This window comes from Coccinella septempunctata, chromosome X (genome assembly GCF_907165205.1).
Source record: "Coccinella septempunctata chromosome X, icCocSept1.1, whole genome shotgun sequence".
Taxonomy (NCBI): domain Eukaryota; kingdom Metazoa; phylum Arthropoda; class Insecta; order Coleoptera; family Coccinellidae; genus Coccinella; species Coccinella septempunctata.
In genome coordinates, this window is record NC_058198.1 from 21,646,349 (window position 1) to 21,790,527 (window position 144,179).

Consider the following 144,179-nt stretch of genomic DNA (forward strand, 5'->3'; position numbering starts at 1 on the left):
TTTGCTCACTCATCATGCTTTCATTCATCCGTCTCTAACAGAGTCTCCACATTAAAAGCACGTTACATCCCGCTTCTGCTTCTGCACCGCTTATTCACCTTATACCCTGATTACCCTGTACGACATCATTATGTATATAGAAGATATTGAATAAAAGTTTCATGGTTATTGTGTGTTTTATTTTTCTCCCGAATAGAGTTTCTAAGATATTTCAGATATAGGGGACTTTCCGAATTTCATGAACATCTGACCCCTGGACATAACCTTCTCTGACTGTAGCTCTTGGTCACCTGTAGGATACCGCCCATAGGTTCCGAGTGTCCTCAACACTTTAAACTAGAGGTGGTGCCCGAGGTTTCTATCTTCGGAGAGGAAGACGGCAACAGATCAGTATGAATTAGTCCATATGAAACACATTGAAAGATCATTGTTGCGTGAGAACTCGACAAAAGCGGACGTGTTGTAAAAGAGAAAGTGGAAGAGAAAGTCGAAGTGAAAGTGTACACTAGCGAAGCTACGGAATTTTTGATTCCATGAAACTTCCGAAGTTTTTTGTGAGTTCTATAAGTGTATGTGTTATAGAGCGGAAATTCGTTCAAATTCAGTGTATTCAGTGTCAGAGTCCAGATCATTTCCAAGATCGCTGGTTCCACGGATATCACTGGTGAGTCGATTCATTTTTCTGATAGTAGAGAAAATATATAACTTAGCCACATAGCTTAACACAACATAGTAGTGAGGATTTCCAATATTCATTATTATTCCGAAATACCTCATTTAGTTCAATACGGACAAAAAGCCATGTCGGAGGTCTCAGACAATGAGAGCTCCTACATGGAAGCTACGGACACCGAGGAATTCAGCGATGGAGAAGCAGAGGAGCTTGTAAGGCTCAAAGAAGAGAATGGGCAGTTGAAGGCTCAAATAAATAAACTGACTGAAACCGTGTCTCAGTTGGTTGGGGAGATACGCCTCTTGAGAGAGAAAGTTAACAAGAATAAAGCGCCTCAATCCCCTAGTTTTGCTGAAATTTCAAAACAGATTACGGCACAGAAATCCCCCACTTTTGCAGAAATTGCAAAGCCGGTAGCGGTCCCCAAAAATTCCTCCGAACAGGAAGTAGCTCCAGAACCGGAAAAGAAGAAAAATTTTTCAACTCAAGTTGCAAAAACCCAGAACGCGCCGCCCACAAAACTCGCGCGTAAAGAAAGTTCATCTTCAGACGAAGAGACCGCAAAAAAAGCAACGGATTTACATAAAAAAAGATAAAATTCCACCCATCACGATGATGAGTACAGCCGATTGGGTAGAGATCTCAAAAGCTCTCTACATAAAGAAATTCAACTACAACAGAGCAACCGTCGTAAAAGACGGAATTAGGATCGTAGCCTCGACTGTGGACGACTACAGAAACATTGCCAGATTGGTAAGGAGTACTTTACCTACCAAATGGAGGAAGAGAAAAAGATCTACGCAGTCATAAGGCATCTCCCAATAGATGCTGACCTAGATATAATCAAAAATGATCGAAAAGTCCAAGGAATCCATGACGCCGAGGTGTCCAGAATGACATCCAATAAAACCAAAAAGTTTATACCCTTATACCTGGTCAAAACTTAGAGAAAGGAGATTTTCGAAATAAGACGCCTCTACAATCTCTGCATTGTAGTGGAATCAAAAAGAAGGGCAGAAAATTCAAGCCAATGCTTCAGATGCCAGAGGTATGGACATGCCCAAAACAAGTGCTCTTTCCCATACAGATGCGTTAAATGTTTGGGCAATCATTGCACAAAAGATTGCGAACACACAAGAAAAGGTGAGGAGAGAAATGCCATATGCGTTCTGTGCGGCGAAGAAGGCCATCCAGCAAGCTACAAAGGATGTAGCGAATTCAAATTAGTAACAAGGAAGAGGAAAACAGGCCAGAAATCGGCTCAGCAGAGCACGATTCCTCAAAAAGTCCAGGAGAAAAAGAAGCCCACCCTCTCCAAAGTAGACAACAAGAATAAAGAAGTACCTAAACCAGTACAGAAGAAGGAGCAACAGAAAATGCCTCAAGCTAAACCTACGATCAACAAAACAAAAGAAAACAGAAAAGTCTCTGAATCCGCCGACGATTTAGACACTTGTGCTGAAAAAATTTTCAACAAAATCATGTTGAAAATTGAAAAAGAGATGGAGAAAAAACTCCAAGGAATGTTCAGTAAACTGAAATAAAGGAACATACAACTAGGAAAAATTCCCTTAAAATAGTCTCCTGGAAAATAAACGGGGTCAGAACTCAAAAATCCGAGATAGAAAAAAAAAAAATATCAGAGAGAAAACCTGATATTATAGCCTTACAGGAAACAAGAATAAAACCAAATACGCGATTGAACATCATGAATTATGAGATATATAGATGTGACAGAATCGCAAACACTGGAGGAGGTGTTGCCTTACTGGTTAGACGAGATCTAAAACACTATTTTAAAGGAAGATCTGACGAGTCACAAATAGAAGCAGTGACGATTGTTGCTGAAATAAATCGACAAAGAGTCGAAGTCACATCGGCATATAAAAGACCCCCAAATAGCTTATTGGAAGAAGAAATCAACAACTTACTGGATGGAACAAACCCGAAAATCTGCATCGGAGATTTTAATTGCAAATCTCCAGAATGGAACAGCAGGATGGAAAACAGAAATGGCAGAAAACTGAAAGATCTCGCTGAAAAACATGAAGCTATCGTTATTGGACCTGAAGAACCAACGTACCTAGCATTCGGAAATGGATTACCAGATATAATTGATATCGCAATTATGAAAAATATCACTAGAGAATTCTCGATAGAGACCTTGTGGGACGGAACCTCTAACCACAACCCCATCGAATTAACAATAGGAGAAGGGCCAAGAAGAGAATTAGTTCTCTTCTAACAAGAGAATACACCGATTGAACTAAATATAGCCATCTGATACAATCAGAGGTAACAGAAATACCAACAATCATCACACCGGAAGACCTAGAAAGAGCAGTTGATAAACTAAAGAAGAATATACTAGATGTCTACAAAAAGAGCACAAAGAAAATAACGAGACCAGCACCGATACATCCACACGGTGATACACCCAGACAAATCAAAGATCTCATCAGGGAAAATCGGAGACTAAGAAAAACATACAGGCTCAACAAAACAGATATAAATAAGAAAAATCTAAACCGACAGAGCCAAGTTCTAAAAAATGCTCTGAAGGACATGAGAACACATAGATGGAACAAAAGAGTTCAAGAACTAAATACTATCGATCATTCTGCATGGAAAATGCAAAAATGTCTGAGAAGAGAAAAGACTAAAATACCACCTCTCCACGGAGGAAGAGGAATGGCATATACGAATATCGATAAAGCAGAAGCACTGGCTGACTCGATCGAAAGAGAATCGAGAATAAATTACAGACCTGATGACGATAATGATGATCTGGAAGAACTAGTTGAGAACAACGAAGAAGAAATGGACGAACCACCAGTAGACGACAAAATTGAAAAACCAACCTCTCCATTTGAAATCAAAGAGATAATCAGAAGCTTGAAAAATAGAAAAGCTCCCGGAAGTGATAAAATAACGAATGTTATATACTATATTATATACCTAGAAAAGGTAAAGCTGCCCTCACAAATATTGCAAACGGTATAATGAGGACTGAACACTATCCGAAAAAGTGGAAAACTGCAGAAATCATAGTGTTCAACAAACCAGGCAAAGATAAAAAATTCCCCCAAAACTACAGGCCGATAAGTTTATTGTCCGCCCTAGGAAAAGTAGTAGAAAGAGTAATCGCTAGGAGGCTTACAGAAGAAACTGAAAATCTGAATCTCATTCCAGCAGAGCAATTCGGATTCAGAAGAGATCACTCAACAGAATAGCAATTACTGAGACTCACAGAATACATAACAGAAGGATTCCAAAATAAACAAGCAACTGGTCTTGTACTACTAGATGTCGCCAGAGCATTCGACAGAGTATGGCATGAAGAATTGATTTACAAAATGAGATATGCTGGATATTCAATCAAACTGTGCAAGTTGATTAGGAATTATTTGAGGAACCGACGATTCTACGTGAAAGTGGAAGGAGAAAACTCCACAACCAGATATATGGAAGTAGGGGTGCCTCAAGGGTCAGTGTAATAGTTGTGATTTGTATTTTTAATAAGGATTGTAACTCAACGACTGTCTAACATGTAATGTTTTATTCTTCAACTGGTACTACATATGTACATTGGTTCACCACGCATACTCCTACAGTGGTGCCACTGCTAAATCTATTACATCTCCCTTGTTAAAATAATAATTAATTATTAACCATTACAAACTATCAAATTTTTTTTTTTTTTACAGTTATAGTTCGCTTAACCTGATGTCTTAAAACTAATATAATAAAATGATCACTTTATTTGAAGTCTTTCAGGAGGTTTAATTATACGACCAGCTCTAGTTCTTGGCTCAACAATTATAACATCATTATCATCTGTATCAGTATTTTGAACAATCTCAGATTCGCTACGATTATTATCGATTCCATAGTTTATATCATCATACCTAAATCTACCATTTCTAAATCTATTATTTTCCTTGAAAGAATTTTGAGAAGAGTCCGAATTTACTCTTATTAAAAATTTTCTATTTCTGATTAAGATATTTCCCTTATTTGATTTAACACTATATCTTCTGAATCCAATTTTTTTCATTACTCTTCCTTCTATCCATTTCAAGCCTTTTCCAAAATTCTTAATTTCAACAAGATCTCCCCTGTATAGTTCTTTCAAATTTCTGCTTCCCTTATCATAATAAAATTTTTGCGTTAATTGTCGGTTTCTTAATTCTGCAGCCACATTCTTGTAATTCTGAATTTTGGGTTTTAAAACTTTATCATGAACAGGAATATTACTTCTCAAAATTCTTCCAAACATTAACTGTGATGGACTTGGTAAATTATAAGAAATAGGAGTGTTTCTTAAATCTAAAATACATAAATGTAAATTGCTGCCAGAAAGAATTGATTTTCTTATAATATTTTTAGTAGTTCGTACAAATCTTTCAACTTGCCCATTTGACTGTGGGTTATGTGGGCTAGAATAAACGTGTCTAAATTGCCATTCTTCACTGAATTTTTTAAAATTTTCTGCTGAAAAACATGGACCACCATCTGATACTACAATCTCAGGAATACCATAAGAAGAAAAAATTTTATGCATCGACTTTATTACCTGATTACTAGTTTCATTTTCTATTTCTACTATCTCTACAAGTTTGGAAAAATAGTCAACCAAAATCAAAAAACTTTTACTGTTAAATGTGAATAAATCACAAGCAATTTTTTTCGAAGGACCAACTAAAAGTTCATGCGGTTGGAGTGGTTCTTTTCGATTTTCTCTACTATTAGATGAACATATATCACATGATTCAATTATATTCTCTATATCAACATTCATCGAGGGCCAAAGTAGGAATTGTCTTGCGTGCAATTTTGTTTTGTCTTTACCTAAATGTGCCAAATGTACTCTTTGTAACATTTCTTTCCTCATTGATAAAGGAACATATATTCTATTATTTTTAAATAATACACCTTGGTCATGAGTCAGTTGATCTCTGTATGACCAGTATTTTTTAAATTCTTCAGGTACAAGTGATTTTGATGAAGGAAACCCTTTTTTGATTAAAGTTTACAATCCCATTAAATGATTATCTTTGAGAGTTTCCGATTTAAAAAGCTCAAATTTATCTTTAGTCATAGGCATATTTTCTACAATAGAGCAAAGATGATACTCAATCTCACTGCATTTATTTTCAAATGGCAAATCAACATTATTTTGATAAGCTCTACTTAAAGTGTCTGCAAAATACAATTCTTTGCCCTTTTTATAAACCAAGCGAAAAGAGTATGGCTGTAACATTATAAGCATTCTCTGTAATCAAGCTGGTGCTTCAATCAAAGGTTTTTTGATAATACTGATCAAAGGTTTGTGATCCGTTTCTATTGTGACGTCATTCATAGATCGTCCAAATATAAAATAATGAAATTTGGTGCAAGCATACAAGATAGCCAGAAGCTCTTTTTCAATTTGTGCATAGCTCTCTTGGGTTTTAGTGAAAGCTTTGGATGCGTATGCAACCGGTTTATTATCCTGCAACAACACAGATCCGCAACCATCTTTTGATGAGTCACAGGAAATTGTTATGTTTTTTTTACTGGAGAATAATTGCAAAACTGGAGCTGACAACAAATACGATTTTAAAGATTGAAATGCATTTTCTTGTTTTTCGTCCCAGTGAAATAATGTGTCTTTTCTAATTAATTCTCTTAAAGGTTCTGTTAAAGAGGAAAAATTTGGAATGAACCTATTTACGTAATTAACCATACCTAAAAATCTTTCAATATATTTGGCACATTTAGGTTTTTGAATATTCTCTATAGCTAATACCTTAGAATTATCAATTTCTAAACCTTTCTCTGATATTTTGTATCCCATGAATTTAACAGAAGAGTTACAAATTTTACATTTATTGACATTTAGTTTTAAGTTATTCTGTTCACATAAATTCAATACTTTTTCTAATCTAGTATAGTGTTCTTCCAGAGTTCTTCCCCAAATTATTATATCATCTATAAAAATCTCAATACCTTCTACATGGTCAAATAATTCTCTGATTTTTTTCATGAATACTTCACTAGCTGAACAAATACCATATGGCATTCTTTTGAATTTGTAACGACCAAATGGAGTATTGAATGTACAAAGTTTACTCGATTCTTCATCTAATTTTATTTGCCAAAATCCATTACTAGCATCTAATACTGAGAAATATCTAGCTCCATGTATTTCACTCACAATTTCATCAAAGCTGGGGATGTAGAAATGTTCTCTTTTTATTGCCTGACTCAAAAAGACAGGATCTAGACAAATCCACCGTTTTGTTTTGTTACAAGGACAAGGTTGTTAACCCAAAGTGTTGGTACATCCACTTTCTCAATGACAGATGAATTTTCAAGTTCTTGAAGCTTCTTTTTGAGTTTCATGTGTAAAGCTAGAGGAACTCGTCGAGGAGGAAGAACTCTGGGAGGTACAGATGGATCGACCTGTATATGGTATGTTCCTGGTAAACTACCCAAACCTTGAAACACATGATTATATTTCTTAATTAATCGATCACAGTCATAATTCTTATCTTCATTAATATTTCTCGATACAATGTTAATTAAATTCCTTTTGATCAAATTCATCTTTATGCATGCATCCAAACCCAAAATTGCAAAATTTTTTGTGTCAACAACATGAAAGAGAATTTGTTGCTGTTCACACTTTTGTTCTGCATTATTATTGTTTTTTATTTTAAGTGAAATGGAACCTAAACTTTCTATGTTTCTGCCAGAATAGCCTGTAAGGTTGACATTTGTTCTAATCAAATGGTTCATAGGAATACCGAATTCTAAAAATTTATTTAATGGAATAATGGAACAGTCTGCACCCGTATCTAATCTAAATGAAATTTTAATCCCATTAAAAATGAACTCTTCAGCCCATCTATCACGTGTTTTTCTTTCCAAAATATTTCCAATAGTTATTTCATAGTTTTCAATTTCATTATTTTCAACTTCAATTTGTCGAATTTTATTTGATTGTCTGCATACATTAGAAAAATGATTATATTTCCCACAATTCAAACAAATTTTCCCATAAGCAGGACATTTATTCAATTTATGATAGAGACCACATTTAGTGCATTTATTTATAGAATGTGAACTACTTAACTTTTGTGCCTGTGGATGATTGTTTTGAAAATGCCGTCCGCCATTTCGTCCAAAATTCGATGACTGCGCAGGTCTTCCGGAATTTGTTGGCTGATTTGGCGCTGCCATGTTGCCCAGATTTTGCGTCTTATTCGAAATCCTGCGTCCTGCGATGTTGTCTTGACGACCTGAATTTCCTTTGACCATTGAAATTTCCGCTTCTGAATTTCCATCGATTATCTTCAATCTCTCCGATGCGATTTCCACTGTACGGCATATCTCCAACGCTTTATTTAAACTTAAATCTGCTTCTCTCAATAGTCTATCCTTTATACTTAAATCTTTAATTCCCAATATCAATCGATCTTTAATAAGACTATCAACAAGAGTTGAAAACTCACAAGTTGATGACAACTGCCGCAGATTGGTAACATATGTGTCGTAGGTCTCCGTGTCTTTCTTGTCCCTTGTAAAAAACAGATATCTCTCAAAGGTGACATTTTTTGTCGGAATGAAGTATTCTTCGAATTTTTTCATTACGCTGGGATACTTATTTTTATGTTCAGTTGATGCCCATTGGAAATTATTATAAATTTTTAAGGCTTTATCTCCTATGCGGTTCAGTAATATATATCCTTTGTTTTCTTCAGATTCATCATTTAGCTTACTTGCGTGAATGTAGATCTCGAACTTCTGTTTGAAGAAATTCCAATTTTCTGCCATGTTACCTTCGAAAGATAATTCATTGGGTGGTATTGCTTGAAATTCGCCTGACGTTGAAGCCATCGTAGTTGGAGTAGGAGGTGCCATTTTTAGTGGTTTATCTCTTACTTTCACTTTAACGTTTTGTTAACTTTTAATTTCGACTGCGCCATGTAATAGTTGTGATTTGTAATTTTAATAAGGATTGTAACTCAACGACTGTCTAACATGTAATGTTTTATTCTTCAACTGGTACTACATATGTACATTGGTTCACCACGCATACTCCTACAGTGGTGCCACTACTAAATCTATTACAGTCAGTACTTGGGCCGTTACTGTATAACATATATATTCACGATATACCAAAATCTCCAAGGACTATGCTGACACTATATGCCGACGACACGGGAATCGCAATGCGACATCGCAAGCCAGAAATCATAGAAGGAATATTACAAGAAGCTATAGATGAAATAAATGACTGGTGTATTAAATGGAAAATAAAGCTCAACGGACAAAAGAGCCAAGCGATATTACTGCAAAAGAGGAGACTAAGAACTACAACAAATCTAGAGGTAGATGGAGAACAAATCAAATGGAAAAACGAAGCGAAATATTTAGGTATCACCCTAGACAAAGGTCTAACTTGGAGAAGCCATATCAAACAAGCCGTTGACAAAACCAAGGCAGCGATGAATATGCTCTACCCGCTTTTAGGTAGAAAGAGCCACATGTCAAATGAGACAAAATTGAAAATAATCAAAGCCGTTGCTAGACCGCAACTGACTTATGGATATATATTATATTATATATTATATTATTATAGGAGTGTTCCCTAGAAATGGGTTCCTCTGGGCGAGAGATAGAGCCCCGTGTTTTTCACGGTCGCAGATTCCCCCTGCTATAAAAAAAAAACGGCAACAGATGGAGACAGGAGGCCGTCACAATTTTTGGCAAAGATGGTCACATGAATACTTGAACCATCTCCAAGAAAGAATGAAATGGCGACAATCTACTCCCAATTTGGAAACAGGCATTTTGGTGCTACTCAAAGACGACAACACAGCCCTTATGCTGGAAAAAGGCCCGTATCATCAATGTGTTTCCCAGCAAAGACGGAATAGTGCGTGTTGTGAATGTGAAAACCGCAAATGGAGTCTTTAAAAGACCAGTGTCGAAGATTTGTGTCCTACCAATAAACTCTTAGAACAATAAGTCAGCTATCATTATATTGTTGAAAGCCAACACTTTCGAGAGGGGCGGAATGTATTGTTTATATTCAAATCTAAACTCATATGTACCATGCGCACATACATTCCGTAGTGTCCACGAATATAGGAGCCGAATCAGTACCACACAGCGTCATTCTAGAATAAGAAGTCTATTCACTCACATCATTATTCATGTAACCAAATTCAACGAATATAGATATAAGGTTATTCAGTGTTTTTATTCAAACTCAATTCACAAGTAGATCGTGTGAAAAATATCACAAGATAGAACAGGCAAACTAAGATATTTTCTCCTCAGTTTTCAGAACGCACCTAAATGGAATTGTTGTTCAGTCCAGGTGTTCGATCTTGAATTTGGTTGCCTGACTCCGGATTGTCAGGCGTTTGTTGACCCTGCGGAAGAAAGAGAAACTTGTCGTCTGTCAATCACGACAACTAATTCCAATTCGTATCATCGCCAGACGCGCCGAATCTTTCTTCCAGAAACCTAAATAATCTTCTTATATATCGCCGAAATCTTCGCTCCATTTTTCATCTCTCTTCATTGAGTGAACCAAAGTGATATTGAGCAATTTCAAGTGAAGTGATGTGTCCTTAATCAGCCTGTATCGTGCCACGAAGCTAAGTGCAGAAGGAGGGTTGGTTCCGTGTTTCCTTTCCCTTAGGAGCCCCCTTTCTGCTACCATACCATTGGAGATTCATCTGAGTTTCGACTTAAGCCAGTTGAGGTAGGTGAGAGCAATTTCACTTGTTGAGTTGCTCAATATCTATAAATCATCTGAAGTTGATCGCAAACTCATTTGCGATTAATTATAGGTGCCGTGAAACCCGGGAAGTAATCTAAAATCCCCTAAATTCAGTCTATTTTTTCCATTTCTGTTCAACTGATTATTTAATTTCAAATTCATCAATTTGTTTTCATTCGGATAAATTAATTGAATTTACTACACGGCAATCCTTATCACGCTGTCATCTGTTTTTATCTTCAGCGATGTGCATCAGGTATTTATTCCGAAGTGTTTCGAAGTAAATTCGCATCATGGAATAATTAGGTACAATTTCACAGTATTATTATTGTAATTTCGAGTGTTGCATTCAACGTGATCTGTTTATTATCATCACTGATAATGAATCAATCGTCTGTTCATTGCTTCTTCGGAATCCCTGTGAATAATATTATTCTTTTTACATACCGGGGTCGTTCAGCAAGGTCGGAATGCCGTCGATAGACAAATTGAAGGCCTCTATGCTTCTCTGATTGGTGTTTCAAGAATTCCCTCATATTAAACGTACACAAAACAGACCTTGTATATTTTCAAGTGCGCGATTCAGATCACAAATTCACATTGAATCTGCAATCAGGTACTTTGAAACCATCTGATTGTACGAAGTTTCTTGGTTTGCACGTACATAAAAATTTGCACTGGAAGGATCAGGCTGACTATGTACTCAGATTGTATGTAGAAAGCTAAGTAGCGCATTTTACGCTCTGAAACGAATAAAGCTCATACTACCACGAGATTCTCTTATAAATACTTACTACTCTCTCGCATATGCTCACCTCAATTACAACAATAATCGTTCAATTTTCGGCTTGAATCCTAGGGAGTCCTGTAGACCCTATTTCATTCAGAACAAAATAATTCGTTTTCCATGTTTTTATATCTACAAATGCTTATTGTACACATGTAGAAATATTAATTTACTAAGTAAATGCTCTGAATTTCATGATTATAACACGAGGCACAAAGAAACACTCTGTATTTCAAAACACCGGACCAGTAAATTTCAGCAGTCACCTGTGTACAGGGTGGGCAAAATTAGTTGTCTACTGAGGGGATCTCGAGAACTATAGCAGCTAGAAGAAAACGGACGACACATTCTCGAGCTCTTTTTTCTTGACTAATCCAGAACTCAAAAGAGATCCAGCCTAACGTTCATAATAATGATAATAATAATAATTGACGATCTTGAAGATTTACAAGGTGGATCCCAATATTGTTCCTGAAAAATGCCATGTCAACCTGGCGTACTAGTCTTCAAATGAAAGCAGCAGATTGCTCCATTACAACAGGACCTATTCCAATAAGACGCGGAATTTTCCAAGGAGACTCGCTGAGCCCTCTGTGGTTCTGCATGGCCCTGAATCCCTTGTCTCATAGATTGAATTCTACGGACTACGGATTTTCCATCACGAGCGGCAGTAGAACTATGATGAAACTGAATCATCTCCTTTACATGGACGATCTGAAACTCTTCGCATCTACCAAAAAACAAATGCAACTGATACTGAAACTGGTGGAAGGATTTTCGGAAGACATCAAAATGAGGTTTGGATTAGAAAAATGTCGACTGCTGAACATAACGAGAGGGAAAATAGAAGATGGTACGTTCAAACTCAAGGAAGGTGCAGAAATTGAAGCATTAAAGGAAGGAGACACATACAAGTATCTAGGCATAAAACAGGCAAGAAAAATCAATCAGACCCAGATGAAGAAAGAAGTAACGGAGGAGTTCACCCGAAGATTGAGGAGGATAATGAGAACTGGTCTTAACAGCAAGAATATGATAAAAGCGATTAACACCTACGCTTGCTCGGCGATAAGCTATTCATTTGGTATTATCTCTTGGACGACCACCGATTTAGCAGCTTTACAGAGAAAAATAAGGACGATGCTGACTAAACACAATAAACATCACCCCAAAAACTCAATAGAACGGACAGAGCTGCCACGACATCTTGGGGGTAGAGGAGTTGATTTATCCAACCGTATGTCCCAAGAAATTGAAGGACTTCGAAAATATTTCCTGAGCAAGGCTGCTTCGTCAGAACTCTATCGAGTAGTTTGTGTTGCTGATAGTTCTACACCGTTAAAGCTACAACAGGATCACTTGGAAACCGTCGAACACTCTGCAGAAAGTAAAATGCAAAAACTGATTGGAAAACCTTTGCATGGAAGGCACCAGAACGAGGTCAACCATGATTACGTCGACATATCTGCGTCGAACTACTGGTTGACTTCCGGAAGGTTGTTTCCTGAGACAGAGGGCTTCACGCTTGCCATCCAGGATCAGGTGATTCCAACAAGAAATTACATGAAATATATCGCCAAGGATGCCTCAGTGGCGGACGATAGCTGTCGTTATGGCTGTGCGACACATGAAACTATCCAGCACATCATCGGGGGATGTCAGAAGTTCGCGGGCACGGAGTACAAAAATAGACATGATGCTGTTGCCAAGATTCTTCACCAAGAATTGGCACTAAAATACCAACTTCTAAGTTCGAAAAAGGTTCCTTATTACAATTACCATCCGGATGCTGTGTTGGAAAATGAACATCACAAGCTCTACTGGAATCGCACGGTTCTGACAGACCGGAAAATAACCCACAATAGACCAGACCTCATATTGCTCAATAAAGATGAGGACAGAGCACTATTCATCGATGTGACGATTCCAAATAATAACAATCTTCTAGATAGGCACACTGAAAAATTTCAAAATACAGAGATCTCGAGGAACAAACCAGAAGACAGTGGAAGCTGAAAGATATCAAGACCATCCCTATTGTAATTTCATCTACAGGCCTGATACCGAAGAAACTACTGGAGAACTTGAGGAAACTTCAGTTGGACGAAAATATCTATAGAGTCATGCAGAAGGCGGTACTGCTCGGAACGGCGAGAACTGTACGCAAGTACATGGGGAATGCAGAGGAACACCGTCTGCGCCGACAGGAAGTACGAGTGGAGCAGGAATCCAACCTACAGCAGGGAGACGAGAAGCGACCTGGACCCGACCACCACCACGAGCCCGAAAACCTGGAAAGGGCTCCAACAAAGCTTAATCCTTTTGATATCTGAGATATCTGGGATAAGTGAATTTTCCTCTGGAGAGGAGTGTGAAAGCCGCAAGGCTGAAGTCATACTTTATTAATCCTGTCAGACAAATACATGTATAGGACAAGTCAGAGAAAAAACAAAATCGAAATAGAAAACTACTCACAAGAATCAGAAAAATATTCAGCAACAGAATAATAACATCTACTAACTAAAATAACTTAAACTGCATTTTTGAATTCATTCAACTTAAGACTTCGCAATGATTTAGGTAAGTGAATAAAAAGTTTGATACAGTGATACATAGGTGAACATTCGAATATAGGGAATTATGTTTTGGTACACACAACAATCCTTCGTTTCTTGTACTGTAGCTATGAAAGCTAGAAAGTTTGGTGAACTTATTTTCGTTTTCTTTGGTATAGATCAAACATTTGAAAATGAAAATCGAGGCCAGGGTGAGGAGGCCATTTTCGATGAAAACCGGTCTACAGGAGGACCTAGGCTCAACATTAAAAATCATACGCAAGATCCTCTTCTGTATAACAAAAACTCTGCCAACGTCCGATGAATTACCCCACAGTAGGATGTTGTATGATAGGTTACTGTACATAGATTTTGAGTAATGAACAAAAATTGAGAAATTGTCATTTTCAATGAAGCTGAATAACTCGCTTTTTTGAAGTCGTATTCGGAATCCGTTGTTACATTCTACAGGCACTTTTTTATGAGGAATTCGAATGTGATATCAATAAATTTTTTGATCCAGTCATTTTCGAGATACGACAGGGATTTCTGATTTTTCAAATATTAACTATAGTTGAAAGTTCTTTCATCTTGCTGCAATTTTTTTGCTGATTTCAAAAATGTATCATATGTCGCTATTCACATGAATATAACGTAAGAAAAAAAATTCAATACTTTTTCCTGCTTTTAGATTCACTGTTAATTTTCAGTAGGCTGGCGTAACCATAGCGACCGTTGAAAATGCATTATGGTTCGTGAACTCCACATAATTCTATGTGAACTCAATCTTCTGCGATAGGAATCACGGACTGACGAATAATTATTTTTTTTTATATATCGATATCGAGATCGATGTCCTTTCAAAGAGAGTAAAAGACTTTCGTCTGATTATTGAAGAAGAGAATTTATTCAATTATCTTTTTTCTATTTAAAAAAGAAACCTTAAGAGTCAGTAATATAAATAAAATACGATAGCTATCTATAATCATAATTTTTACAGAAGTAAGGTGATGAGAAATAGGTATCTACTTCTGTCCGTGTAGTGTTCGAATTGTGAACCATCGTAAGATAAGCATGCCAAACAACGAGAACAAACGATGGCAAATTAATCATCGCAATATTTATTTAGCAATCAGTGATTCCAATCACAGAGGCTCAGGTTAACAAAAAATAATGCATATTCAACGTTTGCCGTGGTTACGCTAGCCTACTTATAATTCAATATCAGAATCGAAAAGCTGGAAAAAGTATTGAATTTTTTTCTCGTGTAACATTCATGTGAATAGCAACATATGATACATTTTTGAAACCAGCAAAAAAATTGCAGCAAGAACTTTCAACTATAGTTTACATTTGAAAAATCATATATCCCTGTCGTATCTCGAAAATGACTGGATCGAAAAACAGACAGACAATTCAAAGCTTCAACATCGAAATAGTTGACCCATGATCGACCGTCAAGGGGCCAGGTCGAACGTGGCAAGAATCGATCCCGCCGCCGACCATCAGCCCCAAACGGCAACCTTGGCTCGTGCGACACCAGACGAACACGTCTGATGCCTAGTAAAGTCACATTGTTTTGAGCCTTTCGACTCATAGAAGCTCAAAAAGGTATCGTTGCCACCTTTGACTAGACAGGATACGGCCTTAGAGGCGTTCAGGCATAATCCCACGGATGGTAGCTTCGCACCACCGCCCGCCCGAGCGAGTGCGTGAACCAAATGTCCGAACCTGCGGTTCCTCTCGTACTGAGCAGGATTACTATCGCAACGACGAATCATCAGTAGGGTAAAACTAACCTGTCTCACGACGGTCTAATTCGAATTCCTCATAAAAAAGTGCCTGTAGAATGTAACAATGGATTTCGAATACGAGTTCAAATAAGCGGGTTATTCAGCTTCATTGAAAATGACAATTTCTCCATTTTCGTTCATAATTCAACATCTATGAACGTTAGGCTGGATCTCTTTTCAGTTTTAGAGTAGTCAAGAAAAAAGAGCTCGAGAATGTGTCGTCCGTTTTCTTCTAGCTGCTATAGTTCTCGAGATCCCTTGAGTAGACAACGAATTTTGCCCACTCTGTACAGTGGCATAAAATTTTTTAACCATCTGCCTGATAGATTAAAGGTTTTGGAGTACAGAAAGTTCAAGAGGGAGATCAAGACCTTGCTACTTGAAAAGTGCTTCTATGATGCGAATGAATATTTTCAAACAATCGTGGAGTAGGGTGCACTCTCTTAAGCATCGTTGTTTTGTTATATGTCTCATGTAGAGTATCTTTTTATTTTATTGTTTTCTTAATTGTAGCAATTGGTTTCTTTGACGTTCCTATACAAATGTACTTTATCTAAGGGATGAATAAAATTATTATTATTATTTTTTTTTTTTTTTCCCTTCGTGTGAGGGGAAAACCCTTTATGGGCGCCCAGAGGGTCCGCACTCTAGGTAGTGTGAGACTCCGAGATCTTGTTTGGCTACTCACTAAAAACCCCTCACACATTCCACGGAGAAGTTCTTGGTTTAGCCCTTGCAGCGTCCCTTAACAAAAGAGATGAGCTGCAAGTGGCATCTAGAGTTCATGGGATCTGATGATATGCAGTGACCCAAGCAACACCGCCTTCTGCATTCTGTGCGCTAGTATCTCGGTCCAAGATCTGCAGGCCGGAATAATCTTCAATTCTTCCACGTAGTTGGCTCTCATTCCTCCGAGACATCCTATGATCAGTACAACCATCCTGACTTTATGACCCGGGTACATAGTTCCAAGCTCGAAAACAAGATCTTTGTATTTTTGCCTTTTCTGCTCTTCCTTCATCACCATGTTGTTTTCTGCAGGGGATGAGAATTCCACGACGAACAATTCCTTCAGCTCTTTGTCCAAAAGAAGTATGTCTGGCTTTATTGCATTGATCTGCCGTGTTGTTGAGACAGGATAGTTACAGTATATTCGAGCTTTCTCGTTCTGGACCACCGCTTCAATCTCCAGAGGCACATATGGTAGCACCGGTTCTTTGTCTATCTCATATGCCGCCCTCAGATGGAAGTAGAGAACTCGGAGTGCCGCGTTGTGTCTCTCTATATACCCCGATGGAGCATGGACTCTACAGGCGGAAATAATGTGCATAATCGTTTCTTGTTGACCATGGCACGCTCTGCACGTTGTTGGGGTGTCCATTTTCATGATGTTCTTTTTATACCATCTTGTATTTATTACTCCATCCTGACACGCCATCACAAATCCCTCCGTCTCTGACTTAAGGCTAGCCGACTTTAGAAAGGCGAAAGACAATTCTTCCGACAGATCTTGGTCTTTTAAACTCCTGAAAAATATGGAGTGCAGGCTCTTACTCATATGATGTTCGAGTAATGTATTCGACTGAGACTTCCGGATCAGTCTTGCTAGCCTTCTTTGGTCCGCTTGAGTGATCGGTGCTCCAGCACGCTCAGGATCGATCGACACGCCGGTTATACTGAGCTTCTCCAAGGCTCTCTGTCCAGCTCGGAATAGGAAGGCTCCGTGGTTCGCGAGTTCATGCTGAGCTACAAACTTCAGAAGCGGATCTTCACTTCTTAGGACCCTTACTGCTGTTTCCAATGTTTGTTGATAGTGTTGATATTCCAAACATTGCAATCCTCTACCCCCCTGGCTTCGGGGAAGGTATATCCTCTGAATCGAGCTATTTGGGTGAAGGCTACGATTCATGTTCATCGTTTTTCTTGTTGACCTATCAAGATCAAGGAGTTCGTTCACCGTCCAGTTTACCACCCCGAAAGAGTAGGTAAGTATCGGGATGGCTAGCATATGTAGCTGATACTTTGTTCTTTCCTGACAGCTGTGATTTCCAGATGTCTCTCAGCTTCTTCTTGTAGCTGGCTGATAAGGCGTCCTTTATCTGGGTTGTCTCCAGTACTCCCCTCTGTTTCATCCCGAGAAACTTGTAAGTTTCTCCCTCTTCCAGACGTCGAAAAGTCATTCCATCTTCCAGTTGGATATCTTCTCCTGGATCATCAACCCTTCCCCTGCGGAGATGAAAAACAGCACACTTGTCCAAACCAAATGACATTCCCATTGCAGAGGTGTAGTCGGAAACGATATTCAATAGTTGCTGTAGTGCGGTCCTGGAGGGAGCGTAGAGTTTCAAGTCGTCCACGTACATAAGGTGGGAGATCAGGTGGTTCCTTCTGCCTGGTGGACCGGCCTTGTATCCTATTTTGCTTGCCCTCAGCTCAATTGATAGTGGCATGAGTGTTATGCAGAATAATAACGGGCTTAGCGAATCTCCCTGGAACACTCCTCTTCTGTACCTCACCCATCCCGTATAAACGGTTCGTCCCTCTGCTCGGATGGCAAACTTCGTTTTCCACAACGCAATGATGCTTTCTATCGCATGGATGATGTTAGGGTGGACTTTCAGCATTTTTAATAGCCGTATGATCAGGTCATGCGGCGAGGTGTCAAATGCTTTCGCGTAGTCTAACCATGATGTATGTAGGTCGCGCTTGTAATGTCTGGCGTCTAGGCATACGCTCTTGTCGATCAGCAAGTTGTCCTTGCATCCTTGCACTCCTTTCTTTGCTCCCCTCTGTTCGTAGATACTGTCCCACACTGGTCCAATAACCCTCAGAATTCGATCTTGAATAACACTTGTGAGTATCTTGTACAGTGTATTGAGGCAAGTGATTGGGCGATAGTTCTTGGGTTGCCCTAAGTCCCCTGATTTTGGTATCAGCACTGTCCTACCCTCCACCAACCATGAAGGAATGGGCTCACGGCGAATCAGCATTCCGCTGAATAATCTTGCCAGGTGTTTATGTGTAGCCGGAAAGCTCTTCCACCAGTAGTTCTGAATACCGTCTGGTCCGGGTGCTGTGAAATCATTCTTGTTCTTAAGGGCTTGTCTAATATCTTCGGCTGATATTTCAGAAAGTTCGTCGTTCTGCTGTAGGGTTTGATCACACATCTGCTGGAATCTGGGAAGTGCTGGAGTATCCCTGGTTTTGCTGGTTGTTCGTACAGGCTTTTCCAAAACTCTTCGACGTCCTGAGGTGATGGTGGGTTTTGCACCTCTTGCTGTTGAGGTTGAAATAATTTCGATGGTTCCGCGGTGAAGGTGTTGTTATCTTCGATCCATCTTTTTCTCCTTATCAATTTCTTTCGTGCTGCTGCAAGTGATCTTATTTTATCTACAGCTTTCTGCTTCAGTAGATGGACTGTGGGCAAGTTAACGGTACCATGTATAGCACGAAGCTCCTCAATCATCTCCCTCATTCTCTTGCTCGGTTTAGTTTTTCCTTTCAGAACATCTATGACACATTGGTACCAAGATGCCTGCTGCCTCATTGATTTTATTTTGATGTCAAGTCGATTTAGCCTTTTCCTATGCTTATTATTATTATTTGCAGCTGTACTTTTCGGTGGACATAGTAGATAAGCGGCTGCTCTCACTGCAGCCTCCACCTCTTCCAGTGAACAGGTCTCGTTAAGATGATCTTGAATGATGCTATTCAAAACGGCTAGGTCTTCAGCCTTGTGTCTTGATTTTATCCGGGTGGGTTTGATCAGTGGGTCTCCAACGGCAGCCTCAAATGCTTCTTTTGTATTGTCGATTAACTCTGATGAATCTCTCACTGTCCTTGGCCTTTGTTGCTGTCGGTCTGGAGCATCTGTCACCTGCTCTCCAGCTAGTTCTATCTCTGGAACTTCTCTCACTTGTTCCGTTCTTGGCCTTGCTTCTAGGGCTACAGCTTCACCTCTGTGAGTCATCGCTTGGTGTTGTTGGCCTGGAGCATCTGTCACCTGCTCTTCAGCGTGTTCTATATCTGGAACATCTCTCACATGTTCCGTTGTTGGCCTGTTGGAGCGTGTACCAGTCCTGGTTCGGCCCGCGATATCACTCAGAAGGGCTACAGCTTGTTCTTGAGTTATGTCAACCGTCAATTGCTGATGTTGGCTCAAAGCATCTGTCACCTGCTCCTCAGCTTGTTGTTCCAACCGTCCTTGCTCTCGAGACCGCTGCAAGATTCCTCTTCTTTTGAGATGACTGATCTGATCTCTCAGGTTTTCACCAACTCCAGACGTGCCCTGACGATCCCCAGGCAGCGACTGTTTTCCGAGGCTTAGCTGATTTCTTTCCGACATCGGCTGAGAGTGACCGGGGTCCGCGGGATTGTCACACCCGTATACTACTAAGTAGTACCCCCGTGCGGGGTTATTATTATTATTATTCCTCACGGAGGAATAAACAATTGAACTCGAGAATCTGGGCCGAATGATATGAAAAATGAGGTTGTTCATTATGTACTTCTCTGCGAAAAAGATAACGTCATAATAGTGGCTGATGTTGGAGTGTCCTGGGAGTGCCCCCGTTCACTGGCTGAAACCGATGACCTCAAAAGAGCCACTTACAATCAGCCCGAGTTCCTGGAGGCGTTGGCGGGCATATATCCCAATAAAACTGTCCACGTCCTCCCATTCATAATAGGAGCCAGAGGTCTAAGGTGCAGGGAGAGCAACACCCTCCTCGATGCTCTCGGAATAAACACCCAATACAACCGCAGAGATCTGGTCACAACCACCATGAGGGGCAGCTGGTCGATCCACGCAGAAGTGTGTAGACGACACTGGGACGAACTGTAGTGTGCGAGGGCACGTAGTCGGTTGGTGTGGTGCGGTGGTATAAATGTTTCGTTTCCGTGTGAGCTGCGGTGCCGGGTAGTGCGGCATGCAATTCGCTACCTCTGGCAAGTTCCACAGAGAGGAATGAATCTTTAGGTGCGTGGTGGGTCGCTTGGTGCGGGAGTGATGGCCTGTTATCCGCCTGTAGTTATAGTGTAAGTGTTTTCTGAACTGTCATTCACTCAGCTCCCCATTGTTTTTGTTTGTGAATGATGTAATGAGTTTGTTTTATACCTCCTTGGCCTTTTGGCCCTTAAATGTACCCTTACATTGAATAAAGATATGTCTAGTGCTATGCCCATTACTACCTTAACTACCTTAAGAGTCATAGTTACTTTTAATTCTTTCAACTATAACATTCTGACGTAGATATACGCCCAGAAAGTAACTATGACTCTTAAGGTAGTTAAGGTAGTAATGCCCATTGCTACTATGTCAGTGGATTGGAGGAAGGAAGCCACAGTCATGGTTGTTTTGAAGCTTAAAATGTCGATTTTTCACAAAAAAACACTACAAGTGCCATGAAAACACCACTTCATTTTCGAATACTTAGTTGAGAATATTTCGAGAACTAATGCATAAAATGAAAAAACAATTACTGTGCTGAAATCAGTATAAAAATACCTTTCAAATGAGGTAGCACTCACCCCATCTTCCCTATTCAAAAATTGGGGGTGAGGGTTGTAGTAGCAAGGGTTGAAGCGCTATGCGTCCGTAACCTACATCTTAAGTTGTCCCCCTCGAAACAGAAATCGACCTGTCCGAGCATTTCTATCGAAAAAATTTATTCCGTCTGTAATCTCGTCTGTTTCGTTATCGATTGGCCACCCTGTATATTGATATTATATAAACATCCCTATCACAGGCAATGTTCACCTTCATCGCAGAATAAGGAACGCTGAGACGCGCGAACTTCTTTACTTTAGTTGCCGAAATAGACACATCAGATGTACAATACACAGCACTAAAACCATGTTGACCACTGTTCCGACAGAAAGATGAGATTAACCTGAAGTTCGATATACCGTGGACTTGTAGTTCTTCCGAGGACTTCCAATGCTTGGTGACAGCTAGGAATTTTCACTGTTAACAAATGAATCCAACCTCAATAGGATATTAATTTCCAATGGATTGTAAGTTTAAATGAGCAAGCCACATTCTGGGGATGCAAGACACAAGACTCCCCGAAATAAGCGGTTTGAGGATACACTACATATTGATGTAATGTATCCTTAAACCGCTTTAGGTCCTAAAATCAGTTAATGCCAATCATAACTGGGAACAACTAGCGTTAGACAGGTCACAGTGGAGGTCTATGGTCCACAGTAATAATGGAAACTCGAGAAGAATACAGCGGCGGCCAGATCTGGTTGGTGACTATCCATGCCCAGAGTGTGGAAGGATCTGTAGGTCACGGTTGGGTCTCTTCGGTCACAGGAGGGCACACAGTCGCAATCAGCCCTAAGAAATTATGAATCTGTCCTTTTTTTTATGTCATTTTGTAGATTTATTCCCGGTAACGGGATACAGCAATGAATGAATGTTCAGAGATGGAATCTCGGCGACTATCGCACAGCATTCACAAATAAGGACCGACATCGAACATCCTGGATTAGAGGGATGCTGAAACACAAGAACAGAGGCTATTGTAATGAAGATAAATTTTTTTGCAGGAATGCACCCTCAGTTTAGAAAAATCTTTTTGTTTCGTTTCAAATCATTTTCATTTCGCGTTAATTTTTGAAGGGAATATTTTCAGGTTTCAGCTCAGGATTGCGACATCGTTCGGAACTGTAAACATTCCGCACCGTTTTTATTTCATTTTCAGTTCTGAAAAACGATATCGCACCGTACAGATAAGATAAATAGAAATAAGTCAAAATTAATGGTTGTATTCTGCTTTTCATCTGTAAGTAACAAATCTGTAGCGTACAATCGATCTGTCAGTGTCCGATTCATAGATTCATAAATAATGCAATTCTGGAAATGTTCCTGTAATTATCTTCCTTACAGTGTTGAACTACTTATCGTAAATAGTTACGGATTCCTGTAAGCTACAAATCACTAAAAACGTCAAGAATTGCAATTATCCTGTAGGCTTATGAAAAGTTACAGATTGTCTTACAGATTAAAGCAGAATACCACCATTAGACGCTGTTGCTACCCGATTCTGAATCTGGGATAGGAAACACCTTTTCGAGTGTGTTGAGCAGACTCGTTCCGACGAAAGTGTACGTTTATTTCTAACGGAGAATAAGCTTACCATCGTAGCAAAATTCATCGAATGATCAGTGTTTTAATCATAAACTCATATTAATAAGTATAAGCGGTCTATGCTTCTGCTAATTCTGTGCTTATTTATGGTTGAATTTGAAAATTGAAAATACGTCAAATCAAACTCTTCAGAGTTGGTTTTGTTTGAATAAAACATCAGTTTTGTAGTTGATAAAGATTTTCGTTTCTTGTTTGAATATGGAAAAGAGAAACAAACCAATATCGGTCGAACAAAAAGATATTTCAATAGAGTTAATGTGCTCCCATCCAAAACAGAAATTCTCGATAACTTTCTCTAGGCAAGACTCTATAGCTTTGTAGAAGAGTATGAGGATGAAGGGAGAGGTCTAGCTCTATCAGCTTGCCTGTGTGCTACAATCATATATCTATTATACCAATATTGATTACACGCGTTCTAGACTACGACAAAAAGTGAAGCCAAATCGTTGAGAGGAATCCACTTGTACGCATGCGCGAATTAGAAATTTGAAAATGACAATCGAGATATTGGTTAGTTTGTTTTCATATTTGACGTTGAATGATTGAATGAATTCGAATGATGATTTATTTCAAATCGTTGTACAAATTTTGAGAAGAATTTTATATGAGGCGAAAGTTAATGAATATTAAATTAATCGAGAATGTATTCGTTTTTTTCAACTTTCAGATGAATCAACGAAAAGAGAACAAACCAAATAAGTGCAAACTATTCACCCAATATTATTATGATTTGTGAAATAATAAGTGCCGAATAGGAATGGTCTATACTCAGTAAACTCAAGAGTTCGTGTTATATTACTGTTTCATACCAGTTTCAATATTGCGTGTACGTGTAAACATCAATATTATCTCACCTGAATTTCCTCTCTTGTAAATCTACTCAATACTTAATAAACCATATTTTTGGGTCAACATTTAATGTAATATGTAGTTATATTATGTATAAAAGTACAGAGTGCTCATTAAAAGAGCCATGCGTCAATAGAAGCAATACAATAAACAATTTGGCAATAAAAATATTTAGAAGATCAGAAACTGGTAGATATTAGTAACTACAGTTGAGCTTTATATATATATAGATGTCGATTTAGATGTTTCACTATTCCAGTGCTGAAAAAAACAATCATATAAATTGAACTAGAAATATTACCTCAACTCCCAACTGGATTTCAAGACAGTAACAGACTTATCTAGATACAATGTAGACAATATACGATGAGGAACAACCTAAAAAAATGTATTCACAGTCCTACAATTTTGTTGATTCAACATTACTTTTGTTTATCTCCGCACTCCGCAGGTTTTCTGTGGAAAACACATAATATTTCACTTTCGTTATGAATCCGATCGTCTAGTGTTGCAATATGATGAAGATTCATTAATTTTGACTTCTAATTATTAGAAATCAACGATGAAATACAAATCACTACGTAATGCAAACCTGAGTTTGAACCTGATTCAAACCAATATCAACATATTGTTAGGTTAAGGTCGAAAATATTCGAATGGTTGTGAATCAAAATCATTTCATTCCTGTCAATTCATAAAACCATATATCAGAAAGAGACAGAGCTAATCAGGTATTTTTATTCTTATTATTTCTCCACATTATCTATATAGAATATAATAGATATATGGCTACAATGGACCGCTTGGTTGCAGTAGCAGGTTTGGTTTGTCCTTTCAACACACCCAGCAATCAGTAATCAGTAAGCAACATAGCTTTGTGGAAGGATCTAACAAATAAATTGAATGGAACCCCAAGTTCAAAAAAAAGACTGAAGAGTAGAGGAAGCTATATAAAATACATCCTTGCTGAATATTTTCATATAATCTTAATGCAATTTTTTTAGAGTTAGCACGTCATTCAGTCAAGGACGAAAACTTAAAGGGCGCAGATCAATACACATTCTTCAAAAGCAGGTGGTGGACCTGCAATGGCAGATCTTTCATGGGCAGATGGAAAAATCGTAGGCATCATTGGTGCTACTGCCATAAGAGGCTTATTGGAAGTCGTAGAACCACAGGCGCAGGGAATTGTGTTGGAAATTGATGAAAAAGTGGAAACTGACCAAAAACAATAGAACACCAACCCTCTTAAGGCAACTCTGCAGAAAGACATTCTTCTCAATGATAATTCAGGAAATGTTGTTTCACGCTGAAAAAAAAATGGAAAATAGAAAAATCTTGCTATGCAGCGTTTGGATGAGGCTGTTGAACGGAAAACACAAACGATAGATCTACTCTATGAAAAAATTCGGATTAAAAAAGAATACGAATAAAAGCTTCTGATTATGGGACGAATGCCGCAGCAATGAAAAAAATAGCATCAGAACTGTGAGAAATGAAAGGGATGCTTTTGAAGAAAATGACCATTAGATAAACACAGATTTGTTTCATATCTGTTAATTGCTCGCAAATGAGTTTGCAATCAATTTCAGATGATTTCTTGATATTGAGCAATTGAACAGGTGAAAATGCTCTTACTTACCCCAACGGGCTTAAGATGAATTTCAGATGAATCTCCACTAGTTTGGTGACGGAAAGGGGGTTCAAAAGGGAAGGGAAACACGAAACCAACCCTCCTTCCGTACGTAGCTTCGTGGCACGATATAGGCGGATCGAGGACACAAAAAGCACTTCACTCAAAGTTGCTCAATATCACTATTGGTCATATAAAACAGATGATTTCACGACAATATAGACGACGAAATGGTGCGACAACTGCGGCGATATAAAAGAAGATTTTTTGATTTTAATCAAAACTTTCGTAGCGTCCAACGATGAAAATTGGTCATACGGTGACTGGTGAACGACGAAGAAGCTTGTTTTCGCCTCAATCGCTGTGGTTAGGCAACCCAACATTCTCGCTTTACTATCTGTGTTCTAGAATTTTGTTTTATAATTCATTATTAATATATGTTACTTACTTTTGGTTTACGCTTAAATCGAAAATTCAAAATTTTTATTAGGTATATTCCTAATTCTTCTACCCTCAGAGTTGACTCTTGCCATGGCGCCCGTTCCCCCCGCGTTATTCACATTGCCAATTGCATATATTCGATAATCTGGATCTTATAGATCATCCACTATTTCTGGATCTGGTTGTGGCATATTGTTTTCAAGACATATGTTGTGTAGTACAACACAGGAGTTAATTAGTTTTCCTGCCTTCTCCGGTATGTAATGGAGCACCCTGTGTTTCAATAAGCATCTGCTGCGCATCTTTAGTACCCCATTACACCTCTCAATCAAACAACAAGAGTTTTCTTCAGGTGTTGATTAAATTCATATTGGGGAGTACCTGGTTCAGGTGATATTTGGAATCAAAAGCCAGGGTCTCAATGGATATCCAGAGTCACCTTAAAAATAATTTTGAATGAAGTAAACAAACAACAGAAAATTTTCATAACGGTGGTGTTTTCTGTTTCACTGAGTAAGTAGAAAGAACTTCTTGTTCTCGAATAAAGATAACGAAAGATATACTGACACCTAGATTGATTCCAAATGAATGAATCATGAGTTGCCCCTGGATAACGGGCAATCACGTTCAATATCCTCAAACTACTGCTGCATATCTGAAAAGGAAATAATTCTATAAAAATAATATCACACAAGATGAAAATATTCACCGTACGTTCAAAGAATGGTATATTTTTCTGTTCACAAACAGGTATTCTCCTCTATCCCTAGACAATCAATCACTCCTTTCACACCAGGACACCCAAACTTTTGATTGAAACTGTGAAATAATAAATATCGATACATTTTTTCGGGAATTTACGAAATTGCGTATAGCTACACGGATATGGTGAAACTATATTTCATTCATATTTATTTTAGCAGTCGGTTGGCCATGAAATAATTTTCTCAAGTTTTTGTAACTAGAACGGAGTGAGGTTGGCACTCATGAAATGTCGTTAATGTCATAACGCCGTTGCCACAACTAATATCAATTTTTAATACGAAAATGCCGAAAGTGTTTGAAAAAAGAGAAGACAGGGTTTCAGGAAGTGCTATTTAAAATTCAGGTCCGCTCATTCAAATATATTCTGAAATCCACAATACGTCAGACGGTAGCGAACATATTTCAATGTAAGAGAATTTATATAATGTTTCATCTGAATCTAAACGACTTATATTTCAGTTGCATATATCCACAATCAGAAAGATTGTGAATGAAGAGGATGACAAAGAATTTCCTTCTATAGGGAGACCCAAAAAAGTGGTAGCGTTTGAGAATTTTTTGTTTGGATGAATTAATGCGAAAAATTTACTACAGGATTTTCGATGAATGTCATCGTAGAATAAGTTTTCGAAAATTGATTTTTCTATTTTTCATTTGACTTGTCATATACATTGTAAATGTCTTAAGGTATCTACCAATAAATACTTAATTATTATTATTATATCAATGTATTAAGATGAATAGCCACAAATACGCGCCAGTTGTCCTGTTAATTGTTTATTCATGTGAAATTTCTGTTCAAAGGTGGAGTTCATCTTGACTTGAAACTTCCTTCAATTCCTTTTACTTCCATTGAAGCAAGATGATTTTTGAAGAATTTAACATTCTTGTAATTATCTGTTAATTCCTCCGGGAGATACCCATTCCCAACCACTGCATCATATGCATTTCATCTTCGGGTTTATATTTTTGAAATCTACGACTGATGTAACGCATTCAAACTTTAACCAAAGAAGATAACGAACATTAACTCTCCTCAATCTAGTGCATATTATGATATCATACTTGTTACTGCAATGCTCAGTTCATATTGCGTTTGTTAATTTTCAGTTATTTCTATTCGAATCTTAGGTTCTCAAATGAGCGCTTAATCAATAGACGCGAATTTCAATTTAGTGTAAATAAGGAAAAACATGTTGGGGGAATTTCGCTTGACTGGCATGTGTGCGGACCGCCGATAAGGTGAAAGAAAGAATTCCTCTCGAGTGAAGGAAGAAAGTACGGGTTAATTTCTCAGTGTGTGAAATATAACACAGTTTTCTGTGTGTGTCTAGACAATCAATATTGGAAATATCACAGGAATAAAGGAGAACGTTCTCTTGGAATCACATCCCTTGGACATAAGGTACAGAGTTCTTCCAACAAACTTTTTTTTTATTTTCTCTTTGTCGATATTAATTTATTTTTATCCTGAGTTATCGTAACAATACTGATCTCTTGTATTTTCCATGCAAATAACTAAATTTGGCACGCCTTCAATCAGTTTGTATAAACTTCAATTATGTTCGTCACATATTTTCCGAAGAGATTCTACATTGTGATAAAATACGTAATAACAGAAACTTTTACGTAGAACGGGCAACGTAGCGTTGATTTAAAACCGAAAAATTTTTTGATAAGCGTCATAACCTCATATTTTCGTACTATATAGAGTGAAATGTGTCAAATTCCCATGGCCAACCGACTGCTAAAATAAAAGTGAATGGAGTATATAAAATATATGTATGAAAATAGAATGCTTCGTATAAAATTATGATAAACTTAATTTTCACGAAGAATTTCACACTCTCTGATTCCACAGGGAAATTTGACATATTTATTGAAAATTTCATTGAAATTGAGAGCAGCAGAAACCTCTTCACAGAATCTGCTAACAGAAGAATGACTGATTCCTACCCAAACATTTGCTCCAATATCCATTTGACAGGGAAGCTGTCAATAATTTCAGTGCCACTAGTACCTATGATATCGATAAAAATACCTACATAATATCACTCATGAAAAAAGAACTCTCACCTGTGTCGATTTTTGTTTCGAGGGGGACCAAATTCATAACTATATCACTTCAACCCTTAGTGTTAGAACACCAACCCTTAAATTTTGAATAGAAAAGATAAGGTGAGTGATCATTTGAAAGGCCTTTTCATCCTGAATTCAGCGTATTAATTTTTTTTTCATTTAATGCATTCGTTTTCGAGATATTCAATTCTGAATTTCGTACAGTACCAGTCATTCCGCTAACCATGCTATGTGAAATCATCAATTATTTGACTACTTCATTCTGTGGTTACGATGGTAACCGTTAATTGTCAAGATTAGACATAGAAATAATTATTATTGGTAATTACTTCGTTCAACAATTAAGATGAACATGGTTTATTTTTTGGCAGAAAGAATTGAAATTATTTCTTCATTCTTCAAAAATAACGAATGCGGGAATCGTAGAGCAGATTTATCCAATCGGTTGCACCCTGACAAGCACGTCTGCAAAAAGTACGTTTGATAACTTGTAAAAAAATTTCAGGAAACTGGATCAGTGCCCAATGAGATGAAAAATCCCAACCGTGAAATCCTGGTGCTCTACAAGGAGGAGAGTTTCGAGTAGGAGGAAAAAGCTCCGCCAAAACCGAGGAAAGATACCCGCTTTGTTGGAGGTGTGGCTATCCCGGCTACGACCGCCGCACATCCCCAAGAACCACAGTAAGCTTCAGTTCTCGGTGTGCAGTGGTTGGAATCCTTTCCAGGAGATGTGGGTGTCCAAATCCTATGAACCTGACCGGAAAGGAGGAGCAGGCAACGCACCATATCCCAGGGTGTCCAGTGCGACTCAATCAGAGAGACGGCGCCAGGATTCACGACGTGGAATTCAGAATAAATCTTGTTATTAAATAATGTGGAAATAATTGTTTTTTTTTTCTGTTCCTTTCATTACTGTTTGTTTTCAGAACTGCCTGAAAAGAGGAAACTCGAATTTTGTTGGGATCAGTGGGCCAATATGTTGGTTTGCCTGATGAAATTACCCCATAATTTTTGTACATAATAATTTTTATTACGTTGCGTCCTTTTGGATTTTAGCATATTGGATTCTACTCGAAACAATATAACAAAAAATTTGATGCGTAATGACTTGATAACAAGGAAGGATATCGATAATATTAAAACTTCTTTCAATATCAACATCGAAGATGGGTGCAGAAATAAGAATGATGCTGTGAAGGTGCCACTTAAAGTAAAAGAATGTGCTTAACAAGAGTAAAATCCTATCCTCTATTTCAAAATGCAGAAAGAAGAAGCAAAATCCACATTACTTGATGAGAAAGACTTCTGTTTAATGAACTGTATATGAATAAAGTGCAGGTGTAATTATTTCAGAAGTTTGGGAGGAACTTTATTGGTGTTGATGGTCTTAATAGCCATGATTTTGAAATGACAACAGTTCTTGTATTAGATGAGTCCAAAAAAGGTTTTCTAGTAGCATTCCTATTCTCAAACAGAAAAGATACATATATATATCTATATATATTTATGAACGTTTTTTCCTAAAAATTGAAACTGTATTATGGGTTACAGACAGTGCTTGACATTTAGGTCAGACATAACAACTGTTTATTTCAATGCATCGATAAAAGTAATGGTTCCAGTTTTAAGAAAACTTTTCTGCTCTTGACACATTGATAGAGCATGGTAACAAAATCTTGACAAGATAAGTGAACGGACTGGACATTTAAAACACTAAAATATTTACAATTAGAATTGAATTCTGATACATCTGAAAACGGATTTTCTAAATATTTTATCTGCTGAAAAGTCTACTGTAAATATTTATATATTTATTCGAAGAACCATTATTACTCGAATAGACGAAAGTGGGCATATTGCTATAGGAGTAACCGTAGAATAAATACCAATATGTTGTAATGAGGGTCAATTTTTCACCCAGAAATCCACCCCCATTTTAGAAGAATTTTTTAGTTTTGAATAAGTTTTATTTAATTTTATTTGATAAGTTCAATGAGTTTCATTTAATTTCAATTATATTAATATTATTATTATATTGATCATAGACATAGAGAAATGGACTGAGCAATGTCAGCATGAAAATGTCTTTTTTATAGAAAGAGAGAAATGATCGTCGGGCATTTACCTGTCTCTTTTTTGTTCACATAGAGGTGAGTGTGGACCAATCAAAATTCTAGAAAAAGAAAACTGCATGCTAGACGAGCGTTTCTCTCTGTCACTTTTTTTGATCGTATTTCATGCATAGATATAAAGGGAAGGCACAGTCCATGTCTATGATTAGAATAAACAGCAATTTTCGTGTGATTATTCCAATTTAAGTATTCAAATTCGAATAAAATCCTGAAAAGATCCAAACAGAATTTCTGAAAACTTCAGAATTATGAATGATATCAGAATCGTCTCAGAATTGAACTGCGATTAAAGCTATTGTACACATTTGAACTTACCATACTTCATCAGAAAGACCTGATGATACTTGGAAATGAGACTGAATGTAGATAATCAGTCTTTATACTCTAATGGAAAGCCAATTTCAAAGTACTTACTTCTTTTACTTATATTTGGTTGATGGAAAATCATAGATATACTAACCTAACATGGATGAGCCCTCCCATATTCGAGCTATGGAAGAATGTGTTGCCGAGAGAGATAGAGCTAGTAGTGGCAAAAAGCCCGCAATTTCCATTTAAAAAGCATTGACTGAGTATGTTATTTGTGCGTTTTTTATGGCAATACTAGGAGCAAACATGAAAATATTGGGCGCATGCATTGCCTGAATGATTATTTGTTTTTATAGCTACAAAAATTCATGAATATGAAAATTCAAGGAACTTCGCGGGAAGAAAAATATGAATCCTATTGCGATCGCAGTAATGGTTTATTTAATGAATTTAAATGAATACAGAGTTTTTCAAATTTCAATACAATAAGGTTAGGGGTTAATTCCCTTGGGAATTTTTAGGCAAAAAGTTCATATAAACATAGGACCTCAAACGTGAGCTGTGCGGTTTTAAAAGTTTTGTTTTGGGTTTTACCAGGGAAGTTAAATATTGACGGCACTGATCCTACTTTTAAATTTTTATTGCCATGAACAGAAAATAGTCCTCCTCAATGGGAATGAAATTTTTCTTTATACCGCCAGTTTGTAAAGTTTATGGCTGCACAAGATTTAACCATTATGTATTAATGTTATTTAAACACTTTCATTTCAAAACACTCGGGAAAATCGCACAAAAAGCACTACAACAGCAAACTAAACACTCGTAAACAACGCTTTTAGCGAGCTTTTTGCCACTACTAGCTCTATCTTTCTCTAGGCAACACGTTTCTCTTTCCTTTACCGCTTCCATTTTAAGTTATAATTTCTATGTGGAAAATACAATCGACAACTTACACTTGTCATTATTCACGCGTAGAAAATTTATTTTGAACCATCAAGTTCGATGGGCCCTTCCACGAGATCACCGACTTTTTTTTCTACGAAATTCTATGCATGAATGATATTTTACATTATTTTCATATAATAACTACTGAATTGTTTCTATTTTCATTTTAAAATACCTTACATTACTTCTCCACATCATATTTCTGCTTGTTGGCGTTTTACCGTATTTAATATACGTAGAGCTAGTGTGGACTGTATTTTTAGATGTTGCGAAAGCAGACACAAGCACAGATTTCAAATCAGTAAGAGACTGAACATAAAATGTCTTACCGACAGCCAATGGTGTTGGGGGCTTCCTTGAACTTTCAAGCCGGGAGGGATCCCTCAAATATGACCAGTCACTTTCCATACACTGGACACTGGACGAATTCTGAATGCTTCAATTGAAGCTAACTAACTCTAAGGCACTGTCTCTATCAGTTACTAACAATTTGTTCAGATGAATGCGTTTTTCACACAAGTTAAACGAAAAATATCGAATAAGCGAAATCACTGTTTGATTTATCAAAAAATGCGGAAGATGTAATAACCATCGAAATGCACACTGGTGTAGTTTCTTGAGTCAACTGTTCTTTTCACAGTCTAACACCACAAAAAAAGGGTTTCATTACATATGGATGCGTGTTTTTCCAAAATGAGACATTTATAGTTCAGCAACTCACATTGCGAAAAACTGTATTGTGGGTTGCGGACACACAACTGCTCAAATCATGACTTCTCAAATAGGTTTGTAATATACAGGGTGTTTCATCATAAACTGGACAAACTCATATGACGTGTAGAGAACATCGGGAGAATCATTTTTTTCTTATGAAATATTTCCCGTTTTCGAAGCATAAGGGAGATACACGGTGTTTAATGTCATTTTCGAGCGTTATTATATTGAGTGTGGTCGGTTATGTATAAGACTGGAAGTAATGGTTTCTTGTCATATCGTAGTATTTTTGGATGCTTCATTCAGAAATGGTGTAGAGCACCGAAAAAAAAATTAGAAAATGGCGGAAAACCTGCAATGTTCGTGATTTTTTTTTTCGGTTGCCAAATTGATTTTCATTTCCTAAATTAACACAATTTTTAAAGGATATCTGTGAAAATTTTTTTTCAGAAATCGAACACAACTTTTTTTTTACATGTCTACAGCGAAAAAAAAAATTTCACTCGAAATTGATGAAATTTTTCACGATTGTACTTACTTTCATACCTAACACGAATATCAAAACAGAATCGAAAAATATCGAACGGTTTCGTTTTTACAGCCATTCAAATGTCCCGTTCGAATATCTGAAATAATAAAAAAACATGACACAGCTTGTGTTCTTAGGCCCATAATTTTTGAATTTGTATGTCGAAACATTCCAGATTGCAAAATGAATTTAAAAAAATCAGTGAAACTTCATTGAGAGTCGAACTCCCTACTCTGAGTTAAGTATTAATGTGAAATATGAGTCTGTTCTAAGGTTCTGAGTATACATATTAATTTTCGTTGCCGAGCAACAGTAGCTGATAGAATTTGACAGGGTATTTGAATTTTACTGAATAATTCGAGTATATTGAAACGATTTGTATGCAAACGAAAATGAAATATTCACTTTTAGAAAAAAATGATATGGTTCAGGCTTATTATGAAGCGAATTCCTCAGGGAGAAAAGCAAGGGAAATTTACGCTCGCAGATTTCCAAGCCGAAACGTTCCTAATTTTAAAACTTTCATAGAAACAGTGCGTAAATTACGTGAAGAAGGTATTCTTTACCGCAAGAAGAAGGAAACAATCCGAAATAACGAAGAACGTATCCTGGATTTAGTGAGTGAAAATCCGATGGTATCAACGAGAACTCTAACAAATCATCCAAGTGTGAATAAGAGTAAATCCACTGTATGGAGAGTTTTGAAAAGAAATCGCTACCATCCGTACCATTTCCATTCATGTCAAACCTTAGAAGAAGGTGATTTTGAGAAGAGGAAAGAATTCTGTGAATTTATTTTAAGAAGGACACGTGAGAATAGGAATTTCCTACGTCTCATACTGTTTACGGATGAAGCAACATTTCACAGAGATGGTTTCTTCAACAAAAAAAATAATATAATATGGCAAAGGGAAAATCCACATGCAACAGTAGCAAAAAATAGCCAGAAGAGATTTTCTGTCAATGTTTGGGCGGGAATGAAGGATGGATTCATTATAGGACCGTACATTCTTCCTGAAACATTGACTGGAAATGGCTATAATCAATTTTTGAGGGAAACTCTGCCCGATCTATTGGAAGATATTCCTTTGAGTCACTTTCAAGGAATATGGTACCAGCATGATGGTTGCCCTGCTCACACAGTGAGGAGTGTACGAGAATTTTTAGACTCTCAATACCCTCGCCGATGGATCGGCCGATTGGGACCTGTCGCATGGCCTCCTCGTTCTCCAGATCTTACACCTATGGATTTTTATTTCTGGGGTCATATGAAGAGTCTTGTTTATGATAAGCGAGCTCCAGTGACTTCGAGAGAAGAACTGATTCAAAGAATCGAATCAGCCGCCGAAGAGATTCGCCGAAACCCGGAAATGGTTCGTTCAGCGGTGGATAGTGTGGCGAAAAGGGCGAGAAAGTGTATCCTGAAAAATGGCAATATTTTTGAGAACGAATTATGAATAAATTTTATACTAATAGGTTTTTTTTTGTTGCGTTATTGAAATTGTGGAATTATTCGTAGAAATTTCCGCAATAATGCCATGCCATTAATATCTGGGGTACAGTATTAACCGCCAATACAGTATTAACCGCCAATTTCTACTCAAACTGCATAAATTGGTTTCAAGATAGTTGCAATATTATATTCAGTTAAATTCAAATACTCTGTCAAATTCTATGAGCTGCCATTGCTTGGCAACGAAAATTAAAAACCTTTGAACAGTCTCAATTCAGATTCCACATTTATTTTAATAGTTCGACTCTCAATGAAGTTTCACTGATTTTTTTTAAATTCATTTTATAATCTGAAATGTTTCGACATACAAATTCAAAAATTATAGGCCTAAGAACAGAAGCTGTGTCATGTTTTTTTATTATTTCAGATATTCGAACGGGACATTTGAATGGCTGTAAAAACGAAACCGTTTGATATTTTTCGATTCTGTTTTGATATTCGTGTTAGGTATGAAAGTAAGTACAATCGTGAAAAATTTCATCAATTTCGAGTGAAATTTTTTTTTCGCTGTAGACATGTAAAAAAAAAGTTGTGTTCGATTTCTGAAAAAATTTTTTCACAGATATCCTTTAAAAATTGTGTTAATTTAGGAAATGAAAATCAATTTGGCAACCGAAAAAAAAAATCACGAACATTGCAGGTTTTCCGCCATTTTGTGATTTTTTTTTTCGGTGCTCTACACCATTTCTGAATGAAGCATCCAAAAATACTACGATATGACAAGAAACCATTACTTCCAGTCTTATACATAACCGACCACACTCAATATAATAACGCTCGAAAATGACATTAAACACCATGTATCTCCCTTATGCTTCGAAAACGGGAAATATTTCATAAGAAAAAAATGATTCTCCCGATGTTCTCTACACGTCATATGAGTTTGTCCAGTTTATGATGAAACACCCTGTATATGCAGAGTAATATATGCATTCCAGAAAATAAAAATTATAGAACGTCATAAATGAACTAGGCTGATTGCATAGAATTGAATGAACCACCTGAATGCAGTTCTATCAATTTTATCATTTCGTTTGGAAATTGTTCAGTGTTCTATGATCTTGTCGGATAATATTGTGAATTAGAATTAAGAGCAATTTTTGGGTGATTATTTCAATATAAGTATTCAAATTGAAATATTATCCTGAAAGTATCCAAACAAAATCCATATTTTGGAGATGTCTGGTGAAAATAACGCAAATTCGATAACTACAGGCAATATACTTTATAGTGTACTTCGTGTCTACATTTTTTTGCAGTAAATTCGAGTGTTTCTAGTAAGTTCATTGTTTTCAGTATATATGAGGTAAACCAGAAATGAGTTCCATTAAAGCCATACAGAAGATGACGATTCATGTAAGCTCTGTTCGCAGTGCAATTCTTAAACGGTTCTGATATCAATGGAAAATCAAAATTTCCATCAATGCAAAAATAGCAAAAGAATTCTGTATCACCTACAAACAGCGGATCCTTCTTTGTGCATTGGTGGAAATGCGAAATCCCAGATTGACATGTGAACTTAGCCATAACTACTCTAAGGCCCGGTACTTTCACGTGCGAATAAATAAATTTATTCGATAGATAAGTCCTATTCATAGAATAAGTAAAAATGCTGTCTTTTCAGTTTCAGATAGTGTTATTCATCGAATGAATCTGTCATTGAAACTTAATAATAAGAGATTATTTGTCCGTCCCAGGCATTGAGGTAATCCAATATGCGGATGATACCACAATAATATTGTCTGGAAAATCCTTTAAAGACGCCTTTGAAAAAATGACCCAGGCACTAGCATTGATTGAGCAATGGACTCAGAGTAGGGGACTCACTGTTTCGGCAGAGAAGTCTGCTGCTATGTGCTTCCACAAGAGAAAAACTTTGGTCAATCTCCGTACGCTTCAACTTTCTTCTAGTACAATCCCCTGGAAAACCTCCACCAAATGCCTTGGAGTAACCTTACATGTCAATATGAACTGGTCCCTTCATATCGAAAACATGTGTTCGAAAGCCAACCGAAACATTAACGTCATGAAAGCCCTATGTCGTACATGGTGGGGTTCACACCCTCAAACCATGTTAACTATCTACAAAGCCATAGTTCTTACCTTTCTTGACTATGGGTCTATTTTCTTGGGAAGATGTACCAATCTCTTCATAAACTTTTTAGGGTTTTCACTCCCAATCTCTGAAACAAAATCAATTAAAAATGAAATCAACGATTAGCTCCTGCGTAAATTCTTGCACTAATTTGTCAGGGGCAAATTAACTAGAAAAAATTGTTGCCTGACAATGAACTCAAAATAAATAACGTTGAAATTATAATTCATTAACGTTTCGGAGTCTATGTCAGACTCCTTCATCAGACGAAAAATCTATTTTTCAGAAATTCTTCTGAGTTGTGGCTTTTGTTTGACATTAATTGTCAACACACAGAAACAGAGACTGCAAAGAAACGTTGATTCATTTAATTTTGAAATTACCGGATGACAGTTCCTTCTTCAGTAAATTGATCCAAATATGATCTATTCCTACTGATAGGGTCCAGTTTTCTGCCATCCGGGTGGCTTTGGGATACATGAAGTCCACCCCTATAAATGTCCTTCTTGCTGAGAGTAAACAACTTCCTCTTTCCCACCATCGTATCTGGTTGGCTGCCAAATTTGTTTCTAGGGTAGCTAGAATATCTCCTAACCCCCTCCTCCAAAAGATGTCACTGCTGTCATCTTGGCGCCATGCATGGGGTGGTCGAAGTGGGCGCGTCCCCTCGTACTTCTCCATCTCATCCGCTGAACTCCTTGCGATCGATAAAGCTCTGTCTATAGTTGAAGAAACGTTTAACAATAATACTATCATCATTTCAGACTCCAAGTCCGCCCTTGAAAAGATGAAAAACTGGCTCCCCCACTCCAATAATGATACTATAACCCTTTCAATCCGAAACCGACTTTCTACACTCTCTCAGTCCGACCGTAATATTGAATTCGTCTGGGTTCCCAGCCATACAAACATTTCAGGCAATGATCATGCAGACCGTTTGGCTAAGGAAGGTAGCAAACTCCCTAGTCCCCTTCCTATCAAAGGAGACATAAGAGAACATTGGCCCTCATTTAAACGAAACATATGGGAGAAGTGGAGGTCGGAATGGAAACGATCTTCTCTCCTTAGGGGTCATCTCTACTCTACCATGATTAACATGACCCACTTCCATAAAAAACCATGGTTCCATTCAATTGATCTCCCTAGAGGCAATCTGACAACAATGAATAGACTCAGGGCAAACCACTGCTGTTCACCTGCCCACTTAGCTAAGATCCAGGTCAAAGACAGTGACCTTTGTGAATGTGGAGAGAGAGGAGATTTGCAGCACATTTTCTTTTCATGCTCTCTCAAAGATCATGAATGCAGGAAACTATATGACGACCTTTCTAAAGTATGCGCTAAAATGCCTTTTCCTCTTAACATCCAAGATTTGATATTCTCTAAAAATCTGTTGGTATACAAATCACTCTTCGGTTTTTTGAATTCTTGTGGATATAAGTTGTGATATGTGGATTTCCGTGAAGCTAACACTATGTATCCTTTCTGTTTCCTAAGTGATGTCTTATGTGTCACCCCTCCTTATCCGAAGCTGAAACTTACCTCTGTACTATATAAAATATAATAAATAAAAGTCTTTATCTATCACCTTTTGAAATTATATTAAAATATTAAGCACTTTGAAGATTGAAGTGTTCAATGTGTAGATGGCCCCGCTGCCAAGCACAATAAAAGAAGAAGAAGAAGAAGATTATTTGTCATAGATCGAATATTGTTGATGTATGGTTATTCTTTTCGTGATATTCACGAAATATTTGCTTTCTAGTTGAAATTATGACAATTTCTACAATTCGGTGTCTTATTTTACATTAAACAGTGAAAAGTAATATACCGTGCTTTCAAAGAAATAATTTCATCTGAAAGCGCCATCTGATTGTCAATTGTGTGCAACACAGGCCAAAACGTAGTCGGTTTTTAGTACTAGCGATATGAGGCTGTTTCCTATCTTCCTAACTCTATAATCTTTGGCTAATCCAGTTGTAAGAAATGCAGCGAAAAATTGACAGTTGTCTTTAAAGCGAATGCGCGACATTAGTTCATTTCAACTCGAACGTTGCCTAGACTTTCCTTCCTTATGTCAGTCGAATTGTTTATTTGGTATAAATGAGAAATAAACACTTTTCATTCGGTAAAAGAACTTATTTTTCTATTCATACAGGTCTACTTGTCGGTATTGAACACATGCATGCATGACTAATTGTGTTTATATATTTATATATCAGTACAATGATGTTGCAGGTTTCAATGAAAATATATCTCGGAGGTAACGTGTTATAAGTCCAAATCTAAATTTGTTGATAGAGCTATTATTGAGTATTCATTGATTGTTTGACCAAACCGTGAATTGGCTGAAGATTGGAGTTTTATAGCGGATTCCATTGTAACAACTGATGCTTACTAAATATCTGGAACTCACAACAAAAATTCCAGAAGATCTGAACTTAACATCACCAATGCAATTCGATATTATCGCAGATTCCATTAGATGAGCAGGTACCTAAGCATTGAGTGCATATTATAAACTCCTTTCAACAATTTTGAAATATCCTGATCTAGTGCAATACTGCTATATACCATCAATGGAATGCGCTATCAGTGGAACTCGAGAATTCATTCAAGAAAAGTACACAAGTACATTTCAGAAAATGTGACTAAAACTCCTTACTTCCGACTTCCGAGCAGATCGTGCAACAGTGAAAAATCAAATGACTGAAAGAAAACGCGTTGTTGTCCGACATACCTTCGTTAGATGAATTGTCGCCTTTTCATAAGATTCGATCGACAGAATATTCAGAAACTCGGCAACGTTCTACTAGAAAATAAACTAATGATGCGCATTCGTATTAACGACCACTGTCAATTTTTTGCCGCATTTCTACGGGATTAGCATTATAGAGTAATAATATATAATATGATTTCTATGGTCATTAGTCCAAATCTAAATTTGTCGATAGATGTATTATTGAGTATTCATTGATTGTTTGACCAAACCGTGAATTGGCTGAAGATTGGAGTTATATAGCGAATTCCATGGTAACAACTGGTGCTTACTAAATATTTGGAACTCATAACAAAAATTTCAGAAGATCGTAACTCAATATCACCAATGCAATTCGATTTTATCGCAGATTCCATTAGATGAACAGGTACCTATGCATTGAGTGCAAATTATAAACTCCGTGGAACAATTTTGAAATATCCTGATCTAGTGCAATATACTACCATCAATGGAATTCGCTATCAGTAGAACTCGATAATTCATTCAAGTTTTGATTTTTTTGTTTGCATTTATTATTTTTAATATGACAAACAAGTACACAAGTACATTTCAGAAAATGTGGCTTAAAACTCCTTACCTCCGAGCAGATCGTGCAACAGTGAAAAATCAAATGACTGAAAGAAAACGCGTTGTTGTCCGTCATACCTTCGTTACATGCATTGTCCCCTCTTCATAAGATTCGATCGACAGAATATTCAGAAACAAGGCAACGTTCTACTAGAAAATAAACTAATGATGCGCATTCGTATTAACGACCACTGTCAATTTTTCGCCGCATTTCTTACTATTGGATTAGCATTCTAGAATAATAATATATAATATGATATGGATATGGAAAGCACCGAAATAAGGTATCCTTCAGATAAGAAATTATTTGACAGCTACCTATTCACATTGAATAAAATTTATTCGTAGGTGAAAGTACCGAGTCTAAGAGGGTGTTGAGATTTCATCATTACATATGCAGCAAATCATCCAACAATCAGACCTGGGAATTCACATTTCCTCGAATGCACAAAGAATAAAATCCTATGTTTGCATGTGATAATGGATTGCTTTATTATTCTTGTTTGGTGGGAATTGGGAATTCTCACTTATATGAGAACCGGTTCAGAATAGCGATGAAAACTATTTACACACTTGAACCATTTATCCTCAGCTCAGAAAGTTCTGATGACACTAGGCACCAAAGACAAATACACATATTCGAGTTGAATATACTAATGGAAAGCCAATTACAAAGTATTTCTTCTTCAACCATTAATTTCAGTCGGCCCTTTCTCGAGATCACATACTCGGTGCATGAATGATATTTCATATTATTTGATACAATCACTATTGAATTTTTTTTATTTTCATCCTAAAAATTCCTCTATTTACACCTCTACATATTTCAGCTCGAAAAACAACTTTTCTCACACAGACCAATATATCCCTCTCGAAAATCAAAAATATAGAACCTCATAAATAATGAATGCTAATTACATAGAATTGAATGAACCACTTGAATGCAGTTCTATTAAGTTCATCATTGCGTTTTGAAATTTGACATTCTTCAGTTCTCTATGATCATTCATGCAGATTGTGTCGAATCGTGAATTAGAATTATCGGCAATTCTGGTGATAATTTCAACGTAAGTGCAAAATCAAATAAAACTTTCAAAGGATCCAAACAAAATCTGAAAACTTGAGAATTCTTCTGAAATTAGGTTCAGTTCAATAACTATAGCCAATACCTTGTGTATATATTTTTCTGTGTAGTGAACACAGAACATAAACATGGTAGTGAATTAGAGATGTTTTAGAACGTTCATTGTTTGCAGTCTATGAAGTAAAAATGAAATGAGTTCCGTTGAAACTATAAAGCATCAGGAAATAACAATTTATATCGTAGGTACACTAATCATACTTCATCAGAAAAACTTAATGACACCAGGAAACAAAGATGAACATTGATATTCAGTCTTAAGACACTAATGGAATCCCAATTTCAAAGTATTTTCTTCTGTATCTGATATTTGCTTGATGGTAAAAATCGTGAAAATACCGTTCCTCACTAATCCGCATCATATTTCCGGCCAAACAACGACTTTTCATTCTTTCTAGAATAAATGGATATCCGACAATCAAAAATATAGAACCCCATAAATAAACGAGCCTGATTACATAGAATTGAATGAACCACTCGAATACAGTTCTATTTCACTTCGTTTGAAATTGACATTTTCTATGATATATTCAGTTTTCTATGATCATTATGCAAATCGTGTCATGAATTGAAATTAACAGCAATTTTCGATTGATTTTTTAATGTAAGTTTTCCTTCTCGTATGGATTCATAGCGATTTTGACGAATTGATTATTATACTTTCAGAGAATTCTCAAGAATTCTATATTCAACATGATATGGACTGAAAATGATCAACGGAGACGTGAGATGTCATAAATGAAAAAGTGAGTAAAAAATCCTTACACAGATTTATTTGTACACATCGTTACTCTAACAATAAACAGTCTTACATTAAAGAAAGTCCTTGCCGCAACTCAAAACAGTACACTATATCGTGACTAGTTACACACATAATCAATGACCTATGACAAATAACCAACATTTCTACGAAACAATTATGACCAATGTTCAAGCTTAATATAAACTAGCTGCAAATTGAAAAACTTCCTTTATAAGGAGTTATATCTATTTACAAAATTAATTCCGATATCCTCGCGAATTGGGAACATAGAGTTCATGAAAAAATAACGATCGACTCCTACTTCGAGATTGCCAATAATTTCGGATTACTCCTCAACAACCAAAAAGTTGTTCGTAGTTTTCGAGTGAATTAGGAAGTGAAAGAACTGCTTTCTTCCTCATCATAACTAACCTCATCCTAATAACGTAATATTTACGCTCCAATAAGGAGGATTAGGCAATTTGACATCTTTCACATACCGAAGAGACAAACCAATAGCGCTATGAACTCTCCTGTTCATAGAAGAAGTAATTGACCCATTTTTTCTCAGCACAATTTCTGTCAAGTCAAGACTAAAGAGTTATTTCATCACATCTCACCATTGATCGCGGTATTCTGACTTTCGGCCCACATAGATGATGTATACTGTTGTGGTGGTTTTTTCTTTTTATATTGAATACGTAATTTTAATTCTCCAGCATTTTTTTTAGGGTATTTCTATTTTGTTTTTTTAATCTAAATTGTGGCAATTTTTTGGGTATTTAATTACCTGTATGTGTCCTGATTAACAACAATAAACAATAACTAGATTCTTGACTAGATGGAAGGGGTATCTAACTGTGGTAACCCTAGGTCGATATACTCCTCATTAGCTGTGAATGTCAAAATTCGATCCAAGTCATCGACTAGTTCAGAAAAGGTCGGTCTCTCATCAGAAGATAAATTTCAAGAGAGCAACAGGGTGGTTTCTCCATTCTGTGACCGTTCCTCAGTAGCTGGAATAGTTTTTCCACGCTTGGGACTGCAGGGTACGGCGTTCCTGTAATTGTTAACGTATATTTGGGTTCTATGACAAAACTATCATTGGTAGTTACCTCCAAGAGTCATTATCTCCCAGAGCAGAATACCATACGACCAAACGTCAGATTTAGTCGTATAGACTCTATGGAAGAGTGCCTCTGGTGCCATCCATTTGACTGGAAGTCTACCATCTGTTGTCTTCCTATAGTAATCGTTGCAATGTATATCTCTGGCCAGTATATCTCTCAAGAACATGTTTTATGTCCACCCGAAAGATATCTCGTTACTTTATTAAACGAGCAAAAATCGAAAGACCTTGGGAGTTTTCCCAGCAGGCACAAAAACATCTCAGAGATGTTGAAAGTAAGAGATTTCGAGACATTGAACATCCACTGCGATGTTCTGTTTATACATGAATAGAACTTTTATAGAACAGCCAATGTCCGCCGCAGGCGGCTATTATATGGATGTCCCTGGGATGTCACAAAAAGAACTACTCAGGAGTTTTTTTGATAGCCTTTTCATGTACACAATAGAACATTTCTAAAGCGCTTTGCGCACACGAAATCGCAGTTTGTAAGACTTTATATGAAATTCTTTTGTGAGGCCTTTTTTCTTTCATTTAAATGTTTGAGGATACAACATTCTATTTTAAATGAACTACAAAGTTTTTAAATGAAATACTATATAAGAATAAAAATATTTTAATGATACTCCAACAGGTACAAAAGGAAAAGAAATCACATTTCACATGAAAAATTGAACAACAAAAAACAATTGATTAATATTATACTACAGAAAGGGAGAATAAACAAAAAAATATATCACATTCAATAAAACAAACATAAATAACCAAAAAGAAATATCACATTTAACATGAAAAAAACAGAAATAATATTTCTATTATAAACTGATTATAATATTAGATGTACCGAAAGGGAAAATGAAAAAAAAATTATGAAAAATTTATTTTCCCTTCATTTTATCGTCCCTCCTCCTCTGCCTAAAATGCCTAAACCAATCTTTGGCATAGAGTTCGAATACTTTCCTAGTGATTTGGAATTTCTTATGGATCACTTCTACAAAATAAAAACACAACTCAAACAATTAATTCACAAAATATATGAAGGTAAAGATGATTTTTTCCAATTAAAATAACAGAGAAAATAGCTGCATGAAAGGATCTGGAAGATTTGAGTTGTATATAGCTCCTGAACAGGTTGATTTGCGAAACGATTTTATTTATTTAATTATTTGTACTGGTATTCAAAGATGGAACAATTTAAAGGAGTTTTCAAAAACAAGAACTTTTCTGGGACAATTTGAATTATTTTGTGATTCACAAGTGATGAATGATTATTATCATCGTCGGAAGAGTAATCTTACAAAATATTTTGGGAATTATCAACGGCAGAGATAGATTATCGAAATATGTTGAAATCCTCGATGATATGGCTTTAAACTTTATAAAGTCATTTCTTGAATAATTCTAATAACCTTCCATATACCATTCGATTATTCCAACCAAAATACAATGATCTCTTATACCTAGTCCCAAATACACAAATAATATTAACCACGCAGCGTGGATTCTTTTGAGGTTAGATGTATGTTTCTGGACATTATACTATACATTTAATTCATGTAATACTCACTTATTAATTGTATTTGGTTACTATGAAGAGATCGATCCTAAATTCACAATCAAAACCAACACAGAAGTAGTTGATATTATACAAATCACCAATCAACTTTCAACTCCGAACAGTCCACAGTCCAAACTACGAAGAAAGTGGAAATGGCGGCAAAATGAAATAGGTGAATTGTATATTGTTTATGTGGAATGAACCTCTCAAGGCAAACTATGCGACGTCTAGAGAAGATATCCACACGTTTACATTATTTTCAACTCAACAGTACCTCTTTGTAGGTAGACGAAGAAATGCCACAGATGGCACAGATCAGAACAAATAAAGATTTCCAATAGCCTTTGGAGACCTCTTTGGGAAGTGCATATTACGTTTCAAAGAAACATCCTCATGCCAACATTTTCGAAACATCCCAAAACATCCCAGGGATGTTTGTGCTCGCTGGGTTATTGCTGGAACAACCTACATATGTAGTAAAATGTGTTGCAGATATAAAATTACCTTTGAGCATTTTCACGGCGACTACACATTGTATACTAGGCTTCAGAAGACCCTGCGCTTCAGCTTTCACAACTTTTCCAAAAGCACCTTCGCCTAAACTTTTTCCTAAGGTCAATAATTCCCTTGGTATTTCCCAATCAGAATCCATTGGTAGTTCGTATTCCATCAAACCATCCCCTGCATTATTGTTTTCAGATTTTCGTTTCTCGATTTTCACTACTGGCATAAGCTGAAACAATAAGTTTTTGACTTATGGCAAAAAACTATAGCTTGAAATTCCATTAAACCGAAAAATCTCTATTTACTATTCGTTGACTAAATGTTAACATGGTTCATGAGCCAAACAGCAAATTTCTAATAACATACCAATGGTTCCGAAATATTGTCGATGTTATTTTGCATCCTTTGGATAATGACTTTCTTCGTCCATGGCGTAACAGCCGCAGCCCTAGCAGATTCGAATGCCATCTGTTTCGTCATCTGTCTACTACAAAAAAATGGGAATTTTCATGAAACATGATGCCAAGATCATGGTTGAAATATCATCTCAAAGGGTAAAGGCCCTTTGAGACATTTATAAAAATGCAGTTTCTTCCTTTTTCATTAAAGTCAAATGATGAATATGCTCACTGATTCTTATAAGTGCAGTATAGAACTATAAAACCTTTCATAAAAATGACTGCGAAAACAGATATCATTAGGATGATGAATGGATTCAGCATGGGAAGTACAGGAGCTGCAAGAAAATAGTCATGTAGTAGCTCAGTTTCATTCCAGAAAAAATTCTGAGACAGAATGCTCATATTACTTACGTTCTATGACGTGAAGATATCCCAGTGACGAAGTAGAACCCAAGCTATTAGCTGCCACGCATGCGTACCACCCTTCATCCTCGAAAGTATTATTTGGTAGTATAAGAACGTCGGCCCTGGGAGTGTCTCCAGTTTTCAGAGAGATTTCAGACGAATAAAAGATTGAATCAGCAATTTGAAACAAGTCATGCAAGAACACGTATACTGCGAATAAATTGTGTCCTAGATAATTAGTGAAACAATAAGAAGAACACGACATGCAGAATTCTACAAAATTAGTCGTCTACTGCTACACTATCAAAAATATTCTTGTCATATCTATTATCAAAAATCAGTAAGTACTGATATCATCTGAAGAAATACCTGGAGGAGTTTGGTTGTATAGTCTTCTAGCACCCTGAACCATTGCAAAAAATCGTTCAAATCTGAAAAAAATTCACATTTTTGAGCTCTGCATCAGAACCAATAACAGCAGTGGTATTTTCAATAGGGTCTAATAACACAAGCTTTGAATTCAGTCGTTCTAAAAGATGTAATGAGAAAAAAGGGTTAGATAAAGTTAGTTATCTAACCCTTTGAATGAGAAACATTCGAATTGAAATCACCTTCACCACAATTAGTTACAACTCAAATAGAAATAGTGGATATTTTTCAACAAACAGTGATTTCACTGAACCTCCCCCCGAAGTTATTACAGAAACAATAGGCAATCATAGTAATGAACCATATTCAATTTATCTGTTGATGCCAAATGATTTACAAATTTAGCGATTTTTTTAATCCTAGTTGGACTCAGATTTTTCGAGAATAACTGACCATAAACACATAGAATATAAAGGTTCTCAACATCAACTATAGATTTTATAAGGAAAAACAACAAATTTGTCCGAAACATGTTTTTTGTTTGGGTTCTTGTTTCAAAAAAATTTGATACACCTTGATACTCGAAGTGATAGTGTTCATGATCTTTTATTATTTTTTCCACTTCCCTCGTCATGATAAATTAGTTAGATTGGATGTCCCTTTTAAGAGGAAGCATCTAAAAGAACTATTTATCCTGATTCCATGTCATCATCATCAGGAAAATTACCTTTGATATAAGTGTCAAGTACCACTAGTAGGGGCCATATGTTGATAATTGAATTACACCAACCCCAATCTAAATGAATTAATGGAATGAACCATCAACAAAAAACCTGAACACGCTTGGTGAATCATTCCATTGAACACAAGGCAATATGTTTGAATCCATCGTAAATTATATATCCAAAATGACAATTTCCTATTGGTTTCGAAGTAAAAATGAAAAATGCCGCACGAGTAATTCAATTAATAGGATATGCATTTTTTTGCTCTTCAGTTTATCGATGAATATGGAAATTATTTTCAAACTTTTATTGAAATGGAACTAGAAAAAAAGTCGAATAGAACTTTAGCTTGAATCACACATGATTCTTTGTTGCAATAGCTTTTTCATCTGGATAAAGTTACCAGAAGCAGTAGGTGATAGTGATAGAGGCATGGTGGTATGGACCACATTTAAGTAAAATTCAGAAAGGCATTACTTGCATTAATTATAACCGTTTGAGACCAATCCGCCCGTTGTTGAAGCTGAAAAATTCTGCCGTACCTGTTTTTCATCTGTGATTTTGCATCGTTGAATGGCAAAAAGAACATGATTGAGATTGATCATTGATACCTTCAGAAAGAAGATGCGTACAAGCTTGAAAAGGAGGAAAGGAAAGAAACTGAAGTATAATTGAGTTACTGTGTATATTTGGTTGATTCCCAGTGTTTTACGTCCCTTTTATGCTTTGTTGATAGTTGATAGTCGAATAAAAACATTCATCTTAGTTTCGAAAACAAAATTTATCGCCTACGCAAGGATGGACTCCAGCCAAATCGATTTCTCTCGTTTCTAAGGAAATAGCATCCGGTTCTGGATGAGAAATTGATCGCGAAGGATGTTTCAAGCTTTTAAAAGACGTTATTTTTAACTTCAACCTAAATTTATTAAGTGGCATTGAAATAAGGAATACTTGGAATGTTTTTATCATTTTTGGTGCGAGCTTCACATCGTAAGATAAGTTTTTTTTTTTTTTTTTTTTTTTTTTTAACTCTTTATTGCATATTTACAATCTACTTATCAGTAATCAGTAAATGTTATGAGATAGTTCATGGCTTGAGTTGGGTACCATCCATCAATGGTTCACCACACAATTATTCCTCCAAGAGGTCTTCGGGCCAGGTTCTTTTCAATCTCTTCTCCATGAGGGGTTCGGTGAAAAGATTGCTTATCATAACATTTTCGTGATTTGTGGTTCGGTCCTTGTATTTGTTGATTCTTGGCTTTATTGTATCTTTTATAGATTTTATTCCCAGATCATTTTGTAGACTTTGGTTTGTGACATACCATGGGGCTCCTGCTATCATACGCAGTGTTTTCGACTGGAATGACTCAAGTATTCTTGTGTTGGACGGCTTAGAACATCCCCACAGTTCTATTCCGTAAGTCCACACTGGTTTAAGGATACATTTGTAGATTGTCACCTTATTTTCAAGAGACAGCTTCGATTTTTTGTTCAATAGCCAGTACATTTTCTTTACTTTAAGGTCGAGTTGTCGCCGTTTCATTTTTATATGAGTTCTCCATGTTAATTTTTCATCCAAATGTAGTCCAAGGTACTTGATCTCTGTCTGGATAGGTATGGGTGTGTTTAGTAGTTTTACTTGTGGTGGTTTCCCTTTTTTATTTGTGAAAGTTACCTGGGCCGACTTGTTGGTGTTAATTTCAATCTTCCATTTTTTAAGCCACTCAGAGAGAGCATCCAGATGATTTTGTAGTTTTTGGGATGATAACAATGGGTCTGCATCTGAGGTTATAATTGCTGTATCGTCTGCAAATGTTGCTATGGTAGACTGGTCTGTTTGTGGGATATCCGAGGTATATATCAGGTAGAGTATAGGCCCGAGTACGCTACCCTGTGGGACGCCAGATCTTATGGCCTTATAATCGGATAACGAGTCCTCTATTTTAACCTGCAAGTAGCGGTCATTCAAGTAGGACTTCATTAATTTGTAAAGTCGGTCAGGTAAGATTTTTTTTAGTTTGTATAGTAGTCCCTCATGCCAGACTTTGTCAAAGGCTTGTTTTACATCTAGGAACACTGAGTTGCAGTATTCTCCTGTTTCTAGGCAAGTTTTGATTTTGTTGACAATTCGATGGCATTGTTGAATTGTTGAATGCTTGCTTCGGAATCCAAATTGATGATCTGGTATATGATTTTTCAGTGTTGTTGTTTCTTCTAGTCTTTTTAGTAGGAGTTTTTCGAATAGCTTAGACATGATAGGTAGCAGACTAATTGGGCGGTAGGATTCACAGTTTGTTGGTGTCTTGCCGGGTTTAAGTACCATGATGACTTGTGCGAGTTTCCACTGCATTGGATAGTAGCCTATTTCTAAAATTCTATTGTATATTGTAGTGAGAAGAACTATGGCTTTCCGTGGCAGGTTTTTCAGTACGTCTCCTACTATAAGATCGTGTCCAGGTGCTTTGCGCGAATTCAATAATTTAATTTCACTGAATACTTCCTTTGGTGTAAAGGGCTCAATTGGAGGAGATGGCTGGTTAGGAGCTTTTAGAAAATCTTTTATTTCACTGTCAGAGTTACCTTGTTGTTGGTTGGGACTATATACTTCGGCTAGGTATTCGGCAAAAACTGTTGATTTGTCAGAGTTTGTGCGAGCCCAAGTTCCATCAGATTTTTTGATGGGTGAGTTGCTTACTATGGGCTGTTTCAGCTTTTTTGTTGCTTTCCACAAAGAATGGTCGTCAGGGGATAGCTGGGTTATGTAGTTATGGAAACTGTTGTTCTTTATTTCCTGTAAGGTTTTCGTGATTTCGTGGGTCAGTCTGTTTAGGTTTCTTTTGACTGATGGGTTTCTACTACTTTGCCATAGTCGTCTTACTCTTCGTTTTTCAGATATCATTTGTCTGATGTGAAGTGGTGTATTTTGAATTTCCACTTTTTCACCTGCATCTGGTGTAGCAGTCCAGGAGGCGTATTGTATGATTTCTGTCAGGTATTTAGTAACTTCTTCTATTTCTTCATCATTACTTATTCGATGGTTCAGAGTTATGGCTTCATCAATTGTTTTCCGAAATAGTTCCCAGTCTGTTTTTGCGGTGCATAATTTTGGTATAGACTTCTTCTGGATCGGTTGAGTGCTAAGGGTGATTATTATGGGACTATGATCGGATGAAAGATCGTAACAGGATTCAATATTGTTGTGTACATCACCAATGCCTTTAGTTATTCCAAAATCAAGCAGGTCGGGGATTTTATTCAAGTCAGTGGGCCAATAAGTGGGTTCTCCTGTAGATAGGATATTAAGGTTATTGTTTAATATCGTTCTGTATAGAGCTCGTCCTTTGTGGGTGGTTAATCTAGATCCAAATGCAGTATGTTTCGCGTTCCAATCGCCTGCAGTAAGGAAACGAGGGCCTAGTGTGAGTATGAAGTCGTTGTATTCTTCAGTTGTTACTGTATGGCGTGGAGGACTATATATTGCTGCTATACACAGGGGCCAATGGAAGGTTTCCAGATTCAGTACAGTTGCTTGGATTTTGTTAGTGATATAAGGCTGTTCTTCATGGTGTTTAATTGTATTTTTTATTATGATTGCTGATCCGGCATGAGCTGTTCCATCTGGGTGGTTTGCATAATATATGTTGTATCGTGGTATTTTGATATTAGTATAATAGGTTGCATGACTTTCTGAGATCAGAAGGATGTCGATTTTGTTGATGTTTAGAAAATATTCTATTTCCAGGATATGGTTTTTTAGGCCATTGGCGTTCCATGCAGCTATTCGTAATGATGTAGCCATTAGTTTGTTAGTTTGTTGATAACTGTAGTGAGCATGCTTAGGATCATGCTGTTTTGGTTGAGCAGTTGTGTAAATAAGTTTTTGAATTCCTCGAGGAAGCCTGTTAATTTTTCTGATAGTTGATCTATGCCATCTGTGTCTTGGGTGTTTAGGGCTTGGGCGTAGGTTTTATTCGATTTACTAATATTTCCTGGTTGAGTTGGTTGCGGTAGTGTATGAACTTGGGGAGTATTGGTTGTTGGTTGGTTTTGTGTGTAAGCTCTGTTTCCTTTATTTCTGTGTTTCATATTTATCAGGTCGCGGTAAACAGTGCATCCTTTATAATTTGCAGGGTGAGCACCTTGGCAAAGTGCACATGTGGCTGGGGTATCTTTTTGTTTCCGGCAATTCTTACTGTCATGGTCTTGTCCACATTTAACACAGTTATAGGGTTTTCTGCAATATGTTTTGCTGTGTCCATAATCTTGACATCGCATGCATTGAACGATATTGTTTTTAAATCTTGGTGGTTCTACTCTGATTTTAATTTGTCCAAGAAATTCCAGATTGAATATCTCTTTATTGTTTTTTTGAGGCTCTAGATCTATGAAGTGAAGTGAGAGTGGATCTTTACTCACCCTGTGCTTGGCATTGATGATATTTCTCACTTTATGGCCTTTCGTTTCGAGCTCCTGTTTAATTTCGGGTATTGGTATTGAGTGGTGCAATCCACGTATAACTACTCTATAAGCCCTTTCTTCCTTCAATTGATAGGTGTGGTGTATGATATCTTCAGATCTCAGGTGATGTATTAATTTTCTATACGTTTCTGAATTGACTGGGTTGACTTTGATTATATTGTTTGCCATGCTTTTAACGACATATGATTCAGGAGGGGTCGCTGTTGTTAAGTTTGCTATCATATCCTTATAGTTTGATACGCCATAAATATATATGGGTGGTGGTTTGTGGATTACTTCTCTTCCGCTATTTTTCCTGCCTTTTCCTTGCTCATCAGGTAAAGTATTTCCGCCATCATCGTTTTGGAGTTGTTCAAATCTGTTGTTTGTTTCTATTTGCTCTGCACTTTCTTCTGAAGTTTGGCGACTAACTCTTTTCCTTTTGTTGTTGGTAACTACTTGCCATGTGTGAGTTTTAGGGACTCGATAAACTGGATTTCCATGTTGGTCAAATCCAATCATGTTTCCTGGAGGGGAGCTATTATTTTGTGATCGATTATCTTGTGTGGTGTCTTTCATCTGGACATCCTGTGTATAATTCTGATTAGGGTTTATCAGATTCCCAGGCGTGGAACTCATGTTTATTTCCTCGCTATCAGCGGTTATCTGATTCTTGGGACATCTGGTCAACTTTATCGCGTTTGTGTTTATCAATTCTTCTGAATGAATGCAATCCAATAATATATTATTACTGGTAGAAAAAAAAAAAAAAAAAAACGGAATAATTATGAGATTTTTCCATTTTTTCCTCCACTCAGTAAGGGCATCAAATGTTTATTCACTGCCTCAAATTTTTATGAAGATGAACACTTTCTTTTTCGAAGTTATCAGCCAAATTTGAGAATCGTTTTTTAACACGTGAGCACCGTATCGCGGTCCGAAGACGAATGTGTAAGATAAGTAAACGTCAGTTTTGTGCCATCTTGTTAGGTTGATCTCGTTTTTAACAATGTAATGGGCTACCCTAGGGACATTTTCAAGTCATAGATTCTTACTGCCAGATTTCTTATCGTTTACTTATCTTACTTATGGTTGTATTCTGCTTTTCATCTGTAAGTTACGAATCTGTAGCGTACGATCGATCTGTAAGTGTCCGATTTGCAGATTCGTAAATAATGTAATTCTGGACAGGTATCTGTAACCATAGATTAATCTATGCCTGTAACTATCAAAGTGTCATTTTGGAACAACTTATTGTTTTGAAAATATTTATATCAAGGATACCTGTTTCTTCCAAGCGTTGATTGAAGTTTTGACATATACATACTTCAATAAACGTCCCAAAGTTATAATCCTTGATACCCTTCACAGTTTTATCAAGAAAATGTCTAGTACTTGGTGAGATAATACAACTGATTCATTATTATGTAATACTTCTTGATATATTTTAAATTTCGGCGTTGATATTTTGTACGACAAAAAAAGAAAACGCACCAAAAATACTAGTCGCGAACAAATAGAAATTTATGTGCAAGCGATGGAGAATGATTATGTTCTCCGGAGCAATACAATAAATCCGACGTTGGTAGCCACTTATCTCCAAGATAAGTGGGACCAGTTGTCTCTCCAACTAAATTCCGTTGGGGATGGTCCAGATTTGACAGTAGATGAATGGAAAAAGGTAATTGTTTACATAAATAAAGTGCAGACTGCAGATCATATACAGATTGTAGAATATTCCAGAGGTTCGCTGACTGGAAATGTGCTGTGAAGGCAAAAAAAGGAAAATAGACGCTCATCGTTCCAAGACTGGAGGTGGTCCAATGACACAGACGTCATTATCCTTTTTAGAAGAGAGAGCATTAGATGTTTGGGGTCGAGTGACAGTAGAAGGTACGGATGTTACAAGATATGAAGGAATAAATGTTGAGCTGCAAGAAAGCTTCATTATTGACTTGTCAGATCTGAATGAGAGCCCAATCAATGTAACAGAAAAACATAAGACAGGAAAGGTAAACAACGACGATGCAGAGGAGGTGGAAAACAAGACAGAATTAAGGAAAAACAAAATCAGAAACAGGCGAAAAAATAAAGAGAAACCATTATCAGCTTTGGCTGAAAACTTACTCAAAATGAGTGAGGAACACAAAGAAAATCAAAAAGAGCTGGTAGATGTCATAAAGACATTGTCCAATGATTATCTTTCCTTGCAGAAAAGAAAATTGGACTTTCAGATTAGAAAATCCAAATTTTTGCATCCAGATTCAAAATGGACTGAAATTGAAAATTTTACGTTTATTATTTGATTTTTGTAGTAAAAATTTGCGAAACTAGTCAATTTAACAATTTTTGTCATATTAGATTTATGTTTGTTAATAACAAGTACAGATTGATTTTCCATGTTGAATTTATTTTCTCAAATTTCAAGTTCTTAGTCACTTATGTTTTTATGTTGTTTATCAATCAAATAATGCTTGTCTCATAATAAGTAACTGCAACAAGGCCTGAAACCAAGGATTATTAAAATTTGTATTCATCAGTTAGTTTTAGAAACGCACCATCATTTTCATGATTTCTCATTTCAACGTTAACATCAGTCATATTGGCTGCTTTAGCAATATTGTGTAATACACAACAGGAATAAATAATTTTCGCAGCCTGAGTTGGGTGGTACATTGATGTTCTCAATCTAGATATACATCTGAATCTCCCTTTTAAAATTCCCTTAGTTCGTTCAATGGTATTCCTTAGAGAATTTAAGTTATTATTGAATATTTGCTCTTCATTACTGCTAGGATTGGCAATTGGAGTGAAGAGCCATGGTTCAAGGGGGTAACCACTATCACCTAGAAATTTTTTTGTTATTCATATTGTTTTACATTATATGTTATTGCACCAACCAATCAAATGTATATTTGTAGCACCTGCCTCATGTTGTTGCTGTAGGTAGTTCCTGATTGAACTCATTTGCCAAACAGCAGAATCATGTACCGAGCCAGGAAAGCGAGCATTAACAGCCAATATTTTACAATCAGCATCTGAAATCTGAAGAATATGTAATAAATATGTGTAATTACTTGTATGAAACAAACAACCATCTCCTTAAAAAAAATTCAAAAGTTACCAGCATGACATTAATGGAATGTTTTCCTTTCCTTTCCTTTCTTGTTCCTTTTATACACAAATGATGGATGTGAATCGTCATTTTCAGGAGGTGCTAAAATTTCCACATGAGTTCCATCTACAGCTCCTATAATATCTCTGAACCCAAATTTCATGAAGAATCTGCAAAGAAATGAATTACAAATTATTATGGTGCTATTCTACCAAAATTATATAATATTTGTGAAAGTTATTTCTATATAATGTGAAAAGGTTTTCTTACCCCTGTTTGACAAGTCTAATCGACTGCTCAACAGCAGGAAACTGTACCCAAGTGGGTAATAGGTGCTCAGTAATTGATGAGCAAATTTCTCTTACTGCCCTACTAACTGCAGGTACACTTTGCTGATAACCATGTATTTGAGCCAACAGAATTCTGAAAAGACCCTGTGGCCAAAAGAGTAATCAACACCTTAAATGTTTATGTGATTAATCAGTTATTCCTAAACCCAAGGAAAGAAGGTAATTACTTTTTTGGGTAATGGAATGGCATTAGCATTCCTTCTTCCTTCTGTAAAGAATGTATCACATCTATCGTACTTTGTTTGTTCAATCTGAACATTCTGATGAACTGTACATCCGGCATTTCAAATGGGTCCATTTGATCTCGCAACCGTTTTCTTTGGGCCCTCATGAAGTTTCTGAATAAATAAAAATCATTTATATAATGTGAATTATTGTACAATGATACTTACCTGTTGTGATTTTCTTCCAATAATAATCCAATAAACAAAGTCATATGATCATTATTCATAATTGAAGTTGGAATTACAAAATAACAACCAAAAATAAATGAACTTTGGGTATAGAAATATATATTCTATGTGAATATTATACTCTATAATCTTTGTTTGCGATCACCTGTCGAATACTCGTAAATATTTACGGATTCCTGTTAGCTACAGATTACTAAAACTAGTCTAGAATTGCAATTGTCCTGTAATCTTATGAAAAGTTACAGATTGGCTTACAGATGAAAGCAGAATACCACCATTAGCCTAAGATACATGTATCGCAGAATTTCTCTCTGGGTGTTCTTATTCCAATGTCACTAAATATAAATACAATGAGTCAGAAAACATTTCTTTCCAACAAAATGAAGAACAAACCCGATGATAGTACAATCCTTTCATCAGTCAAATCTGCAGTTTGTGAAAATGAATCATGGAAAATCATTATTAGCACAATGAATATTTAGGTATCCCATCACCAAACCATCACCAAAATTCGTGATGTATATCTGTACAACGAAGCCATAAATGTCCTCGCCATCAACATTCATATGCGTCTGATTTACTGTACTGTTATCTCTGATTGCAATCCACTGAATGTACGGCTCAAGATCTGCTATTATTGGACACGTGAGGTTAACAGTGGTGTTCACAAATCCTGTTATGTCTCTGGTGTATTCACTGATTCGATTTTGTTTTAAATTTCGTGGGGATATGGGATCAGTTTTCGTTTGTAGGTAGCGCTGGTTAGAATTTGACTGAGCATTGTCAATTGATATTTGAAAATAATTTGAATATTTTCCTACGACTTATAGTTATATATAGTTATAGTAAGAAGGGGTTACAGTTCACTGCGACTTTAAGGTCTATTGTGTCCCCTAACAGAGCTGTTTTCATCGCGCCCTTTACAGCTCGCCCACCAGATCCAGAGATCTGATGAAATCCAATATCTGGGACGGCTTCAACGAGGATAATTCCCCACTCCTACAAGTTTCTCGTCCAAAGCACTCTTTCCTTTGGCTCGTAATGGCAAAGCATTACGTAACCAGGTGAATAGGAGTTTCCTCCTCCTCCCCACAGAATCTATACTCGTCAGTGTCCGACAAACCCATTCTCAACAGATGCTTCTTTAGGCGACAATGTCCTGTGAGAAAGCTAGTGAGTAGGTGTAGTTGGTTCTTACTGAGGTCCAGATATTTTTTGGATCTAGCAGTTTCAAAGTTCCAAAGGAACTTTTTGGAGTGATCCATTCCTGGGAGATTCCGCCAGAGTTTTTCCCTTTCGGCTTTCTCCTTCTCCATAAATTCCTTCTTGTAGGTGCATTTTCCTATACCACAGAAGGGTTCTGGGCCAGAGAGTGGCGTTTGTGCGCTCTCTCTGGCAAGTGTATTGGCCTTCTCGTTTCCTACGATTCACGAGTGACCGGGAACCCAGAATAAAGAGACCTTATTTTTCTTGCCTACATCATTGAGTTTATTCCGGCACTCCCAAATCAGCTTTGAATCAATGACATAGGAGCTCAGTGCCTTTACGGCAGCTTGACTATCTGTATGAATAGCTATATCACACTTCTGATAGTTTCTTTCTAGATTTACATCTAGGCATCTTTCGATTGCCAGTATTTCCGTTTGAAGGACGCTTGTACAGGAGCCTAACGATAGTGCACACTTGGTACTTGCCCCGTAAATCCCAGCGCCAGCTCCTGTAGCGGTTTTAGAACCATCTGGAAAATGACGCCATTTTAATGTATTTTCTTTAAGATTGTAGTCGGTGTACTCCCGTTACCAATCTCTTCTTTTACTTAGCATTGTACTGAAATTTTTCTCAATGCTTACTTTCTTGATCATTAAGTCACTGGGAAGGTTTGCAGATGAGATGTAGTCGTTCAGGGAGGACCAAACTCTCTGACTCTTGATTCTCTCGTTACCTGTTCCTTCCTTAGATAATCTGAGGATGGCCTCATGAGCTACCCTATCAATCACTAGATGTAGAGGTGTGAGGTCTGTGATGATCTCAAGCGCCCTAGTTGGACACGTCCTCATGGCTCCTGTGATGCACACACAGGCAAGCCTCTGTCGAGCATTCTCCTCGTACTTACCTGACGTGCCTTAGCAAACCAGGCTACTGCCCCATATGTGATTATAGGTCTTACAATCATGACGTACGTCCATCGCAGTATTTTTGGGTTACAACTCCAATTCCTGCCGCATAGACGTCTGCACACCATCAGAGCCCTTGTAGCTTTGCCAGTAGCATTATCAACATGCTTATTCCACAGAAGTTTGCTATCCAGGGTTATTCCTAGGTATTTGACTTCAGACCCCCACTCCAAGATATTACCGTTTAATGTTAACGTCTTCATGGCTGGAAGGTTCCTTTTCCGAGTGAACGGAACTACTGAGGTCTTGGTTGGGTTAACGTTCAGCCCCACAGACAAGCACCATTGCTCAATAATTCTAAGGCCCTTCTGCATTAGGTCGCAGAGAATGCCTTCGAATTTTCCTCTAATTATCAGGACTATGTCATCAGCATAGCCTACACATTCGAAGCCGAGCTCCGTTAGCCTGTGTAGAATTTCATCTACTACTAGACTCCATAAGAGGGGAGATATTACCCCTCCCTGAGATGTTCCACGAGTAGCTTTGACAAAGACGGTTTCATCGCTCATCGATGTCTCAGCTATTCTCGTCGTTAACACCTCATACATCCACTTTAAAATGGTATCATTCACTCCTCGCCTCTTAAGTGCATCTCTGACAGACACGTGTGTTGTGTTGTCAAAGGCCCCAGATACATCCAGGAAGGCACACATGGCGATCTCTTTGTTGTTCAGGGTTCTCTGGATGACTTCAGTCAACTGATACAGGGCGCTTTCCGTTGAACGTCCCGCCCTGTAAGCATGCTGACAATTGTGAAGTGGTATTTTCTCCAGATACTCCGTTCTTATTTTCCCTCTCTTTAAAAGATATGTCGATGATATATTTACAATTTTACCCCATGACAAAATAAATGATACCGTGGGTGTAATCAATAATTTCCATCCAAGATTGCAATTCACCGTGAAAATAGAATCTAATGGGAGCTTGGCTTTCCTGGACGTGGAAGTAATTAGGGATGGGGTCTCTCTTATAACCCGATGGTATAACAAACCAACTTTCTCCGGAAGAGTACTTAACTTTTACTCTCACCATCCTTTCTCCCACAAAGTGAACATTATTAACAATATGAAAAGTAGAGCCCTTCAATTCTCTCACGAAAGTTTCCACAGCAACGTACTAAAAAAGATCAACAATATTCTAATGGAAAATAACTACCCAAAATCGATGATCAAGAGAATTTTCGAAGCAAACCCACCAACGGAAAATAAACCTAACACTGAAGAAATAAAACACTATAAGATTACCTACATCAATTCTCTCTCCGAGAGAGTAAGTCAGGTTCTGAAAAAGAACAAAGATAACATATCCATCGCAATGAGACCGGAAAATACAAATAAGGCGTTTTTTTCCAAGCTTGAGTCGTCCACCCCCAAGGATCAATTGTCTAATATAATTTACAAGATATCTTGTCTAGATTGTAATGGCATTTACATCGGCCAGACAGGAAGATATCTTAAAACGAGAATCTCAGAACACATGAGAGATGCAAAAAATATTTTGAATTCCCTAAAACGAAAAGAGAATAACACAGCTCTGGCCGACCACGTACTCGAAAAACTCCACCGGTTCGATTCCGAAAACCCCACGATAACAGGATATCAAAAAATCATTAAGAAAAGACTGCTACACGAGATGACATGCATCAAAGGAAACAAAAACTCCATCAACAAAAGGTCCGACATCGACAATCTCAATTCATGCTACTTCGGCCTGATCGACAAGATGCAAAAGTTGGGACATTGAAATATGGAAATTCAGACAGCTTTGTTAGTTTCATAGTCATTACGGAGGAGTTTATATTATTTCCACCCTGTGACATGCCACCAATCTTCTTTTACCTTTTTATTCCCAACACATGGGGAATTCCTATCACCGACCGTTTATTTACATGTTTTCAGTCGTGATCGATGCTCTCCTACTGCTGGTATGTTCAATTCCACCGCACTGTGTTTTTCTTCGAATTTGAAAGTGAAAACACGGAAAACCAGAAAATAATGTAAGTTCTAGAAAGTTGTTTTTATGTACGTACTGTATGTCACGTAATTTTAAGTCACGCTCTATGTTTGTGATATTCTGTATTGTTCGTTCCAGAGCCCTGAAGATGGTCTAAATATAGACTTAAACTGTCGGCATTTTATTGAGTTGGTTTTCTTTAAAACCCTTCTAGACCTTTAAGCCCATCATCAATTCAATTAATCAACAGAGGTCATTAACTACATACTCCGTTCTTATGTAGTTATCCACTACTTTCTCTATCGTTTTAAGAAGAAACGATGTTAAGCAAATGGGTCTAAAGGATCGAGGGTCAGTCCCGTCCTTTTTCCCTACTTTTGGAATGAAGGTAACTCTTGCCCTTCTCCATCTTCTAGGTATTTGACCCAATGCCAAGCTGCTCATTGTGATATTTAGTAGATGAGGGAGGATCTCCTCCACTCCTTTCTGCAGGAGTATCGGAAACACCCCATCTACTCCTGGGGATTTATACGGCTGAAAGGTGCTTGTGGCCCATTCAAGTCGTTGCCTTGTGAATATTTTCTTAGCAATGTCCCAGTCCTCCTTGCGGGAGTTCTTGTTGTACTTCATTGCTGTTTCAGTATTATCTATTGGTTCACTACCTGGGAAGTGTGTTTTGAGAAGAAGACTGGCTCGTTCCTTCTCTCCTTCAGTGTAAGAACCATCTGGCTTCTTAAGCGACATAATGGGGTTAGTTCCCCCTTTTGCCATGACCTTCTGAAGTCTGGCTGCTGTGGGAGTGGAAGTGATATTTTCATAAAAGGCTTGAAAATTAAGTCTTTTGGCCTTCCTGATCTCCTTGTTGTACTGAGTATACCCTTGCCAGGTACTGTGTCGTTTGGCTCTGTTGAAGAGCCGACGGACTTCCTTTCGAAGGTTTGACAGGTTGTCATTCCACCAAGGAGTTTCTTTACTTGATCGAGCCTTGGTCAATGGGCAGCTATAGTGAAATACCTCCATCATTGCATCACTTACCTGCTCTACATGTTGCTCAAAATCGTAATGACGGTGTTTTTCCCGCCCTATTCCGATTTGTTCTAAATTATTCTTCAGATTGCTTCTGTAAAGAAACCAATCTGTCAAGGGGGGCGAGGTTATATCTCCCCCCACCTTGAACTCGATAATTCTATGATCAGAGAGTGAAGGTTCATTCATCACTCTCCAGGAAGTGACATTTTTCCTGGCAGCGACATTAACAATTGTCTCGTCCAGGAACTCTTCTCTCGCTCTCGTGACAAAAGTTGGTGTAGTCCCCACATTTAATGTCTCGAGATTGTTAGCTAAGAGATATTCAAGCAAGCACTCACCTCTAGCGTTGTTGTTCGTGCTTCCCCAAATGATGTTATGTGCGTTGGCATCACATCCAATTATAATTGGCAACTTCCTGCTGTTGCAGTATCGTACTAGCCGCTGTACTTCCTCTGGCGGTGTAATTGGCCCATCTCCAGCGAAGTATGCAGATGCTATGACAATGTCCCGGTCAATGCCCCCAACGTTGAGGTGTACCATGATTGGAATCAGGTCCCGAGACATGTATTCTGAAACACAAATATACTTAATGTTGCTTCTTATGAGCACACAGGCACGTGGAGATACCTGCCTCTGGTCATAAATCAGTTTTGAGTCTTTGCATGCCAATCCTGAGATTTGGCCTTCTTTGTTGATCTAGGGTTCCTGGATCAGAGCAATGCCTAATTGCATCCTCGCAAATAACCTTGCAACCACTGCTGAAGAACCCTTCGCGTGATGCAGGTTCACTTGCACTACTTTCGAGAAGATGCAGTGGTTGTTTTGGGGTGAGGGACATTGGTTACCCCGTCCCTTTACGTCCCCTCCTCCATCTTCTCCTGTTCCTCCTCCGATTCCTTACGGTGTTCTTCCCTTTCGGAATCCGAGAAGGCACTCACGGACAGCTGACAGCTACGCCCAGCCGCCAGGGAGGCAGAGGGAATCTCCGCCGCCATAGGCGCCCCGGCAGAGCCAACAGCTTGACCCAGACTTGAGTCTGCCCCTTCTCCCTGCACCTCGGGTTCCCGGGATGTGGAGGGCATCTCCACATCCACTGAACCCTCCACAGGGACATACTTACTCTTTACGACTTATACGAATATGTTGTATTTATGAACGATTATTGGTGTGTGAATTTGTATAACTTTCGAGAAAGGGTATAGAACATTCATTTTTTTATTCAACATGTTGTTCAGTAAGTTTTCTGTATGGACGATCAAGAATTACAGCTGAGAATTCGGTGTTGTTGGAATTTTAGGCAGAACCAAATCAGATGAACGGGATGGATCGGGACGGATATAGCTAAGTTTTATGGCAACTCCAGCAATATTTCGAAGAAACTGTATTGGAAATAAGTAATGTGAATTGTGAGCATGTATTGAGAATCAGAAATTGATAAATCTATTCGAGTCTGTTCTTCAAATATTCTTCCTGAGTAGATATAGTGAAATTTTCCTTTCCGTTAACTGAATATATTGGATATTTGACCAATCAACTGTGTTTTATTAAAATCATATTGAATTATCCCCCTCACGAATTCAAGTTGTCAAACGGAAATTATTTTGAAGAAGAACAGTAAATACACCTTCGAACCCTTATTCGATGGTGTTGAAATTTATTTATTTATTTATTTATGCTAAGGGGTTACATACAGATCTAGTGATCCAAAAATAGAACCCTCTATTTAAATTTAGTGGGTTGTGAATAAAATACAATAAAACTAAAACATCAATCAGTGATCAATACAAAGCAAAAAAAACATTATTCGCACATAGGTAAACACAGATAAATACTACCAGCGGCTCGTGAGAAGGACACAGTTCCACAGTTCATAACACTTAAGCCTGTATGGCCTTGCGTTCAGCTCTCAAAAATTCTCCTGACTCTCCGACGAAAGGACAGCAGGGATAACCTCAAATATTCTACATTGCCGCAGTATTCATTGAAAGTCCTGAGCATTCGACACAAAGGGGAATTCTGACCGGCATTTGTTCTCCTGAAAGGTATTTTAAAGAATTCAAAATATCTCAGCACTCTATTCGGGATGTTCAGCTGGACCCTAGAAAAGATTTCCGGACTTTGAGTTAGTCCATTCATTATCTTGAAGACCATAATTAAATCCGCGATGGCTCTTCTACCCTGTAGTCTCACAATCCCATGCTTTCGCATCAATGGAGAATAATCGCTATTTTCAATGGGAGTTTGGGACCTACATGCAACAAACCTGAGAAATCTCCTCTGAACTCTTTCTATCCTGTCAATATGAACTTGATAATGGGGATTCCAGACAACCGAAGCAAAGCACAGTTTATTGTGAATATACGCAAAATAAATGTTCAGAAGAGGCCTTTCCCGAAAAACATGACAGGTTCTCCTTATGAAACCGATAAGTTTGTTACAATCGTTCACAGTTTTTTCGATATGCGCTTTGAATGTAAGTTTCGAATCCATTAAAACTCCCAAATCCTTTACCTCAGAAGCCCGTCTCAATTCATGATTTTCAATTTTGTAGGTGAATTCAATACAATTCTTGTTTTTAGTAAACGAGATTCTTAAACATTTTTCGAAGTTCAGAAAAAGACTGTTACCTCTACAGAACTTTGCAAGTCTATCAAGATCTTCCTGAATTTTAAGGCAGTCAGCCAGGCTTTTCACACGAAGGTAAACTTTTAAGTCGTCTGCATATAGCAGGAAAAGACAGAACTTAAAACAATTGAAGATTTCATTTATGTAAAGAATAAACAATAACGGGACTAGATGACTGCCCTGTGGCACACCGGACAACGCGTCAAAGGGGTCAGACCGATAACCGTTAAGAGCCACAACCTGCATTCTACCGCGAAGATACGACCAAATCCATCTGAGAAGGAAGCCATTCACACCAACCTCAGCAAGTCTCTTTATAAGGATTTCATGGTTTATTTTATCGAATGCCTTGCTGAAGTCAGCGTAAACGACATCCACCTGGACGCGATCGTTCATTGACTCTAATATATATTCGGTGATGGTCATTAAATTAGTCTCAATCGATCTACCCGGAAAAAACCCATGCTGTTCCTGTATAACAACGTCTTTAGTCACCTTGAGAATTTCATTGTATACGATTTTTTCGAGAAGCTTTCCGAAAATGCACAACTTGGAGATGGGCCTGTAGTTCCTCACGCAATGTCTATCTCCGTTTTTATATATCGGTAGAATTTCAGATATTTTCCACTTAGTGGGAAAGATGCCGCTTTTCAGAGAGAGATTAAATATATGAAGAAGAGGTGTAAGAATGCTATCTTTACAATTAAGTATAAATGCAACCGGGATAAAATCTGGCCCTGTGCTTTTCCCAGAGTCCAACGAATTTATTGCAGCCAACAGTTGTTCTCGAGTGATCTCCGTCTCGTCCGCAGTTCCGAATGTAAAATTATGTTGATTTATTGATGTTGGGTGGACATAAATACTCTTAAAAAATTCGGAGAATAGATCGACGATAGTGTCACCACTATCAGCGACTTTATCATCAAGATATACAACATTCGGAACTGCAAAATTACTTTTTTTCTTATTTTTCACATATTTCCAGAATGCTTTGGGGTTAGTCTTGATTTGGTCTTCCATGTTGCGGGTGTACTCGAGATAATCATCCCGCATCAGTTTTTTGGAAAGGCGTCGCAGTTCGATAAATTTTTGGTAAAAGGCCGCATCATATTGACAGATTCGTTTTTACAACGAAAATCAAACTGTAAATCACAAATAATCCTTAACAGCTGACAAAATGGGCCAGTTCATTTTTTTCACTCGTTGATCAATATTCGATATCAACTCAAAACAAAATAAAACGAGTGAGTATCATTGGACTTCCTTTGGTAGAACAAGGATAAAACGAAACAAATGACATGGTGGCGCCGGCACGAAACTGATCCCATATCCCCGATTTTTCTGAAATGTTGATGCTTGCAAAAAGTGACAAGTGCACACACCAGTGTTTCAGTCATCTTATGTTATGTTTTTTGGATAATCTATTTCTATGTACGGCTTCAGAGGCAGACGTTCTGTTCCAAATTAAACGAAAGAATTTAGGATAAACTTAAAACACGAAATGGAAAAACCTATATAAAGATGAAAGATCGCTAATGTAATGATTTTTGAGGTACAAAATGATAACAATTTTTGTTTTCCAATTTAAAAATTTTAGGTCTCATCAACCACTTATTATTAGAGTCCACTTTGAAGAATTACATTTTGTATCTACTAATTATATCTACTAAATAATTTTTAATAATTTCAATATCACACATATATTTTAAACTGTTGGTGATGTTCCAATGTTGTGTCGGTCACGAGGCTCTTGGTATCTGGGGCAATCTATTAGGAGATGATTGATTGTGAGTACTTCATCACATCCTGAGCATTTCGGTTTTCCATTTTTCTGGAGCAGATAGTCGTGGGTTAAGCTGGTATGTCCTATTCTAAGTCGGTTCAATAAAACTTGGTCTGAGCGGTTTAAGTTTTCTTTCCAGTATTTAATGTTCGGTTTGATCTCGGCCAGTTCAAAAATTGCAAAATCATATTGAATCCTTCAGTGGAGATAATTGAATTTCGAAGCTTTATATCAAAAAAAGTTGTTGTTCATTCGATAAAACTGAGCCTGAGTTACTTCGCAGTTGAAGTATCTGTTGTTATTAAACATAATATTTTCGTCAATCAACCCGACCGAAGGAAATCGAGCTATATGTCTGGACATTGCATATTTTTACATCCAATGAAACGGATGCCGTTTATTCATTAATAGTATAAATATTTCCACGGAATTCCATTTTCATACTACACGTTAAATCGTAGTTGAGAATTAGTGTTGGAAGTTTAACGATATGGAAATATTTTCTCCGGTTCGGAAGCTGATTTTAGCGTAATAACACCAAAAATTAATAAAGGTTGAATGTCAATTAAATTTGTAATATTCATTCCACTATATCGTTTTATCGAACAACGTCGAAATAGGGACGTAGATTTGAAAAAAATAACACGTAACTATGTTAATGCCCATCAGAAGAAAGATTTCGCATTAGCCAAACAAGTGGCTACCTAGTCCAGAATTATTTTCCTCGTCAACACTACCGCAAGAGTCCAACAGCACTATTCCGCAGGTTCTAAGATCTATATTGAAAAATGACCAGCTCACTTGTCGGGTCAATTGTTTCCACATACGTAAAAATTCAGTGTGATGCATTGAAATGGGTAGCAGAGGCATACTGGAGTAAGAGAAATAAGTATTTGGAAAACATGTTCAGTCAGATAAATTCTTTTGACGAGGGGGAGATGGATCTTTTCGAATAAAAAAATCATAGTTTAGTAAAAAGAACCTTCAGTGCTCTGCTTTCCAGCAGAGATGACTGGGTCTGCCACGAGGAACATTACTAACAAGGACTTTGTTGGTTTACTGCCAGATCCAGAACCAAACTTTTGAGTCGGATTCTACAATCGCAGAACGCTGACCAAGTTCAGTGCCCTTCTGGGCAGATAACGGAACACTCTGCAGGCTTTGCCCATCCAGCATATCCTTTGTGACTGCGCGGCGGTACAGAGGCAGCCTTGGAGGTTCTTCTAGGCTGACTCTAGAAGATGTCCTGACATAACATCCTTTTTCAAAGAGATAGTATTCGAGAGGGAAGCCTAGCTCTTTGAGCTTGTTGGTGTGCCACAATAGACCGTATTGGTCATGGTGGAAGGTCTGGTGGACACTCCCAACAAACTGTAAGATTGAGAAATTTAGTGAAGGTATGTTATTTATTGAAGGTTTTTCTTCATCATTCAATTTTTGTTATTGTAGCTCAAGTCTAAAGTAATTCGAAGATTGAATATGGAGAATGAAAGTTTAGGGAAATTTTGTGAAAACCTACGCTCCGAAGTAGGTTTCATAACGAAGGATAATTTCAAGAATGCTTGTGCAGTGCACCTTCCAAAAATTTTGGACAATTTAGCACAAATTGTCTGTGACTTGAAGGATATAGGAAAGCACAGGGCCGAAGATATACAAGTGAACTGAAGCAACATACTTCATTCGTGTATTATTCCAGCCCAAAAGCATATAAGAAAATGGTACAAGATTATTACTTTCCCTTTGTCTCTACACCGTAGTGTAGAGAATGACCGAGAACATTCAGAGAAGACCAGGACTAAATGATTTTGTGTTCCGAAACCTGAAATGGAGACTACAAGAAAATAATAGAAAAGACAGGATTTGTGTTCTTTCAATGGAAGACGTCTCTCTAAAAGCCAATCTGGAATATGACACTAAAAATGATTGGGATTTCCGGTTATATAATCAGCGTTGCCTAGGCTTCCACCTTAGCACAAAAACTTGATTTCGAAAATCTTGATTTTTTGGGTCAAAAATGAACAAGGGCTTAGACCCCCTTAAAATTACCTATTTGCTGCTCTGTCTACAAATCAGGATGTTCTATTACTGTCCTAGAATATGGAGTGCATAGAATTTGTTTTGAAGATTCTAGAAAACCCAACAATCGATGGTTCAAGAGAGAATTGTACTCCAGAGAGCTCGTCGAACTCAAATCGAAAATGAAAAGTGGGAAAAAAATAATTATTTTCTCCTAAACAGTATCAGATATTGAACTGTTTGGTATTCAAATATAGGTTTTCGAACCCGCTGAATCTGTTGCAAGCAATTTCGGAAGCCTATCTCCGTTCGTTTAGATATTCGTTTTGGAAATGGAATTTTTCAAAAATTGCAAATTTCACTTGACCGTCAAGACCGAACGACTGCATCGAGATCGAAAAAATCTTCAGATTTATAACTAGAAGAGTGGTTCTTTCAGAATATGTATCACATTTCCATCTGCGGTTACTTTTATCGGGAGAAAAACTACTCGAACGGTGACTATCGAAAAATTTCCAAAAAGATGGATCACTTAAATGATCGTCAAGATCGAACGGCTGCATCGATATCGATAATATCTTCAGATTTATAACTACAAGAGTTGCTCTTTCAGAATACGTGTCACATTCAGATCTACGATAATTTTCCTGGAAGAAAAACTACTCGAACGTTGATCTTCGAAAAATTCCCAAAAAGATAGGCTCAGTTAAAACTTCTTCAAGACCGAACGGTTCCGTCGAGATGGATGAAATTCTAAGATTTTTTACTGGAAGAGTTTCTCTTTCAGAATATGTATTACATTTAGATCCACGATAATTTTCCTGGAAGCTACGTTACTCGAAATTTGACCTTTGAAAAATTCAACATATTTGCGCCTCTATCTGAAAATCAAGGTGTCCTATTACTGTGTAGATTCGAGAAAACCAAACAGTTGATGATTCGATTGAGAATTGGATTCAAGAATGCCCTTAAATGTGAAATCGATAATGAGAAATGGCAAATCAGAAAAAAATTATTTTCTCGTAAACAGTGTCAGATATTCGAGAATGTTGAATTTGTAAAGTGGGTAAAACATAATGTTCGAGTATCCCTGACAATTGTCTAGTTGTTATCAGTTACTCAGCTTAGTTGAAATCTTTATGACTCCCATTCTGAAAATATCATTCACCTACTTAAGTTTATAATGATAATCACCACATAAATATCTCCTAATCATAGATCTTATACCTACTCATAATTAACGTTTTACATAATGACGATGAGTTATTTTATTGAATCTTCAATAGAAATTGCCATTTCTATTCTTTGTGCTGGATTACTCAAAAGCTCAACATTGGAACTAATGAATCAGAAACTTTTCCCTTCTCAGATCGCAACAAGAAATCAATCAAAAAATTGAAATTTCATCATCATGGTAGGGAGATGCATGGGTGAAAACATGGAAACAACCCCATGCATCATCCGGCTATATCTGAAGGTAGATGAATAGCCAAAATATGAAAATTCATCCACGGCCCACTATGCCGTCCGGGACCCGGATGTGCGTCAGCACCGGAAACATCGATGACTCCACCGCCAAAGAAATGAACAAAAGTTTCCTTTTCCTCTTTCGGGGTGGAAAGTCTAGGATAGATTGATATTGGACGATTTCTTTTATGGACTTGTTTACTGTTCTGAAAGAGAAACTGATGCCGTTGCTGATGCATAGTAAGGGATTTTTCCCAAGTCTTTCCTGCAATCTCTGGATTGATTGTCAGTTTTTGGTAAGAATGGCCGGTAGAAAAGATTATATTCTGTGAATTTGAGCCACACTTTCTGTGATGCAGAGTTTTCGGGACATTTTTTTGTTAATTTTCTGATAAGATCATCAATTCAACTAGATCATGAAAAAATTATGAAAAATGAAAAAATAATAACAAAAAAGTTTGCCCTATAACGTTTATTATACAGAGTGTACAGGGTGGGCAAAATTCGTTGTCTACTAAGGGGATCTCGAGAACTGTAGCAGCTAATAGAAAACGAATGGCGCATTCTTTTTTTCCTGACTAATCCAAATCTGAAAACAGAACCAGACTATCATTTCTAGATTTTGAGTTATACACAAAAATTGAGATTTTGACGATTTCGAAAAGTTCTCATACCTTTTTTGTCTTTGAAGTTACAGATCTGAAACATAAATCCTCTTAGGCACTTTTATATGTAGAATCTACTGACCAATTAAAAAAAAACATATTCAAAAGAAGTTCGCATTTAACAAAACGAAAGTTCACCTAATGATTTGAAATAAAAAATATTTTGAGCTCGTCAGTGGATTCTAGGTAAAAAAGTGCCTGTAGAAGGTTCAAGTTTCAAATCTGTAACTTCGAAGGAAAAAAGTTATAAGAACTTTTGGAAATCGTCAAAATCTCATTTTTTGCTAATAATTTAAAAACGAAGAATCGTAGGAGACTTCGCTTTTCGCCATTCCTTGTTTCTCTGAAAAAAAGCTCGGAAATGTGTAATCCGTTTTTTTCGATCCGCTATAGTTCTCGAAATCCCCTCAGTAAACAACGAATTTTGCTCTCCCTGTATATTTAGGAATTTCCGATATTACTGAAACTTTTTTTCAAAGAGATTGAAAATTAGATTTCACTTATAACATGAAAAAAAGAATAGGGATGCGGTTCGTGCCACTATCCTATGACCATTGAAAATCGAGAACTTGCAATCGATTTTTTTTAGCTCTAACGGTTATAGAGATGCCATTCAATCCCATCCCGAACATGCCGAATTTTGCCCTGTACATTTTGGTTTTTCTGAAAACATCGATTGAAATTTGACCGGATGAACTCATGAACTCTGCGAGGAAGTCATAAAGTTTGACAAATTTATTCAGTACCTTTTCCCAAAGTAGGTACCCCTCGTCAAGTACACGGGATAATTTCATTTATGCAGGGCTCCGAAATACTGACATTTTTATTGGAGCTTCAAACTGTACGCCTTTGATTTTACACATTGAAATTGAAACAAGTCAAAAGCTTATTCTGAACCTTTCTATGAATCTCAAGTTTCAAGGTGATACACGATCATATCATAGAAACATACATCAACAAAATCAACAAACCCAAAAATACTGATAGACAACAACTGATTCAAAAACTCCAGAGACGCTTCCTCGACAACTTCAATATTAGCACAGTACCCACTTTTGTTGGTAACAGACTTTATATTCTCATGATTGACCTCGAGAATGAAAACAAAACGGTGGACACTGAACCAGCGGAGGGGGTGCAGCTATATGGGAATATTCATACTCAAATTTCTATATGCTAACATTAATACCTATGTCAACAAAAAAGGGCTGATTCGACACTATCTTGAGCATAACAATGTAGACTGCACATTGTTTGTAGAAACTAAGACCAAATCAACCACAAACATTCAATACAAGGATTGGAGAACACTATACAAACATGGAAATATATTGAACCAAAATACTAGGGGAGGAGTATTAGTTCAGGCTTCTAATAAAGTGAAAATCGGTAAAAACAACCCGCCCCACTTCAATAACCCATAGAACGATGTCCTGCATTCCCTTTCAATAACGATAAACTCCACTTATTTCTAGTCTACATACATCACTCTAGCCAACTTGTAGAAGAGAACTTGTTGGTGAAAGCATCTCAATGTAAATATGGTATAATTGTAGGAGACTTCAACAACCCAAATTGACAATTTTCTCAGAAGCTCAGATTTCATCAAGATTAATACACCACCAACATTCCTAATGAAAAACAATCCAGATTCCACTCCAGCTCTGCTAATGTGTACAAGAAATATAAGAGATAATATTCTTAATGTAACCCTCACCCCAGACTTAGGATCAAATCACCTTGGAATCGAATTCTTACTAGATACAGGGAAAGAACCTGAAGAATACACTCAAGAAACCATAACACTTTATGAAAAATGCAACATTGAAGAAGTGAATAGAAGAATGCTATTCATTGAACCCCAAATGGAAATCACTCCTGAACATATTACACTTTTCCACAACGCTTTATCAAGAACAATAACAGAGGAAACACCGACACTAAAGAAACAATACTTCAGACAAACGCTGCCCCCCTACATCATAAAGCTGATAAGAGCTAAAAAACACTTGTATCGTGAATATCAGAGCAACCAAGAACCAAGCCTAAAACGAAAGTTCAATAAACTGAACAAGGATATACACAATATGATCTTGCAATTCAGATCCAATAAATATCTAGAGGCATGTAAAGAAATCGAAGATCAGAAAGGAAGGACATATTGGAGAACGATTAAAAAAATTGCAAAGTACTCAACCCACCAACTTTCAAATCCGATTCAAGTCGATGGTGAAACTCTTACTAAGGAAAAAAACATTGCTGACGCTTTCGCAAAACATTTCGAAAAGTTGTTTAGAAGAGCTACAAACAAAGAATTCGACGAGGAGCATAGGAAACAGATAGAGAATTGGTATGAGAATGAACTACCTCACATTTCGTTAGAGGACACATTTGAGCCCATATCCGAGGAAGAATATTAAACGGCGTTCAACCATGGAAAGAACACAACTCCTGGCTGCTGTTCAACACCGCATTAGAATAAGAAGTTGGAGCAAATATCGAGCCGCAAAGGGCCCCTGTGAAGAGCTAGGATCTGGAGCAGAGCCTTCAAGCTATCGCAGTTCGCTGTTTTCTTGGTAAGTCTTCATTGTTGACCGCATTTTTTGTATATGAATTTGGTTATTACATACACATATTTCGCTTTCGCTCCAGCTTCAAATCGCAAAATTATACAGTCCACTTTTCTCAACAGTTTACCTGATCTATCGGACATAACAATCACCGTGCCCTTATAAATTCACTAGGAATTACGAATTTTTATGGTCAAAAAATCACTAAACTCCTCTTAGAGAGAGAAGAGAGAGAGAAATTAAATTTATTGATTTGACAATCAAACGGCTATCGACCGGAGTCTTCCAGCCAGTTAAATACAGTATTGTTTCACATGAAGCTTATTGTAAACTATTGGGAGATAATGATTATTTTTATAGTAATGATTTCAGGTGTTCGAAAAGTGGCAAAGCTGGTAACTCTGCCTTTGGTGCAAACTATCTATTGTAGTGGTGTATCAATGGTTCGATTATGTTGATATTGTGTTGGTTAGCGATGAATTTTTTGTCGAGTCTTTGCATTCTTTCCATTATTGGTTCTGCTTCTGTTATCTGGTATAAAAGTTCATTGGGTGGGTTGTGGAGTGTGTTGTTGGGATGTCTTAGTTTTGTAATTTTTCGTAAGCAAGTTCTTTCTGCTACTCCTATAATATCCAAAGCTGTTTCTGGTGAATTTGGGAATATCGTATGCCCATAATCCAAGGTCTGCATATCATCTTGTAGATCATAGTTGCCGTTTTACTGCTGATTCTTTGGTTTTTATATGTTAGAGACCTGAAGTGCCCGGCACGTGTGGTTGCTATTTTCTTTTGGGTTTTTAAGTGTGCTCTGAAGTTCATCTTGCTATCGATCTGTATGCCCTGGTATTTACATGAATTTGTTGGAGTAATTGTGTCATTTCCAAGTTTTATATTGGGAGAGCTTGGGTTGATTTTGTGGTTGAAGATGATGAGTTTTGATTTCGCAGGGTTGGGTTGTATTCTCCATCGTCTCATCCATGCCACCGTAACATCTGCCAACTTCTGTAGTTCTTTCATACATTCTTCCAATGTTTTGTGGTGGGATATTGAGGTTGTGTCATCGGCAAATTGTAGGATGTATGCATGCTTGCTGATGTTTTGGTCCCTGTCATTGTATTGTCTGTACATGTCGCAGCAGAACAAAGCAGAGTAGAGCAGCAGAGGAGAGATCGGCGATCCTTGTGGTAGACCTTGTGCTGGTGTAAATTCTTCTGAAGCTTCTTTTTTAACCCGTACCTGTAATTTTTTGTTCAGCAGAAAATTGTTGATTATTTTGGTCAAATAAACGGGGCATTTTAGGAGGAAAAGCTTGGAGATTATATCAGCGTGCCAGACGCTGTCGAAGGCTTTTTGGATGTCCATAAATATAGCAGCTGTTTTGTTTCCCATCTTTTTATTGCATTGAATGTTTGAAGTGAGTATTACTAAAGGGTGGATAGTCGATGTCTTCTTCTTGAAACCGAATTGGTATGGTGGTATATGTTTTCCTTTCTCCTTACGTATTCTTTCTCCTAATATTTTTTCAAAGTTTTTTCCCAATGTAGGTAGAAGTGTGATAGGTCTGTAGTTCTCTATGTTGGAATGGTCTGTCTTAGCCTTGGGGATGGTGATGAGAATGCCTTTTTTCCATTCCTTTGGAAAGAAAGCGTATCAAAAGGCGATGCGGAATTACCATTCAAATATGCGGGTGAAATCAATGCGTGGCAAATCCAAAACCAATCCAATATTGCGTAATTTTGTATAGAAATCTGATAGCACCGGACACAGTGAAAATCTCTCAATTCAATCAACCAGCCAATGCGTCAAATCAATCAATTCTGATCAATGTGTGTAAAGCGAATGGTTCTTCACATATGCGAAGCCACCAGTGTTGACATATATTGGCGCGAAATTTAAATATTTAGCGATCGCATCAGCTTCAAATTTATGTTCTTATAAAAGGACCGAACATTCTCCGGGCCGCGAAAAATGGCAAAATGCTAGTTGAGCAACGGTACATAAAATTGGTTTGAAAGTCTAAAGCGATGAGTACAAGAAGCGTGTCTAGTGACATGAAACAAATTAGCGAGATATTTAAATAGCTATTTAAAAAAAAGGGGGAAATATTAGGCGGTAAGTGCCCTTTCAAATAGGTAGTGGGCACAATTTAACGATTGGCCTCTTTAAGAAACCGATATTAGTTTTTTTTATCCCTTACGTCAATTAAAGCTGTCCATAAGAGAACTGCGGATGACTTTCGGCAGACACCAGCAGATGCGGTCAGAACTGCGACCTCGGAAGAGGTAGAACTGGTAGAAGGCAACTCATCCACATTATGGGGAAGTCTAGATGGCGGCGGTGCGAGATGCAGCAGAGTGTGATGTCTTCCGTTACATTTTCGACAGGTATTTACTGATTTGCAGGAGCGCAGATCATGAATACCACTAAGACGATTAAAGCACAAGTGTTTTTGCTTGACAAAGGCATGACGTCCTTGTGGAGATCTTTTTAAGAATTCTGAACAAGATTGTATGGAATGATCTTGTTTACATAGCGAGCAAATTGGGCTTTTTTTGAAGCGTTGAATTTTTTGATCATTCGAGAAATACGATTCTACGTTAGATTTTGGATTCAGAGGTCGGTTGGTATGAGAAGATTTGACTTTATTACTTGAATTATGAGATGCTCCTAAAGTATCCAATGTAATACAGTATCTGTTAAGAAAGTCAACGAGCGTATTGAATTCTTGAATCGATGAAGACCCGTTTTCGAGTTCGAAGCGTGATACTGTTGCGTTATCTAATCGTTTTATTAAGAGCATGAACAAAATAAAGTCCCAAGATTCCACAGGAAAATTCATATTCTTAAGAGCGGCTAAATTTTCTGTGAATGTATTGAGCATTCATTATTATTCATTATTACAATTAATTTTACACGTATTTTCTATTGCGTTCCAATGTGCTTGAGCTCTCAACCTTTCATTAGAAAATCGATTGACAAGAGATTCGTATGCAATTTGATAATTGTTCGAGCTCATAGGTAAAGTTCGTACTAAGGAAAGAGGCGGACCTTCTAGGGAAGAAATCAAGTAATTGAATCTTTCAATTTCAGTTAAAGAGTGGTTATTATGAACCAGAGCATCAAAAACATCAATAAATGTTACAAACTGCGTATAATCCCCTCTGAACTTTTTAATTTCTGTTTGCGGAAGACGGACATTCGGTGTACAAGCTGTAGCAATGGAACCCAGACTTTGCTTGCGAATTAAACTTGCTTGTGCTGAGATATTTAAAGATTCGCCATTCGGATCAAATAATTGTGTATAGATTGTTTTGACGGAAAAAAACTTATCCTGAAATTCCTTCCTAATTAATTCTTCATTTGTAAGGTCAGAACTATCATCGCTTTGCAACATAATACCAGTAACAGTTTGATGCTGTTTATGAATTTCTTCACGAACATCATCAATTTCCATTTCTTCTTCAAGTTCTTCAAGTTCACCCACCTAAAGGTAAGAAAATCACTATAGTTAATGATAATCTCATTTGTCCTTTATTCGTGAAATGTTGGGATTCTTTTGTTTCCTTTAAGTTTAGAATACAGTCCATTATTTTCACTAATTTGAAAGAAAATCGTAACAGTAGTTTTTCAATAAGGTTGAACCACTTCAGTTCTTCCAACTGAATTTTCCCCAACACAAATTATGGCGAATCTATAAATTACGTAATCCCTAAACCTCAAACTTGTGACCGAGTGTTTAATAATGATGATAATAGTGATCATAGCGGCGGTTACAGCACTCGATCAAAAAGTATCACGCTAGATGATTCACGTAAACAAGTGGTAAGGTAGGAAAGATCGGCTCTTATTCATGAAATGGTTCGTTCGCGAGCCAAATCTACAGTGAATGATGATATCGACGACGATGATAGAAATCAAGGTCAACCGATTATAAGTGATTCACGTATACCGCCGGTAAGATTGGAGAGATCTTCTCTTATAGATCGAATGATTCGCTCTTCATCGATATCTATAAATGACGAGGCCGCAAAACGAATCGAGGTGATTTACGTGTACCGGTGGTAGAATTGGATAGGTTTTCTATTATCGAGAAATCGATTTCCTATCGATCCGAATCTATAATCGTTCATAGGAATGACGACGACACGAATAACGATAGCGATGATAATAGGATTAGAGACGAAACGACGAATTCGCTTAGTAGTTAGAGTAGTAGTACGATAAGACAGGTTTTCTCCTATAGAGCAGTTAATTTGTTCTGGAGAGTTAGATACAATTATCGTCGATAGGGCCAACGAAAATATGAATTCTAATTCGACGGTCGCATTAGAAGGTGATGACAATAATACAGAAAATGAGATATTTGATAATACTTCGTTAGTTATTACTACTACCACCGACGGTAGTGTCGATGATACATGTGCACGAAATTCAGGTACGCCGAAAGGAAGGACTCGTAGACAATTCCGCATCGTATCACTTATAAAAATTTAATTACCTTTGGATCGGAACGAATAGAATTATTGGATTCGGATAAATGTGGCACGTTGAACGGTTCATGCGCCTTTTGTGGTGCTCTATTTTATACGCAAGAAAATATTGCTAGAACGCATGAGCATACGTCGTGTTGCAAAGGAGGTGCGTATATTTTACCAGCGTTAAGTCCTTGTCCTTTAGAAATCAAGAATTTGTATACTAGTAGCCATTCTTCAGCTTTACAATTTAGTTTGTTCGCGCTGGCATCGTTTAAAACTTCTCAACCGATACTTCGAAGACGGGGTCAAGGTCATTGGAGTTTTTCGATATGTGGGCAAATTTACCATTTCTACGATCCACTTCCTAATGCGCAAGATTTTGTAACACCCACACTTTATCAGATGTATTTTCTCGATGACGAAGAAGCGATACGAAGAAGAAACGCTTTCGCAGAAGGAAGAGGGTTGGATTCTGGACTCGTCAGTCGGATCGAGAGACGGATAATAGATTCATTCGTGCTTACAAAACTATGATAATAATAATAATAATAATAATGGCCTGGCCTGCCTGGCAGCGATCTGGTAGCTGGCCTGCCGGGCAGCCATCGTAACGACGTAGACGGTGCAGCCAGCCACGCCTGCTGTCCGCAGTCCCATTCCTTTTTCCTCTCTCTTTCACATCCTTTATAGGGGTGCTCTTTCTGCTCTCATTTCTCTACCCCTCACCCAAACCGAGAAAGGGGAGCACAAACCCATGAAAATGGTGATAACGAGAAGCCTCGGAAACAAGTCGCTGCCTGGGGATCGTCAGGGCATGTCTGGAGCCGGCGCTGGACATGACAGCATGCGGGACGTCGGTGGCAGGATGTTGAGGAAGCGGGCTCCTGCTGCAAAAGAAGCTACAGCTCCAAAGCAACAACAGCAACCAACGAGTCCAATTCAATTGCCGACTCGAACCGCTGAAGGTGCTGCGCAGGATATTCAGCCAGTGCTCACCCAAGCGGGGTTAGTTAGAAAGCGCATGAAATGGACAACGTCCATGAATGAAACCATAGTGCGCATATGGATGCTTAATATGGAGCCCGGGATACGATGTGCATGTCAATAGTTTAGAGAATGTACAGAGGCGATTTTTGAAGTATATATGTTTTCGAATTGACGGTGTTTATCCAAACAGGGGTACTGCACATGCAAATCTTTTAAGTAGATTTGAAGTTAATTCTCTAGAGCGACGGCGTACTTATTTAGGTATTCTGTTCCTGATGAAGATTTTATCCTCGGTAATTGATTGTCCCTACTTGCTTGCCCTTATAAATTTTCATGTTCCTAGACTACCCGTGCGAAATATGACCACATTTTACCTACCTTTTCCACGTTCTAATGTACTTCTTTTTTCGCCTCTGTATAGAATGTGTAGTGATTACATGTCCCATCAGGACATTATTGATATATTTCATTGCAATCCATCTGATGTAAAAAGGGCCATTCTTGGTTAAATTTATTTTTTTTTTTTTTTTTATCGCGAGTGTGAGCTTTTTTCTCCAATGGAGTTTTTTTTCAGCTCATGCTCTGCTTTGGGTATTATAAAGGTGCTTATTGTTTGTTTAGCTTAGTCACGAATTGTACACGAAGTTAAATTATCGTATCATTTTTTATTGTAAATTTCTCCCATTCTATAATTGGCCTAGGCTGTGGAATGGTGTATTACTTAAATAAATAAATAAATAAATAAATAAATAAATATATAACTCCATCACGGGACTAGGGCAGAACACGAACAACTATAGGAAAAGGCTCCATGAGGAATTCTGCAACGCCTAGCCAAATCTCAATGTCACTGAACAACGAGTGGCAGACCAGTACCGCGTAATTCTGAGAAATGAACTAATACCAACGGCCCGAATCGACGCAATTAAACGAGAACTTCAGCGTCCGCCTGCAATAGAGAATGACACCAACACCTCTGATGAAAATCACATGCTTGGGCAACAACGGGCAGAAGAAACTGATACTGAAAGTCCATCTTGCAACGCAAGTGAGCCTGAACACCAGGACGATAGAGAAGAGCTCCACCGACAAGTTGACTCTGACATGAGGAGATACTTTGCCGAACTGGAAGGAACAGATCCTCTTCATCGAGTAGCACCTCCACGACTCAATACATCCAAGAAACTGTCACTTATAATCGACATCTTGAATAAGGACGTTTTACCTGAATACCTACAGAACGGAAGTTCATTGGAATATCTGCATCTAGTTTTTCACTGTGCAGCGCTAACGACAGCGAAAACCATAGGGGCGAAAATTCGCCAAACGAACAATGATGGTCCAAAATTACACAAATCACACGCGCCAGCATGGCAGAAACGTCTTCAATACAAAACAGAAAGGCTAAGAAGAGACATTGGACGACTGACGGAGTACTTGAACGGGAATCGAGGAAGAAAGGTTATGAAAGCTGCCAAAGAGATCATGGATAGAAACAGGACACACACAGAACGAGAGACGGAGAATGCTACAGCAGGCTAAGAAGAGACATTGGACGACTGACGGAGTACTTGAACGGGAATCGAGGAAGAAAGGTTATGAAAGCTGCCAAAGAGATCATGGATAGAAACAGGACACACACAGAACGAGAGACGGAGAATGCTACAGCTCACCATTGCCTCGACACTCTGAAGCAAAAATTAAGTCTGTATGCAGAACGCCTGAGGAGATATAAAAGCAATTATAGCCGGAAAAGAGACAATAATTCATTCGAAAAGTCGGAAGAATCTTTCTACCGGTCACTCACATCGTCGGATGGAGAAAATGGAAAGTTACCACCAAAGGAAGCCATTGAACAATTCTGGACCGAACAATTATCAACGAAACCTCACTTCAATGGAGATACCGGATGGATTGAAGATGAGAAATCTGAAGCTTTAAAATATGAGCCGATGCAGCATGACATGATCACAATTGAAGAAGTAAAATCAGCTATCAGAGGACTGCACAACTGGAAAGCACCTGGGCCGGATGGATTACAGAACTTCTGGATCAAGAAACTTTGGATCATGCATGACAAATTGACCTCCGCAATAAATGATGTCATTGAACATCCTGAAAGAATGCCAGTATTCCTTACACATGGCACAACATACTTGTTACCTAAAGACCAAAGGAATACAGAAGACCCATCCAAGTACCGACCAATCACATGTCTTCCAACGCTGTACAAATTAATCACATCGTGCATTTCAAACCGAATTCACAACCATTGCGAAAGGAATAACATCATCGCCATGCAACAGAAAGGATGCACCAAAGACAGCCGAGGGTGCAAAGAACAACTAATAATAGATTCAGTTATCTGCAATCAAGCATTCTCCAAGCGAAGGAATCTTTACGCTGCGTACATAGACTACAAAAAAGCATTCGATTCTATACCTCACGAATGGCTCTTGACGATCTTGAAGATTTACAAGGTGGATCCCAATATTGTTAAGTTCCTGAAAAACGCCATGTCAACCTGGCGTACTAGTCTTCAAATGAAAGCAGTAGATTGCTCCATTACAACAGGACCTATTCCAATAAGACGCGGAATTTTCCAAGGAGACTCGCTGAGCCCTCTGTGGTTCTGCATAGCCCTGAATCCCTTGTCTCATAGATTGAATTCTACGGACTACGGATTTTCCATCAAGAGCGGCAGTAGAACTATGATGAAACTGAATCATCTCCTTTACATGGACGACTTGAAACTCTTCGCATCTACCAAAAAACAAATGCAACTGATGCTGAAAATGGTGGAAGGATTCTCGGAAGACATCAAAACGAAGTTTGGACTAGAAAAATGTCGACTGCTGAACATAACGAGAGGGAAAATAGAAGATGGTACGTTCGAACTCAAGGAAGGTGCAGAAATTGAAGCATTAAAGGAAGGAGACACATACAAGTATCTAGGCATAAAACAGGCAAGAAAAATCAATCAGACCCAGATGAAGAAAGAATTAACGGAGGAGTTCACCCGAAGATTGAGAAGGATAATGAGAACTGGTCTTAACAGCAAGAATCTGATAAAAGCGATTAACACCTACGCTTGCTCGGCGCTGAGCTATTCATTTGGTATTATCTCTTGGACGACCACCGATTTAGCAGCTTTACAGAGAAAAATAAGGACGATGCTGACTAAACACAATAAACATCACCCCAAAAGCTCAATAGAACGGACAGAGCTGCCACGACATCTTGGGGGTAGAGGAATTGTTGATTTGTCCAACCGTATGTCCCAGGAAATTGAAGGACTTCGAAAATATTTCTTGAGCAAGGCAGCTTCGTCAGAACTCCATCGAGTAGTTTGTGTTTCTGATAGTTCTACACCATTAAAGCTACAACAGGATCACTTGGAAACCGTCGAACACTCTGCAGAAAGTAAAATGCAGAAACTGATTGGCAAACCTTTGCATGGGAGGCACCAGAACGAGGTCAACCATGATTACGTCGATATATCTGCGTCGAACTACTGGTTGACTTCCGGAAGGTTGTTTCCTGAGACAGATGGCTTCATGCTCGCCATCCAGGATCAGGTGATTCCAACAAGAAACTACATGAAGTACATCGCCAAGGATGCCTCAGTGGCGGACGATAGCTGTCGTTATGGCTGTGCTACACATGAAACTATCCAGCACATCACCGGCGGATGTCAGAAGTTCGCGGGCACGGAGTACAAAAACAGACATGATGCTGTTGCCAAGATTCTTCACCAAGAATTGGCACTAAAACACCAACTTCTGACTTCGAAAAAGGTTCCTTATTACAATTACCATCCGGATGCTGTGCTGGAAAACGAACATCACAAGCTCTACTGGGATCGCACGGTTCTCACAGACCGAAAAATAACCCACAATTGACCAGACCTCATATTGCTCAATAAGGATGAGGACAGAGCACTATTTATCGACGTGGCAATTCCAAATAATACCAATCTTCTGGATAGGCACACTGAAAAAATTTCAAAATACAGAGATCTCGAGGAACAGACCAGACGACAGTGGAAGCTGAAAGATATCAAGACCATCCCTATTGTCATTTCATGTACAGGCCTGATACCGAAGAAACTACTAGAGTACTTCAGGAAACTTCAGTAGGACGAAAATATCTATAGAGTCATGCAGAAGGCGGTACTGCTCGGAACGGCCAGAACTGTACGCAAGTACATGGGGAATGCAGAGGAACACCGTCTGCTCCGACAGGAAGTGCGGGTGGAGCAGGAATCCAACCTACAGCAGGGAGGCAAGGAGCGACCCGGACCCGACCACCACCACGAGCCCGAAAACCTGGAAAGGGCTCCAACAGAGCTTAATCCTTTTGATATCTGAGATATCTGGGATAAGTGAATTTTCCTCTGGAGAGGAGTGTGAAAGCCGCAAGGCTAAAGTCATTAATTAGTGCTCACCCAAGCGGGGTTAGTTAGAAAGCGCATGAAGTGGACAACGTCCATGAATGAAACTATTGTGCGCATATATAACTCCATCACGGGACTAGGGCAGAACCCGAACAACTATAGGAAAAGGCTCCATGAGGAATTCTGCAACGCCTACCCAAATCTCAATGTCACTGAACAACGAGTGGCAGACCAGTACCGCGTAATTCTGAGAAATGAACTGATACCAACGGCCCGAATCGACGCAATTAAACGAGAACTTCAGCGTCCGCTAGCAATAGAGAATAACACCAACACCTCTGATGAAATTCACATGCCTGGGCAACAACAGGCAGAAGAAACTGATACTGAAAGTCCATCATGCAATGCAAGTGAGCCTGAACAGCAGGACGATAGGGAAGAGCTCCACCGACAAGTTGACTCTGACATGAGGAGATACTTTGCCGAACTGGAAGGAACAGATCCTCTTCATCGAGTAGCACCTCCACGACTCAATACATCCAAGAAACTATCACTTATAATCGACATCTTGAATAAGGACGTTTTACCTGGGTACCTACAGAACGGAAGTTCATTGGAATATCTGCATCTAGTTTTTTACTGTGCTGCGCTAACGACAGCGAAAACCATAGGGGCAAAAATTCGCCGAACGAACAACGATGGTCCAAAATTACACAAATTACACGCGTCAGCATGGCAGGAACGTCTTCAACACAAAACAGAAAGGCTAAGAAGAGACATTGGACGACTGACGGAGTACTTGAACGGGAATCGGGGAAGAAAGGTTGTGAAAGCTGCCAAAGAGGTCATGGATAGAAACAGGACACACACAGAACGAGAGACGGAGAATGCTACAGCTCACCAGTGCCTCGACACTTTGAAGCAAAAATTAAGTCTGTATGCAGAACGCTTGAGGAGATATAAAAGCAATTATAGCCGGAAAAGAGACAATAATTCATTCAAAAAGTCGGAAGAAACTTTCTACCGGTCATTCACATCGTCTGATGGAGAAAATGGAAAGTTACCACCAAAGGAAGCCATTGAACAATTCTGGACCGAACAATTATCAACAAAACCTCAGTTCAATGGCGATACCGGATGGATTGAAGATGAAAAATCTGAAGCTAGAAAATATGAGCCGATGCAGCATGACATGATCACAATTGAAGAAGTAAAATCAGCTATCAGAGGACTGCACAACTGGAAAGCACCTGGGCCTGATGGATTACAGAACTTCTGGATCAAGAAACTTTGGATCATGCATGACAAATTGACCTCCGCAATAAATGATGTCATTGAAAATCCTGAAAGAATGCCAGTATTCCTTACACATGGCACAACATACCTGCTACCTAAAGACCAAAGGAATACAGAAGACCCATCCAAGTACCGACCAATCACATGTCTCCCAACGATGTACAAATTAATCACATCGTGCATTTCAAACCGAATTTACAACCATTGCGAAAGGAATAACATCATCGCCATGCAACAGAAAGGATGCACCAAAGACAGCCGAGGTTGCAAAGAACAACTAATAATAGATTCAGTTATCTGCAATCAAGCGTTCTCCAAGCGAAGGAATCTTTACGCTGCGTACATAGACTACAAGAAAGCATTCGATTCTATACCTCACGAATGGCTCTTGACGATCTTGAAGATTTACAAGGTGGATCCCAATATTGTTGAGTTCCTGAAAAACGCCATGTCAACCTGGCGTACTAGTCTTCAAATGAAAGCAGCAAATTGCTCCATTACAACAGGACCTATTCCAATAAGACGCGGTATTTTCCAAGGAGACTCGCTGAGCCCTCTGTGGTTCTGCATGGCCCTGAATCCCTTGTCTCATAGATTGAATTCTACGGACTACGGATTTTCCATCAAGAGCGGCAGTAGAACTATGATGAAACTGAATCATCTCCTTTACATGGACGATTTGAAACTCTTCGCATCTACCAAAAAACAAATGCAACTGATGCTGAAAATGGTGGAAGGATTCTCGGAAGACATCAAAATGAAGTTTGGACTAGAAAAATGTCGACTGCTAAACATAGCGAGAGGAAAAATAGAAGATGGTACGTTCAAACTCAAGGAAGGTGCAGAAATTGAAGCATTAAAGGAAGGAGACACATACAAGTATCTAGGCATAAAACAGGCAAGAAAAATCAATCAGACCCAGATGAAGAAAGAATTAACGGAGGAGTTCACCCGAAGATTGAGAAGGATAATGAGAACTGGTCTCAACAGCAAGAATCTGATAAAAGCGATTAACACCTACGCTTGCTCGGCGCTGAGCTATTCATTTGGTATTATCTCTTGGACGACCACCGATTTAGCAGCTTTACAGAGAAAAATACGGACGATGCTGACTAAACACAATAAACATCACCCCAAAAGCTCAATAGAACGGACAGAGCTGCCCCGACATCTTGGGGGTAGAGGAATTGTTGATTTGTCCAACCGTATGTCCCAGGAAATTGAAGGACTTTGAAAATATTTCTTGAGCAAGGCAGCTTCGTCAGAACTCCATCGAGTAGTTTGTGTTGCTGATAGTTCTACACCATTAAAGCTACAGCAGGATCACTTGGAAACCGTCGAAAACTCTGCAGAAAGTAAAATGCAGAAACTGATTGGCAAAACTTTGCATGGGAGGCACCAGAACGAGGTCGACATATCTGCGTCGAACTACTGGTTGACTTCCGGAAGGTTGTTTCCTGAGACAGAGGGCTTCATGCTCGCCATCCAGGATCAGGTGATTCCAACAAGAAATTACATGAAATACATCGCCAAGGATGCCTCAGTGGCGGACGACAGCTGTCGTTATGGCTGTGCGACTCACGAAACTATCCAGCACATCACCGGGGGATGTCAGAAGTTCGCGGGCACGGAGTACAAGAATAGACATGATGCTGTTGCCAAGATTCTTCACCAAGAATTGGCACTAAAACACCAACTTCTAACTTCGAAAAAGGTTTCTTATTACAATTACCATCCGGATGCAGTATTGGAAAATGAACATCACAAACTCTACTGGGATCGCACGGTTCTCACAGACCGGAAAATAACCCACAATAGACCAGACCTCATATTGCTCAATAAGGACGAGGACACAGCACTATTCATCGACGTGGCAATTCCAAATAATAACAATCTTCTAGATAGACACACTGAAAAAATTTCAAAATACAGAGATCTCGAGGAACAAACCAGAAGACAATGGAAGCTGAAAGATATAAAGACCATCCCTATTGTCATTTCGTCTACAGGCCTGATACCGAAGAAACTACTAGAGAACTTGAGGAAACTTCAGTTGGACGAAAATATTTATAAAGTCATGCAGAAGGCGGTACTGCTCGGAACGGCGAGAACTGTACGCAAGTACATGGGGAATGCAGAAGAACACCGTCTGCTCCGACAGGAAGTGCGAGTGGAGCAGGAATCCAACCTACAGCAGGGAGCAGAGGAGCGACCCGGACCCGACCACCACCACGAGCCCGAAAACCTGGAAAGGGCTCCAACAGAGCTTAATCCTTTTGATATCTGAGATATCTGGGATAAGTGAATTTTCCTCTGGAGAGGAGTGTGAAAGCCGCAAGGCTAAAGTCATAATAAGCCTCAGTGGCGGACGATAGCTGTCGTTATGGCTGTGCTACACATGAAACTATCCAGCACATCACCGGCGGATGTCAGAAGTTCGCGGGCACGGAGTACAAAAATAGACATGATGCTGTTGCCAAGATTCTTCACCAAGAATTGGCACTAAAACACCAACTTCTAACTTCGAAAAAGGTTCCTTATTACAATTACCATCCGGATGCTGTGCTGGAAAACGAACATCACAAGCTCTACTGGGATCGCACGGTTCTCACAGACCGAAAAATAACCCACAATAGACCAGACCTCATATTGCTCAATAAGGATGAGGACAGAGCACTATTCATAGACGTGGCAATTCCAAATAATACCAATCTTCTAGATAGGCACACTGAAAAAATTTCAAAATACAGAGATCTCGAGGAACAAACCAGAAGACAGTGGAAGCTGAAAGATATCAAGTCCATCCCTATTGTCATTTCATCTACAGGCCTGATACCGAAGAAACTACTAGAGAACTTGAGGAAACTTCAGTTGGACGAAAATATCTATAGAGTCATGCAGAAAGCGGTACTGCTCGGAACGGCGAGAACTGTACGCAAGTACATGGGGAATGCAGAGGAACACCGTCTGCTCCGACAGGAAGTGCGGGTGGAGCCAACCTACAGCAGGGAGGCGAGGAGCGACCCGGACCCGACCACCACCACGAGCCCGAAAACCTGGAAAGGGCTCCAACAGAGCTTAATCCTTTTGATATCTGAGATATCTGGGATAAGTGAATTTTCCTCTGGAGAGGAGTGTGAAAGCCGCAAGGCTAAAGTCATAATAATAATTTAATAATTCTCAGTATCAAGATACAGGAAGCGTCAAAGAAAAAAAATCAAATACAATAGTATTCAAAAAATATGTAAGTTAATTTGTAAAGGACTAGTACCACAATTGCACATAAAACTAACAAAACATTGTTGATCCATTTATTCATGTAAAAAAGAATGAAGGCCGGTCCAAAAATTCTTTCAAGCTATATACAGTAGTCTTCAACAGAGCCCTCTTTATCTCCCTGTCGAATCTCGTAGCATTTAACCGTTTTATAGTATCCGGTATCGAATTGTACAAAACGGCTCCCCAGTAATCAACAAATTGCTGTGATGATGTTAGACGATGAAAGGGTATTTCTAAGGCTGTTCTATTTCTTGTTCCATACGGATGCCTCTGCATATTCCTCGGGAAGTTTCTGATATTAGCATGCACATACTTCAGTGTGGATGATATGAAAATACTTGGGACAGTCAAGATGCCCCCAGCCCTGAATGCCTCTCTACAACTGTCTCTGGGTCCAAGGCCGAAAAGAGCCCTTATAGCCCTCTTCTGGAGTAAAAGCACTCTTTGCGCTTCCGATGAACTACCCCAAAAAAGAATGGCGTAGGAGGCCACACTATGGAAGTTGGCAAAATAAGTTAGCCTGGCCATTTCATATGTTGTGCACATTTTCACCCGTCGAATGGAATACACAGCCACTGACAGTTTTGCTACCAGTGCATCAATGTTGGTCCTCCAGCCTAGTCCAGATTCCAAATGGACTCCCAAAAACTTAACGGAGGCTCTCTGATCCAATGCATGGGAAAATGTGAGCTGCTGTGTCTTGCTCTCATTCATTTTCAGTCTATTCGCCTGAAACCACTTTCCGATGTCTTCCAGTAGTTTCTTCGCTTTATTTCGTATCTCGTCCACACTTCTACCTCTCAGCATAACAGAGGTATCATCAGCAAACAGTACAGCTCCATAAATATATGGGTGAAGAATTAATAGAGAGAAGACGACAGAATATGGAAGTGGATAATATAGTTATCGGTACTATTGAGGAACCGAATATAAATGTTCTTGCGGCGATATTCGAGGGATCCGAACCGCCCATAGATGTATATTTAGTATTGTATTCTCATAGAGAAGACGATCCCGAGTCGCGCAATAGACATCGCGAGATAAAAATTCTTAATCCGATGGCGGATCCGCATATCCATTGTTATTTCCTTGCGGTGATTATGGCTAACAGAGTGGTATCGAATATAATGAGACATCTAATAAAACGACACGGAAAACCGTAACCATCCATCAATATTACAGATATAGGTTATATTTTAGAGTTACGTTTTCGATCATCCACCACGGCGGTAAATTGTTTCAGCAATACACAGTAGATAGATGGTTGAAATGCGAGATGGTTCGTTTGTGGTGATACAGACAGAATCGGCGGATTTCAGAAGTACCACCGAAGATACTCTGAGACGATATAATACAGGGTCTTTCACGAGGAACCTCACCCATATTTATACAGGAAACTACTGAACGTATTTTCATGTAATTCAGCACTTATAAGTATTTCACGATGCTGATGAAATCTAAAATATTTTAAAGGCATGAGCACTTCCGGTTTTTCCGGAAATGACGTCAACTTCCATTTTTCAAATTAGAACAACATTTTTTTATTGCAGAAATAGATTCTTTAGAAAATTTCAAGTTATTTTGATGTAACATTTTTCAGTTTTGGTTGGAAAATTCTCTCTGAGCGGGAAAATTCGAAAAAAAAATCGAAAATAGAGCTCCGCTGAAACAAGAATAACTTCGAGGTTTTTGGATGGAAAATTTTCATTTTTGGGATTTTTCAAGATGTAAGATTGATGTATCCACTTTAAAAATCGAAATCGCGATTCATGATAGAGGGGGTGAAAAAATCGCTTTCAAAGTTAGGGATGACAAAATCGTGAAAAATCAATTCTTTCAAATTAGAACCCCATTTTTTTATGGCAGATATTGAATCTACGTTAAAAAATAATGTGAGTGTATGCATCACACCCTTGCCCTAAAGTGGATATTTTCTGAGTTATTCACAAAAAACTGTTTTTCGTCTTGAATTTTCAGCTATTTCTTTTCCCTTCACGCCAAAAAGATGAAATTTTCAGGAACTGTTAGTTGAACCATGCTGTAGATTTTTCACCCCTTCTTGAAACCGACTTCAAGTTACTATTAGGAGAACCATGGCAAACTCTCGCAGTTATAACTAGAGAAGATGCTCAAAGTTTGACCGTCAATTTCTAGACATTTATTTATACGTCTCAGGAATGCTTCGTGCGTTGCTCTTCTTATTTCATCGAGAGAAAGAGATCTGCAAAAGTGTTTAAAAACCAAATTTAGGTATTACAATTAATTTTACACGTATTTTCTATTGCGTTCCAATGTACTTGAGCACTCAACCTTTCATTAGAAAATCGATTGACAAGAGATTCGTATGCAATTTGATAATTGTTCGAGCTCATAGGTAAAGTGCGTACTAAGGAAAGAGGCGGACCTTCTAGGGAAGAAATCAAGTAATTGAATTTTTCAATTTCAGTTAAAGAGTGGTTATTATGAACCAGAGCATCAAAAACATGTTACAAACTGCGTATAATCCCCTCTAAACTTTTTAATTTCTATTTGCGGAAGACGGACATTCGGTGTACAAGCTGTAGCAATAGAACCAAGACTTTGCTTGCGAATTAAACTTGCTTGTGCTGAGATATTTAAAGATTCGCCATTCGGATCGAATAATTGTGTATAGATTGTTTTGACGGAAAAAAACTGATCCTGAAATTCCTTCCTAATTAATTCTTCATTTGTAAGGTCAGAATTATCATCGCTTTGCAACATAATACCAGTAACAGTTTGATGCTGTTTATGAAATTCTTCACGAACATTATCAATTTCAGTGAAACGAATTTTGAAGGACGTTCTAAGCGAGGAATCTGAAACGGCTTGATTAGCCAAATCCAGAAGTGAAGATAATTCACTAATGCATGAATTTCTATTGAATTTGGCTTTCTTCAATTTGAAATCCGTCATATTGCGATTTGAATAAACCGATCAAAGTAATAATTATATTATTCAATATCCTGATGAATAAGAAAAAAGTTCGACTTCAACTGATTCAATTATTATAGCATCAACAAATGTTTTATTCTCGAATAATAAATATTGGTGAATTCAATTCAAATGAGTTGCAATGAAAATTCGATGAATATGTGCATCGACTGCGATAAGCGAACGCTGAGCGTTATCCGATGCGTCAATGCAGCAAAAAATCTTCGTAGCGTAAACAATGGGAATTAGAAGTACCAAATGAAAAATCAAAATGCTAAATTTTCAATACAATGCGAAATGCGAAGTTTCAGAATCCGGTGCGCTAAAGGACCAATTATACAGTCCACTTTTCTCAACAGTTTACCTGAGCTATCGGACATAACAGTGATTTCGAAGCTTCTTGAATACGCGTAGATCGGCCGGCCGAGCCTCGGAGTGGGGATATAAGAATCGCTGTTCCCATATTGAATTGAATTAGGTCAGTGTCGTAGAATAAGAGAAAGGGGTGCACGTACGTGTTTATCAGTTTTCTTCGATTCATATCGTAAATTTTGATAATCCGAGTGAATTCTAAATTTCTTGGATTGTTGAATAATTGGAGTGGTAGCAAATCGAAACAAACTTTGCATCCTGTCACAAAATCATATGACAGTAGAAGAAGGAATGGTGAAATAAAGAAAGGAAAAATTATTACATTATCACTCATAATCAAAATTGTAGATGTGTTTCAGTGAACTTAAAATTTTGATTCGTATTGACGTTGATGTTTTGTGTTGTAATAAATTTGTTATCGGTATTTACAGAAAGACTCCGAAGAAGAATAAAACTATAATTCAAAAGCTTGGCAAAAACAAAGAAGTGTAGTACATTTTTTCTCTAAAAACAAGCCTAAACTTTTATACACTGCGGTTGTATAAAGAAAATCAGATTATATCTGCAGGGTGGGACATAAGTCTGAAATAAAATTAATGTTTCTTCAATATTGATCAACCACCTAAAATGAAGACGCTGAAACCCACCAATTGCTTTTCAATTAACTTCTTCTTCTATCTAAATATTTTCTCAACCAATAATTTAACATCAAGATGCTGAAAAACATGTCAATTGAGTTCTGATTGCACTTATTTTTGGGACATAAAATTGAATATTCCGCGTTTTCATTTCCAGTTATTGGTTGGAAAAAAAGAAACTAATTTTATTCCAGGATATTCCCTGTATATCCTGGGTCGGGCCGACCCACACTTTATGGGCACAAGCCGTCACTGACGCTATCTCTGGTACTAATGTCATTTTCAAATATAAAATAGAAGTTTTTGCCATCTGTCCAAGTTTCCACAAGAAAAGATTCAAGAAACGTTCGCTATTATAAAATTTGATTTTAGCATCGATTTTTTCTCAAGACTCGAAATGGAAGTAAAAAAAATTTAATTCATGATTCATTTTCGAATGAGAGAGCTGTAACCGACAGAAGGAATTCTTAACTTGTTGCTAATTCCCATTATGCTCTGACGAACGATCATAATCATCTTGGGATGATAATGAGGTAGGTACTTTATAAATGAACTGCAAGCCCAGTCAACCAGAAATGTAACAGTAAGTCGCAGGGAGTACCCAAAAATATCGCACTGAAGCGCTTCTTTGAGAAGTTTCATGGATGTACTTAAGATTTCACATTGTGGACATTAACGTCCGCATATTGTTAAGTTTGCGAATTCCTCAAGTTTAAATCCCTAGTGGTTACATGAAACATCATATCGAGATGTTCCGATGAAGTGAACATAGCTACTATTATGCGACTTCTCTCTGTTGATATTTTTGAAATATTGAATCTGTGATATTTTTAGAACATGAAATGATGTGTTGTGAATACATTTCGATGAACTCTACCCAGCGACTTCTCTAAGAAAAACTTTCAGTAACTGTCTGAAATGTTCTATTTATCAGCACGTGGTCTCGAAGTTAACTCATAACCTATATCCCGCTATGCCAAACGTGGTGTGACGTGTTTCATTTTGTGACTGCGTTGTGTTGAGAGAATGAACAAACAAAATCTTTATGAATGAATTTTTAGAATAATTTTTTTAACAAAGCTGTTCTATTATTAAATTTCGTTTTGGTTAAGTGTTACTTGACGTTGATTGATTAATTAACGTGCAGTAAAAGGTTAGTAGTTATATAACCTATTGAAATAATGACTACATCATGAACACTTCCTGGCTCTCTTATCCTCCCCATTTTTGCACCTTTGTAACGTTCAACTTTCAACATACCTCATATGAATTTAGGTGATAAGTAACATTCACAACCTTCAAAATCAAACTTGGAATTGATTTGAATCATCGAGAGAACTTCAAATTATTATTTTAGATACTATGCTGGAAAAAATCACCTTCTACTGTTGTTAGATTTTTCATGACACTCAATTTATTACTATCAATACAGCTCTGATTTTTTCTTCTTCATCTGGACCATGCCGTTCCTGAAGTGGAATGAAGATTTATAACAAGATATATGTTCTTTATTTTATATATTTGGATTTGTATGAAACATATTAATCTTGAATAAAAAAATATCAGTAATTCATATAGTTGTTCAATTTCCCTTTTGAGGATGAGAGCAGAATGCGAAATATATGTAGGTAAGAGTAAAGAGTAAACACAGGGTACAAATGATGAGGCGTTCAGAGCAGAAGAGGCCCAAGCTACATTTTTTCTGAAATTGAGTTTACGAGTATATAAATGATTTCCAGGCAGTTCTTACTGTTAATTCAATTTCAGAAAAATTGTAGCTTGGGTCACTTTTCCTCGGAACGCCTCGAATATAGAGTGCAAATTGATTGCCACGATGGTAATTATCAAATTGAACATGAATATAACTTCAATAGAGGATACACTTTGGTAGTTTATTCTGTCAAAATAATCGTTCCAAAAACCTCCAAAATGAGAAGTCGCAAAGTTGCTGTCTAGGGTGCTTTTTTTACACCTACTATGTGATGTACTGGGTAATTACCCGCGATATGCGATGTTACGGACATTAAGCACTCTCCAGTAAGTACTGGTGGCCTTTTTATAAATCAACATTGTGAAGTCGCATTTCCACAGTGGTAATTCCCAACAACTTCCCTGTGACTGAAACTGGTTGACTGGGAAGACCTCGTCAATAAGTCAGAAAAAGCTCTTGACATGTTTACATTCCAATGGGTAATACCGAAGGCAGACAGTTCGAAGGTTCAATAAAAATGTCAGTATTTCGGACCCATGCAAATAAGCAAACCTGAAGTACACAATTGTACTTTATGGGGAATACCTTCTTTCGAAGAGTGCTGTGTAAATTTCTCAAAATTTATAGGTTTCTTGCGGATTTCATGAGTCCTGGTCAAATTACAATCGATGTTTGTAGAAATGTACGTACGTCTTCGAACTCGATTTTCAAAGAATGGATGATGATTAAGACCAAATTCCTGTATCAATCATATTCAGTTGAATTCAGGTTTACAAAATTTCCAGAAAATGATGAATTTATATAATGTTTTCATCTTTTTGAATGAAAAAGTGATCTTCTGAGTCTTTCTCTCATAACCTAACACTACATAGAAGCTCAAAGAACTATACGCATTATCCTATTATTAATGAGAATATCCTACCAACTTCACTGAACTAGTTTCTGAGTTTTTCTGTACACAATTGTTCCTTTATGGACAATACCTCCTTTGGAAGGGTACTGTATAAATTTCTCAAAATTTATGAGTTTCTTGCGGATTTCACGCTGAGGCGTAGGTCTGTTTCCAAGCAACGTGTTTTCAAGAACTATTATAAAATTATTTCTAGTATCAATATCCTTACGTTATTACTTATGACAATTAATAGGATATTGCGTATGAAACTTAATGTTTTTGTATTTTGTCAGGTTTTGAGTTCACTTTAATTCCGGATATTTGAAAAAATGCTGGGAAAATAACGAGCATTTCCATATGACTTCCTCACATGTACCTAATACTAGATAGTAGTGGTATACAGACATATAGATCATCTATTGGTTGAAAAGGTTTCAAGACATATTAATTTGAATTCAGGTTTACAAAATTTCCTGAAAGTGATGCATTCTATATTAGAAACTGTTTCATCTTTCTGAATACCCGCAATGAAAGTGATCTCATAACCTAGCACTATGAAAAATCACGAAGAACTATACGCATCATCCTCTACTATCAATGAAAATAACCGACCAACTTGACTGAACTAACTTTTGCGTTTTTCTTCTTGGAGAACAATTCGAGAAACGATGGATATTATTTATTCTGAAGAATAAATAGAAAAAACATGGGATAAGAACGTGACTAGAACGTAACATTTGGTTTACTAAAGAGAAGATCAATTTAAAGAGATTTAAATTGAGTTTTCACTTATAACTTGAAAACAATGCTGTTAGTGACACTATTCTATGACCATTGAAAATCGAGGTTGAAAACATGCCATCTATTTTTCCCTAGATCTTATGGTTACAGAACTGCCATTCAATCCCCGAACATCCCGAATTTTGCCCTGTACATTTTGGAATTTCTGAAAACATCGATTGAAGGGAACTCTGCAAGGAACACATAAAACTTGACAAATTTACCATCCCAAAGAAGATATTCCTCGTCAAGTAAACCGAGTAGGTACTCGGTCAGGGCTCCGAAATACTGACATTTATGTTGAAGCTTCAAAATGTCCGTCCTTGAATTTACCCATTGAAAATCAAACAAGTCAAGATCTTGACGAGACCTAGTACCTAGAGTTCTAGGAATTTGAATATTACCATAGTGACCATTAAGAAAGTACCCCATTATCATCTCGAGATCATTACAATCGTTGGTCAGAATCCTCTGATTATCCAATTGAAGTTTCAAGATAATTTTTGAAATTAATCTGGAATTTCTGTTAGAATGAAAAAAACAACCTTGAAATAAAGGGTAACGTTGATCTGATAAAAAGACCAAACCGTAAAAGAACGAATTTTGATTCACCGAACAAATTTGTGAAAAAAATTGAACAATTTGTTTTCTAGTCTAGGTACCTTATCGTCATCATGTCAAATTGTATTTTGCTTAAAATTGCGAGTTTATTACAATGATATGAGATGATTTATAGAATGAAACCCTCAGGCTTAATTGAAGACTCATATTTTTTATTTCAATACAGCCGTGTATAACATTTTCTGTTTTTTCAATCATTAAAAAAAATTTATGAATATGTTGTACACATTTCATTAGGAGGCATTTGTGAAACGCCGTATGAGATATATTATTCTATTCGATCTCCTTCCTCGAGGGGTACGAAAACTCCAACTTTTTTCAGTTTGTTACTCTGGGGTTTTTTCAGTTTATCATCATCTTCGATTTCGATGAGTGCTTTCTGAAAGTGTGAAATTATTCTTTGTGGAACTAAGGTGATTTCCTACACTGAAAAATTGCAACCAAAGGTAGAATCTAAGTTCTTCCAACTTTTTTTTTCATTTTTTTTTTCTCGGTCCGAAATAGTTTCCTTTTCTCAATATAAATACTCACCTCATTCAAAAGTTCAACTTAAACATACTGTCACTACGCAAAATTGAATTACCTTAACTTCATGTGTGTTGAATTTCTCGACAATTCAAATAAAATTTCAAAATTTTTCTCATCAAAATTGCGTACACACAACTATACCTCACTTGTGAATGTTAGAGATGGATTTTCAGACTACTCATTGAATATGTAGATGTCATACTTGAAATGAAGTGAATCTAGGTAAAAAATTTCATTTCATTCCACTGGACATAACATAAATCTCATTAAATTTGACTGGATCATTATCGTGTTATCACATTTAAAAACGTAATAGGGGATTATTTTAACATTTGAGTTTTTTTTGAGAAACATGCATAAGATAGTGTAGTACATTTGTGAAATTTTTGATGACCTCGAAAATCTCAAAATAAAATCAAAATAGGAATTATGGGATTAAAGTAATTTCGAGCCTAATTGAAGTTTATGTTAAACATTAAACATATAAAGAATGTTTAACTAAATCTAATACTAATTATAATGAGATATTAATTATTCTGCTGCCTCTTAAATGACTAATGTGGGGGGGGGGTTAACAGTCGACAATTATTGGATTTTGGGCTGGTCTATGTACACCAGGTATAGGTATATAAGCAGCTCCTGACTAGCCATCAAACAGATCATTCTCTCAGCTTGTTCGAGATAGTTCAACTGAAGATTTGTTAATATTTGTCGTGTTGACTTGAGTGTTTTTTTCTTTCGTCGAAATATTTTATACCTATTCGTTCAGAATAATCATGGCAGAGTCTGTTGAAAATTTGGTAAGTAATTTTTGTTATTTCGATAATTTTCGGTACCACCAAGATTTCAGTTGTCGAAGATTTTTATTCCTGACTGCATTTCATTTCGAATTTTTGATATTGCGATTGAATATCGGTAAGAACATTTCGGTTCCTACATTTTTGTCTTGCAGTATAGCGAGAAAACACATTGAGTGGAAACTTTCAAAGCCTCATGAACGAAATTTTTCCGAGATTGAATTGCTAGTTCACTAAAAATGGTGAAGTATCTTTTGAGTGTAACAGGTTTTCCTTTTTGTGATTTATATTAGAAGTAACCAATGGAGTTACGCGAGTTGAAAGTTATATATGATTTTGTGAATATTCAAATCATGGGAAAAATAGCAGTTTGAAGTAGTAAACTAAAATATTAAATATTTTTTCGCATTTTCCAAGGCTGTACATTAATTCTCTCTCCATATGGTAGTATCATTATCGAGGAAATTCATTAAAACCTTGACTAAGATGTCATTTTGTTGTTGAATAATGTTTGATCATTTTTGTTCTTACGTCCATGAAAAGAAACTTTTGAAAATTCATCAAGGTTTCTAAGCATTCAGTAAATTTTCGTCATGTCTTAACAGTTGTTTGGCTGATAATATTCTTTCGTCAAGTTATTTACTGAATTTTATTTATTACAGAAAGTACAAATTGTCAATTAAGCAGAAGCAGAGTCATCCAGCGAGGAAGATGAGAGGGAGGCCTGGGTGTCCAGGTATGAACCCACAGTGCCTAGTGGGGAATTTACAGCGCTTCACGCAGCAGTGGAGAATAATGATTTGGAGGGAGTAATGACGCTTCTCCAAAAAGGAGCCTTCGTGAACATTCATGATGATTATGGATGTACTGCATTGGATATGGCACTCGAGTTGGGGCATTATCAAGTCATCAGACCTCTGGTGGAATACGGCAGTGAAACCTTCATTATTATGAACCACCTTCAGAGGCCATTGAAGTGGGACGAATGCCTCAACGAGCTGATCAAATCCGGGATCAGCATCACGAAGGCTTGCTTCGGACGTACGCTCCTTCAGAACATATTCCGGGACGAACCGAAGAACATCGAATTCATCGAAAAGTTGTTGGATTTAGGGGCCGACATCAACTGCTTTGACTATCGGAAAGATGGCCTTATCCACTCCATGGCAAACAGCCTGATGGAGAGGGAGGTTGGATTGCCCTTGCTTATGGTCATATTGAAGAGGGGTATACAAGTGGAGACCTTAAACTTGCGAGAGCAAACACCTCTTCAATTGGCCATCATAAATCGCAAGGAGTTCATGATGCAGCCCCTACTGGAATATGGTGCTATTATTGGCGATCCAACCTATAAGTACCCTACTCTGTTGGATGAGGCATACGACAGAGGGATGTTTGGCTGTTTGAAGGAGATGATAAGGCATCTGATAGTCAGGGAACTTCGAGGTGAATTCGTGGAGGAAAAACTTGAGGTAAAGATGGCTTCACCTCTTTACGTTAAGTTTTACCGGTCGTGTTTCGATGAAATTCAAGGATTAAAACTGGAGAAAATCTTGAATACTCCATAAACGTTTTATGACTTGATTTTCAAGTCCAGAAAAGTGTTTATGTTCCTGAAGGAGAAAAAAATAGTGGAGGAATTGTCCAACAGCCTCATTGCTTCCTCCTACCACTGCACCATCATTTTGGGTTGGGAACATGCCAAACTCAGGAGGCACCTTGAAGACTCCGTACTTCAAATTGTTCCTGAGGTCTTCCTTCATCTTCCCTACCCATGGGTCCGAACAATGCTGGAGAAAGTTTATGGGGTGGCTCTGGAAAATTGGTTGAACTTTTACTCTGCTTCACAAGTTCCAGTTCAACCTTGATGATTTGGTGAGTTATCCCTCATTTTTATTTTTATTTCTTAGTAGTGCTGCAGAAATCAGGAACATTTCCACAATGTGTTTCTGCTGAAAAAGTAGATATCATCATAGCATGATTTTATTCTTTTTCGTTCTATTCTATCTATCTTCGTTCAATCTATTTCATCTTATGATAATCGACAATATCAATTTTCACGTTTTATTTAAATTCTGAATTATCATTTTGTTATTGAATCTCGCTTGAATATTGTTGTTTGCACGTCCATGAATTTTATTTTTATTTTAACGAGGCTTTGAAGCATTCTATGTCGATTTTTGCCATATACAGTCCCTGGCCATATTATTAGACGCATTGATTCGATGCAAAATCTCAATTAAACACGCTTCGGAATTGGTTATTAGGTTATTGGTTTTTGAATATTGAATTACATATTAAATTGAATGTATACTTTATATATACTTTATCTGTAAATGGTTTTCACATATAATATATCCATATTCAATAAAAAATATTGATTTATTGATGATTCAACATGAAATTCTAATATTTTGCTGAGCCACCTTGTGTAGCTATGAGAGCTCCATACTATCAATGCGGAATTGTTCGGTTTGCTACATTCGATGATAATGATTTTTTCATACGTGGATTATCGAAATAACGTCTGAACCTGCAGCATGCAAGACGTCCACTGGAATACATAGTACTGATTCATACTTTAGTACTAATATTACAACATCAAAAATAAATGCCGAATAGAACAATTTAATGAGAGTCGTAGATGAAACTGACATTCTGTGGAAATGAAATTCAAATATTCTGCTTTTTCCTCGGGCAATACCTGTAAATAAAGAAAAAATCCTCAGTGCGTCTAATAAACTGGCCAGGGATTGTACATATATAAGGATTTGTTAATAATAATATTCTTCATTCTTCTTGATATTTCAATTAATTTTATTCGTTACAGAAAGAACATGAAAATGCCAGTACAAATACTGTGTAACAGCTCATTGGTGACCAAGAAGTGGAGGGGGGGTCAGTGAGAACATTGAGTGGGTACTACAGAGGAGGATATATTTCTACAGGAGACTCATATACCAACCAAAAATAAGATTGAAGGGAATATCATAAGACCACTATTGGAATACGGCAGTGATTATGGACAACCTTGAGAGGTTAATGAAGAGGGAGGTATACCTGGATGAGCTGCACAAAGGGTTGCTTTTCAAGAACCCTCCTGCATATATTCAAGATACACCGAAACATGTCGAATTTGTTGAAAAGTTAGTACATTTGTGGCATGCTTCAACTGCAACGACAGGGAGATTGGTTTGCCATTGCTCAAGGCCATATAAACGTGGAGACCCTGAACTTGAGAGAACAAACACCTCTTCAATATGCCATCAGAAATAGCAAAGAGTACATGATTCAGCCTCTACTGGAATATGGTGCTATCATAGGCGATCCAACCTATAAGTTGGTAGTACCCATAGTACCCTAGTGTGAGAGAAGATGAATCTTATACTTTGGAGAATTTCATGAACTAAGCAGTTTATCTTCCATCATGATTTGGTGAGTTATCATTCATTTCTTAAAATTGTTTTTGCAGGAATTTTTGCCCCGTTTATCTGTCTATATTAATGTATGGTTTTTTTCGTGATTTTTTGCTGACGAAATATTTCAGTCTTCAACTTTTTTGATATAAATGTACAAATCTGCCATCTGTTTTCTGATCTAATAAATTTCTCCTTTTTCAGCAAGGCGATGACTATCAGATCATTACAGGACACCTCCATCTGGCCAAATGAATTGGACCGCGTAGAAGCCATAAGAATGATACGTTGAGGAAGTATCACCATCCTTTAGAGGATTAATAAAATTGTATTCATTTTTTTGAATAAATTAATGTATATTCTGTAAAAATGCATTCTTTTTAACACCCTTAAGACATGAAGAAAACATTCTAGTAATGTTCCCGTATTGAAATCATATAATCATTCAAATTTCTTGAAATCAGTGATACAAACTTGAAGTTTTTCGGAAAAAACGAGTCGAAGAAAATATTCACTTCCATTATTGCTGAATATAAAAATTGGGAAATGCTGATACATAGTAGAAGATAAAGGGAGATTCTTGACAAGTCTTTCCTGCAATTTCTGGATCAGCTGTCTACCTCGGATCAAAAATCGCCGTATACGACCTTTTTTTCGAAATCAGTTCATTCCTTCTGTTTCGTTTTCAATAGTTCACCCCGTATTTTCGGAATAAGAAGAAAAACGGGACTGGAATTCGTAGAAAACATAGGATTCATATCTAAAAAAACTTAAGTTACAAAGAAAATCTCCGACCACCTACGCCACTGAATTGTTCATAGAAGAGTGACTCAAGAATGAACATCCGGATGCGACAAGAATTGAAAAGTCAGCATATTTGATAAGTTCACATTTCAATCTGAATATTTATCTCTCTTTACTTAAAAACCTGGCAAAGTTCTTTTCGAACCATTTTTCCCAATTTTTTTCAACTACGTTACTCCAAAAAATCGGAATCACCATCACCCTACAATTGAGGTATAGCACTAGGAAAACGGAAAAGCCATACGGAGATCCGACACTCCGGATTAATAGCGTCAGTGCGCTCAATTCGTAAGGCGTCTTCTACGCCAGAGGGAGTTGGCCCAGCTGCACCCGTCCGTTGTCTGGTTTGTCGAAGGGCTTTTGATGGACGAGCCGTCCCTCCGCCGACCAGTTGGAGTGGTCGGCCGTTGATCTGTCAGCCGTGGTGGACCTGGAGAAAACCCCGTCACCACCGTCCGATGGTCCGTGGGTGACCCGCCTACCACCGGACCTGGCAGACCGTCTCCGAACAGTACAAAATCCCTCAGAATGGACGAGGAGTCTGAAGCGGAGGGTGCAGGCATTACTGCCAGAGGGTAGAGAAGGCCCCCGTGTCCGCCACCGCTTCAGATTCCCGTTCGGCACCGTGAGCCGACTCTGGGTGCCGCCGGACTCTGACAGGACCGGGGAATCGTGAGGTAGTCCGTGTCTAGTCCCAGTGGGACTGAGGGAATCGAAAAAAAAAATTTTGTTTTAATAATCGCATACAAAATTAGTATCACACTCACCTGTCTCTTTTTCTAGAAAGAACTGACCGTTGAGGCCCCGAATTGTCCCCTATCCGACACCGCAATGGCGGAAGATAACATTGAGGTGGAAATCCTAGACCGTCTCGACAGGGAGCTGTTATTTGTGGACCCCGAGGAGGTGGTCATGCCCGATGATCCACCCAGACCGGTCCCCTTACCGTTGGGAGCAGCGAAGGCCTTCCTCCGCCCGACGCCGAATACCGCCGCCGGTTACTCCGCAACACCGTCCCCAGCGCTCGGATCGGCGTTTCGTAATTTCACATTATACATTTTGTTAGCGCATTTACTCAAAACTATTCCGGCTCTTTTCTCAGATGGAGAACGTTTGGAATTGATGGACCCTTATTCAATACTGGCAAGCGCTACTGAGTACTATACACAGAGCGCAACCAAGTATGAAACGGTATCCGATTCAATCCCCTCCAGATAGAAACCCTGACGAAGACAATAGCATATGTCCCGTATTTTCTCTTATTCAGAACGTCGATTCGCTTTGCGAACAACAGGCGTTTGACGAATTGAGAAGTCCGGGAACAGGTTCGGATCACGGCAGAAATGATGCCAGCGGTACAATAATAAAGAATGATCACGCCTAAACGGAGATTCAATGAATACAACAATAAGGATAAATTCAGATGCATATCACCCGTTGATATGAATATCAACAAGGAAAAAAAAGAAGCTTTGTTGCTCTGATCAGGTCAAATGAGACCGAAACCATGGTCAGCATCTGCTTTTCTCCGATGGGACGTACTCCATTTGGCGCCTGATGCTGGCAAATTGGCTAGTTCGATTCAGATCGTAACACTTGTTGATATTCATATCAGCCGGTGGTATGCATCAGAATTTATCCTTATTCATAAATTCATTAGAAAAAAGGATAGATGAAAGCGGGGGACCTTATGAACACTTACTCTAATTTTCTTATTTGGTTTTTTTATTGAGTTGATAACTTCATCATTACTCTATACCTGCATCGGTTTCTACTTCATAATTTTCGTATCAAAATACTGCGAAAACGCTACCTACACAGAATCGAGATTTACCAAGAGTATTTTTTTGGAGTAAAATTAATAATAATGTTCACTGGAAATTTCGATTGATAAATCTAAACTCGAAAAGCTGTTGTTCAATTCTACTTTGTACAAAGCAGGTAACAAGCTCATTCTATGCGAGTCAGATATAAAAAAAATTCATGAGAGTTATCAATTTATTATTGCAACATATTTGTACCTATAATTTTTTTTCAAAGCCCTTCACCTTGAATACGGAAGGCGATACAAAAATTTTCTTCCAAGCAAACCCCAATTATTCATCAGTTTTCTACCTATCCTAGAGAAGGGGTCACCTTTTTTATACCTTAACACCCTTCATAATCAAATCATTTATTGGTCTCTCAGGACATAAAAAATCTATTAGACAAGTCAGAAAAGATATTAAGCTTGAAGGTACATAGCATCCTCAGAAACATCATTTAAAAATTCATAAACAGCATAATAGCACTTTTTGAAAAACGAAGTTTTGACACTCCCCTTGAGTTCTCTGATATTCTGAGATCGAACATGGGAACGTAAATGATTGAATAATTTTATGACATGATACATGGGCGACATCTCAAATTTTTTAGATTTATGTTTAGATAATAAACATTACTGTTCCACTTCTCGTAATGTTGTTGTGAAAGCTAGATAATTTAGGAAGGCTTTTCTCTTTCTCCTGGATATAAAATGAAAATAGAAGATAAAATGAGTACACTATTTTGTACAAAAACTGGTCTATAGGACGACCTTGGACTTATATTATAGATCATACGCAGAATAAGTTTCTGTATAATATGAAATGGATCACGCATTCATAGTGAGGCAGGTAAATAATTAACTAATTCAGATGCATAACATCCGCAGATAATGAAATCAACGAATGTTACGATCTAAATCGAACTAACAAATGGGATTAAAGCATATGGATGCATACTGCTATCTTTGCTCTGAGAGTTAGGAAATTGAATTGGGTTGGTTCCCCTTTCTCTGCCCGCTCCTGAAATGGAATAAAAGGAGCCGGAAATTCATAGCATTTCGTTGTCAAATGAAATTTGTTGCTCTGACGAGGTCAAATAAGACCGAAACCATGGTCAGCATCTACTCTTTGTCGACGAAATGAAATTTCTGGTAATACTTCGAGCGATGGTAGTTTGTTAGTTCGATTTAGATCGTAACATTCGCTGATTTCATTATCTGCTTTCTGTATAATGAAAACCCTACAAGCATCTGAAGAATTTCCCCACAGAAGTACGTTGTAAGAAAACCAATCTGTAGTTGATATTGATTAGAGATTAAATAGGTAGCAGGTGTCTTACTCTATTTATAGCAAAATAAGAGCTATTCAATTTACTGCAAACCGAATCAATGTGATTGAACCATCTCAAATTTTTATCCAAAAAAATTCCAAGAAATTTTACAGTATCATTGGATGTGATAACTGTATTAAGGTGGCGAAGGACAGGTTTCTCAGTGCACTTACCGATAGAAAAATGAATAATGACGGTCTTATCGATGTTAATGACAAAATTATTGCTGTGGCACCATTTTACGAAAACAACTAATAAAAATCCACATCATATTTGGAGCTCTTCGAGGAAAGAAGCTCTAACAGCAAAAGAGGTGTCTTCAGCAAACCAAACTACTTAACCCATCTTTGTACACGATAGTAAACCGTTTTGTGAACAAAACTGGGACAACTCATCTCTTAGACTTTAAGGCAGGTCGTTAAGGAAATGAAGGAACACCAGAGGTCCTAAAACGAATGCCTTTGGTATTCCTAATTTCAAAGTATAGTTCAAAGTATACTCGGATGATAAATTATCCCCGACTTTGACATTTGCTGGTCTTTTTTCAAGATAACTCCCCAACCACTCCAGGAATATACCTCTGAAACCTAGGTTATAACATTTTTCTATAATAATGTTGAAAGAGAGGGTGTCAAGGGCCCTAGAGAGATTAAAGATCAATCCAGCAACATAGAAACCACCATCAAGACATTCGTATACATATTCAGTGAACTGAACAGCTGCCGACTGTGTTGAATGGCCAGATCTGAAACCGTGCTGGGAATTATTCAAAATATCATATTTGTCAACATACTTAGTCATTCTGCCGAGGATGATCTTTTCGAAAACTTTCGAAAAAGAGTTCAGAAGAGAAATTGGTCTGTAATTGGTAATATCACGCATGATATTTATTTTAAAGATTGAAATGACCGTAGCCTTTTTTAACAATGAAGGGAAAATGCCTTGGTTTACAGACAAATCGATACACTGTGCAAAATGCTGAAATATCGGGCTTCTGGTAGAGACAGAATTCGGACCAGAAATTTTAATATTTGATAAGTAAATGATAAATGGATTGACCACACTTGTACTACCCCGCCAGAAGCTCATAAATTATTAATTTTTCTTTCTCGAAGAGGTCTTCTTAATCCTTCAGATATAGTGAGTATATAAAATTTTACATTTCGGTCAAAAGTACATTCGTCTGCTGTTAGAAAGTCGAAATGTTTTGCAAAGCAAAATAAATTCAGAACGAAAGATTACAGACACTGTTATCGATAAATTTTTTTCCAATACAAATCTTTTCAGACTTAAGCACCCTGGGACTCAAAGGTATGTTGCGGAAGAATGTCACGGAATTCAAATCATATGGAAAATTACCAATATCTATTATTTGTGCCAAATGACCCCCCATGCCAAACGCTCAAATTTAGAGTTGCATAGAACGAGTGCCACAATACGACAAAAAATTAATGTATTTTATTTAGGAACTGTTGAATTTGGTCTATGTACATATTGTTATTTTCATGTAAATTTTATTGCTTTTTTATTTACACTCTTTTGTTTTTTTGTAAGAGTGTTATTATTCCTACAATCAACACAACGAAGTTGCCGGATATCTTTTTAGAGCAGGTCTGAAATCAGATGTAATATTGATGATATTCATAATCGTCATAGTGGATTAGCTCATTTATTATTGATGAAAGAAATGTGTATATAGTTCAGTCCTTGTTTCATCACACCAGAAGAATTCGAAACATGCCACAAAAACATGATTTGACTAAAATAAAGAAACTAAATTGCATGATTACCACACCAAGTGTAGCTTACACAATAGCTCCTTCACAAAGTTGAAGGTAGGTGAAATTAATTAACTTGGTTGAACTATGACTCTATTGAAATAGCGAAACAATTGTAGTGGTGGCAAAAACTTGACGGAAATAATGTAACTCAGTTTCTTCAGTTTTATTGTTTTGTATCAAGTACCCGCCATATCAATTCGATATGTTTTTATTCAATATGAAACAAAACTTTTCAGGCTAAACTGAAAATAAAATTGGTAAAATGAAGAAAGAATAAATCGAAGTAGGATTAGACTGCTTGAAACTGGTTCCGTAGGTTCTAAATTTGGTCGGCTTCACATTATTACCAACAGCTGATGGATATCAAGATGAGTATTTTCAATGGCTTATGAACCATTATGGGAATACCACTATTTCTCTAAATTTCTCTGAGAATAAGTGATTTTGAAAACTATTAGAAAGTTCCAATCCATCTGTGGAAGCTATGTATTTCATGGTAAAATGTTGAGCCGAACCATACAGGATACTTTCGTGGTCTTCATACAGAGAATGTCCCCTGGGTAATATTTATTCGGTATTGATCCACTACTTCAACATATTAATGCTCCTTTCACTATTACTTCCGATGACGTCCATTGACCAATAAGAATCTGCTCTTTTCTCACAGGAATATCGGACCATCATTGTAAGTTTAGTAGGTAGCAGCAATCTACACCTGGCGAAGAACACCTAGGCAGACTCTCCGTAGATATGATCAGTGAGTGAACCATAACACCGTTTATTTAGGAACTACATGAATGTACATTGACCTTAAGCAACCTGTAAGGCACCGAAAATTAAACTATGAGACAAATCGCAGTGTTCCCTATTACTTGCCATTTATTTATTAGGCTGAAGAATGTGGACAGATTTACATAATATAATTTTTTTTTATCAAAGATACCTTGTGTTTGGTGATAGAAGCCTCATAAATTAAGTTTGGATCTACAGTACCGATTACAAACCTAACAATAGGTGAAAGAAGAAAAGAGATCTCTCGAATTCCAATAATGATCCAATAAGTTTTTGTACATTATGCATGTTCAAACTTCAATCTATCTGATTACAAGGAACTAGACAACAGTAACTCATATGAGAATGAGGTGAGGTGAGTTAAATAAATTTCTTCAAATTAATCTATATTTAAAACTCACGTGTTGAATTTTATTCCATTTTGATTGGGATTCAAATGATAGCACTTCCCAGAAAATTATGTAATTTGCTAGCGCGTTATTCAATTCATAGCAATAAGATCAAGATGACGTTTATCCACTATTGCTTGGTTTTTTATTGAACTTGTGAATTAAAAATAAATAATTCACAGAGTGGATAAACGTAGTTGCTAAGGGTGGAATAATGTTGTCTCAAAATGTCAAAACGTCGAAACTTTAAAAATTATTTGCTAAGCGCATTATATTCATTAAAAGGAAAGATTCATAAGATAATCGTCACAAATCTGATTTCAGCTCTTCAAAAAAGAGAACTTTTGAAAATATCATCGAAATTATGATCATTACCTAGATTCAACAGTCCCTATCGTGTATCATAAGGAATAGATGTAATTAAAAGTATAAGCGCCCTAGAAAGTGTAAGGCTAATGATTATATATAACTCAAGGTTTCCTCTTGAAGTTTTTAGAAGGATAAATTTTCCATATCCCGATAAAAATAGATTAGACTCTCGTCAGTCTCGTTAAAATCAGTTTAATCATCGTTTTAAGTTTTTGTTTCTTTTTGTTGCAATTCAGTATACAGAAATGCCGTAAGAAAGAACAATTTTTTGGATATAATTCAGGAAGATGATGGCCTAAATGCAGCGGACTTGATTGTTTATGGCATTCCCAGGAGAAATAGGAGAATATGATACAGGCTCGGGAATATTATACCAGAGTACATTATATTCATAGCTTTCATGACAAATTGTTCTACAAATTAATCTGCGTCAGTGAGGATGAACTGAATGTGTAGTAGCACGTTGGCGCACGTCAATGTTTTACATCCAAACAAGGCGATTTTACGTAGGGCTATTCGGATAAAGCAAAGATTATAGAGAATAACTAACTCTATAATCTTTGGGATAAAGCTCATTTTGTCTCATTTGCACAAGCAGTTATTGAAGGGAGTTCTTTGAATAAGTGAAACAGTCATCTATTTCTTCTCCTTGTGAGTAAGCAAATGCCGAAGATTTTGAAGATTTATGATTCTAATCCTAACCTACAAGTTTCTGGAACTCTTGTCCGATGCTTTGACTGCTTATAATATATAACCGTTTAAAACATTGGATACTAGATATTTTCCAGGTTGCAATTAATTATTTGGATGATTATTATATGTTGGTTTTCTCGCTGATAACAGTATAGTATCATTATTATCGGAATTCGAAAAAAATTCGAAAAACTTTCGAAAACTGGTCGGTTGCTGAAGTTTTTAATGAAAATGCGACAAAATTACCCCCATGAATACTTGGCCCAAAGTTTCACAAGTTTCTGTAAAGATGAATACAAATTACATCCAAAACTACTCCCCCACCCCCACTCTGAAGTTGAATTATCTTGATGCAGTAACAAGTGCAACTAAAAACCGTTGCTCTGGGTTTTTAATGGAAATGGGTTGTTACCAACATGCCGAACGCGACATATAGGGTGAAATATTTTGTTCCTCAAAAATACCCCCCCAAAAACCCTTTGAAGTTGAACTATCTTGATACAGTAAAAAGTGTAAAAAATAAACCTTTGCTCGGGGTTTTTTTATGGTAGTTGTTACCAACATACCGAATACGATATTATAAGGTGAAATTGTGCATCAAAAACTACTCCCCACCAATGAGAATCTAGATCATGATTTGTAAAAAGATGAACTCCTCCTATTCTGCTATTTGTAGAATCAAAAAACTGTTTCCTCTTGAATCTCTTCTTCAGGTGTATTACTTTATGTGTTACCCTCATATGACTTACAATTTCAGGGACACTAACAGGTTTCTTAATTCTGAGAGTTGGTGAAGAGGAAAAGATTGTGTGGTGTTTTTTCTCTGTGTTGTATTGTTGATTCACCTCGGTTTTTTGTCATTGTTGGGCATTGTAGACTTTGATAATTAAAAATAAGATATGAAACACTTCTCTATGGTTTTTGTTGTGTTGAGTTGACGTTGACATTTGTCGCGTTTGACTTTCTGGAAATTTCTTTTAAGAACTGACGGATTATCCTGACTTGAATATTGAATGCTTGAACGTTTGGCTAATTTAAGTGAGTTTACTCTCATTGGCTGATTCTTTGCAAATATATTGACCCGATGACTTTTTTGTGTTGGTCATATGATTTCATGGAACCCATTTGTAAGTCCTGTTTTTTAAATGAATTCAAACATCTTATAATCCAGGCAACTTACAGTTTTTCTTTTTGTTATTTCTTTTTGTAGATCTTCATGGTTTTTTGAAAATGGCTGATGCCGAAATATGTAAAACCTAGATAAATAAAAAAAAGGTCCACATCTTCGAGGAGTTTTAAGACTTTATTCCCCTTCTATTATTCTCATTTGGGGCGGTACGTTCCAATTACAAGGGTTCTCATTTGCCAGAAAAAAATTATTACGATGATATAATATTTAGCATACAGCCGCGAACGTTCAGTCGACCTTATTTTTCCTAAAAATGATATGAACTTGAGAAAACTATCAAGTCACTATTCTTACTCGACTAGAAACAGTGACGTCTTAGTTCTTCGCGGAACAGGACGTCGAAGTTCGCACCTACCTATCAAAGAATTATTATGTTCAATCATTTACCAATCTCTATAAAAAGTTAGAATATCAGCCAATTCAAGAAAATACCATAAAACGTTTTATCGTATAAAAGTTACCATTCCGTAAGTGAATATTTGAAGGATGAAGAGTTAGAATTATAATTCAAAATTATTTCTATTTTGTGTTATTTTTGTTTTGTTTTTGCTTTGAATAAGTGCTATTATTAGTTTGCTTTTTTGTCTTCTTAACTATGACCTGTCCTATACTTGTTTGTCTGAAAGGATCAATAAATGCTATTATTATTATCTACAAGGAAATGCCGCAGATGGGCTCGCATTAGTTGAAATGCCAATTCCAAAAAGAAATCATATTACTAGCAGTGGATGTGATGAATATTCCCTAATAAATGAGCTCGCAAAAAAGGTTTCTGTTCTCTTTTACCACTGAATAAAGAATAGCTTTATGTTTCAAAAATTTTAAGTGATTACAGAAATACACTTTAGGTTCATTGAGACGTCGCGTTTTCTCACCAGTTAACTGAAAAAAAAGACAACGCTATGTGCAGAAGAATTTTGAGAGTTAGTTATTTAATTTTGATAGGCGCATAGAAAGTGTTTATTATGTGGGGCTTCTGAGTCAGAAATAATTTTGTTTTCCATAGAACCCCGAAAGGTAAGGAAAATTGTTCTTTCAAACCGTCGTTTGAACCCAAGATATTTTAAGAAAATCTATATTTTCTTTCGCGGGAATCAGTTGTGGATGCAACTCTGGGTTTGAGATAATTTGTTGTTAGAAGGCCTCAACAACCATTCCAATTTTACAGAAACTCAACCGAAATGCTAAACCCATGGCTTGGGTAATCCTTTCTGAACATTGATCTTCATGATCTTTCACTTCGTGAATTTGGGAATATATAGGTGTAGTTGATTAAGATGAGATGGAAGCCGCTAATACTTCATCACAGAAGCCTAAATCTGGTGAAATAATCGAATTTTGGAGTGGATTGTCCGGTGCTTGATGGCAACTATGTCCATTAAACATACCATCTACTTTTTTCTGCTTCCCAAAAAGCCAATTCCAATCTGTCATTTTCTGATCGATTTATCTGCGTGGTCGATTCGGCGGAGACATTTGATTCTCCGAGGCCCAAAATCCTTTCAAATTTTTCATCGCTGAGTTGACCATGACGATCGAAAATCATTCCCAAGTTGTTAGACATGAAAGAACCAGATTGATTGATATTATTCGATTCAGCAAAGATTTTGGCTTCTTTCAGACGCTAAATCTTTTCGAATTCCTCTTTGCTGAGTTGTTGTGGTGATGGCTGAGGTTCTGAAGTTATTCCGAAGATGTCAGACACTCAATAATCAGAGACTCTGGCTTTTTCCACACACAAAATCCTTTCGAATTCATCATCGCTTAGTTGGGGAGCAGATTGCTTTGATCCGAAAACTCATTCTGGTGTTTTAGGGAAATTTTGGATTATTACTCTAGTTTAATTGAAGGTTCGAAAAACCCGGAGAACTGACCTGTATACTTGTATACCTATTCTATTGCTATTCATTTCGGACTATTTCATAATTAATGATGTTTTTCCGTCTTTATGGCATTCCTAAAATAATAACCTGTGTCAATGGACTTGAATCTAAAAATAGCGTAGTACAAGATTTTTGCAGAGTCCATCAAATTGACATTCATTACTAATTACAATCCTAATTCGAATGCTCTAGTAGAAAGATTCCATTCAACCCTGATCAAACAAATGAGAATTATTGAATCTAAAAACTCCACATTCCAAAGTAAATTGGCACAAGCTTTATTGAGTTACAATAATTCAAATCATTCTAGTCTAGAATTAACACAATTAACAAGGCAGATCTAAATTATTCTTTACCAATCGAACAAACTCACAACGAGAAAATTCAAATTAATGTTGAGAATTATATCGAGAATTTAAATGATATAACGACACACTTGGAGAAAAATCAGAAGAGGGCAACCGAAAAGTTAGATGAATTAAATGAAAAACGTTCAGCAGAAAGTAGTTATGAACTGAATGGAAACCCCACTTTTATAAAAAATCCAATCACGCGTTAACTCGAACCCGTGTACAAAAATGTTAATGCTCGCGAAATCGATACACATAGAATTCAGGATAAGAAAAATAAAAACATTTATCATAAGAAAATTTCAAGACAAAGAAAAAAGTAGTTAAATATTTTGTTTCAGATCAAGATGAAATACGTCACATTTATTTTCTTAATACTCGAGACAGTAGAACTGAAAACAAACCTCAATTAATTACAATTATTCCCTTAGAAAATAATATCCTTCCGATTTTATTAGGAAAAACCTAAATTACAAAAAGGCATAAAAAATTGATTTATCATATTGATTTGAGCTAAAATTCAAGATTTAATAATCAAATATCAAAAAGAAATTGATCATTTCAAAAATAAACAACTAAGGTTTTCTCAGACAGCACATTATCAGTATTTACAACATTCAAATTCAATAAATGTAAAAACATTAGAAGAACTTTTAACTCAGAGAATTCGAGAAAAAAGAGGATTGATTAATGTTGGAGGCAAAATAACGAACATATTATTTGGAACATTAGATTCTGAAGACGAAGAGCTTTACCAAAGTTATTTTGAAAGTATAAAGAAAAACAAAGGGACACTTATGAGGAATCATAAACAAATTGCTACTATTATATAAATAACTTGAAAAATAAGTACATTGATAAATTTCAGAAACAGAAAATTTCAAATTGCTTCGTACTGTACCTCAACTAGAACGTATTGAAGAAATGCATCTCATGACTGTTGAAATTGTAGACATCAAAAATATTTTGAATGAGATTCAGACAGCAGTGAGCTTTGCAAGACTACACATCCTTCATGAATCTATTCTCCCTTGCCATTGAGAATTGAACCCACTCGTTTAATACTCAATGGCCATACCAAAGTCATTTTCAAAGAAAAAACATTGTTGTTTATAATTTCAATTTCAACGGTTTATGAAGAAAAATATAATCTATACAAGTTTTACTATATACCTCAACGGAATTTGTTCCTTCCTTTCACAAACCCCTATATGCTCACTCGAGACGAGGAACTAAGATGGTCCACGAAGCAATGTCATCAAGTAGAAAAAGACTACCTCTGTGATCAAGATTCCCTCGACAGGACTCCAGAATGCATGGAAAATGTATACCATTTTACTCCGCCAATGGCTATAATCCAGTCCAAGTGTATCATTAGCAATAATCAAAAGGAAATTTACCCCATCCAAGTTAAAAAAGAAGAAAAATACATAGTTTTACCAAAACCTACATTTTTCAATAATCACTCCAAGGAAGAAGAAAAAGAAGACTTCGAGGATGAAGAGATTCCAGATATACATCTAGAAGAAATTGAAGACTGGAAACGGAATTCATCGATATCAGCATTTATGATTATTTTGATTCTCATAATAATATGGCGTCGAATGAAAGTGACGCGGAAAGTGAGGCTAGTGAAAGTGGTCGAAAAAGTGGAAATTCTGGAGCAAAAATATACAAATGTTGCTCCAAAACGAGCAAAAATTATGTGTACAAATATTGCCTATCTCTATTCCATGAAAGTTGTGCAAAAAGAATTAAAAACGTGACTTTCGAAAGTGAATCAGTACTGATTTGCTGTGAGGAATCATGTCAAGCTGTTAAACAACGAAAAGAGCATATTGCAGTAGTAAATGCAGAAAATCAATATTTGAAGAAACTTCTGAAGGAGGTTCAAGAAAAAAACCAAATTCTAATAGAAAATAATTCATTACTACGAGAGAAAATCCAAACAATGGAGAAAAACACACAAAAAACGTATAAACAAGTGGTGAGCCAAGGTCATACAAAGATAGAACAGCGCATACAGAACAGAGAGAACAAGTCCCAAACAGTAAACAAGAATGGAAATACGGAAAAAGGAGGAAGAAATATAAAAATTAATGACAGTGACAATCCAAATGATACACATGAACTACAACCAGAAACATCTAACTCTGGAACACAAAATAATATTACATTACGAAGTTCTGTGGCCGCTGCTACAAAAACGGGGACAGAACAAACAATAACGGAACAGATGTTACCGTCAGTCATCAATCAAATTCACAACAACAAAACATCCGAAATAATTAATATGGAAAAAGGAGACAGCAAAGAGGATTTCAATTTGGAAAAAAGAAGGCGAAAACCAAAACTGATGTATGGAAGAGGAGAAATCGAAAACACCAAATTTCAGAATTTTCAAGGAACTAAAAGATCAACTGAAGAGAAAAAAGCTTGGCTATTTCTTTCAAGAATTAAGGATGATGTAGAAAGTGAAACAATAAAGGACTACATACGGGAGAAACTTGAAGTGGAAATATCTACAATCTATGTTAAGGAAGTGACTTTGAAAATTCCCAGGAAAGACAATAAATGTTTTATAATAGGTGTAAACTTCGAGCATAAGGATAAAATCTATGATGCAGCATTATGGCCCTCAGGGATAGCCTTTAGTCGTTTTGACTTCAGAAGAGGACATCATTTTTTGGAGCAAACAAACCTAAAAAATTAGATATAAAAGTACAACATGAATTGGAAATAATCCATCAAAATTTACAATCAATAGGAAATGCCAGAGATCAACTGGAGTTGATGACAAAAGATAGGAAAAAACTGGGTGTTCTGTGCTTAACAGAGCACTGGAAAACTTATGATCAGTTAAGAAATTATGCTATACCAAATTTTAGACTAGCAACTGCATTTTGTCGAAACAAAAATGAACATGGTGGTAGTGCTATATATGTCAAAAATAATATCAGATTTAAGGTGAGAGAGGATATAATGAGGATGTCAATTGAGATGGTAGTGGAAATATCAGCAATTGAAATTATCTTAGGTACAGAAGCATCTTTAGTATTAGCAATTTATCGGCCATCAGGTGAAGCAGACATTTTTTTCGATACACTTGAAAAAATATTAAATGTTTTGAGTGGAAACAAGAGAATTATTATAACGGGTGATTTCAACATAAACATGCTGAATCAAAATCACAGCAATACACAAATATTCAAGCAACTCTTGTACTCATATGGTGTAACTCCAACGATTATGGAACCTACAAGAATTACAGCAACTACAAAAACTTGTATCGATAACATCTTGACGAATTATACAGAATATGAAGCGGGGACATTTCCAAACCATATGTCAGATCATAATACCACCCAAACCATTACTTTAAAATGGAGAAGTACTGAAATAAGTCGGAATTACATATATAAAAGAGTTGTAAATGAGTATACACTGTCAGTCCTCAAAGAAGAACTTAAAGAAGAAAAGTGGGATGGAATTTGGGAAATTCCACAAGAAAATGTCGATGAGCAATGGAACTCTTTTTTGGAAAGCTACACAGAACACTTCAAATATGCTTGTCCATTGAAAAAAATTGATAAGGCACACAATACAAAGAAACTATTGAAAATGAAACCAAATGAGGAGCAGATTAATTGTAAGAAAAAGCTTGACATACTTTATACCCTCAAGACTTTCAATCAAAGCTATAATGAGGATTACAAAAAAGTGAAAAGGGAATATGACTCTATCTTGAGAAAACAGAAATGCCAAGTATACAAAGAAAAAATACTTACTTCAGATAATAAAAGCAAAAGTCTATGGCAATGTGTGAAGGATATCAAAGGAGCGGAAAGCAGAGAGTCAATACGGTTAGAGGGAAATCCAAAACAAATAGCAACTGATTTCAATCATCATTTCTCTACAGCGGCATTAGAACTCATAAACAGAATGAGGGATGTTCCTTTCACACATAATATTGAACGTGTAACTGAAAAACTCATCTTCAGACAAATAACTGAGAATGAGGTGCTATTGGCTTGTTCCAAGTTGAAAAATAAAGATAGTTGTGGCATAGATGGTATTTCTAATAGAGTTATCAAGAGCTCCATAGACTTAATACTTCAACCACTAACATATATTATCAACAATATGCTAACCTATGGAATATTCCCACAGCAATTAAAAGAAGCAAAGGTAATACCGATTTATAAGAAAGGAGATGCTAATGAAATGTCTAATTATAGGCCGGTTAGTATATTACCATCCTTTTCGAAAATATTTGAATTGATAATTGCAGATCAACTTCTGGAATTTCTCTTGGAGAAAGATATATTAGCATCCTCACAACATGCCTATATTAAAGGAAAATCAACAAATACTGCCATTTATGATTTCATAGTAGAGATAGTGGAGGCATTTGAAGAAAAAGATCTGACCATGGGCATTTTCCTAGACCTATCAAAAGCTTTTGATAGCCTATCACATCAACATCTAGTGCATAAAATGGAACAACTTGGGGTGAGAGACAAGTCATCTGATCTGATAAATTCATATCTACAAAATAGAAAACAATACGTTTACATAGAGAAACCTGAAGGGCAAGCTTTATCAGATGCTGAAGAACTGAAACTAGGAGTACCACAAGGAAGTATTTTGGGGCCACTATTATTCATTATCTATCTCAATGATATTGAAGATTGTATCAGGAATAAGAACTTCACATCTTTGACAAATTATGCAGATGACACAAATATTCTTATCAAAGCAAAAGAATATAATGAATTGATACAGAGGACATCAGAAGTGGTGGAAAACATCAAAGAATGGTTTTTAAAAAATAAACTGCATATGAATGAGGGGGAAAACTAATGCAATACTGTTCAAGTCTACACATTCAACTTTTGAGATCCCAAAGGAGGTTATGATAACAGCAAGAACACAAGAACTAACTTCATTCACGAAGTTTTTAGGAATTTACGTGGATGATACACTGAGGTGGGAGGAACATATTTCAAACCTGGGAAGCAGCCTGGCCTCAGTCTGCTACTCTTTAAGTGTACTGGCGAGATATCTGGATAACTTCTCCATGAAAACCATCTATCATGCGGTATTTGAGTCAAAAGCAAGGTATGGAATCATGTTTTATGGCCATGCACCTAAATCAATGCAAATATCCATCCTCCAGAAAAGAGCACTCCGAATTATTCTCAAACTGGGATACAGAGAATCATGCAGAGGAAAATTTAGAGAAAATGGAATTTTGACTATCACAGCAATGCACATACAGGAATGTCTGATTTTTGTATTCAAAAACAAGAACCTTTTTGAATTGAACTCATCCAACATATATAACACAAGGAAAACAAATCTAAAATATCCAATTCACAGAAGAACATCTACAGAGAAAGGACCCAAGTACAAATGTATAAAATATTTCAACATAATGCCAGACACAATAAAGAATGAAACTAGACTAAAGAATTATAAGAAACAAATATACAAGATGCTGCTCAACATAGAACCCTATAATGTTGAAGAATTTTTCAACGCGGCTAAAGATTGGAAGGATAATACAGCTGGATAGCAGACTCTGTGCTTTTGATTTTTCTTTTTTGACGTAATTTCATTTCAAAGTTTACTTTAACATTGTAACTTTTATCTGAAATAAATATTATCTTATCTTATCTTATCTAATTTTAACAATAATTTGGGTAATTTGTGAAGTTTTTCATAATTTTAAAGCTACACCTCAAAGAGGTGATACCTTTATCCAAAGGGGGGAGGAATTATGTAATCGCACCCCATACTAATTCAATGTAATTCATCCAGATTAACCATAAGCATTGTATATGACTATGTTGCAGCCTGCAAAGTCCGCAGTGAACACCTGCAGTGCTGAGTCACATCCTATAGATAAGATATTTGTATAAAAGCATCTTCTTCCTTGATTTCAGGGAAGAAATAGATCTAGAGCCTTAGTCGATAGTCAGTAGTTCACACAGAATATTCAAATATTCTCTATTGTAAATAAAGTGTTTTTTAAAAACCAACTCTTCAACCTAAAATTCATAATTATATATTGTATAAGTTTATTCTTATACAACTCTGTCGGTTTGAGTTTTCGTATTGAGCTGGCGTGCTGTCACCTCTGGAAAAGTATCACGCTAGATGATTCACGTAAACCAGTGGTAAGGTTGGAAAGATCGGCTCTTATTAATGAAATGGTTCGTTCGCGAGCCAAATCTACAGTGAATGATGATATCGAGTACGATGATAGAAATCAAGGTCAACCGATTATAAGTGATTCACGTATACCGCCGGTAAGATTGGAGAGATCTTCTCTTATAGATCGAATGATTCGCTCTTCATCGATATCTATAAATGACGAGGCCGCAAAACGAATCGAGGTGATTTACGTGTACCGGTGGTAGAATTGGATAGGTTTTCTATTATCGAGAAATCGATTTCCTATCGATCCGAATCTATAATCGTTCATAGGAATGACGACGACACGAATAACGATAGCGATGATAATAGGATTAGAGACGAAACGAAAACGACGAATTCGCTTAGTAGTTACGATTAGAGAGGTCTTCTCCTATAGAGCAGTTAATTTGTTCTGGAGAGTTAGCTACAATTATCGTCGATAGGGCCAACGAAAATATGAATTCTAATTCGACGGTCGCATCAGAAGGTGATGACAATAATACAGAAAATGTGATATTTGAAAATTCTTCGTTAGTTATTACTACTACCACCGATGGTAGTGTCGATGATACATGTACACGAAATTCAGGTACGCCGAAAGGAAGGACTCGTAGACAATTCCGCATCGTATCACTTATAGAAATTTAATTACCTTTGGATCGGAACGAATAGAATTATTGTGTAAGGATCCGCATAAATGTGGCACGTTAAACGGTTTATGCGCAGTTTGTGGTGCTCTATTTTGTACTCAAGAAAATATTACTAGAACGCATGAGCATACATAGTGTTGCAATGGAGGTGCGTATAGTTTACCACCGTTAAGTCCTCGTCCTTTAGAAATCAAGAATTTGTATACTAGTAGCCATTCTTGAGCTATAATATTTAGTTTGTTTGCTGTGGCATCGTTTAAAACTTCTAAACCGATACCTCGAAGACAGGATCAAGGTCATTGGAGTATTTCGATATGTGGGCAAATTTACCATTTCTACGATCCACTTCCTAATGCGCAAGATTTTGTAACAACCACACTTTATCAGATGTATTTTCTCGATGACGAAGAAGCGATACGAAGAAGAAACGCTTTCGCAGAAGGAAGAGGGTTGGATTCTGGACTCGTCAGTCGGATCGAGAGACGCATAATAGATGCATTCGTGCTTACAAAACTATGGGTGAAGAATTAATAGAGAGAAGACGACAGAATATGGAAGTGGATAATATAGTTATCGGTACTATTAAGGAACCGAATATAAATGTTCTTGCGGCGATATTCGAGGGATCCGAACCGCCCATGGATGTAGATTTCGTATTGTATCCTCATAGAGAAGACGATTCCGAGTCGCGCAATAGACATCGCGATATAAAAATTCTTGATCCGATGGCGGATCCGTATATCCATTGTTATTTCCTTGCGGTGATTATGGCTTTCACATTGGGATCGAATATAATGAGAGACCTAATAAAACGACACGGAAAACCGTAACCATCCATCAATATTACAGATATAGGTTATATTTTAGAGATACGTTTTCGACCATCCACCACGGCGGTAAATTGTTTCAGCAATACACAGTAGATGGTTGGTTGAAATGCGAGATGGTTCGTTTGTGGTGGTACAGAGAGAATCAGGCGGATTTCAGTAGTACCACTGAAGATACTCTGAGACGATGTAATATGAAGAGACCGGATCACGTTGGTAGAACGGTTATTTTACCTGCTACATTTTTCTGAAGCGAAAGACGTCGCATTAGACACTAGAGGAATCGATCGCTATTGTTTCGGAAATCCCGATCTTTTTGCAACGTTTTCGTGTAATCCCCATTGGCCAGAAATGAAAAGTAACGTCGTATTGACGAATCAAAAATGTGAAAATTGTCCCGATTTAATATGTAGAGTGTTCCAAATGAAATTGAACGCATTCATCGACGATATAGTTCATAAGCAAATTTACGGTGTTGTCATAAATCATCAATATGTGATAGAATTTCAGAGGAGAGGTTTACCGCACGCGCACATCGCAATTACCTTGCATAACGACGATAAATTAATAGATGGCGATGCCGTCGATAATATTATATCTGCTCGTATACCGGACGAGATGACGCAACCACTTTTACCAATTGCTCCGTGCGGTGAATTAAACGTGGATGCGTCCTGTATGATAGACGGTAGGTGTTCTCAGTGTTAAGGCGCGTATACACAGGGGGGTGAAACTCGCTTAGAAACAACGTGAACCGCTAAAATGTGCTGACAAGGCTGCCATCTAGCGGAACGTATCGTAAACAGCAGAAATGACGCGCATGCGCGTGAAATGTAATGTCATGTCAGTGTCAAGACTGAGGAAAAAAGTAAACAACAAACACCATTTCTTTTGTGTTTATGTGTTTAAAATCCATATCCTGATACCAATATTTCACTCTTTCTTTTCATTGCCTGCTACGCATGTTGTGTACGCTCTGATAGTTTTAATTTTGCCGAGTTATTCTCCGAATTATATTCCCACAATGTCGAGATTTTGTTGTGTTCCCAAATGCATGATGAAGATTTGAGGGTTCTGGCTCCAACAAAGCGTTATGGGAGTGAAAAAGGGAAAGATATTTTGAAAGCAACAGAAAGAACAGTTTCTCAATCTATTTAAGAAGGTATGTAATCTTTCGTAACTATTGTACAAAATGTAATTGTTGGATTTTTCAGAATGTCAACCTTCAAGACAGGAAGATTCTGAAGAAATACAGTGGAAATATATTCCAGAAGGTATACAGTCTCTATTGGTATTTTTTCAAGTGTAATGTTTGGCATTATTTTTCAGAATCTCAACCTTGCTCAGTTCCGGCAACTCACATATCTAAGAAGAAAGGAGGGCCGATTGAGGAGCAGAAACATAGCTTTGAGGGAGAAAGTAATGTTGTTGAAGAAAACATTGGGTTGCCTCAACAATGTGAACAGAACAACATTCAATTTTTTTATGTCTCAACAAATGAACCAAAAACAAAAGAAGAGGGGTCGTCGATACTCTCTTGATGACAAAAAAAGGAGATAGGTATTATCCTTTCATGATTCTATTTATCTCCTCATATTTATTTCAAATTTTATCTATATTATCAATATTGTATTTATTTATTCTATTGAATTTATAAATCAGCTAAATGAATAGATCCTGTACATACAATTTTCTACGTTTCATAAATTTAGAAAATCCAAACAATCTCAAGTACTGAAGGTAAATTGTTGAATTCCTTCAAATTAATTAATTTCTGAAAAGATTGCTACTCATTTTTTATATTGATTTATAATTTTGTTTTCCCATAGGGAAAACCAAATAGAGCCTTTATAGATTGTTATATGTAATTGGAGTCCCATAGAGAAAACAGTATAGAGCCTTTACAATTTTGTTGTGAAACACATGAATTTACCTTAAGTTTGTTATATGTATTCCCCAATATTACACACATGTATTTCTGAGTATTATTATGCAAAGTTATTGTCATGTTCCAAGTAGAAATGAATATTGTATTGAATAAATTTTTTTTCATAACAGCATCATTATTCATTACTTTTTAACAAAGAATTCGAGTTTTTCATTAGATTTGGCGACAACAATCAAAGTTGTCGCCAGGTCTAATGAAAAACTCGCTGAAAACAAATATTTAAATTATTACACCAATATTTCTTACCGCCAAAAAGAACCGATAGATGGCGCTGTCAGCATTCATTGAATTTCACCGACATTAATTCCGATACGTTCAATAGATGGCGCTTTTACATGAACCAAATTTTGCCCCGATGTTGCCTATCTATAGTTTGTCTATGCGTATACATCTGAGCAAAATAGCCGAATGAGCACGCCGCACCGAATGAGCGTTTATGCAGACAATTTCTCTTTCCGACGCACGAACAGCATGAGCATGTGTTCGGAGCCGCTCCAACGGATGTGTCAGTTCAGTGCTTACGAACGCGGACGATGGAAACTTAGAAAACAGGAATCATTCCATGTTCTAAGGATGGAAAACTTGGGTTGTGCTAGTGCCTCTTTCATAATTCTGTACGAGTTGCTAAAGAAGAAGAGACGACGGTGTACTTGATGGTCTTAACAATTATATCTACAAAGAAGTCGAGACCGTAGTCTCAACAGCACTTTTTTTAGCACGACATTCAGAGTGATGGCGGCAAAATTGGGCGGTTTTCATACTATTTTATTAAATTCAAACACGTTTCTTGCGAGAAATTCATATTAAAATGTGCGCGTTCGGTTCGAGGAAAAGATGTCAACTAAACCCGTCCACACTGAGCACGAATTTTCTTTGATAGGCCGACAAATTGCGGATCGGCTCCGCGCCTCATGAGCACGTTCGGTGCGGTGTGTTTAGCCCGCCCACATCTGAATGCTCATTCGGCTGTTTTGCTCAGATGTGTACGCGGCTTTATCCGAAACCGTACAGAGAGGAGACGGCTCTCGCCGTCGGTACTTACATCAAAAGGGCCGAATATAAACGTCCCAACGATGGCAGGCGAATTTACGTTGAAGCCTGGCAACGGAGCGTTACGAATCGAAGGGTAGTTCCTTATAATGCTTACGCCTTGGCTACGTATCAATGTCACGTCAGTTTCGACGCCGTAGGTTCTTCGAATACGGTTAGATATTTATATGAGTACATGTTCAAGAGACCGTGGTCTGTCAGGTTATACGTCGACAAAGTCGAATGGTATCGACGAAATTCAAGATTATATCGATAGACGATACGTAAACGCCATGGAAGCGACGTGGAGACTTTTCGAATTCGGCTTGCATAAACGTTCGCATTCCGTAATATATTTACCTGTGCATTTGCCCGGTCAAAGGGAATTATTATATAATGAATGGGACGATATCGACGAGGTGGACAGGCGATGATCGCCGAATCGTCGATCTAAATTGGAAGCGTGGTTTGCTCTCAATCGTAACAACGTCGACGCTAGACAATACAAATACGTTGAGATACCCGAACGTTACGTATGGAACGACGTGCGGTGCGAATGGAAGAAACGTTCGCAGATAAGTAAGCAATTTGGAATTTTGCTCGGCGTGAGTCCTTCCGAAGGAGGGACCGAGAGATTTTTCCTCCGGTTACTATTGAAACATATCGCCGGAGCGACCTGTTTCGACGATCTTCTAACGTTAGATAATGGAGATGTATGCGACACGTTTCGAATGTCATGTGATCGAAGAGATTTGCTTCTCGCTTCCGACGGGGGATATAACGAGTGTCTACAGGAGGCCGGAGCGTTATATCCCGCGTGGAAAATTAGTTCATGAGCAAATTTACGGCGTTTTGTTAAATCATCAATATGTCATAGAATTTCGAAAAAGAGGTTTAAGTGGCATCATTCGGAGAAATAAACATAAACAATGTCAAATTTCTGGAAAGCACTTAGTGAGCGGAGCCAAATGAAGGAAAAAAGTGATCAATTCAAATTGTCGTGAATTGTATAAAAAATATGGATTCGTGAATTATAATGAGAGAGAATAGCTCATTATGCATAACTCATTATGTGAAATGTTTTTTTTTCGAGCAGATGAACCTTTCGTAAGAAGATGGAGGTAGTGGTTATTCGCAGAGAAAAAGCTTAGGTGGAATTGAATGTGAGAATAATAGTTTTCAAGACCTGACATAAAACATAAAAGATTTCATTAAATTCGATGATTTGACAAGCTAGGTAATTGTTATTTTTCCACTCATTATTCGGTTCTTCTGATAGCAGAAGAAGCAGATTATACTTAACTCAAATTTAGAATTAGCTATCTATTATTCTTCCCCCAGAGAGTTGATTTGTTTGAAACTATAATATATACCGAGAAAGATGTCCAGACCATGACCCAGACACCATGTCCATAATGGGAATTCTTCTGCTGTCAATATCACGGCCTCGAATTCATCCAGCGATAGCACTTACACTTGATAATTGCTCAGAACCAGGAATGAATTCAGAATATACCGAGGAATATACTAATAGACAACGAGTATGATGAATGTATGTTCTCTTTGGAAATTAATTTTCAATTTAATGATTATTGAAAAAAAAATCACTAATTCAATGTATATTCTGCATATTCGATAGATTAAAGAAATACTTTTTACATGCGGAATGATCGAAATGAAAAATTTTTTTGGAAAGAATAATAATAATCTATAATTGAAGGAAATTCTGATGCTTCTTCAAACACTGCTGCTAATGCTGATACAGCAGATTCTACATGTGCATTGCAAACAAAACATAGAATTAGGTAAAAGTTCTCAAAGATATTTGAAGTTTCTAATATATTTTAGTTTTGAAATTTGTTATAAAAAGAGGATGAAATTTAAAAAAATCAAGAAACAGTTTGTCTTTTTAACGATTATCATAGCTGAAGTGAAGACGGACCTCGGAGAAATAAAATGTTCCTTAACAGCGTGAGGGAATCAAACAACAACAAGGGACCCAATATTTACGAGGTTCCTATTATCTTCGAAGGATGACACTTCCTTGAAAACAATGGAAGATTATCTCAGTGTTTAGGAGGACTTGAAAAACACAGTAAAAATATCTATGACTTCGTGGATAATATCAAATAAGTTTGCTACTAAATAAGCGGAAAAGCTCCTTCAGTGTTCTGAAAATTTCAGACCTAGTCAGAAGTAAGTATATTTGATATGTTCTTGTATTACATTGTAGATTTCTTAACGAAAAAGGAAAACTAAATGGATGAAAAACGAAGTTAAGCAGTCATGTCATGTTGTACACAAAATTTAAATTTTATAATGGTGCGAAAGTACTTCATTTCAATTTATTATTCTTATGGATACATTTGCCATGATATATCATTTCAATCTGGTAAAAAATTAGTAAACTTGTATAGTTTTTCCCAGGTTTCTTCAAAAAACCGATTTCAAAAGTTTTTCCTAGGTTTCTTTAACAAAAACCGATCACTAAAGAATTTTTCCTAGGTTTCTTGAAAAAAAACTGATTACTATTTTAATATTGATGATTTATATTGATACCGTAATCAATTTATAATGTTTTTCAGTTTTATATTTCACGATTACTTCGATGAAACATTTTTCGAAAATAAATAAGATGGCACAAGAGAGAATGGATTTGTCGCTAGCTGAAAAATTTGGTATGCGCTTGCCTAAATTTTCTGGTATTGAAAATGAACTTCATTCTTTTATTAAGAGTTCTGAACAATATCTATTGATATTTGCGGATGAAAACTAAATAGTCGTTAAATCAAAACTGACTGATAGATATGGTGACCATACGTCCCGATAAAATCGGGACATTCCCGATTTTTGGAGGTTTGTCCCGGCATCCTGAATTATACAAGAAATGTCCCGATTTCCTAAAATTTTTGCCGCAATTGAATTGAACCGTTTTCATATGTCCCGATTTTGACTTCCAAAGTTATGGTCACCGTGCTGATAGAGCCCTAGTTGAGGTTTCCACATCTGATATTCCTGATAATTGGGGATTATTGAAGAACTTTCTATATAGCAAATTTGGTGATAATATTAATTTAGGCGTTTTGATTCATAACTTACAATTTTTGACTACAAAACCGCATGAGGATTCAATACATTGTCATTGATAAAATTATTGCAATGAAAATTAAAATAAATTACAGAATCAATGCCGATATAATGCCTGATCCAGAAAAAAAAAAATTAATAAATCAAATAGTATTCGCAAAATTTGTAAAACTGTGCTAATTTCGAATGCCCCCGTAAAATTGAGAACATATTTAATTAACAATTTCTTTCGACGAAATGGTCGGTGCCGTGAAGAATTATCTGTGCAACATGGCACAATATGAATTATTAGATAAGAGCCGTCGCAACAAAAATATGCAACCGTCGAATGAAGCATTCAATTATCAGTCGACATACCGAAATAATTATTCATTTAATCATCAGCCGAGAAATAATGTTAATAGATTTTATAATAATCAGCATAGCATCGTCTCAGCCGATTCAAATTCAACAGCGGCGAGAGAAAACCCATTATCCTTCATATTGTGAAGCTTTCGAGAGACCAAATCCACAACGAAATCAAAATGTTTTTTTTTTTCAAAAAAGTGATCAGTGTCTATATATCAATTATGAAGATGATATCTATTTGATTATTTTTGTCGATGATATTTTGATTTCTGGTCCTAATGAGATGGGGATCAAGAAAGTTAAATTTAAATTGGCTCTAAGGTTTCCTATAAAGGATTTGCGGAAAATATCCAAATACTTGTGTATTGAAGTGGATTATGATGGAAGGAGAGGAATGATGTATCTTAATCAAACTGGTTACATTGGCTCGAAAATAACAGGTGTTGGATTCTCACTGTAAATATACACCTATTGAGGCTGGTCTTAAAATCGAATCAAATCAGTTGTTGGAATCATCTTTAAAATATAGAAATTTATTGGGAGCTCTTTTGTATATTGCGAATGATACAAGGCCTGATATCGCCTATCCTGTAAATTTTCTAATTAGGTTTCAGAGTTGTTATAACGAGTGACACATCAAGTATGCACTTCGAATTTTGATATACGTTTACCATTCGAGAAATATCGAACTATTTTCGAAGGGAGGATAGATTATAAACATATACAGACATTTGTAGATTCTGATTGGTCAGCGGATCTTACAGATTATAAATCAACTGCAGGATATGTCATTGAGGTTTTCAGTTGTCCAGTAATGTGGAAGACTCAGAAACAGAAAACTGTCTCAGGAGCTTCTACACACGCAGAATACTATGCGCTGGCTGAGTGTGTGGAAGAGGTTCTATGTTTGAAAAATCTTTTGGTAGACGTGGGCTTTACTGAAGATTCCACGTGTGCAATTCCTATCTTTGAAGACAATGCAGGTGCTTTAGCATTAGCAAAGTTCGAGATTTTTTCTAAGAATTCAATACATATTTCAGTATCACTTCACTTTGTTAGCGATCTTGTAGAAAAAAAAATTCTTGGAAAATATAATAAAGCTGATTCACTTACTAAAGCATTACCTCGGTTAAAACATGAAGAGCAGACTCAATTTTAAGTTGGTTTAGTTTATGATATCTAAATGATGTAACATTAAAGTAAGGAAGGATGTTGGAATAATGTACTTTAATGGTAAGAATAAAAGTTTATTTTGTTTACAATGGTGTTCTATGATTAAGTATAGGTTATGTTTTTGAAGTCAATGATAAATTAATTATGCATGACTCTCACGCGTATGTAGACAAGAAAACTGTTTGTAGAAAGCGTGCATAAAAGATTACAGAAAAATAAAAATAGTATTGAAATTATTTGTATTGATTAATAAAAATTACCAAATCGTTAACCTCATGTTTGAAAAAGGGTGCAAAAGTTGAGCACACTCCTAAATTTATTATTTGATTTGCCAATCTTCGCAAAAAGAACAGCAAATCAATCAAGGAAATATTGATGTAACACCAGTAACATAAAATTTGTTCGATTTCTAGATTCATATCACGGCACCACAGAAACTTTTCTCTATGGTTTACTTCCCATCAATTTCTTGTTGAAATATTAGGTAATGAAGGAAGATGCATATCCAAAGTTTATGCCGAATTGACAGTTTTTCTTTATAAGTCGAGTTGAATACAACTGAAGATTAATTAATTGGTAAAGGAAGACACACTTGTTTTTATAATCATATACTTAACATTTTGAATAGATTGACCGTCGGGAAATCTTATTCAAAATGATTCACCCTCCTGATATATAATCTTTTCCACCTGCCTCCATATACGCGTTCATGTGTACGTGTATACATAAAACCAAGAAGAAGAATTGAAAACTGTCGAGGTATTTTTCTTAGGGAATTAGAGCTTATACTGACTTAACCTAGAACATCTAAAAGGGTAGAAAACGAATAGTCAAAGGAAAACTATAATTTTATATTACATCTAATGTCCTTTTATTGTACATGTTTCATTGACGGTGAGTTTGTGTTATATTGCTTCGTGTCTATCAGAGAACATTAATGTGAACAAAACACTTGTGAAATTTTACGTTATTTGACGTCTTGCTAACTTTATTATCTATGTATTATTTATATTTCAGCTGACCTGATGATGGCCTCGTGCCGAAATCGATAGTCTAAGTATATGATTATAAAAACAAGTGTGTCTTCCTTTACCAATTAATTAATGATTCATCAGACACACTCATGGAGTTTTTCGTTCAAAAAATACAACTGAAGACTTGTCTCTAATCTCTCTTCTTTTTTTCTTTAGATATCCATCCTGTGCAATATTGTTTTTCAAAATAATTGCAAACAATGGAAAGAGATTCAGCATTTGATTAATATTTTTTTTTCCTAAATACAATATTAACTATTCTTTTGTTTCAGTGGAGGACTTAATATTTCTTCCCGCACTGCAGGTATGAATTCATTTGATGTTTTTCTTTGGGCTTCATGGTATCAAAGGTGTCACATACTCAGAGCTCCTGTTATATCACTCAGATATCGTCGGCCCCATGTCAAAACCATGAATGTGCAAAATTCACCATTTTAACCTAAGTGCGCTGCAAGTCTAAAAATGACTCCCATTAACCATGACAAACTCACGAATGTGTTTACGCGCCATAACTGACAAGTCGATTATTCACGAAAATCAGTTCTCTATCGCACAAAAACCCTATTTTTCCCAATTACTACAAACTTCAAATGCAATTATCTCAAAACATTTTGCACATTCATAGTTTTGGCATGGAACCAACGATATAAGAGGTAGAGTAACCTTCTATTATTATTTTCAAATTGAATCTGTTAACTAAGATGTCTAAAACATTGGTGTGTGCACTTGTCACTTTTTGCAAGCATCAACATTTCAGCAAATCGGGGATATGGGATCAGTTTCGTGGCGGCGCCACCATGTCATTTGCTTTGTTCTATCCTTGTTCTGCCAAAGGAAGTCCAATGATACTCTCTCGTTTTATTTTGCTTTGCATTGATATCGAATATCGATCAACGAGTTCAAAATATGAACTGGCCCGTTTTGTCAGCTGTTAAGGAATATTTGTGCTTTACAGTTCAAACAAATCTGTCAATATTTCAACACAATCGAATGAGGGTTCGAATGAGGATATACTGTTCTTCTTCAAGACAAATTGTATTCATGAGGAGGGTAATTCAATATTATTTTAATAAAACACAGTTGATATCCAATATATTCAGTTGACGGAAAGGGAATTTTCACTATATCCACTCGTAAAGAATATTTAAAGAAAAGAGTCGAATAGGATTAATATATTTCTGTTTCAATACATGCTCACATCACATTATGTATTTTCAATAAAATTCCCTTGAAATAATGCTGAAGTTGCCATAAAACTTAGCTATATCCGTCCCGAATTTTCGTTCATCTGATTTGGTTCTGCCTCAAATTCCAACAACACTGAATTCTTGTAGTTCTTGATTGTCCATAAAGAAAACTGAACGACATGTTGAATGAATGAATGTTGTGCACCCTTTCTCGAAACTAATACATTTTTACACACCAATAATCGCTTATAAATACAACATATTCGTAAGTCGTAGAAAAGTATTCAAATTATTGTCAAATATCAATTGACAATGCTCTGTCAAATTCTAAACAGCGCTACCTAGAGTGGGGAAAACGAAACTGATCCCATATCCCCACGAAATTAAAAACATAATCGAATCAGTGAATACATCAGAGTTTTAGACATCTTACTATTAACTAATGTCAGGTTTGATTGATACATACTAAATTTCTATAATTTTAATATTGTGTCATATTTTCGTAAGATGATAGAAAGAATTAGCTTCCTGAATTATTATTTGTTTGAATATATTTCAGAACGCAACAGCAATAACTAGTAGGTCAATCCCATATGAATGTAGTAAAAATATAGGTTGGTTGTGGTTTTTCTATTAGTGCTTCTGTCAATGGATATATGTTCCTAGCAAGGAAAATCCTGCGAACATAGTTTCTCGAGGTTTGTTACCGAATGAACTTTTGCATTGCGATAATTGGTGGAAGGGTCCATATTGGCTTTCATACGATCAATCAAGGTGGCCAAGCGAGCTACTTGAAACCAGTAAAGCGCCAGAATTAAAGTCGCAATCGTATTCGGCTCTCAAAGTCGAAAGACCTCTAAAATTTCCATTCGACAAATTTTCGAAACAATAAAATGCGCAATGTTTCCGCCTATATGCTTCACTCGCTGACAATCCAGTAATCACGTCAATCGAACATTATGAACTTGACAATGTACCTAAAGTCGCTATGCCTCCTCCCCGTTTAAAATTAGACACCACTAAAAATACTCCAAACGAAAAGGAGATGAGAGATCACCACCTGGAGATGACGCCGATGAATCGGAGTCTAGTCAAAGTTCCCAAAAAATCCGAGCAAGTACCAGAATAAGAAGAGCAGGGAGAAACAAGAAGCAAAAACCAGAGGATGAATATGGAATTATTAGAACCTCAGATATTAACAGCTGATACGATATCTGTGATAATACTATACTGTGATTCTCAAATACTATTTTTGATATTTCAACTTTTTAAATTTATTCATACATGTTTATTTATACATATTTATATATACATATTTATTTGTACATCTTTTATACTATCCATAAGCTCCATTAAACTGTGAAAGACCCCACTTACATTCAAGATGCTCGAGAATGAAACTTTGAATATGAAGAGGAACAATTTACTTCAGTGGAATTGCAGAGGCTGTTACAGGAGACATTGTGATATAAAGATCCTTATTAGAAAATATGACCCTGTATGTATTTGCCTACAAGAAACACATTTTTCACCTGAACAGACCTACAACCTCAAAGGGTATGAGGTGGTTAGAAAAGATTTTGAAAACGCCAACAAAAGATGTGGAGGAGTTGCCATATTAATAAAAAAAGGCTTTAAGTATAACAGTTTATCACTGAATACAGCAATGCAAGCCGTGGCGATAGAAGCGTTTTTACCAAGCAAAATAATAATCTGCAATATATATCTACCAAATTCCAACTGGCAGATTCACGAACTCGAAAACTTAGTAAATTAATTACCTCATCCTTTTTTAGTCATGGGTGATTTTAATGCTCACAACACTTTGTGGGGGTCATTAACGGACGACTCCAGGGGACGTGATTTGGAAAATTGGCTCGAAAATACAGATATTACACTGCTCAATGACGGATCTCCAACCCATTTTAATGAAAAAGGAAACACATTGACAGCAATTGACCTAACTATCGCTAGCAGCATATTATCTAGCAAGTTGATATGGAGAGCTGAAACAGACTTACATCATAGTGACCACTTTCCCATAATCGTTGAGACTGATAATTTCAGAGATATCGCATACACCACGGAGAAATGGCTGACAAAGAGGGCTGATTGGAACCTTTTCAGAGATAGTCTGGTGATACCTGAGTTTAAAAATGTGACCTCGATTACAAATGCCATTTTAGCCTCAGCAACAAGAAGTATACCGAGAACCGGAAAACACGTTCTGAAACACTCAGTGGCATGGTGGAATACTGAAGTGAAAAGTGCTATCCAATCTAAGAAACGAGCCCTGAACAAATATAAAAAACATCCCTCGACTACTAACCTTATTGAATTCAAAAAGGCACGTGCTGCATCAAGACGGATTATCCTGGAAAGTAAAAGAAATTCTTGGAATAATTTCACATCCTCTATAAAATCTGATGCGGACGTTCAACGTGTCTGGAAGAAAATAAACTCTCTATCAGGGAAAAATTTCGAGAGTAGACCAGTATGCTTACGTACCTCTCTCAACGAAATGACTAATAAACATCAAGAGATAGTCGAGTTATTAGCCGACCATTTCAAAAAGTCAGTAGTACATCCAACTATGACTCAAATTTTCGTGAAACGAAAGCTATATGAGAAATCCCTCTGAATTTTTCAAGTGATCGTTCCTTACCATCAATGCACCAATACAATCTGCCTTTCAATATATCGGAGCTGGAGAAGGCGATGTCCCAACTTGACTCAACGTCTCCGGGACCAGATGATATCACTAATGACATGCTCAAACAGTTATCAACCGAGATGAAGGAAGCATTACTCCATATGTACAATCAGTTATGGGAGGAAGGTAAATATCCAGACGAATGGAAACAAGGAATCACCATTCCCATACTCAAACCTGATAGAGATCCCTGCCAAACATCAAATTATAGACCCATTAGTCTCACCAGCTGTTTAGGAAAATTGATGGAAAAAATGGTTACAAACCGCCTACAATGGTATCTCGAAAAAAATGATAAATACGTTCTATATCAGGCTGGATTCAGGAAACATAGATCAACAGTGGACCATTTGGTCTTGCTAGAGAACTTTATCCAGGAGACTTTCAGACAACGAAAACACTGTGTTGTGGTATTTTTTGATATAAAGGGTGCTTATGACATGACGTGGAGATATTCTATCCTTGAGAAACTACACAAGATCGGGCTCAGAGGACACTTACCCATGTTCATTTCTTCTTTTCTGAACAACAGGCAGTTCAGAGTTAAACTTGGGCATACGTTTTCAGCTGTGAAGTGTCTTGAGAATGGAGTAGTACAGGGATCACCCTTAAGTTGCCCCCTTTTCGATGTCGCCATAAATGATATAGCTGAGAATGTGGACAGTTCCGTTATGAAGCTTCTATATGTGGACGATCTAGCAATTGCGTGTTCCGGATACAAAATGGAGGGCATAGCTGAAAAACTCCAGGCAGCAATTGATATTATTGTCGACAACGGACAAAGAATAGGATTTAAGTTCTCAGAGGACAAGACAACTTGTGTTCATTTTTGTAGAAAAACCGGAGATCATCCTGATCCAGCTCTTTTCATGAATGGTAATCCCATTCCATCTAAAGATACAGTAAAATTCCTGGGACTAACATTTGACAGGAAATTAAATTGGAAATCACACATTGAGCAATTGAAGAAGAGATGCCGCAGATCTCTCGACATTATAAAAGTACTCTCACACACCAAATGGGGTGCTGAACCTAAGAAACTCCTGATATTAGTTGTGTTAGTGATGAGTCGCTTGGACTACGGAAGTATAGTTTATTCCTCCGCAAGAAAAACTGTTCTCTCTAAACTGGAAAGCGTTCATAATATGGGCATAAGATTGTGTATTGGTGCGTTCAAAACAAGCCCCATTCAAAGTCTATACTGTGAATCAGGGATTATACCATTACATCTACGGAGGAAACAGTTGCTCTGCTCTCATATGATTCACCTGAAAGTCTACAAAACACATATCAAGAATAATTATCTCTTCGAAAAAACAGCTAAGTTTCAGACAAGACCGACTATTACCAGACCCGCTGGCATGAGATTTGTAGAGTACCTAGAAAATATTAACCTTAATATCCCTGAAATATTTTATTACAGTTTTAACGAAATACCACCATGGAAAATTCCTGAAATGAGAACACACACTCAATTGCTTGCTCTGGAAAAGGAGAATACGCCACACGAAGTTTACCAGAAAGAGTTCCTCAATATTTTGGACAAAATTTCCCCTAATTGTGTAATATACACAGACGGCTCCAAAACCAAAAATGGGGTGGGAACTGCCATAGCAATAGGAGAGGACTCACACTCTTGGTCTCTCCCTCAAGAGTCTTCTGTTTACTTTGCTGAGCAGTATGCCATTTGGCAAGCTTTACTTTTCTGTTTATGGTATAAAAAAGAAAAATCTGTCAAAGTGACAGACTCTTTGAGTGTTTTAACATCCCTCAGAGATATTTACACAAGCGACCCTATCACCCAGAAGATACAATCCGTGTCTGCAGAACTGCGAATGAAAAATTGTGAAGTAGAATTAATCTGGGTACCAAGCCACGTCGGAATAAAAGGTAACGAGGTAGTTGATCGAGCAGCCAAAACCGCTGCTGCCTTAAATGAGAAAGATGTGAAGACTATAAAGATCACTGACTTGATTAACTTAGTAAAGCAGTGCATTTCTTCCGAATGGCAGAGAGCATGGAGCAGTTGCAACGCAAAGCTAAAGCCTTTTAAGAAAGATGTTCGGACACCTTATATATCTGTTACATTGCCTAGACTTGATATGATAAGAATACATCGCTTGCGTATAGGTCATACAGCCCTTACTCACCTGTACATTTTTAAAAAGGAAGAAAGACCAAAGTGTGAATTATGCAACATAGACCTTAGCACCTTCCATATTTTATATGAGTGTCCTAAATACACGAGTGAACGTTCACAGCACAACATAACAGATGAGCCTAATTTACATGAAGAAGAAAGTATATCATTCGTGTATAACACAAACTATGAAAATCATAGACGTCTTGTAATTTTCTTGCTGGTTTATTTGATTGTTTTCTTTTGACTGTTTGTTTGTCTCTTCACTTATTCTTGCATTCGTCACAAATTGTCCATATACATTTATTTTTGTCCTTATTTTGTAAAGTAAATCTTAGGCTAATGACCATAGCAGTCGATGCCTATATAAAAAAAAAAATATTTGTATTCACTCTCATTTTGTATATATGTCGCCTCAGATTAACTTTACACCTCTTACGATCAGACTTCTCAGGCCTCTTAAGTTTCAGGTACCTCTACACTCAAGTTGGACACTTCGAAGGCTTCTCATAGACCAGATCGAGATCCATCTCACTACACTCAGAACTCTGAATAAAGGAATACACTCAATCAACTCTCTTGGACAGACTGGTTTGTGATAACGCTCGAAGAGGTCCAACCTGATTTCAACTCAATAAGTATAATTTATTATAAACTTTCTCATGACTCTATTACCTGAAAATTATGATGCCTTATTTCTTTTCTCTAACGTTATGAACTGTCTACTCAAATGAGTAGACTGGAACTCATGAAGGACATCTTCTCCAAGCGGTCCAACGTCTCAACATGGACTGTGCAAGACATGTCCCGCACTCAAGAACAACTGCAAGACCTTCACAAGAACTTCTCAAAGATTCACTCGTATTTTGAGTCAGCGTGGCCTGAGTCTTGTCTCGACCACGAATATTTCTCATCCTCAGTCTTCTTCGAGGAATACTCTCTATTCCAATCAGCCATCTCGAAATTAATCCAACTCAATATGTCACTCAATCTTGTGGATTCACAGCCATCCACTTCTGCTCAAGCCCCTCAGCCTTCTCAAACTCGTCCACGATTGCCTGACATCTCAATTCCCACCTTTTCAGGCGATTTCTCAAAATGGCCTGCATTCCGAGACCTTTTTCGATCCCTCGTTATCAATAGCACCTCAATTTCTGACATTGAAAGGTTACATTACCTTCGGACGTGTCTCTCTCAAGAACCTCTCGACACCATTTCTATTCTTCCCTTAACGGAAGTCTCGTTCCCCATAGCTTGGAAGAAGCTTATGGACAAATATGAGAATAAAAGGCTGCTCCTCTCTTCTCAATACGCAAAACTTCTCTCCTTCTCATTGGCGAATCAGAAAAATTCTACCGCCTCATCTCTTCGTCAATTTATTGACAGCATCGTCAATCCTCTTCAAAGTCTGAAAGCTCTAGGTGAAGATCTAGAGCAGAACAACAATCTGTTGGTGTTCCATATCATCAACCGTATGGATCACGCCTCTCGAACTCATTGGGAAACTCTCATCTCTTCTAATACCGAATTTCCCTCCTTCGCTCAGTTGATGTAGTTCCTTCAATCTCGCTCCAGAGCTCTAGAATGAACTGAGTCCAACCAGAGACAGTCATCTCAAGAATCCTCTCGCTCTCGCACAACAGTGCACACAATTTCTCAAAAGGTTACAGCTCAAACTAAACCTTCTCCGTCACTCACCTCAAGTAAAGCAGCCTCCTCAAGCACTCCACTCTCAAATAAAGCCACTTCTATGCCTAGCTACACCTGTGATGATTGTGGACATGACCACTTCATCGCAGAATGCCCTCGCTTCTCCAAACGCTCACCTCAAGAAAAAGCTGATGTAGTATTACATCGCATCCTCTGCTCCAACTGCCTCGGTAGACATCATCGCCACTCTTGCAGAACGACGAAGATCTGCAAAATCTGTGGAAGTCGTCATCATACCCTTCTACTTGATGCTCCTCTCAGCAGTAAACCACACTGCAAAGTTCCACCGCTACCCCCTCGAGCGCTTACACAATCAGCTCTCACATCTCACAAATCTGCTGTGAGTTCTAGCAACTCAGCTCTAAAGCCGTCAAAATAGTTCGAAGAAGCGTTGAATTATTTTTCTTCAGCTACCACGACTCAACACTCTCCTCGCCACTGCCATCGCCCATCTCATCACCTCAACAGGCTCACACACTCATCGACTCTGGATCCGAGCTGACCTTCATCTCTCAAGATCTAGCCAGAAAACTCAACATCCCTAGAAGGAAGTCGCATGTTGTAATTGTGGGAATCCATGGAAAAACTTCTAAGACACAAGGATCTCTTGCCCTCACTCTCAAGTCGACGTATGACCATCAAACCATAAATATTGATGCTCACATTCTTTCATCATCTTTCTCTAATTTGCCTTCCTTCTATACATGTTTTCAGCAATCTCTACATCTCCAGCATCTCAAGTTAGCTGATCCAGAATACCACATCTCAAGAGCCATCGACATCATTTTGGATGCTGATGTATATGGCTCAGTTGTTATTCCTCAGATGAAAAAAGGCCCTCCATCATCTCCAATCGCACAACTTTCAATCTTCGGCTGGCTAATCCTAGGCCCTGTGTGTCAAGAACAGGAACGCCTTCCAATCCAATCTCCAATGTTTCATACCATCTCACAACAGTCACATACGGAACTAGATCAGCTCCATTTTTGGCAATCAGAGTTCCTCTCCAACGTCTCAAAGATGAGGGTCACAACTTTCCACTAGCCATTCCTCCATTAACGAAAGGTCGTTATGTCAATGATATTTGTGGTGGAGCAGATACTGAACATCAACTTCTCGAAATTGCCAAACAACTCCAGAACCTTTGCATGGCGGCCGGCCTTCCGCTAGCAAAATGGCAGTCAAACGTCTCAAGTCTATCTCACGTCGTCAAGAGGAAGAATCAACACCCACTCCAATCTCATTCGATGAAGATTCTCATTCAACTAAAGTGTTAGGTCTAATCTGGTACCCTCAAGAAGACTATTTCACTTATAAAGTCAGCTCCAATCTATCTGGGTCTTTGATCACCAAGCGATCAGTTCTATCTCATATTGCTAAAATATTTGATCCACTCGGTTTAGTCTCCCCTGTTACGATTAGGGCTAAAATGTTGTTGCAGGAATTATGGCTCCAAAAATTATCATGGGACGAACCTCTACCTCAACTACTCCAACAGAAATGGTACGACATCGGTGAAGATCTCTCCAAGCTGGCCAGCATCACAATTCCAAGATGGATTAACACTCAAGAGGGTTCTTTCATCCAACTCCACGGCTTCTCTGATGCATCTCAACTCGCCATTTCAGCCGTTCTCTACCTTCTCGTTCGAACTCCGTCCAAGGAATGCAAAGTTACAATGCTTTGCTCCAAAACCAAAGTATCGCCTTTAAAACCACTCACAATCCCGAGACTCGAATTATCAGCTGCTCTTCTCCTCTCTCGACTCGTTAATTATGCGCATAATGTTTTAGCTCTCAACATTCACACAACCACTTCATGAACAGACTCCTCAATCACTCTAGCTTGGATCAACACTCACCCTTCACGTTGGAAGGACTTTGTACGGAACAGAGTTGCAACAATCCAAGATCTTACTCCAAGGGCCCATTGCAGGTATATTTCCGGCAAAGACAATCCTGCCGACTGTGCATCACGAGGGTTAACTTTATCTCAACTTCGCAACCACTCGCTATGGTGGACAAGACCACCATGGCTTTCCAAGTCAAAAAATTCATGGCCAAATCGTCAGCCGGCACCGACAACCGACCATGAATCAGAAGCAAGACCAGCCATCTCCATACTCACCTCCACTACGTCAGACTACTCATGGGATCTCATCTACAGGTATTCCAGTTTGAATAAATTGTTGAGAATTACCTCTATTCGTTCAAAGGTTCCCGCACGACTCCAACGTGAGCTGGATCCAGCACACCTCACACACCTGACTTCAACTGACTTGGAAGCATCTCGAATTTTCTGGATAAAGGCAACTCAAAAAGTCTACTTTCCACATGAACTCAAAGCTCTTCAATCACAGACTTCACTTCTCTCTTCACATGTTTTCAGTAGACTCCTCGACAACAATGGTGTAATTCGTGTAGGCGGACGAATTTCCCATTCTCAGCTCGACCCAGATAGCAAGCATCCAATTATTCTTCCTCAACACTCTCAATTTACTTCTTTGGTTATAGATGAAACTCACCGAACAACTCTACATCGAGGCACCCAACTCACTCTAGTCACAATACGTCAAAGGTATGGGATCATTGGAAGAAGAGGTCCAGTTAAACCCCTGTGCTGAGACAGGGTTCAGGGGTAGGTGGACTGATAGTCTGAATGTGGCGTAATTTTATATTCCACTGAGAATGACAACAATTCACGAAATTAGTACCAGAAAAGCAATTTGATACAATCATAATTTTTACCTGAGAATGACCAAGTCTTCTTCTTAAAGCCTCTACGAGGAATCTCGAAAAATTAGGTACTTCTTAAAGTTCAATTTTCAATGAAATACAAGCACTTAGCAGTGTGGTTTCACAGTCGATTAATTCAGGAATGAAAATGAACGGTGAAGATAAGACGCAGGTAACATATGTAACCGATTAACTCGAATTCAAATATTCAAAATAAAACAGAGTACATGTAGTATCACAGGCAACCCATGATACAATTCAAAGATTCATCAGTTACAGACTTGAAAAGAAAATCACGCCACAAAGTTTTCTTTTATTTCTCAAAATATTTCACAAAAATGGTTTCTGCACACCCCATATGCTGAAATGTGTTTTGTGTGAAAGGCACCACTCTCAACAACTCATGGGACAACTACCAACATCTCGAATGCAGCAATTTCGTCCATTCCTCCACACTCTGAGGATTGAAAGCAGTCTGTTCGCTCCAGTTATGGGTGGATTGAGTAGCTCAGACACTGGAGTGATGGATTGCCTCAACTTCCTCACAACGGATAATTCAAGAAGATCTACTCGATTATAATCAACTACGTTAATTATGGCGGCCGGAATGTTAAAAATTGGAGTAATTTTTAACCCAACTCTATCAGCTCGGTGCACAACTCTATCAACTCAGGGACTAGGTTTATCGTTACATGCTTCTGTGAACGTAACCTTTAAATCGCTGTCAATCAGCTGTTCAAAAAAAACCGGTGGAACCTGTTGAATCTGCTCAATTCAATTCATTCTCTTCTAGATTCTTCGTTCGCTCAAGTGAATTGGAACTTGGTCTGAATTCTTAACTCTCAACTTTCTCAGTCAGCTCAAATCTGATAATATTATTTTATATTATAATAATCAATTGATTAACATCTCAAAAGGTACAGTACTTTTTTCACTCAACAAAAAATGTAATCATTTTTTGCATGTGTCACGTTAGAATTTCATTCTACATAATTTTCCTCTCAATATTCACTCCATCGCTATGCATTTTCTCACTGTAACATTTGAAATATTCTGCTTTACGTATCTCTATCATATTTGCATGTATATTTTCTCAATTTTCTCCAAATCTCTCAATCAACCACTAGCTCAATGTACCTAACTGCTTCAACCTCCTCAAAATGCATCGATATTCCATTCGCTTAAAATCACATCACCTCGAAAACCACTCACATTTTAATTTCTCTAATTTTAGCACCAAGTTCACATTTCACACCACTTTATTAGAAGCTTATATATTTGTATTCACTCTCATTTTGTATATATGTCACGTCAGATTAACTTTACACCTCTTACGATCAGACTTCTCAGGCCTCTTAAGTTTCAGGTACCTCTACACTCAAGTTGGACACTTCGAAGGCTTCTCATAGACCAGATCGAGATCCATCTCACAACACTCAGAACCCTGAATAAAGGAATACACTCAATCAACTCTCCTGGACAGACTGGTTTGTGATAACGCTCGAAGAGGTCCAACCTGATTTCAACTCAATAAGTATAATTTATTATAAACTTTCTCATGACTCTATTACCTGAAAATTATGATGCCTTATTTCTTTTCTCTAACGTTATGAACTGCTCTTCTTGTTTCATCTCAATTATGAATACTATTCATCAATTCTTTCTACGATTACAATATTTCATTTCTCTACATTACAGTTGTAACACAACTCACCTCAATTTAGGTACTCTCATAAAAAACCTTCTGCTTTTCTAATAGATTTGCTATTCCTGTAAGCGTTGGTAATCATCTCTCTCATTCTGTCTCATTACACCTGTCTCACTACATTACATATCTCTAACTTCTCAATTTTTCACTGCAACCTTCTGTTTTTCTGATAGCGAGACAGTTTATGAAATCGCAAACTCTATCACTGTAAACGTTGTGCTTGCATGATGACACTCACATCAATTCATAACTATCAAGCTCAAGTATTATGCAACTCAAAATACATAAACAAGTTTTGATGTAAATCTATCTCAATTATTATCAATCACATAATAATTGATCTTGTTACACGATACATGAAATTCACTCAACCTGCTCTTTCTCTCAAGCAAATACAACGTTGATTTCTCGTTGAAACATTACTCTCAAATTCTCTCAATATCTTCTCAATAATTTCAAATAGGTTCACTCTGTTTAGATGTTGTATATAATTTTACTTTATGCGAGTGTCTATTTATTATGTGAAGTGTTTGATATACAATAAAGATTTTATTTTACCATCTCCAACTCAATAATTTGGTAACAGTCCACTTTCAAGTAATTGCCAAAAATCTCAACACCCAGATTTTTGAACAACCTCTGTGATCAAGATTCCCTCGACAGGCCTCCAGAATGCATGAAAAATGTATACCATTTTACTCCGCCAATGGCTAAAATCCAGTCCAAGTGTATCATTAGCAATACTCAAAAGGAAGGTGAACTCGCTGTTTAGGGTGACCGGCCACCGAATGCGAAGTTGTGCGAAGCTGGGCGTTTTCAATGCTAATATAATTGACAAGCTACGAATCGAGTGACGCAGCTCGTCATTTTGCATTGAAAACACTCAACTTCGCACAACTTCGCATTCGGTGGCCGGTCACCCTTAGACAAGTGAGATTCGTTAGTCAAATTCCGCGTGCGGTAACAGCGTCATTTGTGCTTTTTGTTGCCAGAGATAATTCATTGGGAAAATATGCATAATTGATCAGTTTTGGCCGAAAATTTAATTGAATCATTTGGAGGTTAGGTTGCTAGGTTGGGTTAGGACAGTGAAAAAACAATTTCATACATGAAAATATCATTTTTGTGGATTTAAATGTAGGTTTAAAGGACCGAAAGGTGAAAATATAATATTTCATGATAATATAATATACAGTTGCTGTGTAACATCTGAGGTGTGCGGACGTATGGTGATAGCGAGTTTGAGTTGTGAAAAATTTTCAAAGTGGAACACGCAAGATCATATAACGCGGAAGATTTTGGGGCATTCAGTACAGAAATGTCCCAAAATAGTGGAACATCAACCAATATTTCTTCTGACGAAGCCGAAACAAACGAAAACGAATTTACGTTGGTAAATGGTAAAAAGCGGAAGAAAAGAGGTAGACCCTAAAAAAAATCCGCCAAAAAACGATACGACGATAAAAAATCCCCGGAGATCTTCTTCTTCTTCTTTGTTTCCCAAGCTGTCACGTTGGGAAACCTTGGGCTCGTCCATTGCACATGCATCCCCGGAGATAAGAATGAGCGAACCACAGTTGACATCACATTCACAAATGTCAAAGCCGTCAACGTCAACACAGAATTCGAATGAGTCCATGGAAGTGAACACAGAGGAAGACAAAAATGACAGCCCACATAACCTTCAAACGCTACGAACCCAAACATCAACAAAACCTTCATTTTTTGTTAGTATAATCACCAGCGATATACATTGCAACGACTTGCACGCCCATGCTTAACACCCTATTGTTGCAACGCCGCTGATTTTCGCGAACTACATCTTTACGTTGACACACATTAACTCTGTGTCTCGCGCCTCTGTGATCTTTCATTTGTCTGCGCATTGAAAATCTCTCGAAGTTTCTTTCCTTTCCGCTTTTTCCCTCAAGGAAGAAGGTTATCTGTCGAAATATCGTATCGGAATTCATCGATTGATTATTCTGAAATTAATGAATTTTAAGTTGGCGAGGTTAACAATATTGTCTCGCTTTTTGGTCCGGAGCTCAAATTTTTGGACTGGAGCTCCAATTTCTGTACCGGAGCTGGCTGCTTATGTGTTTGACAGGAATTTGGAATGCAACTTTGGCTTGAAGCAGAGCATTTGAACGGAGCTTGAGGCTTAATAGAATTTGGACAGAAATGCAGGTGTCTGACTCTGAAAGTACGATTTTGGTTTAAAGCAGAATCATCAACCTTGGGCTGAATTCAACTCTACGCTGCACATTATCGAATACTACAGGAAACCCACGTCCAAAGGGACAGATCTGTTGCTTGAACTCACTTAAGCTAAGTAGATCTAAGTTGTGAAATTTTGAGAGACTGTAAACTTTAAATTTCTGTCATTACGAGTGATTTTCAGATTGTACATTGTAATTATTTTAAATAATATATTGTGAAAAACCTGACTGGGAATTTTGTTGCTGGGGTAATCAAGCCCCCCTTGAGAAATTAGAAGTAGAGTTTCATGCTCGAACGCCCTTCAGGGCAATTGTCACGTTACACAATTGGCGCACACAACGTGGAGCTCGAGAAACCCAGCGACATTTTTCATCAGTTTAAAGAAACCTATCAGTCTCTCAAGCTTGCACACCTCACATTACTTTCACTTTTTCTTTTTGCTTTGAATAATTCTGGAACCTTTGCTATTGTTGTATTTTTTTTTATATCTTGCATTTGAATTGTTGGAATTATGAACCCCGACTTTTTGAAAGCTCATGAACTCGCGTATGAGGTTGCTATACGTTTAGGAAGGGATGACAAAAATACTGTTGAGCGAAATCGCAAAATTTTGAAAGGTCTCTTGGCGCAGGAAAGAGGAGATCGAAGTTTTTCTGAAATTCAGGACATTTTTACGATAAAGGAAAACTTTGAGGAACTTTCACAATCAATTTCAGACTTGTCCTTAAAAATATCTAAATTAACGTCTAAGTCTAATGTTTCTGAATTTAAAAGACTTGAAGATAGATTATGTCATTGTTCTGGGAGATTAAAGCGGATTTCTGTTGAAGAGATTACTGAGGAAGATCAAAAACGTGATATAATGTTTCAGATCATTGAATTAGAAGCAGAACTTGATGAGCGCAAGTCCTCAGTTAAATCTATTGCCTCCTCCTCATTCTCTACCGGTATTCTCTCAACACAGCCTCACTGTAGTAAAGTGCCTGTTTATAAATGGAACTTAAAGAAATTCTCTGGAAGAGAGCCTTTAATGCCTTTTCTTGAAATGTTAGATACGTTGAAAGTTTCTCGTGGCTGCTCTGATGCAGATTTATTTGATTCCGCCGCTGACTTATTTGAGTCAGATGCTTGGACTTGGTGGCATAACCACTTCGTCAGAAAATCTTTTAGTAAATGGTCAGAATTGGTGGATGCGCTTAAGGAATCTTTTTTGCATTCGAATCATGATCAGGTTATGCTTGACGAGATAAAATCGAGGAAACAACGTCCAGGAGAAAGCGCTAGCATTTTCATATCTTCACTAGAGGCACAATTCCATCGCTTGAATACAAAACCCCAAGACAAGGAAATAGTTAACATTATTCGGTCAAATTTGCAACCAGATTATCTGAAGGCTTTAGTTTTGAGAGACATTGACACAATATCTGATTTAACTTCCTTGTGCAAGAGAATAGAGGATACTTTGGGCTTAAACAAAATAAAGTCGCAAGCCGTTTCTGAACTCAATTTGATTTCCTGTTGGAATTGTAAAAAATCTGGTCACAAGTATTCCGCCTGTAGGCAAGCCAGGAGGAATAGATTTTGTTTCGGTTGTGGAGCAAGCGGAATTGTAAAATCGAAGTGCTTCAAATGTTCAAAAAACGTAGCTGCTGGTCACGTTACGGCAGACAGCGTGAATCGGCGTTCAAGTACTGCCACATCGACTCGAAACACCGAACAGTAAATAAATTTAATCGCGAGGACTTTAACAACTGGTTAGAGACGATAAAAACCTCCTTTTCTGATAAAAGGCCTCATCATTCAGATAACAATCTCAAAGATCCTGCTCATTCTGTATGCCACTTACTGGAAAGACTTAACGATGACAATAGACCTTATCTTAGAGTCAAAATATCTACGGAAAGCGTTTTGGCATTGCTAGACAGCGGCAGTAATGTGTCAATTCTTGGTTCTCCTTCCTTGTTTATGTTGAAGAAACTCAATATCCCTTTAAATTATGATGTTTCCTTGCATCTTACCACGGCTGACGGAACATTGCAGAGCACTCTGGGTTACGTGACTCTGAATATCGAATTGAACGGTCTCTCGAAAGCTCTCAGGTTTTTGGTAGTTCCTTCTATCTCGCAAGAAATGATTCTCGGAATGGATTTCGTTAAAGCTTTTAATATCAAGTTGGATTTTACTAGCTCTTCCTATAATTCATCACTTCTCAACACTGCTGCAGTTCATGCAATCAAGCCTGCTGATGATTTGTCACCCATGCAGAAGGATATTTTGGACGGAGTAATCAAATTATATGGGACCATAGGACCCAAGGATAGAATTGGTAGAACGCACCTTCTCACATATTCTATCAAGACTGAAGGCTCTCCAATACGTCAACGGCAGTATCCCCTTTCACCGGCTATGCAATCTGTTCTCAATGAACAGATAGATGAAATGTTGGAACTTGGTATCATTGAACCTGTGACAACAGTTTCACCTTGGCTATCTCCTCTTTGGCTGGTTGCCAAGAAAGATGGTTCATATAGGGTTTGCTTTGATGGTAGGAGGTTAAACTCGGTTACTGTTCCTGATTCATATCCTATGCCTTTAATCGATTCAATAATTGGTAAGGTTCGCAATGCCTCATTTTTGTCGTCCATAGATTTGAAGTCTGCATTTTTTCAAATTCCGCTTGATGAGGAATCCAAGTTGAAAACGACATTCGCCGTTCAGGGTCGTGGGTTATTTTGCTTCAATGTCCTTCCCTTTGGCTTAAATAACGCGTCTCAAGCTATGTGCCGTCTTATGGATATTGTAATAGGGTCATCTCTTGAGCCATATATCTTTTATTATTTAGATGACGTCATTATAGCAACTCCCGATTTTGAGACTCATATTTGGGTTCTGAGAGAACTTTTTAAGCGCCTTCAAGAGGCAAACTTGACGGTTAACTTCGAAAAGTGTCATTTCTGTCGTCCCTCACTTAAATTTCTAGGATTTTTGGTGGATGAACAAGGTCTCAGAACAGATCCCGATAAAATCAAGTCAATCGTGGAGTATCCAATTCCTACCAATGCTACACAAATTAGAAGATTGATTGGTCTTGTTGGATATTATCGACGCTTCTTGAAAAACTTCTCGACAGTGTGTGCTCCTATTTCAGATTTGTTGAAAGGTCGCAAAAAGGGACAACCAGTACAGTGGACGCACGAGGCTGATGCTGCATTCAGAACGGTCAAGCAGATGCTGACTTCAACTCCAATTGTAGCT

The 144,179-nt window shown here is 37.3% G+C and overlaps 4 protein-coding genes and 1 long non-coding RNA gene across 10 annotated transcripts; 2 read left to right on the top strand and 3 right to left on the bottom strand.

Annotated features, from left to right (window-relative positions):
• Positions 1-27,317: 27,317 nt before the first annotated feature.
• On the top strand, positions 27,318-99,899 carry LOC123321460 (ankyrin-1-like). 6 transcript variants are annotated; one of them, XM_044909074.1, is made up of 4 exons: positions 27,318-27,838; positions 96,076-97,288; positions 98,244-98,848; positions 99,034-99,899. In XM_044909074.1, exon 2 carries the CDS (start codon positions 96,226-96,228, stop codon positions 96,979-96,981), a length of 756 nt encoding a protein of 251 aa, XP_044765009.1. In that variant the 5' UTR covers positions 27,318-27,838; positions 96,076-96,225; the 3' UTR covers positions 96,982-97,288; positions 98,244-98,848; positions 99,034-99,899. The 6 variants fall into 6 exon arrangements, 5 of the variants coding, with proteins under 5 accessions (XP_044765009.1, XP_044765008.1, XP_044765010.1 ...); XM_044909075.1 differs by lacking the exon at positions 27,318-27,838 and adding an exon at positions 74,686-75,179; XM_044909076.1 differs by lacking the exon at positions 27,318-27,838 and adding an exon at positions 85,953-86,087.
• LOC123321463 (fibroblast growth factor receptor 3-like) lies at positions 42,738-43,309 on the bottom strand. Its single transcript, XM_044909080.1, is given in 3 exon segments — positions 42,738-42,928; positions 42,931-43,038; positions 43,094-43,309. Coding segments are annotated over 3 exon segments (402 nt in total). The 5' UTR covers positions 43,275-43,309; the 3' UTR covers positions 42,738-42,815.
• LOC123321462 (fibroblast growth factor receptor homolog 1-like) lies at positions 45,039-45,681 on the bottom strand. Its single transcript, XM_044909078.1, has 2 exons — positions 45,536-45,681; positions 45,039-45,398 (listed from the first exon to the last, which is right to left on the bottom strand). The coding sequence occupies exons 1-2, from the start codon at positions 45,647-45,649 to the stop codon at positions 45,057-45,059; spliced, it is 456 nt and encodes a 151-aa protein (XP_044765013.1). The 5' UTR covers positions 45,650-45,681; the 3' UTR covers positions 45,039-45,056.
• Positions 45,796-46,404, bottom strand: LOC123322370. Its single transcript, XM_044910314.1, has 2 exons — positions 45,982-46,404; positions 45,796-45,905 (listed from the first exon to the last, which is right to left on the bottom strand). The coding sequence occupies exons 1-2, from the start codon at positions 46,238-46,240 to the stop codon at positions 45,796-45,798; spliced, it is 369 nt and encodes a 122-aa protein (XP_044766249.1). The 5' UTR covers positions 46,241-46,404.
• Positions 99,900-118,617: 18,718 nt separating the features above from the next.
• LOC123321606 lies at positions 118,618-119,949 on the top strand. Its single transcript, XR_006538893.1, has 3 exons — positions 118,618-119,054; positions 119,107-119,166; positions 119,222-119,949. It is a non-coding gene; the product is annotated as an uncharacterized LOC123321606 (long non-coding RNA).
• The last annotated feature ends 24,230 nt before the right edge of the window (positions 119,950-144,179 follow it).

Bases quoted from the DNA above. Each gene is read 5' to 3' on its own strand.
- LOC123321462 (XM_044909078.1), bottom strand. From the start codon at position 45,649: ATGACGAAACAGATGGCATTCGAATCTGCTAGGGCTGCGGCTGTTACG. The intron at 45,399-45,535 runs GTATGTTATTAG...TTATTGTTTCAG, and splicing joins ACAATATTTCGGAACCATTG to CTTATGCCAGTAGTGAAAAT.
- LOC123322370 (XM_044910314.1), bottom strand. From the start codon at position 46,240: ATGTCGTGTTCTTCTTATTGTTTCACTAATTATCTAGGACACAATTTA. The intron at 45,906-45,981 runs GTAAGTAATATG...ATTTTCTTGCAG, and splicing joins ATATCTTCACGTCATAGAAC to CTCCTGTACTTCCCATGCTG.
- LOC123321460 (XM_044909073.1), top strand. From the start codon at position 70,755: ATGAAAAACAATCCAGATTCCACTCCAGCTCTGCTAATGTGTACAAGA.